Source organism: Salmo trutta, chromosome 31 (genome assembly GCF_901001165.1).
Source record: "Salmo trutta chromosome 31, fSalTru1.1, whole genome shotgun sequence".
In the NCBI taxonomy this organism is placed as follows: Eukaryota; Metazoa; Chordata; class Actinopteri; order Salmoniformes; family Salmonidae; genus Salmo; species Salmo trutta.
Window position 1 is genome coordinate 19,601,068 of NC_042987.1, and position 115,758 is coordinate 19,716,825.

The 115,758-nt window shown below is 42.4% G+C and overlaps 3 protein-coding genes and 1 long non-coding RNA gene across 7 annotated transcripts; 1 reads left to right on the plus strand and 3 right to left on the minus strand.

Annotated features, from left to right (window-relative positions):
* Nucleotides 1–7,479: 7,479 nt before the first annotated feature.
* On the minus strand, nt 7,480–18,603 carry LOC115169699 (serine/threonine-protein kinase 17A). Of its 2 annotated transcripts, none has more exons than XM_029725595.1 (7): nt 18,168–18,603; nt 11,652–11,864; nt 9,481–9,625; nt 9,164–9,290; nt 8,994–9,042; nt 8,711–8,881; nt 7,480–8,510 (listed from the first exon to the last, which is right to left on the minus strand). In XM_029725595.1, the coding sequence occupies exons 1-7, from the start codon at nt 18,341–18,343 to the stop codon at nt 8,195–8,197; spliced, it is 1,197 nt and encodes a 398-aa protein (XP_029581455.1). In that variant the 5' UTR covers nt 18,344–18,603; the 3' UTR covers nt 7,480–8,194. The 2 variants fall into 2 exon arrangements, with proteins under 2 accessions (XP_029581455.1, XP_029581454.1); XM_029725594.1 differs by having other exon boundaries at nt 8,711–8,884; nt 18,168–18,601.
* Nucleotides 18,604–20,009: 1,406 nt separating this feature from the next.
* Nucleotides 20,010–69,361, minus strand: LOC115169700 (E3 ubiquitin-protein ligase HECW1). 3 transcript variants are annotated; one of them, XM_029725599.1, is made up of 28 exons: nt 69,315–69,361; nt 62,969–63,302; nt 62,254–62,361; nt 60,533–60,627; nt 58,116–58,191; nt 57,225–57,394; nt 54,965–55,107; nt 54,518–54,618; nt 52,490–53,785; nt 52,295–52,396; nt 52,000–52,150; nt 48,687–48,811; nt 48,361–48,503; nt 47,963–48,148; nt 47,598–47,732; nt 47,331–47,436; nt 47,078–47,174; nt 39,017–39,100; nt 38,825–38,928; nt 38,551–38,665; nt 38,226–38,339; nt 37,846–37,998; nt 35,172–35,270; nt 34,642–34,771; nt 26,956–27,102; nt 26,582–26,696; nt 22,923–23,121; nt 20,010–22,723 (listed from the first exon to the last, which is right to left on the minus strand). In XM_029725599.1, the coding sequence occupies exons 2-28, from the start codon at nt 63,258–63,260 to the stop codon at nt 22,612–22,614; spliced, it is 4,698 nt and encodes a 1,565-aa protein (XP_029581459.1). In that variant the 5' UTR covers nt 63,261–63,302; nt 69,315–69,361; the 3' UTR covers nt 20,010–22,611. The 3 variants fall into 3 exon arrangements, with proteins under 3 accessions (XP_029581459.1, XP_029581458.1, XP_029581457.1); XM_029725598.1 differs by lacking the exon at nt 69,315–69,361 and adding an exon at nt 68,351–68,623 and having other exon boundaries at nt 62,254–62,358; XM_029725597.1 differs by lacking the exon at nt 69,315–69,361 and adding an exon at nt 68,351–68,623.
* On the plus strand, nt 24,238–26,117 carry LOC115169701 (uncharacterized). Its single transcript, XR_003870906.1, has 3 exons — nt 24,238–24,605; nt 24,963–25,072; nt 25,244–26,117. It is a non-coding gene; the product is annotated as an uncharacterized LOC115169701 (long non-coding RNA).
* A 13,897-nt stretch (nt 69,362–83,258) lies between the features above and the next one.
* On the minus strand, nt 83,259–85,262 carry LOC115169702 (C-C chemokine receptor type 4). The gene is made up of 2 exons (XM_029725600.1): nt 85,161–85,262; nt 83,259–84,878 (listed from the first exon to the last, which is right to left on the minus strand). The coding sequence occupies exon 2, from the start codon at nt 84,865–84,867 to the stop codon at nt 83,779–83,781; it is 1,089 nt and encodes a 362-aa protein (XP_029581460.1). The 5' UTR covers nt 84,868–84,878; nt 85,161–85,262; the 3' UTR covers nt 83,259–83,778.
* Between the last annotated feature and the right edge of the window lie 30,496 nt (nt 85,263–115,758).

A 115,758-nucleotide genomic window follows, 5' to 3' on the forward strand; every position in this document is an offset into this window, starting at 1 on the left:
TGAAGATCTTGTACAGTACAACGCTGTGTATTACTCCCTTCACAGAACAGCGCAAACTGGCTCTAACCAGAATAGAAAGAGGAGTGGGAGGCCCGGGTGCACAACTGAGCAAGAGGATAAGTACTTTAGAGTGTCTAGTTTGAGAAACAGACACCTCACAAGTCCTCAACTGGCAGCTTCATTACATAGCACCTGCAAAACACCAGTCTCAACGTCAACAGTGAAGAGGCGACTCCGGGATCCTGGCCTTCTAAGCAGAGTTCCTCTGTCCAGTGTCTATGTTCTTTTTTTCATCTTAATCTTTTCTTTTTATTGGCCAGTCTGAGATATGGCTTTTTTTTTTCAACTCTGCCTAGAAGGCCAGCATCCCGGAGTCACCTCTTCACCTGTTGACGTTGAGACTGATAAAAAAACACCAATCAATCAATTTATAAAGCCATTCTTACATCAGCTGATGTCACGAAGTCCTGTACAGAAACCCAGCCTAAAACCCCAAACAGCAAGCAATGCCGGTACAGAAGCACGGTGGCTAGGAAAAACTCCAGAGAAAGGCCGGAACCTAGGAAAAAACCTAGAGAGGAACCAGGCTATGAGGGGTGGCCAGTCCTCTTCTGTCTGTGCGGGGTGGAGATTATAACAGAACGTGGCCAAGATGTTCAAATATTCATAGATGACCAGCAGGGTCATATATTAATAATCACAGTGGTTATAGAGGGTGCAACAGGTCAGCACCTCAGGAGTAAATGTCAGCTGGCTTTTCATAGCATCTCTTCCGCACCTGCTGTCTCCAGTGAGTTGAAAACAGCAGGTCTGGGATACGGTAGCACGTCCGGTGAACAGGTCAGGATTCCATAGCCGCAGGCAGAACAGTTGAAACTGGAGCAGCAGCACGACCAGGTGGACTGGGGACAGCAAGGATTCATCAGGCCAGGTAGTCCTGAGGCATGGTCCTAGGGCTCAGGTCCTCCGAGAGAAAGAAAGACAGCGAGAGAGAAAGAAATAGAGAGAGAGCATACTTAAATTCACACAGGACAGTGGATAAGACAGGAGAAACACTCCAGATTGAACAGACTGACCCTAGCCCCTCCGACACAAACTATTGCAGCATAAATACTGGAGGCTGAGACGGGAGGGGTCAGGAGACACTGTGGCCCTGTCCGATAATACCCCCGGATAGGACCAAACAGGCAGGATATAACCCCACCCACTTTGCCAAAGCACAGCCCCCACACCACAAGAGGGATACCTTCAACCACCAACCAACTGTCCTGAGACAAGGCCGAGTATAGCCCATGAAGATCTCCCCCACGGCACAAACCCGAGGGAGGGGCGCCAACCCGGACAGGAAGATCACGTCAGTGACTCAACGCACACACCCCTCCTAGGGTTGGCATGGAAGAGCACCAGTAAGCCAGTGACTGAGCCCCCGTAATAGGATTTGAGGCAGAGAATCCCAGTGGAGAGAGGGGAACTGGACAGGCAGAGACAGCAAGGGCGGTTCGTCGCTCCAGTGCCTTTCCGTTCACCTTCACACTCCTGGGCCAGACTACACTCAATCATAGGACCTACTGAAGAGATGAGTCTTCAATAAAGACTTAAAGGTCGAGACCGAATCTGCGTCTCTCACATAGCTGGAGGCAGGGCTTTCTCCTGTTTGCTTAGAAATTCTAGGGACAATAATGAGTGCTGCATCTTGTGATCATAGCGTACGTGTAGGTATGTATGGCAGGACCAAATCGGAAAGATAGGTAGGAGCAAACCCATGTAATGCTTTGTAGGTTAGCAGTAAAACCTTGAAATCAGCCCTAGCCTTAACAGGAAGCCAGTGTAGAGAGGCTAGCACTGGAGTAATATGATCACATTTTTTGGTTCTAGTCAAGATTCTAGCAGCCGTGTTTAGCACTAACTGAAGTTTATTTAGTGCTTTATCCGGGTAGGCGGAGAGTAGAGCATTGCAGTAGTCTAATCTCGAAGTGACAAAAGCATGGATACATTTTTCTGCATAATTTTTGGACAGAACGTTTTTGATTTTTGCTATGTTACGTAGATGGAAAAAAGTTGTCCTTGAAACAGTCTTGATATGTTCGTCAAAAGAGAGGTCAGGGTCCAGAGTAACGCCAACGTCCTTCTGTTTTATTTGAGACGACTGTACAACCATCAAGATTAATTGTCAGATTCAACAGATCTGTTTGTTTCTTGGGACCTAGAACTAGCATCTCTGTTTTGTCAAGAGTTTAAAAGTAGAGCATTTGCCGCCATCCACTTCCTTCTGTCTGAAACACAGGCTTCCAGGGAGGGCAATTTTGGGGCTTCACCATGTTTCATCGAAATGTACAACTGTGTGTCATCCGCATAGCAGTGAAAGTTAACATTACGTTTCTGAATGACATCACCAAGAGGTAAAATATATAGTGAAAACAATAGCGGTCCTAAAACGAAGCCTTGAGGAACACCGATATTTATCAGACAAACTGATATCTTTCCGACAGAAGATCTAAACCAGGCCAGAACTTTTCCGTGTAGACCAATTTGGGTTTCCTATCTCTCCAAAAGAATGTGGTGATCGATGGTATCAAAAACAGCACTAAGGTGTAGGAGCACGAGGACAGATGAAGAGCCTTGGTCTGACGCCATTAAAAGGTAATTTACCACCTTCACAAGTGCAGTCTCAGTGCTATGATGGGGTCTAAAACCAGACTGAAGCGTTTCGTATACATTGGCCATCTCTCTTTCCAGTTCTCTGCTGCCAATGACTGGAACGAACTACAAAAATCTCTGAAACTGGGAACACTTATCTCCCTCACTAGCTTTAAGCACCAGCTGTCAGAGCAGCTCACAGATCACTGCACCTGTACTTAGCCCATCTATAATTTAGCCCAAACAACTACCTCTTCCCCTACTGTATTTATTTATTTTATTTTGCTCCTTTGCACCCCATTATCTCTATTTCTACTTTGCACTTTCTTCTACTACAAATCTACCATTCCAGTGTTTTACTTGCTATATTGTATTTACTTTGCCACCATGGACTTTTTTTGCCTTTACCTCCCTTATCTCACCTAATTTGCTCACATTGTACATAGACTTATTTTTCTACTGTATTATTGACTGTATATTTGTTTTACTCCATGTGTAACTCTGTGTTGTTGTATGTTGTCGAACTGCTTTGCTTTATCTTGGCCAGGTCGCAATTGTAAATGAGAACTTGTTCTCAACTTGCCTACCTGGTTAAATAAAGGTGAAATAAATAAATAAAATGAATACAATTGTTTGTCTTCAGGAAGGCAGTGAGTTGCCTTTCATTTTTTTTTGAGAGGAATGGGAGATTCGATATAGGCCGATAGTTTTTTATAATTTCTGGGTCAAGGTTTGGCTTTTTCAAGAGAAGCTTTATTACTGGCACTTTTAGTAAGTTTGGTACACATTCGGTGGATAGGGGGCCGTTTTATTATGTTCAACATAGGAGGGCCAAGCATAGGAAGCAGCTCTTTCAGTAGTTTAGTTGGAATAGGGTCCATTATGCAGCTTGAAGGTTTAGAGGCCATGACTATTTTCATCAATGTGTCAAGAGATATAGTATTAAAAAACTTGAGTGTCTCCCTTGATCCTAGGTCCTGGCAGTGTTGTGCAGACTCAGGACAACTGAGCTTTGGAGAAATACCCAGATTTAAAGAGTCCGTAATTTGATTTCTAATGATCATGATCTTTTTGTCAAAGAAGTTCATGAGTTTATCACTGCTGAAGTGAAAGTCATCCTCTCTTGGGGAATGCTGCTTTTTAGTATCAAAAATACATTGAGGATTGTTCTTATTTTTTTTCAATTAAGTTGGAAAAATAGGATGATCAAACAGTAGTGAGGGCTCTTCGATACACCTGTATTCGTATCAAAGAACTCTTTGGCCTTCCGGCCAAACCCTCCCCTAACCCGGACGACGCTGGGCCAATTGTGCGCTGCCCGATGTGTCTCCCGGTCACGGCCGGCTGCGACAGACCCCAGCTATGAGCTGTTCTCTCCCTAACCGTCGGGCAGATCAGAGCATGATGTCCAACAGGCTCAGAGACAGTTTCTATCTACAGCAGGGATAGGCAACTTTGATGGGGGTGGGGCACAAAAAAATCTCAACTCATCATGAGGGGCCGCAGTTGCTTGCGGGTCTTGGTACCCCCCCCCCTAATTTCCTGCAATTCTACATATTCTACACACAAGAAAAAGTATGTGTACCCTTTGGAAATACCTGGATTTCTGCATCAATTTGATAAGATATTCATCTAGGTCACAACAATAGACAAACAGTCTGCTTAAACTAATAACACAAATGATTATACATTTTCATGTATTTATTGAACACACTGTGCAAACATTCACAGTGCAGGGTGGAAAAAGTATGTGAACCCTTGGATTTAATAACTGGTTTACCGTCCTTTGGCAGCAATCACCTCAACCAAACATTTTCTGACAGTCAGGAGGAATTTTGGACCATTCCTCTTTACAAAACTGTTTCAGTTCAGCAATATTCTTGGTGTTAACTGCTCTATTGAGGTCATGCTACAGCATCTCAATCGGGTTGAGATCAGGACTTTGACTGGGCCATTCCAGAAGACCTATTTTCTTCTGTTGAAGCCATTCTGTTGTTGGTTTACTTCTGTGTTTTGGGTTGTTGTCCTGTTGCATCACCCAACTTCTGCTGAGCTTCAATTGGCAGACAGATAGCCTTACATTCTCCTGCAAAATGTCTTGATAATCAAGGGAATTAATTTTTCTGTCGATGATACAGTAGCAAGCTGTCCAGGCCCTGAGGCAGCAAAGCAGCCCCAAACCATGATGCTCCCTCCACCATACTTTACAGTTGGGATGAGGTTTTGATGTTGGTATGCTGTGCCTTTTTTTCTCCACACAGTGTTGTGTTTTCCTTCCAAACAACTCAACTGTAGTTTCATCTGTCCACAGAATATTTTGCCAGTAGCGCTGTGGAACATCCAGGTGCACTTTTGCAAACTTCAGACGTGCAGCAATGTTTTTTTTTGGACAGCAGTGGCTTCTTCCATGGTGTCCTCCCATGAACACCATTCTTGTTTAGCGTTTTACGTATTGTAGGCTCGTCAGATGTTAGCATGTTCCAGAGATTTCTGTAAGTCTTTAGCTGACACTCTAGGATTCTTCTTAACCTCTTTGAGCATTCTGCGCTGTGCTCTTGCAGTCATCTTTGCAGGACGGCCACCCTAGGGAGAGAAGCAACAGTGCTGAACTTTTCCTTCATTTATAGACAATTTGTCTTACCGTGGACTGATGAATATCAAGGCTTTTAGAAAAACTTTTGTAACCGTTTTCAGCTTTATGCAAGTCAACAATTCTTAATCTTAGGTCTTCTGAGATCTCTTTTGTTCGAGGCATGGTTCATCTCATGCAATGCTTCTTGTGAATGGCAAACTCAAATTTTGTGAGGCAAGGCAGCTCTAACCAACATCTCCAATTTCGTCTCATTTATTGGACTCTAGGTTAGCTGACTCCTGACTCCAATTAGCTTTTGGAGAAGTCATTAGCTAGGGGTTCACATACTTTTTCCAACCTACACTGTGAATGTAGTACTATAAATTGTGCCTTCCTGTATTATACTTATGCAAAAAAAAATACTGTATTATTCTATTTCCATTGACTTCACGTTTGTCTTCTTATATTTTTACTATTTCTTATTGTTGAAAAGGAACCTGCAAGTAAGCCTTTAGTTGGACGATGTATACCATGCGTATCCTGTACATATGACTAATAAAACTAGAAAGTGAAACTAGTTCATCCAAATTAAAGTGACATGTTGGTTTTCTAAGCAGTCAATGGACAAAGTATGACAGCAATCCATGCTTTGGATTCCAATTTGTAAGTCGCTCTGGATAAGAGCGTCTGCTAAATGACTTAAATGTAAATGTAAATGATTCCATCCGGGCTTCATGTCCAAATCATCCTAAAAACTATCTAAAAAATGATTTTGAAACTATAAATGATTTGGACATGAAAATGCTAATAGGCACCATTGACTTTCATTGGATTTGTGCCAAACAAAAAAGTTTATTTTAAAACAGTGTCCAGGTAAACAAAACCAAAGCATGGATTGCTTGCCATAAACGTCTTACAGAAAACCAACATGTAACCCCTTTAACAAAGTATATGATAAAGATGACAAACAGTAACAGAAGCAAAATAAATATTTCATGACTTGACTCAAATTATCTGAATGTGGACTCCTGACGCACAGATCCTGATGAAATATGGGATGATTCAGTTCAATGAATTGGGGTCTGACCTTTTGGTAAAAATAGAACGTTTTTATGGAAAATTTGTCAATTTGAGATTTCAAATAGATTAGAACATCTTTCTAACATTGTTCAATGACAGAAAGACAGTCTACTCCCCAGGGTCTTCTTGTCACTGGTACAGGGAGTGTGCTACTCTGAGCAATCATTAGGGTCTCACCAAGTGAACTCCAGCAGATGGCCATCTACACCACCTTGTTGACTGGTGTGGCTGCTGGATGATGCATTACCTTCTGCAAATTAACTATCACTTAGGTCTTGTCATGTTTATCTTCATATCATGAACTTAGAGGCAACATAACATGGATCATAATACAAATGTGTTAAATCAAGACAAGATGTCCTCACCTTAGGTAATTCCTTTGAAGTCTAATATTCATACATTGTATTTCTGCCTGCACTCGTTTTATTTTCTAGAGATCTTCTCCAGGTCGGACTTACCACCATCTAGCCCTGGAGCAGCTGGAAGCCAACCAGACAGCCATGGACATTCTGGGAGCACCACCCCCAAAGGTCCACAACATTCCACCTGTCTGACCGGCACAACTATGTGGAACTACTGCTCTCTGGGGGTCATTCCTCCTACATGGGAGCCAACTAGCAGCATCATCGTTATCCATCACTGTTTGCTATAGATATTCATGTTGCTTTATGTTTCAGATCAAAATCCTAGTGGCTACCTCTACACATCCTCTGTTAGACCCCAAACACTTGGGCAGGTATACTTCAATATTATTCTATAGAAAGACACTGAGGAAATTGATTGATACATAGAATTAAAGTCCACACTGACCTTCAAAGTGCATAAAGGTCATTTGACCCAATACAATTTAATGCATACAGTACCTTTATCTTCTCCCTGGCAGCGCTAGGCAGAATTTAACAGGCAGTGCTGTAGAGGGTCACCGTAAACCTCCACACCACCGTCAGGTAAGACAGGACTTGACACAGCCAAACTGGTCTTCCTGATCTGCTCACCAGAACTAGTGCGATGAAGGTATAACTGCTGCACGCGTCCATCTCATGTCAGTCGCAGACTTGTAGCCATAGTTAAAAAAATATATATTTAAAAGCACTTTGTGACATGCATTCTTTCAGGACACCATTGGACCTTGTTTTGACAAAGGGCATACACAAGATGCCTCCTGGTTTAAAATCCCCACAGAAATAGCATTGCTTTGACCAATGTTTATTGAGGCTTCGTACATCCTTAAGACATTTAAATACATTGTACAAGGAAATAAGTGCCATTTATGCATTACATGTCATGCATATTCATTATAAACAGTGCTGTCCTGAGCAAAATGTACATGCCTTAGGAGAATGAAGGTACTGTAAAGAGCAAATTAACAATGTAATTGCTTAGTACAAAGCCATCATATCTTTATAGCCGGCACTTTGGAAAAAAAAAACCAAAACATTTAGTCAATGGTTCCAGGTGTACTATACAGAATCTGTGCGACCAGAAAAATGTCTCCATAGTGTTCTATTGCACTATGATGTATGATTAATTAGGACATCACCATTTATTAACAGTGAAAATGAAATATGTAAGACATGGAAATAAACAAGGAAATAGTTAGTGATATAGATTAATAGAAGTTATGATGAAACATTGTTCTCATGAAAGCTGAACATACTGCATGAATATTAGGAAAATAATGGTGAACAAGCAGAACATGAACGACATTGACCGAATGTGAAAGAATGGCACCAAAGAAAACGTTAGTAGTTCATTAAAATTGTATTAAAATTAATAAAAAATGTGATGCAGACAGAGACATAGTTTGGCTTGTGAGTAGAGACAGTGTGGTGTGTGGTAAACAATTTACAATCAATCAGTAAAGATCCCATCTACAGTTGGACTGCTTATAGGCCTACCCTTCTATCAGAAGATGGTCTTCTGTAGGGAGCAGCGTGGCTCCTCAAACGTGAACCGCTTGGAGATGGCCTTCGCATCCGGAAACAGAGTCTCTGGGTTGGGCACCGTTGGCCGGCACGGACCTGTGGTGTAGGCTGATACTACCATCAGCTCCTCTACCACAGGACCTTCCTCCTCTGAGGATGATGAGGATAATGAAGGTTGGGCAGGCTTGGCGTGTTCCCGTTGGCAGATCTCACTGGTGATATTCTCTTCCGTCTTCTTCTGGGCTTGCTCCTGGAGCCAATGATGCCTCAGGCACTCTTCAGCAGTGGCACGAGACCTTTAAACAGGATAGAGAGGGATGGATCAGTATCCCACGTTTTCTGTTTGATTTTATTGAAAATGTAGAGTATGAAATTCACTGTTATGCTTTTATCAAGGTCTTCAATTGAGGTGGAACATCTACCTAGGAACTACCAAAAATCGCTAAAACGAATAATGTGTGAATAATAACAATATTGCTTTGGGATGAAATCTCACTTGGGCTCTTTGATGAGGAGTGACTGGATGAAGTGGATGGCTGAGAGGTCCTGGAGTTCATTCCCTGTGTAGTCAATGTTGATCTGGGAGATGTTGAGGAAAGTCTCCTGCTTGTCTTCTCCAAGAAATGGTGAAGTCCCCGTCAACATCATGTAGGCCAACACCCCTATGCTCCTTGGTTCGCAAGACATAGCATACTAAATTATCTGTTGCCATTGAAAGAAATGGAACCTCCGTCATCGCTAAGTCACAAACATATAGGTTGAGATTTTACTCATCTTACCACATGTCAGTTGCTGTGCTGATTGGTTCATAATTTAGAATCTCTGGGGCTGCAAACAAGAGAAACAGTGAATATTTTAGCTAAAGCGAGACATGTGATCATCAAGTTGTTTGAGTCAAAATGTATTTGTATGTTCAATAAAAATACAATCAAAAGGGGTTTTCACTCACCGACATACTCTGGTGTGCCCATGATCTCCCTGAGCTCCTGGTTCTGACACAGCCTTCTGGAAAGGCCAAAGTCCACTATCTTTATATCCCCCAGAGGACAGGCACTGGTCAGCAGGATATTCTGAGGCTGAGAGGAGGGACAAGACCATTCAATGGGACAGTGGATGAGGAACATTGAACCAGTGTTTCCTCTGTTCATTCTGTCATGGAGAACCGTTTAATCTGACCTTTCTTTCCAAAATGTTTAAACGTAATGCTAAATGGAGAACAAAAAAAAAATCTGTCAGATGTCACAAATACAGCCTCATACTATGCACCTTGAGGTCCAGGTGAACAATGTTGTTCCTGTGTAGGAAGGCCACACCCTCCAGGATCTGTCTCATTAACCATTTGACCTCCTCCTGACTGAAGGCCTCGTCTCTCTCGGCAACACACTGGTTAAAGACCTCCCCTCCCGCCGCACTATGGACACAGACACACAGCCGAGTGAGAGTGGTTTATTGGAATGATGGAAAATGTCCCCGAGGACACTGTAGTGAAAAAGATGAACAGGATACTAACAGTCTCTACATAAATCAACACCTATTCGGCGATCCATAATTCAAACTGAAGAATAGAGTTCATTCAACAATATGGTTTAAGTCAAAAAAAAAAAAAACTCAAAACAGTGTTTCTGAAATGAATGAGAAACAAATTTCAAATTTAGACAAAAGTGTCTTTAGTTGTCCTCTTTGCCCCTGTTTATAGACAACATGCCATGTGAGAGGATGACCAGTATTTGGTCTCCAACTCCAGTGAGACAAACAGAGCTCAGCCAGTGACCTGATTCTCACTCTGGTATCCCAGTTCAAAGCGGTTGAATTTCTCATTTGTTTACTATTTTCAAGGACAGAAAAAGAGCCTCAACGGAATAAAAATTGAGGGTGGCGTATGAGCAGTGAGGTAGGTGTGTGTGTGTGTACACGTGTATAGAGGTCAGTGCATGCACACAAGCATGACTGTGTGTACTGAGGTTGATGCGTATTCGCAGAGAGGTGTGTGTTTTTCCTCTGGTCCAGGCAGCCAAGGTGATTAACTCCCTATTGCACAGCAGCCACCCTCCAGCTCCTCATGTGTCGTCTGACAGAACTATAGAGATCCCACTCCGCTCTGGGTCGCTCCCTCCCTCTGCAGCCCCTTAGAGGGGTAGCGGAGCTCTGTTCAGGCACTATCCCAACCTGCCCAATTCCTCATTTATCTGACTGCTATGCCCCCAGAATATCTACAAAAACAACCAAGTGTCATTTGCAAATGACCCCTCTGCCCCATTCAGATCATAGATCAATACCAAACAAAAACGGCAGTTCCGCTCCATTTCCTACCCAAGTGGAAAATGCACCATTATTTATTGTAATGTAGAAGTCTCTGACCAAGCCAAATAGTATGAGATCTCAACTCACAATTACCCTTTCTCAGGGCATTTCTGTTTTGTTTTTCTCATGCCAACAGACCACTCAATAGGGCAGAGAGCCAAGCTTTCACTCACTGGGCACCTTCAAAAGAGAAGATTAAAACATGAATACAACAAACAAAATGTAATCTGGTCAAAACTAGAAATATCTCAGAGTGAGTACTGCCATTGGCCTACTCAGTTGACAATCATCTGAAGCACAGAAAAGACATACAGCAGCCCCAAAACAACTCACAGTATACTCATCCTATTTAGCCACAATTCCATGTTTCTGATGGTATTCAATTCTCATGAGTATTTCAAATATCTCCTCTTAGATTTGTGCATTCATTGATTGGACTGGTCATGAATTAGTCACTGGAGTGCCACCATGGGCCAGTGAACAGATACGGCATCATTGAACGTGCGCTTTCAATTCGATAGGGAAGTTCAAGGCAAAGTTCCCTGTTAATATGGAGAATAAAAATAAAAAAATAAAAAGTTACAAAAAAAATAACCCAGCAAACTAGTCAATGTCTGGAATGCCTTCAACACAATGATGTCATAAGTCTAATAAAAATAAAAAAAAGTCACTAGTGCAAAGTTAGTAGATGAGCAGCTGGTCCCAATGGTAGTAAGAAGCAGCAGGGTTCTGACATCCATCTAGCCTGCTCTACTCAGCGAAGCGTGACAGATGCTACAGCAGGGTTTAGTGTTAGCTGGATTACCCTCCTACTCAGGCAGAGGGAGACCGGTGGTCTTTCCAACTCACTGCAGTTTTTCCAACCGACTCGCCGATTCCCTGTAGTGGGGATTGTGGTATTCATCGTTAGGAATGCGAGTGACGACTTTCTGCAAGCTGCTCTTATTAGCAGAGCAAAGCTGGAGGAGATCGGACCTAGAGCTTGACGTTGCTAGTGAGCTTGAAGATGTCAAGCCGGCAGGTGCACACACACACACACACACACACACACACACACACACACACAACGTTAACAGTGAATAGGTGTTCACGTAGGTGTACACACGTAAACAACAGCTGTTTGTAGTAATACTTACTACTCGAGCACCAGGACCATCTCTGTCAGGGTCTCGTAGACTTGGTGCAGGTTGATAATTCTGTGGCTAGTGTTGGTGAGATCCAGCACAGCGATCTCATGGAGCACCTCCACTCTGCAGTCCTGACCCTTCCTTCTCTTCTTCAGGAACTTGGCTGCATACTCTGTCCCTGTGCTCTTCTCCATGCACCTCTTCACTATGGCAAACTTTCCCCTGGAGACAGATGGAGAACTTAACGTTAAACATATTAAAGTACAGGCCTTAATGATGAGCAAACTTCCCCCTACGATATAAGGATAAAGAAAAACAGGACTGCAGTGTGACTAAATAGCAATGAATACGTTTGAGAAAGCCAACTACAGTGATACGATAGTGATTGTTGATGATCACGCATCTTGGTGGATAATCAAGATAGTCATTTACATCACACCGCTTTGTCCTCCCTTTACTAGAATCCTTACACCTGAATGCAGGTAGACGTAGAGTGAAAATAAATGATTGGGAAATGGGCAATAGGGTGAAACAGCCATCAATTGTTGTCATGGTCACAGAATAGGCCTTCTCCCTGTATTTCCATCTTAATTAAAATCATTAGTAAACAAAGACGACCTTCAAGCTCACCCAACCATTGATTTTAAATGACCCACTTCAGTGCCCAGACAGAGAGCCATGCTGTGTTAATCAATGACCTCATACAGTATTATTGGCTGGCTAGCGGTCATGTTTTGGCTCTAGGCTTGATGTTCCATTGACTACCTCTACCCTCACATGCAGTGAGATTCAGCAAACTATGTCTTCATACATAGACCAACACATTAGGGCTCCCGAGTGGCGCAGCGGTCTAAGGCACTGTTCTAAGTGCTAGAAGCATCACAACAGACCCTGGTTCGATTCAAGGCTGTATCACAACCACCCTTGATTGGAAGTCCAATATCGCGGCGCACAATTGGACCAGCGTTGTCCGGGTTTAGCTGGGGTAGGCAGTCATTGTAAATAAGAATTTGTTCTTAACTGACTTGCCTAGTTAAATAAAAGGTTAAATAAAACATGTAAAGGACTGAAACAGACAATGAAGTCGCTTTCAACCATGCCCAAAACTATAACCTCAATACAAGTTGTAAATATGGTAGCAGGTTCAGAGTAGTGCCACGCATGCCTCAATCCCTTAATCCAGTTATTCAAAGCGGAGTGTCTTTAGCCTTTAACCCAGGCTGACGTTGTTAACCCTTGCTGCTGCTGATTAACCCATTAGTGTCTTTAGTAGGGAACAGGTGCATGGGCTCTATACTGTGTGTGTGTGAGAAAGTAATTATAGGGTCAGAGTGACCCCAAACACCTGGCCCCTAGTCATAATGTCTGTTTGACTTGTAATTTATGAAAATGAAATTGCTGCTAGCTATTACCTAATCACTCCTACACACAGTGACAGACAACTTTGATCTAAATGATCACAGAAGAGCTCCAATTATAAAAGTCACCAGTGTGTTTGCCCAACATCTCCAGGTAAAGAAGGTATGACCGTGCAGCCTCAGGAGGTCTGGCTCCAACTACATCACCTACATCTCAGACAGCTTAGCAGGGAAATGTGAGATTGACTAATCTCTCTCATAGAAAACAAGTCTAAGTGGTGGTACATCTATTATATGTGTGCTATTTCTATGCTTAACATTTTTAAGTTTTGTTTTGGGGTCTTTTACCTTTCTAAACCTTCAAATACACTACATGACCAGAAGTATGTGGACACCTGCTTGTCAAACATCTCATTCTAAATCATGGCATTAATATGGAGTTGGTTCCCCCTTTGCTGCTATAACAGCTTCCACTCTTCTGGGAAGGTTTTCCACTAGATGTTGGAACATTGCTTCCCTTCAGCCACAAGAGCATAAGTGAGGTCGGGCACTGATGTTGGGCGATTAGGCCTGGCTCGCAGTCGCAGTTCCAATTCATCCCAAAGGTGTTAGATGGGGTTGAAGGTAGGGCTTTGGGCAGGGCAGTCAAGTTCTTCCACACTGATCTTGACAAACCATTTCTGTATGGACCTCACTTTGTGTATGGGGGCATTGTCATGCTGAAACAGGAAAAGGCCTTCCCCAAACTGTTGCCACAAAGTTGGAAGCACAGAATTGTCTAAAATGTCATTGTATGCTGTAGCATTAAGATTTCCCTTCACTGGAACTAAGGGGCCTAGCCCGAACCATGAAAAACTGCCCCAGACCATTATTCCCCCTCCACCAAACTTTACAGTTGGCACTATGCATTTAGGCAGGTAGCGTTCTCCTGGCATCCGCCAAACCCAGATTCATCTGCCAGACGGTGAAAGGTGATTCATCACTCCAGAGAGCACTTTTCCACTGCTCCATAGTCTAATGGCGGTGAGCTTTACACCACTCCAGCCAATGCTTAGTATTGCACATGGTGATCTTGGCTGGTGTGTGGCTGCTTGGCCATGGAAACCCATTTCATGAAGCTCCCGGCAAACAGTTCTTGTGCTGACATTGCTTCCAGAGGTAGTTTGGAACTCTGTAGTGAGTGTTGCAACTGAGGACAGACAATTTTTACGCGCTTCAGCACTCGGTGGTCCCGTTCTGTGAGCTTGTGTGGCCTACCACTTCGCGGCTGAGCCGGTTGTTACTCCTAGATGTTTCCACTTCATAATAACATCACTAACAGTTGACTGGGGCAGCTTTAGCAGGGCAGACATTTGTTGGAAAGGTGGCATCCTATGATGGTGCCACGTTAAAGTCACTCAGTAAGGCCATTCTACTGCCAATGTTTGACGATGGAGATTGCATGGCGGTGTGCTTGATTGTATACACCTGTCAGCAACGGGTGTGGCTGAAATAGCCAAATCCGCTAATTTGAAGGGGTGTCCACATACTTTGGCTTGTGTGTAGCTGAAAATACAATATTTTTGGTTATGGAAAAGATATGTCACAGCGGTTTAGATGATATAATGATTCTTCACACTATACTTGTTTTGTCACAAACTGAAATTAGGCATACTATTAGAGTTTTAGCAACCACGAAATGGCAGACCAATTTTCTGCATAGTGCACATAAGGGAATTAACTTGCAGTAGTATTGGACTTGGCCAACTTACAACTGAACAAGTTACACATGGGTAGGTTTGCAAAGGGTCAGAAATTTTCTGGAAATTTTCCATGGGAAGTTAAGCCCGGGAATTTGGGGGATTTTGCTTTAAATTCATCAAAAACGTGAGCTTATAACAGTGAACCTTTTTTGTGGGATACACAAGGCAATTCTAGGTCTTGTGGCATATTTTGGTTAAACTATCCCCAATTCAATGGAATTGAAACCCTCTGCATGCACAGTGCATTCTTCCATCACAGCTGATTCTCAAGATCTTGCACACTAATGAGATGCTATTGAGCCCACACTACTACACTGTCTGAGCCAAGAACTACATGCTTTCTGGTAAGTTTTGATTACAATACTGGGTGGGGTGAATATATGACATGTATGATTTTTTGTTAACTAGTAAATAGTACATAACTTACAGCAAAGTGTGTTTAAATCATTTAACTTGTTAACAATTTCTTCTAGTTGGTAGCAAAAACTATGTGGGGTTTAGCTTGCTTGAGCCTGCTAACTGAGGTGTTAATTCCCCTGTTTCCATACATGTTTCATTTTTAAAAAAATGATCTTACAAAGTAGCTGTTTAATCAAACTGCTTAACTATTTATCTGTACATGGAATTGTATTTGTTTTTTTACATTTTATTTCTTCTAATCTTTACAGGAAAATGCCACGGTCACTATCTGATGTATGGAGACATTTCACTGCAGCTAATGTAGAAGGAAAAGCTGTGAACATGTGCAAAATCATATGTGAAGAATGCAACAAAGATGCAGAGTCATCTGGCCAAGTGCATAAAGTTCCCTCAGTGCGCACAACAAGCAACCTCTGACATAAGTCCCTCTACTTCTATTCGAGGTGAAAATGATGATGAAAGACACCTTATCAATAGCAACAGCTCATGGTCCTCCTGGAATCAGAAGTTTTTTTGACTCAATGGAGGAACGTAGTCAGAGAAATGCTAATGAATGTCTTGCTAGAGCTGTGTATTCAACTGGTTCACCTCTGATGCTCACGTGTAATGTGTATTGGAAGAGATTTCTGAATGTTCTTCGCCCAGCATACACCCCTCCAACCAGACATGCTTTATCTACTCATTTGCTGGATGCAGAGTTCAACAGAGTTTAAGTGAAGGTCAAGCAAATCATTGAGAAAGCAGACTGTATTGCAATCATCTCTGATGGGTGGTCAAATGTTCGTGGGCAAGGAATAATTAACTACCTCTTCACCCCTCAACCAGTATTCTACAAGAGCACAGACACAAGGGACAATAGACACACTGGTCTCTACATTGCAAATGTGCTAAAGGCAGTCATCAAATGCCTTGATGACCTTGGACCACATTAGGTATTTGCACTGGTGACAGACAATGCTGAAAACATGATGGCTGCTTGGTCTAAAGTGGAGAAGTCCTACCCTCACGTCACACCCATTGGCTGTGCTGCTCATGCATTGAACCTGCTCCTCAAGGACATCATGCCACTGAAAACAATGGATACACTCTACAAGAGAGCCAAGGAAATGGTTAGGTATGTGAAGGGTCATCAAGTTATATCAGCAATCTACCTCACCAAGAAAAGTGAGAAGAATAAGAGAACCACATTGAAGCTACCCAGCAACACCCATTGGGGTGATGTTGTCATTATGTTTGACAGTCTCCTGGAGGGGAAGGAGGCTATCCAAGAAATGGCCATATCAGTCTGCCGATATGGAAAGCCCCATTAAGAGGATCCTCCTGGATTATGTATTTTCGGAGAGTGGTAAGCAGCCTGAAAACGCCTGAAACCTACAGCAGTAGCCATTGCACGGATTGAGGGTGACAAAGCCATCCTGTCTGATGATGTTCAGACTCTGCATGCAGATGTAAGAGAAGAAATCTGTACTGCCCTGCCCACTTCACTGTTGCTCCAAGCAGAGGAAAATGCAGTTCTGAAATACATCAAAAAGCATGAATACTTCTGCCTGAAGCCCATACACACCACAGTGTACATGTTAGACCCCAACTATGCTGGCAAGAGCATCCTGTCTGGTGCAGAGATCAACAAGGCCTATGGTGTCATCACTACCGTGTCTCACCACCTTGGCCTGGATGAGGGCAAGGTCCTTGGCAGTCTGGCAAAGTACACTTTCAAGCAAGGGCTTTGGGATGGAGATGCAATATGGCAGTCGTGCCAACATATCTCATCAGCCACCTGGTGTAAGGGACTTTGTGGATCTGAGGCTCTTTACCCTGTTGCCTCCATCATCCTCCAAATCCCACCAACATCAGCTGCCTCAGAGTGCAGCTGGTCCTTGTTTGGGAACACACACACCAAAGCACGCAACAGGCTGACCAATACAAGGGTTGAAAAATTGGTGGCCATCCGGGCAAATTTGAGGTTTTTTGAGCCTGACAAGCCATCCTCAACAAGGTTGGAAAGTGACAGCGAAGATGAGGCCTCAGAGTCTGATGTTCAACATGTGGACATTGAGGAGGTCCAGGGACAAGACATGGAAGCCTGAGAGGAAGACAACCAAAGCTTTAGTTTCTAGACTATCATTTTACAGATGTATGTTGAAAACGTTTTTGGGAGATGCGATGGATCATTGGGGATCATTCAATATTCCCTTTCTTTTGTTGTTCAGTGAAATCATCCCATGTGAAGAGTCAACTCATTTAATTAAAAGTTCAATTCGTAACTAGTTTTTTATTTATTTCTATTGTAAGGATTTAATCATTTGCAATTATGTATACTTATGATAAGGTAAAATGTTTATGTTTCTGTCTCCATATGATATGGTAAATATAGCCAATGCAAAAAACATCTATATTTAAAATGGTATTAATATTAATTCCCATATATTCCCACGGAAAGTTTCCACCTCTGAATATTCCCCAAAATGTGCAACCCTACACATGGACAAATAGTGTGCTATTATACCTTGTCTCAGATATCCAGATAAAACAATGAACAAATGATAAATACATAACAGTACACCTATCTATGAGTGCCCATGGTTTTGGAATTGATTAGATTAAATGCTTTTGTCCATACTTTTGCATAGACAAATCTCCTGTGCCACTACGTACAATAGCTTGCTTCAGTTCTCTTTATGGTTTTGTATGTGAAAGACTCACTTGCCAGTCTTGTACTCACAGCTGGGGAAAGGGACTGCAATGTGCAATGTCAAATGCATATTAAAAACAAAATGCACATCCTTGATAAATAAATGAAAACATATTCATACATCTAATGGATGGTGCCTGAGGTTACCACACTGAACATTGATTAACAAGGACAACCAAGCACTATGATCTACAAAGTATCCCACGTTGGAACATGAGCATTTATACACCCAGGCAGAGAATTGCTTTCTTTTGTTGGCTGTATGTTTTTAAGGTCCAACCGGTTAACCTACTACCGAGAATGTTCGACTCACCTGCCTAGCTCTTTGCCAGGTATAACGTTGTAGAGTTCCTTAAATGACTCGGTCCTGATTGGGGTTTTGATGTTGTCCAGAAGAATCGCAGTGGCTCCCGGGTTCGTCTCGGTCTGACCGCGGCATCTTGTGCAGCTTCTTGTGTCGGTGACCCGTGGACTGGGTGGTGGAATCATTCTTGGTTCACTTGTTGAATATTCTTTCAGGAAAACACGCGTTGTTAAGAATACCACAAAATTACCTTTCTTTTGCGTATTGGAGAAGCTTCCAAGTAAGGGCACTAGAATGTTTTATTCTTGTCAACTACTATGTGTCTAATGAGATTCTTGAACGTTATCCGCAGTTGTGATGCAGTCAGGCATAGACAGTTTGACTGGCTGGTCTGATAATGCTCTTGGCAAAACTCAATTTAGCTCAGTGACTGATATATCGCACCCATCAACTTAGATAGACACCGCATCATTGTATCTGTCCCATTAAGGTGTCTGTGAGAGCATGGGCAGCGCTCTCCATTTTGAAGTAGTCCATTTTCTTCTTCTTCTACTTCTATGAGTTGGCAAACAAACTTAAAGGGTCCATACTTCCACCTACAGGGTGGTGTTTAAACAGGCATAAAGCCACGGATGGCAATTTTCTGCCACCTGCAGTTGGAATGTTTGCTCACAAGTATAATTAATTGGCTGATCCCTCCTGATGACCCGGATGGAATCATGTGATCCTTCCTCAAACCATAGGAAGTTCCACCCAATTGACTACTTCAAAATGGTGAAAGTGCTCAATGGTGCTTCCCGTGGTAAATCAAGCTTTTGGGCACTAGAGTCCTCTATCTATCTCTATGATTTCACCAGACCGCACTTCGGTAATGTTGACGAGTTAAAGGGGCAATCCTTTTAAAAGCTTAATACTGTTTTGGTAAAAAAATGAAATATATATTCTTCAAGAATCAATAGGTGCATATTCATTTATAAGTCCAACAATGTATGTCGCAACAGAGTACCAGAGTATGAGTCATAATACCCATAAAACCTAGCGGTCAAACAGGGAAATGGTTCCAATTGTTTTCCACCATTCATTTTTCCCATAGGGGATTTTAGAAACAATTAAAGGGCTGTGTTTAGTGTAAGCTTACCCTGGCGTGACGTTTTGATAACCGTGTAAATCTCTCTAGGACAAGGTGACTTTTATCAATATATTTTCCTGCATTTACCCCCCCAAAATGAAATGCTAATTAGCTACTAATGAGTAGTTCATAAAGAACTACAAATGCCTTGATGATCTGGACGAGACTGCTGAATTGAAGCAAAGGTAAATTAATCCAGAGATTCTAATGTTAGCTAAATTTAGTAATGAATAAATTTGCAATTCTGTTAACTGCCTTGTGCAAGTTTTAAATTGACACAATACCTGTTAGCAAAGGTGTCAGCTAGATATGAAGTGCAGGGATTTGTAGTTTTGCATGTCTACATTGATGCTAATTAGCATTTTTGAATCTGAGAGTAAATAGAGCCAAATATATTGATAAGTCACCTTGTCCGAGAGAGAGTTACATGGTTATCAAAACGTCAGGCCAGGGTAAAAAGCATTTTCGGTTCTTAAATTCAACAACTAAATATTATTTATAAAAAGCAATCTATTAGTTTTTTTGTTTTTTTTAAGACTATAATTTGTTTGCGAACATGATAGCTGTACTTTTAGTTTTTTGGTTGATGAATCTTGTTTGCCATTAGCCAATCCAGTGTTTCTCAATGATTTCAAAGCATGTGAATGCATCCAACTCGTATTTACTACTTCACAGCTGGAAATTACCACCTTCCCACTCATAAAACTAGTAGAAGAAAGGTGCTTTACGAAGTGGTTGTTTATTGACATTCGTTAACAGTACTATGCTCGAATTGAAAGCGCAGCCTGAGGATTACTGCATGTGAGCTCATCAGACAGGAAATAGTGGGGACGGACAGTGAAACATGTAGACCTGTGAGAGGGTTTCTGAGAACTAAAGAATGGTCATAAAACGTTCACTAGCTGCAAACAATCTCTTTAAGGAACAATATAATGTAAGATTTTCAAAATAAGCAACAGATTATTGTTTGAAAATTACATTGCTTGTTCTTCGCCACAGGAAATGTGCATAGCATTAGACACATTTTCAACAGTAACTTAAAACATTCTGATACTGTACGTACTGAACAAAAACAGTGTAGACAATAAATAAAAAAATACATGAATAACACCAATCTTGTACTGCATATCTGACATTTTATAATTTCAAAATGCTTTCTGACAATATTACATTTCCTGTATAAACTTGATCTTACAGCCTTCCAATTTCATAATAGCAACTATAAATGCACTCACTGTACATTTTCAAAATATTAATTGTCCAAGGAAAGGAACACGAGAGAAAGTGAAACGATTTGAACAAAAACATAGGTCATGTAAGTACAGTAGTAGTGTTCAGTATCAGTTTCTGGTGTCTCTCTTCTAATATCAAATTACTATAACGATGAACATGAAGATAGCACATACACAATTATTCAATTGGTCGGCAATCAACTCAGTTATAGGCCTACGTATGCCTGACAGTGGCATTTTGTCATATACAGTGTTTTCATGTTAAGGCATGGCATTTGCAGACCACAACAGCTGTCCTATCCTATAATGATAAAGTTGCTATAGGATATGTGCATTAAATGTCAACATGAGGGGAAATGAATAAAGCAACCCTGTGGGGTCTGTCCTAAATGGATGTCGCATGGTAACCTAGAACTGACAAAAGACACACCGACATGACGTTCATTTTAAGTCCATTACATTTTCATGTCACTGTGGCCAGGGGTAGACATACAGGCATACACTGAAACAAAATCGAACATGTTAACCCTCTGCTATAACACAAGTGCGGTAACAAGTCAACAGCATTGTAATCTACTGTTTTTTGTTGTTGTTGTTCAGCCAGAACTATAGTGTATAATAATTGCAAGTAGTGTTACATTTTAAAAACATTCAAATATAATAGATTTTTGTTCAAATAGTGGTATACATATATTTAAGGTGAACTTACTGTGTCAACTCCTCAGAAGTGCAACAAATATTCAGGAAGAATAAGATCCAATACAATCTAAACACAATACCTGCAAATGTACTTTAATTGTTCTCTCTTGGTTTGCCTCAGTGTTTGAATATACATTTAAACAATGCAATATGTCCAGTTGTGTGTTCCATGCTTGAAAAAATTATATAAAAACCTGGCAAAATATTTTAACACTTGCTTCCAAAATAATCTGTCTACCATGTACAAATGAAACACAACAATCTTGTGACAATGAAACATTCATAATATCCAGACTCAAGTGTGTTAAATCAAGAGATGACACACCTCATGTAAACATCAAATGGTTCTCAAGGTCAAGAGGGGAAAAAGTAGTGTTTTCACATGGAGCACGTCGGGAAAGAAAATCTGATCAGACGTTGTTTAAGGGGGTTTCTTCACCTCGCTTCACTCTAATTACCTATAGTAAAACTGGTTTGTGTTTGTTTCCCAATCAACTTCAAGATTTACGCCAATTCCACACGTGTTTTTAGCGATAAAACAGTTTTGATTTCATTTAAAGTATAACGACTTCAATATCATTAGAATCCTCGAACAGTCGTTTTGCAATTGCGGTAGGATCTTGCGACACTATTGAATCACTCCTGATACATCACAATGTTCAATAAATCTTGGTAAAACCTTAGGGCAATTAAGAACTTGAGAGATGTTGATGACCCAGTACTTTGCTGATGTCAAATCCTGGAATAATCCCAGTGGCAGCAGTATTTGAAGTGGAATTGCCAAAGTTGGAACACAATGTCATGAGATAATGTTGGTTGTAGTGGTTCATGTGACAGTATTTGAGGCATTTCTTTCCCTCTGATATTGCGAGTTGAGGCATTTCTTCTAGTGATAATGTTGGTTGTGGTTGGTGATGTGACGATGCTTGCGGAGGCTGTTGGTGCAAGGTGCACTGTGAGAGAGGGACTAGACTATTCATTGGCGTGTGTGATGTGCTGAGTCAAGGCCCTGAGTGCTGTTATAGGCTGAGCAAATAAGAGCTATTGCACACAGCTTGGTGCCTTTATGCAAACAAAGGTACATTGTAACATGTGAGTAATGCATGTGGTGGTGCTTGGCTTTTCCTTTTGCTTGTATACTGTACATAAGATTGTTAAAAAAGAGAAATGTACAGGCCTCTGGCTAATGTATTAAATGTACAATATAAAAGGGAGTTGTGTACAGTAGAGTCCTGAGGCACAGGATCCTATTTAAGTTCTTGATTGCTTCGCAAATGGCACCCTATTCCCTACATAATGCAGTACTTTTGACAGAGCTCTATGGTCCCTGGTTAAAAGTAGTGCACTACATGGGGAATAAGGTGCCATTTGGGATGCACACCTTCTCTCTCCTTCACTCAAGGCCAAAAGTGCTGGTCTCCTCCACAGCGATCAGCAGTTTCTCATAGAGCATGGTGTAGGAGGGGTATGGAGGGAGATCCAGCCGGTTGAAGCATGTGTGTGCCCTGGAAGATATAGACCATGCATCAGAGCAGACAACCAATTCAACAGAATAGAGTTCTCTTACAAATACTATACATTGTTATGCAGCGGTTTGGAGGATAACAGCATAGGACAGTTTGAATCTATACCTGTAATAGCAGGATGTAATGGTAGAAATGATTGTCTAGGTCCACTCTACTTTGGGTAGAGAGCTTATATTACCTTGGAAGAGCGGTGATCTTGCCCCACTTCTCGATACAGAAGCGTCGCAGGCCGTTACTGCCCCGTAGCGCAGTGAAGCCCTCGTAGGGAACACTGGAGGTGCCAGTCACAAACTGCAGCAGACGCAGCCTCTGCTCATTGTTGAAGCGCTCCACGGCCCCCCAGAACCACCGGATCACTATGTGGCTGTCATGGTAGCCTGCGATGCAGAAGGACAATAGGTCATGTCAAAGACTGGGTACAGGGGTTGGTAGCTTGGTCCCATATCAGATGTGATGTGCGGTATCAAACTCCTTTGTTGTTGAAATGCCATAGAAGAGTTGGCTACAGCATATACAATATAGAAATCGGGCAATAGGGATGATGATTCAACAAGGGACTGTGGCGTCCCTTACAAAAACATGTCAAATATGGCTGGGAATTGCCAGGGACCTCACAATACTTAGGTGCCGAAACAATATTTATTGTGATTCGCATGATTATCACGATACTATTTGTATTGTGATTCGATACTTTGATTTTATTGCAATTTTACATAGTGAGGAATATCTCTGCTGCAGAGAGAAGAGCGACCATGAGAACATTGCTTTTATCAGTCATGGAAATAAAAGTTCTGAAAACATGTTGGCTCATTATTTAAAAAGAAGATGGAGAACAAGCTATAGCTATACCATTTTTTTTTAGATCGATACTTGGAGTCAAAGTATCGATTATAATATCGTCCAAATATAATATTCTGATATGTAGCTCTATGGATCCCCCCAATCAAGTAATGTAAAAAATTGCAGTTTCACAATGCGAAATTGCTGTTTTCATCACATGAAACCATATTTTCACATGTATTCAATTTACAGTTCACATGTTAACATCACCTTTTCATATGTGAAGAAAATAACATGTTTTTACCTCGCATGTGCATTGCAATTTCACATGTTAAAAACATTCCCTTTCACAAAATTCGAAGTATTGAAAAATATATATATTGAAAGCAAAACATGAACCCAGCCTTTTTACCAGTTGGAAGTTTTGGCACATTCATTCCAGCAACATAGCTGCATCCAATCATTATTGGCTATTGAGCGGCTTTGAAGCCACGGGTTGATCATACTGGCTATAGCCACGGGAAGTAGGGGTGCTGAGGGTTAACAAAAAATATATAATATACAAATAAATAAAAACAATTGTGCACTAGGACTTTATTACTCCCGTAGGAGCAGAGAGAAATACTTGTCAGCAGAGTGGGAAAAAAATACATCCCCATCAAACTCCATCTAACAATTGAATGTGCCCTTTACATCACATGGGTAGTGGCGGATTGGCCGTCGGGAGCACCGGGACATTTCCCGGTGGCCTGATGGTCGTTTTGGCCTGCCGTGAATAGTCAACTTGACCAGCGACAATATAGCAAGCAGGAATGAGTTGACTGAGAATCCACGCATCAGGCGCGACTCTCGCTCTCGCGCTGCAGTGTCCCCGCGCTAAAAATGACATCAGGTCTCTCCGCGGCGCACATAGCAACCGTCTACCTGCTTCTCTACTGATAACATTTTAGACAAGTCGCACCGCGAAATGGACGGTCAGAAAAGGAAAGGTAGAGCAGAGAATTAAAAAATAGAAAGGCCCTTGCCACAGACGCAGCTAAATGCTGCAAAATAAGCGACATGTTCACCAGTAAGGGACCAGGTCAGTCAAAAACACTAGCTAAAACACACACACACACACAACACCCAGCATGGCTTGATAAGTAGCCTAGCTAATAGTGACACAACGGCCGGTAGGCTAAACAGTTTGCACGTTTTACGTCTTCGTGGAGGAATTATATCATAGCAATGAGTGCAACATAGCGATCATAATGACATTGACGGCAATATGTTTCAACTAGTAAAAAATAGTAAACCTAGACTATGGACTTGCCATCATTCGGTCATGACTCATTCCACATAAGCTAGGGAAAGTGCACATATAATGTACAGCGAAACAGGCTACAGTAACTTGACTGCACAAATTGAAGTTATTTACAATGTTAATCTCATTCTGCAGAGCAACCTGGGGGGGAGAAGAGAGAGAGGCATTCTGGAGGAGCAGCAGGACTGTGATGCTGAAGCTCAGACTGCTCTCCCATAGAAGAGAACAAAAAAAAAGAGAACCAGGTGAGTTGGCAGAAGACGAGCCCATTGCTAATGCAGACATGGATTACAAAATCAAGATCCACAATGTGGTACTGAACACTGTTGTTGAAAGTATTCACTGCCGTTATGCAGCAAATACAGTGCTGTGTGCAGATGGAATTTGATGAACATGCCACTGTTGCGGCATTGCAGGCTGAACTGATCAGCCTTGCACAACAGTGGGAAAGACTGAAACAGTCAGCGTTGGAGGAGTACAACACCAGGGCTGCCGCCGCCAGTGACGAATCAGGGGAAGGCTTTGAGGATCCTGATGAAAGTGTGGAGTTGGTGAGCAGAATTTGTTCCATATGTAAAAATGGCCCGGTACACTGCTATCTTCTCCTGTCTCTACAATCTGCTCACGGATGCGTATCACATCACTGATTTGGGATACAAGTCCCTCCTCATCCTATCCATCACTCAGGTGGCTAGAGAGAGGACCTTCTCCACCCTGAAATTCATGAAGAACCGCCTAAGAACCTCCCTGACTCAAGAGAACCTTGAAGCGTTTGTTTTGATGGCAACAGAAGGAGATTCTTATGGGACTTGACAAAGATGACATCATTGACAAGATGGCAGAGAGCAGTGAGTTACTGCACCTACTGGTTTACTAGTGGTAATTACTCACTGGTTACTCTGAAGTAGCTATGCTATGACTCTTCCTTAACAGGCTGACAAGGGTGAAAGAAAATTTGCTGTGAGTTAAAGCTTTTGTACAGAGGCATGTTTTTTGGACTTTTGTATTATACTTGCAGTTATGTAGCCAATGTTCAATTTCATTGACTCAGTGTATAGATGTTTATTTTTGTGCTGTTTGCTTTATGGACACCAGTGAGTGAACATTGTAATCTACATTTTCTTGTAGAGGAGTGCTTTTTTGACTTTTGTATTATACTTACTTACATTGTTGTAGCTTATGTTCGTTCAGTGAATGTGTGTGTGACGTTTTGATACGCTTGAATATAAAGATAATTTGAGCTAGCTCTGTATATCTCATCCTCTTTTAAATAAATGTAGGCTAATCGTTTTGTGTGTCCAGCCTTGTACATTTGTATGTGCTACAGTATGATTGGTGTATTCCTAGTGAGTTTGAGGGTGCTCCCATAGCATACCTTAAACTCAGTGTTCAGATAGGCTACTTGTTGGTCAGTCCCAAATGTTTGTATTTTGTAATGTGGATAATTTCTTTCCAGATGAACATACTGGCCAAATGTATAACTAGTTTGGTACCCGTTACATCAACAAATAGGATTAGCCTACAAAATTAGCGGTCTGGTGGTTTGCGTGAACAGGGTGGCCTGGGATGGAGTCAAAATCCCGGCCTGAATTATTGTTTCAGTCCGGCCCTGCACATGGGTGTCATGGTAGTGGATACATTGCCTTTAAAAACATGTTGGGACACACATTAACCGTAGTCCTAGACTAAAACGCATGTTTGTAGATTCTCCATTAGGTAATGTTCAGTAATGTGCTCCGTTGAAGTCTGCTCACCTCCTCTATACTCTGTGTTGTTCCTCCAGTCATTGAGGTCTATCTCAGCTGTCCCAGCGATGACCAGCTCCAACTCTCTGGCATCGAACACTGACACCAGCCGGGAATCCACCACCTGGAGAAATATATCCGAAACATAGAACGTTAAACGATGTAAGAGTGTACATATTTAGACACATTGCTCCTGTCATTCACTTGGTGACTTCATTTGATAGTCATGTTCTATTGCATTCTAAGAAACTTGAAGAAATCATATTTGAAGTGCAAAGTGAAAGCCCTCTGAAAGCATAGACAGGCTGGAAAAAACAAATTAGACATATTGGGGAAAATCATGCCATGGCCATTGACTGTTGCCCTGAGAGTGTTTACTGTACCTCATAGAAGCCCCTGACCAGTGCCTCTGTCTGCTTGACCACTCCTCTCTCCACCCTCCATTTCACCATGCGGTCAATGTACTCCTTCTTATTCTTCTCTGTCACATTAATGTTGGCCCCTCCAGACTTCAGCTCTCTCTCTGTTACCTGCCCGCAAATAGAGCAATATCCATGTTACAATACAGACATACCTTACAATGCAAAAGCCCCAATGAAAGTACACTACATGACCAAATGTATGTGGACACCTGCTTGTCGAACATATCATTCCAAAATCATGGGCATTACTATGGAGTTGGTCCCCCCTTTGCTGCTATAACAGCCTCCACTCTTCTGGGAAGGCTTTCCACTAGATGTGGGAATATTGCAGCGAGGACTTCCATTCAGGCACAAGAGCATTAGAGAGATGGAGGTCATGAGCAGATGAGCTCCTGCATTTTTCAGCATGTTTTGAAAAAATATAGATTTAGAGTTAGATAAACTTGGATTTTTTTGGCAGGGATATACAGTTGAAGTTGGAATTTTACATACACTTCGGTAGTAGTCATTAAATCCTGTTTTTCAACCACAAATTTCTTGTGAAAAAACTATAGTTTTGGCAAGTCGGTTAGGACATCTACTTTATGCATAACATAAGTACTTTTTCCAACAATTGTTTACAGACAGATTATTTCACTTATAATTCACTGTATCACAATTTAGTGGGTCAGAAGATTACATACACTAAGTTGACTGTGCCTTTAAAGAGCTCATTCCAGAAAATGATGTCATGGCTTTAGAAGCTTCCGATAGGCTAAATTACATCATTTGAGTCAATTGGAGGTGTACCTGTGGATGTATTTCAAGGCCTACCTTCAAACTCAGTGCCTCTTTGCTTGACATCATGGGGAAAATCAAATGAAATCAGCCAAGGCCTCAGGAATAAAAATCGTACAGTGAGGGGAAAAAAGTATTTGATCCCCTGCTGATTTTGTACGTTTGCCCTCTGACAAAGAAATGATCAGTCTATAATTTTAATGGTAGGTTTATTTGAACAGTGAGAGACAGAATAACAAAAATCCAGAAAAACGCATGTCAAAAATGATTTGCATTTTAATGAGGGAAATAAATATTTGACCCCTCTGCAAAACATGACTTAGTACTTGGTGGCAAAACCCTTGTTGGCAATCAGAGGTCAGACGTTTCTTGTAGTTGGCCACCAGGTTTGCACACATCTTTGCAGATCTTCTCCAAGTCATTAAGGTTTCGAGGCAGATTTTTGGCAACTCGAACCTTCAGCTCCCTCCACAGATTTTCTATGGGATTAAGGTCTGGAGACTGGCTAGGCCACTCCAGGACCTTAATGTGCTTCTTCTTGAGCCACTCCTTTGTTGCCTTGGCCGTGTGTTTTGGGTCATTGTCATGCTGGAATACCCATCCACGACCCATGTTCAATGCCCTGGCTGAGGGAAGGAGGTTCTCACCCAAGATTTGACGGTACATGGCCCCATCCATCGTCCCTTTGATGCGGTGAAGTTGTCCTGTCCCAGCTGCCTTGAGATCATTGACAAGATCCTCCCGTGTAGTTCTGGGCTGATTCCTCACCATTCTCATGATCATTGCAACTCCACGAGGTGAGATCTTGAATGGAGCCCCAGGCCGAGGGAGATTGACAGTTCTTTTGTGTTTCTTCCATTTGCGAATAATCGCACCAACTGTTGTCACCTTCTCACCAAGCTGCTTGGCGATGGTCTTGTAGCCCATTCCAGCCTTGTGTAGGTCTACAATCTTGTCCCTGACATCCTTGGAGAGCTCTTTGGTCTTGGCCATGGTGGAGAGTTTGGAATCTGATTGATTGATTGCTTCTGTGGACAGGTGTCTTTTATACAGGTAACAAACTGAGATTAGGAGCACTCCCTTTAAGAGTGTGCACCTAATCTCAGCTCGTTACCTGTATTAAAGACACCTGGGAGCCAGAAATCTTTCTGATTGAGAGGGGGTCAAATACTTATTTCCCTCATTAAAATGCAAATCAATTTAGAACATTTTTGACATGCGTTTTTCTGGATTTTTTTGTTGTTATTCTGTCTCTCACTGTTCAAATCTACCATTAAAATTATAGACTGATCATTTCTTTGTCAGTGGGCAAACGTACAAAATCAGCAAGGGATCAAATACTTTTTTCCCCTCACTGTAGACCTACACAAGTCTGGTTCATCCTTGGGAGCAATTTCCAAACGCCTGAAGGTACCATGTTCATCTGTACAAACAATAGTACGCAAGTATAAACACCATGGGACCACGCAGCCGTCATACCGCTCAGGAAGGAGACATGTTCTGTCTCCTAGAGATGAACGTACTTTGGTGCGAAAAGTGCAAATCAATCCCAGAACAACAGCAAAGGACCTTGTGAAGATTCTTTGCGGAAACCGGAACAAAAGTATCTATGTCCACAGTAAAACGAGTCCTATATTGACATAACCTGAAAGGCCGCTCAGCAATGAAGAAGCCACTGCTCCAAAACCGCCATTAAAAAGCTGGACTACAGTTTGCAACTGCACATGGGGACAAAGATTGTACTTTTTGAAGGAATGTCCTCTGGTCTGATGAAACAAAAATAGAACTGTTTGGCCATAATGACCATCATCATGTTTGGATGAAAAAGGGGGAGGCTTGCAAGCCGAAGAACACCATCCCAACCGTGAAGCACGGGGGTGGCAGCATCATGTTGTGGGGGTGCTTTGCTGAAGGAGGGACTGGTGCATTTCACAAAATAGATGGCATCATGAGGGAGGAAAATTATGTGGCCATATTGAAGCAACATCTCAAGACATCAGTCAGGAAGTTAAAGCTTGGTCGCAAATGGGTCTTCCAAATGGACAATGACCCCAAGCATACTTCCAAAGTTGTGGCAAAATGGCTTAAAGACAACAAAGTCAAGGTATTGGAGTGGCCATCACAAAGCCCTGACCTCAATCTTATAGAAAATATGTGGGCAGAACTGAAAAAGCGTGTGCGAGCAAGGAGGCCTACAAACCTGACTCAGTTACACCAGCTCTCTCAGGAGGAATGGGCCAAAATTCACCCAACTTATTGTGGGAAGCTTGTAGAAGGCTAACCAAAACGTTTGACCCAAGTTTAACAATTTAAAGGCAATGCTGCCAAATACTTTTTGAGTGTATGGAAACTTCTGACTCACTGGGAATGTGATGAAAGAAATTAAAGCTGAAATAAATAATTCTCTCTACTATTATTCTGACATTTCACATTCTTAAAATAAAGTGGTGATCCTAACTGACCTAAAACATTTTTACTGGGATTAAATGTCAGGAATTGTGAAAAACTGAGTTTTTAAATGTATTTGGCTAAGGTGTATGTAAACTTCCGACTTCAACTGTATACAGGATGACCCTACCGTGGGACTGTTTGTTCCCACACTCGGTACTCTGACTCTATTGGTTACATAGACTTTTGGCCCCCCATCCTATTCTAACCACCTCTCGCCGGCTGTGTATTTATGTTACCTGATGAAATTGCTGTATAATATGATCCTGTTGCCATCTAATGCTCATTCAAATGTCATAAATCAACACTGCAGAGCTCTCCCTGTCCTATGCCGTGCCTTGATTGTATTACTGTTGATGATATCTGGAAAAGTGCATGTACACCCTGGCCCATCTACTGTTGCTAGCCCCAATTCTGACTTGTGCTCTGATATCTGTTTCACTGATATCTGCTCTCGTAAAAGCCTGGGTTTTCTGCGCGTTAACACTAGAAGCTTATTACCTAAAATGGATCAATTGAAAGTGTGGTTTCACAGCTCCAATCCAGATGTGTTGGTCATTACTGAGACGTGGTTAAGGAATAGTTTTTTTGAATACTGATGTCAACCTTTCTGGCTATAACCTTGTTTGGCAAGAGATCTTCCTAAGGTGGGGGAGTGGAAATCTTTACCAAGGATCACCTTCAGTGCTCCGTTATCTCCACTTAGTCTGTCCCCAAACAATTTGATTTGCTGGTTTTAAGCATTCAACTTTCAAATAGCTCTTCATTGACTGTTGAAGGTTTTTTTTTCATCCTCCATCTGCACCGGCCTGTACCCTACCTGCCCTAAGCTCTCTCCTGGCCCCTAAACTCTCTCTGAATTTGTCCTGCTACAGTAGGTGACCTAAACTGGGACATGCTTAAGCCTGACCAAGTCCTAAAGCAATGGGACTCCCTAAATCTTTCTCAGATTATTACCAATCCCACAAGGTATGACTCCAAACACCCAGAAAAGGCTACTCTCCTCAATGTTCTCCTCACAAATAATCCTGATAGGTACCAGTCCAGTGTTTTCAGTAATGACCTTTTGTGAAAACTGTTTAACAGCCTGTGCTCGTAATGGCTGCTCAGTGAGACGTCCTGTCCTGATTTGTCATAGACGGTTGCTAAAACACTTTAATGAGCAAGCCTTCCTTCATGACCTGGCCTCTGTAAATTGGTATAGAATCAGCTTGATCCCCTCTGTCAAAGAAACTTGGACGTTCTTTTTTGATATCTTCAGTGATATTGTTAACAAACACGCCTCCATAAAGAGAATTAGAAATAGGTTCAGCCCCTGGTTCGACCGTGATCTTGCAGAGTTACTCCACCTCAATAATTCAATTTTTGCCGAAAGGCTTGGCACACGCATACTCAGGCTGACGAGCTCTCGTTCAGGCAAATGAGAAATAAGTGCACTCAGGATAGCCTGAGTGCAAAGTTAGTTACTTTAAGTAGCAGTTCTCTCTCTGTCGGTGTAACCCCAAGAAGTTCTGGAAAACGGTTAATGACCTGGAGAATAAACCCTCCTTCTCAAAGTTGATGATGTGGTTGTTACTGACAAGAAGCACATGGCTGAGCTCTTTAAATCACCACTTCATTAAGTCAGGATTCCTATTTGACTCAGCCATGCCTCCTTGCCCGTCCAACATTTCCTCATCCCTCACCCCTTCTAATGCGACTCCCCGATGCTCCTCCCTCTTTTCCCCTGCCCGCAACAAAGTTTCTCCCTGCAGGTGGTCACTGAGTCCGAGGTGCTAAAAGAGCTCCTTAAACTTTGACCCTAAAAAAACATCTGTGTCACTGCAACCTTAAAGGTCCTCAATGATGTCAACATTGTCCTTGATTCTAAGCAATGTTGTGCTGCTATTTTTATTGACTTGGCCAAAGCTTTTGATATGGTAGACCATTCCATTCTTGTGGTCCGGCTAAGGAGTATTGGTGTGTCTAAGGGGTCTTCGGCCTGGTTTGCTAACTACCTCTCTCAGAGTGCAGTGTATAAAGTGAGAACATCTGCTCTCTCAGCCACTGCCTGTCACCAAGGGAGTACCCCAAGGCTCGATCCTAGGCCCCATGCTCTTCTCAATTTACATCAACAACATAGCTCAGGCAGAAGCTCTCTCACCATTAATATGCAGATGATAGTCTTATACTCAACTGGTGCCTCCCCAGATTTTGTGTTAAACGCTCTACAACAAAGCTTTCTTGGTGTCCAACAAGCTTTCTCTACCCTTAAACTTCTTCTGAACAGCTCCAAAACAAAGGTTGTGGTTTGGTAAGAAGAATGCCCCTCTCCCCACAGGTGTGATTACTACTTCTGAGGGTTTAGAGCTTGAGGTAGTCACCTCATACAAGTACTTGGGAGTATGGCTAGACGGTACACTGTTGTTCTCTCAGCACATATCAAAGCTGCAGGCTAAAGTTAAATCTAGACATGGTTTGCCAAACTAACCCTGATTCAGATGACCATGCTAGATTATGGAGACGTAATTTATAGATCGGCAGGTAGGGGTGCTCTCAAGCGGCTAGATGTTCTTTACCATTCGGTCATAAGATTTGCCACCAATGCTCCTTATAGGACACATCACTGCACTCTATACTCTTCTGTAAGCTGGTCATCTCTGTATATCCGTCGCAAGACCCACTGGTTGTTGCTTATTTATAAAACCCTCTTAGGCCTTAGGCCTCACTCCCCCCTATCTGAGATATCTACTGCAGCCCTCATCCTCCACATACAACACTTGTTCTGCCAGTCACATTCTGTTAAAGGTTCCCAAAGCACACATGTCCCTGAGTCGCTCGTCTTTTCAGTTCGCTGCAGCTAGCGAGTGGAATGAGCTGCAACAAACACTCATACTGGACAGTTTTATATCAATCTCTTCATTAAAAGACTCAATCATGGACACTCTTACTGACAGTTGTGGCTGCTTTGCGTGATGTATTGTTGCCTCTACCTTCTTGCCCTTTGTGCTGTTGTCTGTGCCCAACAATGTTTCTACCCTGTTTTGTGCTGCTACCATGTTGTGCTGCTGCCATGTTGTGATGCTGCCATGCTGTGTTGTCATGTGTTGCTGCCATGTTATGTTGTTGTCTTAGGTCTCTTTTATGTAGTGTTGTTGTCTCTCGTCATTATGTGTGTTTTGTCCTATATTTTTATTAGATTTCATTATTTGTAATCCCAGTCCCCATCCCTGCAGGAGGCCTTTTGGTAGGCCATCATTGTAAATAATAATAATTTCTTAATTGACTTGCTTAGTTAAATAAAGGTTAATGTTGGGCAATTAGGTCTGGCTCGCAGTCTGTGCTCCAGTTCATCCCAAATGGGTTCGATGGAGTTGAGGTCAGAGCTCTGTGCAGGCCAGTCAAGTTCTTCCACACCAAAATCGACAAACCATTTCTGTATGGACTTCGCTTTGTGCATGGGGCATTGTCACCCTGAAACAGAAAAGGGCCTTCTCCAAACTGTTGCCACAAAGTTAGAAGCTCCACCAAACTTTACAGTTGGCACTATGCATTCGGGCAGGTATCGTTCTCCTGGCATCCGCCAAACCCAGATTAGTCCGTCAGCCTGCTAGCTGGTGAAGCGTGATTCATCACTCCAGAGAACACATTTCCACTGCTCTAGAGTCCAATGGCAGCGAGCTTTACACCATTCCAGGTGACGCTTGGCATTGCGCATGGTGATCTTAGGCTTGTGTGCGGCTCCTCGGCCATGGAAACCCATTTCATGAATTTCCCGACGAACAGTTATTTTGCTGACGTTGCTTCCAGAGGTAGTTTGGAACTTGGTAGTAAGTGTTGCAACTGAGGCCAGACAATTTTTATGAGCTATGCGCTTCAGCACTCGGCAGTCCCGTTCTGTGAGCTTGTGTGGCCTACCACTTAGCGGCTGATCTGTTGTTGCTCCTAGACCTTTTCACTACACAATAACAGCCCTTACAGTTGACCGGGGCAGCTCTAGCAGGGCAGAAATTTGATGAACTTTTGTCTATGGAGATTGCATGGCTGTGTGCTCGATTTTATACATCTGTCAGCAACGGGCGTGGCGGAAATAGCTGAATCAACTATTTTGAAGTAGTGTCCACATACTTTTATATATAGTGTATATACTCAAAGATATACACAGATCATGAGGATAATTTCGTAGTAAAATAACATCTTATACTTTAGCTCGCTTTGGGTTTATGTTTAGACACTGTACGCATTTCTTATCATTGAGGACACCACTGGAGGCTGCTGAGGGGAGGACGGCCCATAATAATAGCTTGAACGGAGCGAATGGAATGAGGGGTGTGTGTTTGATGTATTTGATACTATTCCAAATCATTCCGCTCCAGCCATTACGACAAGCCCGTCCTCCCCATTTAAGGTGCCACCAACCTCCTGTGGAGGAGACACACATACCTGTCCGAAGACTTCCTCATTCACAGTGAAGGTAAGGTCCAGCATGTCTGTGATGTCATTGTCTTTCATCCACTGTAGACTCTGATGGAACTCCTCGTCTAGGTATTCCAGATCACTCAGGTCAGTGGCTCTGCACAGGTAAACATTTATCTCACACATTAACTGCTTTGGGGTTCACTAGGTATTACTGCACAAAGCAACCCACTGCCTTAAAGTCAATCAAGGGGAGTAACTCACTCACTAGCCTGAGGTGCATTTCCTTTGTGTTTAATTGTAAAGAATGCTGATTGTGTCAGTTGTTGTAGCCCATTATCATCCTATCTGGGGAGACTTGTCATTAGTGCTCACGCTAGAAAGTCACTCAATCAGGGTTAGACTGTGTTAAGCCTCAAACTTCTTTGGACATTTATGCCAGACTGCACACTAATCCAATATGGATCATTTTTCTTTGTTGTTAACGTGGCACAGACTTTTTTTCTGTACAGAAGAATTGTAAAGGTCAATGTCGAGAGACAGAAAGAAACACTCACAGTCTGAGGAGAGCCTTGTAGAAGGGCCGCGTGAAGAAGGCATCCAGGAGATACTGGTGGATCAACACCAGTCCCAAAATACGGCCACTAAACCGGAACCTGCACACAAACACACACAGACAGGTCTCACACACACACAACTTCAAAATCTTCAATATAGAAATGCTACCAAAAATAATTTACAGAAACTTGTTACAAATGAAGTCATCCATGATTCACCAAATTACATTTTTGAAAGAAGCAACATTTTTTAAGCATGTTTTCTTTTCATTCTCCATTTACACTGATTGATGTTAACTGTCAGGATTTCTTTCCTAACAGTAATGTAAAATTAACAAATTTACAGAAAGACCTGTGTGAAGGCCAACTTACAGAAGAGGAACTTTGAGGCAATTAAAACTTTTCAGTCTGAAAAAACACCAGGGCTTGATGGTATACCAGTAGAGGTATATCAGACCCTTTTTGATGTACTCAAAGATCCATTATTAGCATGTTTTAATTACGCCTATAAAAATGGTAGATGTTCAGGTACTCAACAAGGACTGATTTCATTACTACTAAAACAGGACCCAGGTGGTAAGTATAAAGATCTAGTCCATTTAAAAAAAACTGGAGGCCTCTTACACTTCAATGTTGCGATGTGAAAATCCTGGCAAAATGCATAGCACATAGAATAAAAAAGGTTTTACCAGATATTGTTCATCCTGATCAGACGTTTTTTTTTTACATGGACAATATATTGGAGATAATATACGACAATTACTTGAAACAATTGAACATTATGAAACATCAAAGATACCAGGCCTGGTCTCCATAGCAGATTTTGAAAAGGTGTTTGATAAAGTATGACTAGAATTTATATATAAATGCCTGGATTACTTTAACCCATTATATAAAAGATTCACCGAAATAAAAGTTCTGTACAGCAACCCCAGATGTAAAATAGTAAATAATGGTTTCTTCTCAGAAAGTATTGAGCATTTAAGAGGAGTAAAACAAGGCTGTTGTTTCCATATCTATTTATTATGGCCATTTGAAATGCTAGCTATTAAAAGTAGATCTAACAAGAATATCAAGGGGTTAGAAATCCAGGGCATAAAAACAAGTGTCAATGTATGCTGATGACTCAAGTTTTTTTTCTTAAGTCCGCATTGTGGATCTCTGCACAGTCTCATTGAAGATCTTGATCACTTTTCTAGTCTCTCTGGACTAAAACCTAATTATGACAAGTGTACCATATTACGTATTGGATCATTAAACAACAGTGTTTACACTATCTTGTAGGTTACCAATAAAATGGGCAGATGGTGAAGTAGACATACTTGGTATTCACATCTCAAAAAAGATAATAGAACTGACAAATCAATTTCAATAGAAAGTTAGCAAAAATAGATAAGATTTCTGCAACCATGGAGAGGTAAATACTTGTCTATTTATGGAAAAATCACATTGATTAACTCTTTGAACCTATCACAGTTTACTTACTTACTAATGGCGCTACTCCAGACGACTCGTTTTTTAAAATCATATGAGCAAAGAATATTAAATTTTCTTTGGAATACTAAGCCAGACAAACATGCCTATTTAACTTGTTTGCCTGCCGCATATTAAAAGATACAAATTGTCTGAAAGGAAATGGCATAAATAAAAAAATTATACCAGTTTCATTTGAGGACCAAAAAGTTGACAGCTGCGCCATACATGTTGCAAAATAAATGGGAAGAGATTTTCTATGTACCGATTCCATGGCACATGGTTTATGAACTGGTACAAAAAACACTTGATTCAACACTTCAAGTTTTTTCAATGTAAATTATTATACAAAATTCTTGCCACTAACACAATGCTATATATATATGGGGCATACAACCATCTCAGCTCTGTAGATGTTGCTGCGAAGACAGAATCACTAGATCATTTATTCTGTAGCATGTTTCTGGTCACAGGTTCAGGAATGGTTAAAAAAATCACAACATTCACTTACAATTAACCTTACAAACAGCAGTGTTGGGTAATTTGGAAAGCCAAATAATAATACTCGTAGGAAAGGTTTATCTTTAGCTCACAATCTGTGGATATTATACGATTTAGAAAGGTTCAAAATGTATGTAAAACATCACAACACAATTGAAAAATATATGGCACATGGAAACCAAACAAGGGTAGTCTATGGTGATAGGTGGGATGGGCTGAGAGTGGCTGAGGGGTGGGATTAAAGAGCTTATGTTTAGTAATGTATTGTTATGTGACTGCTTAATATTAAAGTACCATGTATGCAAAATGTATGTATATGTAGCAGAAAAGCTGTAAAAAATAAACAAGATAAGTGTCCTCCGAAGAGGGAGATTGGTGGATGGGTTAATATAAAATAAAAAATAAACTAGAAATCCAATGCAATTAAAGTGTTTAGGTCTCTTGACATGAGATTTCTATGAAACCCATTACTTTTTTCCTCCATACAAGAACAAGCCCAGGGTCATGATCATTAGGACATGGAAAACATTTGAAAATGCTCTGCAACGGAAAACAATTAAGAGTGTTTCTTATTAGACAAGTCAAGGTAGTCCCTCCTGGTTTCAGTCAGTTTTCTTCAATTTGGGGCCTAATGAACACATCCCAGGTTTTATGAGTTTGAAGGAAGCTTAAACACAGGACAAGCAGATGCCCTCCTCACCATTCCAGATGGTTCTCTACGAAGGCGGACATGGGGCTGATCTGGACGGTGTATGTGTCGTTGGCTGAGTACTCAAACAGGCCATAGTAGGGGTTGAACAGCTCCTGAGACAGCAGGAAGAAGAACTCTCTGGATGGCCCACTGTAGTCCAGCCTGATGGTGTGGGAAAGAGGAGACCTGAGTTATGTCAGTAGCAGACAAATAAAACAAACATTTGTTAACCTCTATCGCCCAAAAATGAGCAGTTTGTTCTTTAAAAGACGAGAGGGGTTTCCTTCTTGACACGTTCATTACTTTTTCAAAGTAACTGAATTGAATTCAGTAATCCTAAAGACATGTTATTTCATGTGTTCAGGTAAATAGAAGAAGCTTTGGTGTACCCCTCCTCTCCTATGAAGGTGATGTAGAGCTTATTCCTCTGTAGTTCCTTGCGTGAGTAGGCCATGACCTGGTTAAAGGTACCCTCCAGCAGGTGGTCTCTCCGGACGATAAGCCTGGAGCACAACAACATCATAGGATGCTCAGCAACACAGAAATGGATATTCAGTATAGTGCTAATTTGCATACACAAATTAATTTGCATACACAACACTCATGTCATTGGAGGACTGCATGTCACGGAGGACTGCATGTTCTATTCTGTAACTGTATTTGAAAAAGGTGTGCGTAATCATGTTAATGGACATTTTAGACTGCTTTCCTTACTTGATCTTTCCTGGGCCCTGGCCATAGCCTTTAGCCTCCAGTTTCCTGTAGAAGTTGCGTAGTTTGGCCTCAAAGTCTCTCCGGTACGGGGCAGGCGCTCTCGCTCTTGACATTCCTGTTGACAAGCACATTCAACTCCGTGACATGCAGTCCTCCAATGACATGAGACATGGATATAACACAAGTATAACCATATGTGACATGGTTTTTGACCAATTCTTGTGAATACATTTTCAACCCACTACGGCTCTGTTTGCCATTAGTGCCAACCCACCTGGAGAGTTCTGTGGTGAAGACCCTGGTGAACAACGCGGAGAGAAGCTGAAGCCAGGATGGAAGGAGGGCGGAACATAGGACATGATCTCCTCTTCAAACAAGCTGTAGGGACATCCAACAAGTGACAAACATGGAAATAATGACAATACTACAATGAAACATTCAGGGGGTAATAACAGTTGCCACCTACCTCAACAGTATCACCAGGTCTGCATCACATGCTAGTTTCTCCAGTCTTTGGGTGCCCTCTGTTCTGATGTAGTGGATCTTTTCCCTGCAAGCACACATGACACAGACATTATAAACATACACTATAATCTGGACTAGACTGGGTGTGTTCTATCAAACCTGACAGAATATAATAACTTTATTTCGTTACACTTTACATTAGTGCCTTTACTACTGTGTAATTATTCCTGTAATTACAGTGTAACAAATTACTCCCTATTACACTTTACACTGTACTTAGGGTTACTTCAGGGTATGGTTAGGGTTTTGGTTGAAGCTAGGGTTAGTTTTAGGGTTTTGGTTGAAGCTAGGGTTAGTTTTATGGCTTTGGTTGAAGCTAGGGTTAGTGTTATGGTTTAGGTTGAAGCTAGGGTTAGTGTTATGGTTTTGGTTGAAGCTAGGGTTAGTGTTAGGGTTTTGGTTGAAGCTAGGGTTAGTGTTAGGGTTTTGGTTGAAGCTAGGGTTAGTGTTAGGGTTTTGGTTGAAGCTAGGGTTAGTGTTATGGTTTTGGTTGAAGCTAGGGTTAGTGTTAGGGTTTTGGTTGAAGCTAGGGTTAGTGTTAGGGTTTTGGTTGAAGCTAGGGTTAGTGTTATGGTTTTGGTTGAAGCTAGGGTTAGTGTTATGGTTTTGGTTGAAGCTAGGGTTAGTGTTATGGTTTTGGTTGAAGCTAGGATTAGTGTTATGGTTTTGGTTGAAGCTAGGGTTAGTGTTATGGTTTTGGTTGAAGCTAGGGTTAGTGTTATGGTTTTGGTTGAAGCTAGGGTTAGTGTTATGGTTTTGGTTGAAGCTAGGGTTAGTGTTATGGTTTTGGTTGAAGCTAGGGTTAGTGTTAGGGTTTTGGTTGAAGCTAGGGTTAGTGTTATGGTTTTGGTTGAAGCTAGGGTTAGTGTTATGGTTTTGGTTGAAGCTAGGGTTAGTGTTATGGTTTTGGTTGAAGCTAGGGTTAGTGTTATGGTTTTGGTTGAAGCTAGGGTTAGTGTTATGGTTTTGGTTGAAGCTAGGATTAGTGTTAGGGTTTTGGTTGAAGCTAGGGTTAGTGTTAGGGTTTTGGTTGAAGCTAGGGTTAGTGTTATGGTTTTGGTTGAAGCTAGGGTTAGTGTTATGGTTTTGGTTGAAGCTAGGGTTAGTGTTATGGTTTTGGTTGAAGCTAGGGTTAGTGTTATGGTTTTGGTTGAAGCTAGGGTTAGTGTTATGGTTTTGGTTGAAGCTAGGGTTAGTGTTATGGTTTAGGTTGAAGCTAGGGTTAGTGTTATGGTTTTGGTTGAAGCTAGGGTTAGTGTTATGGTTTTGGTTGAAGCTAGGGTTAGTGTTATGGTTTTGGTTGAAGCTAGTGTTTTGTTTGATGGGGGGTATTTTACCATAGGAAAATACAGGAGTATATTCAAAATAATTTGTAGACAAATGTTTGTTATAGTTGTAGGTAAAAGCATCTGGATCTCCCAAGGGGTTAGGGTTAGTCATGGGAACCAAGGAGGTTTAGGGTAGGCCTCAGGAATGGTTAAGGTTAGGTATGGGTGCCAGAAAGGTTAAGGTTAGGATTCAGGTCTCTCGAGTGATTCGGGTTAGGTATAGGAGCCAGAGAGGTCAGTGTTAGGGCTCAGGCCTTGGGGGTGATTAGGGTTAGAATAGTTCCAGACAACAGGCTTTCAAAAGGAAAGGTCTGTATACTAGGCTGATGATAGCTACAAGACCTACATGTACAGTTGAAGTCAGAAGTTTACATACACTTAGGTAGGAGTCATTAACTCGTTTTTCAACCACTAGACACATTTCTTGTGAACAAACTATAGTTTTAGCAAGTCGGTTAGGACATCTACTTTGTGCATGACACAAGTCATTTTTCCAACAATTGTTTACAGACATATTAGTTCAATGTATCACAATTCCAGTGTGTCAGAAGTTTACATGCACTAAGTTGACTGTGCCTTTAAACAGCTTGGAAAATTCCAGAAAATGATGTCGTGGCTTTAGAACCTTCTGATAGGCTAATTGACATCATTTGACTCAATTGGAGGTGTACCTGTGGATGTATTTCAAGGCCTACCTTCAAACTCAGTGCCTCTTTGCTTGACATCGTGGGAAAATCAAAAGAAATCAGCCAAGACCTCAGGAAAAACAATTGTAGACCTCCACAAGTCTGGTTCATCCCTGGGAGCAATTTCCAAATGCCTGAAGGTACCATGTTCATCTGTACAAACAATAGTATGTAACTATAAACACCATGGGACCACGCAGCCGTCATACCGCTCAGGAAGGAGACGCATTCTGTCTCCTAGAGTTGAACGTACTTTGGTGCGAAAAGTGCAAATCAATTCCAGAACAACAGCAAAGGACCTTGTGAAGATGCTGGAGGAAACGGGTACAAAAGTATCTATATCCACAGTAAAACGAGTCCTATATCGTCATAACCTGAAAGGCCGCTCAGCAATGAAGAAGCCATTGCTCCAAAACAGCCATAAAAAAGCCAGACTACGGTTTGCAACTGCACATGGGGACAAAGATCATACTTTTTGGAGAAATATCCTCTGGTCTAATGACACAAAAATAGAACTGTTTGGCCATAATGACCATCCTTATGTTTGGAGGAAAAAGGGGGAGGCTTGTAAGCTGAAGAACACCATCCCAACTGTGAAACACGGGGGTGGCAGCATCATGTTGTGGGGGTGCTTTGCTGCAGGAGGGACTGGTGCACTTCACAAAATAGATGGCATCATGAGGGAGGAAAATTATGTGGATATATTGAAGCAACATCTCAAGACATCAGTCAGGAAGTTAAAGCTTGGTCGCAAATGGGTCTTCCAAATGGACAATGACCCCAAGCATACTTCCAAAGTTGTGGCAAAATGGCTTAAGGACAACAAAGTCAAGGCATTGGAGTGGGCATCACAAAGCCCTGACCTCAATCCTATAGAAAATTTGTGGGCAGATCTGAAAAAGCGTGTGCGAGCAAGGAGGCCTACAAACCTGACTCAGTTACACCAGCTCTGTCAAGACGAACGGGCCAAAATTCACCCAACTTATTGTGGGAAGCTTGTGGAAGGCTACCCAAAACGTTTGACCCAAGTTAAACAATTTAAAGGCAATGCTGCCAAATACTAATTGAGTGTATGGAAACTTCTGACCCACTGGGAAGGTGATGACAGAAATAAAAGCTGAAATAAATCATTCTCTCTACTATTATTCTGACATTTCACATTCTTAAAATAAAGTGGTGATCCTAACTGACCTAAGACAGGGCATTTTTACTAGGATAAAAAGTCAGGAATTGTGAAAAACTGAGTTGAAATGTATTTGGCTAAGGTATGTAAACTTCCGGCTTCAACAGTATATTCAGAAACACACCAAAATATATTAAATAAGAATAATGAATCCAAAGGGCTTTCAAATTGAGGGAATATTTGGGATGTGGAATAAGTGCAAATCATAAATGCAAATCATACGTCAAATCCCCAAAATAGGAAGAAAAAAATGTATTCCTATAAATATTCACTCAAATTGAAACTAAAGTAAGCCTATGAGGAGTTATTTCCATCACACAATTTCTACCAAATCCACACAAAAGTAATCAAAGGTAAAGAGATTCTACAGGAATCCAGACAATAAATAATAATGATTATGACAAGTACAATAGATCTGTAGCTTTATCCTAAACCAATTCAGAAATCCCAGTGGAGACTTCAAGTCTAAAGCAGCCACAAGATGGAGACAAATTACTGTGTGGCTTTTTATTTCACATTGAGGCCGAGAGCCGGGCTGCCCAATCCTCTTCCTGAAGATCTACTGTCCAGTTGGTTTTCAGTCCAACCCTAATTTAGCGTATCTGATTCAGCTAGTTAAGGTCTTGTTGAGCAGCTAATTAGTAGAATCAGGTGTGTTAAATTAGGGTTGGACTGAAAACCCACAGGACTGTAGGGTTGGGTAGCCCTGGTTTAGAGAATCAATGGTTCCTACTGGTCTAATCCATTGTCACTCTGCTCCCTGTCTTTGAGTTTTTGACCACCAGGCCAAAAATTCTAAGGTTCTCCACTGTATGAGCCCTTAAGTGGGCATACAACCCTTCTGAATGTGGTATAGATTTTTTTTTAATCTGCATTGTGTGTCTCTGTAATATAGAGTTCATGACAAACAAGGCACTCGATCCCATAAACCACATTTCCAGTATCTAATGGGACTACATGCCTGATTGGGGCCCCCAAACCCGAAGGCCTATTGGACAGAAACTTTTTGGGGGTAAAATGCTTATTCTGTACCAGTTTCTTCTTAGACAGGCTTGAATGGACTAGATGTCCTTCAAGTTCTTATTCCTCCTATAGGCTGAGATTGCCCTGAAATATTTCAAGGCCTCACAATCATTCAGGGCCTGTTGAAAATTAGATTTAAGTTCAGAGTGGAACCCCTCCAGAGCCTGAGAATAAGTCCCCACAGATGGAACCACGTGGTGGTTATCCTTCTCTACCTTATATGCTCCATGGGTCTGGAAGGTCTGATTTACCTGTCTTAACCTCTCTTAGGAACTGCCTAGAGTAGCCCATGGGCCTTAAGGCTGAGGAGAGTATTCTTGTGGCCTCCTCTATTTCCCCAGGGAAACTACAAATTCTGTGGAAAGGTATAAGTTGTGATTTGATCAACCCCCTTTATGTGTGTTTTGCATGGAAACTACATTTGTGAAGGAGGGCATGTCTATCTGTTTCCTTAAAGAAAACTTTAGTTGCCAATTGTTTGGTTTCTCCCCCCTTTCAATGAAAAATATCTGTGGATCTAGAAATTCTATTTTTTTTGTATTGCAAATTATGTGTAATGGTGATTGCTAAGTGATGTGAATTCAAAAGGTTTAAGAATTCCCTGAATTCAGAGATGGAGCCTCCCCACAGTCCAAAAATACCATCCGGATACCTAAGGTGCAGCAATTGTAAGGTCTTACATTTAAGGAAAGCAGTTTCTTCCCAAAAACCCATGTACAAATTTGTAAAACTTGGGGAGAATGTCTTTCCCATGTCTGTACCATGTATCTGGAGGTAGTACTTCCCATTGAACTCAAAGTAATTTCTGGTGAGGCTCAACTCCAACAAATTCAAGATAACCCTATCCGGTCGACTGGGGTCAGGATACCTCTGCAAGGCATTTGCAACTGCCTGTAGATCTAATTTGGTATCAATGTCTGTGTACAAAGAATTAATATCAATGGAGAATAAAAAAACATTTATTGGTATCTTTTAACCCTTCAGCCTGTTGACAAATTCACAAGTATCCTTAACATAGCTGAGATAGAGGATTGATATAAAAATCTGTATATTCAGCTATTTTTATTTTATTTTACCTTTATTTAACTAGGCAAGTCAGTTAAGAACAAATTGTTATTTTCAATTATGGCCTAGGAACAGTGGGTTAACTGCCTTGTTCAGGGGCAGACTGACAGATTTTTACCTTGTCGGCTCGGGGATTCAATCTTACTAGCCCAGCGCTCTAACCACAAGGCTACCTGCTGCCCAAGGCAATACAGTGCCTTGCAAAAGTATTCACCCCCCTTGGCGTTTTTCCTTTAAATTGATTTTTATTTGGATTTCATGTAATGGACATACCCAAATTAGTCCAAATTGGTGAGTTGAAATTAAAAAACTAACTTGTTTAAAAAAATTCTAAAGAGAAAAAAAACCCGGAAAAGTGGTGTGTGAATATGTAATCACCCACTTTGCTATGAAGCCCCTAAATAAGATCTGGTGCAACCAAATACCTTCCGAAAGTCATATAATTAGTTAGATTGCACACAGGTGGACTTTATTTAAGTGTCACATGATCTCAGTATATATACACCTGTTCTGAAAGGCCCCAGAGTCTGCAACACCACTAAGCAAGGGGCACCACCAAGCAAGCGGCACTATGAAGACCAAGGCGCTCTCCAAACAGATCAGGGACAAAGTTGTGGAGAAGAACAGATCAGGGTTGGGTTATAAAAAAATATTCGAAGACTTTGAACATCCCACGGAGCACCATTAAATCCATTATTAAAAAAATGGAAAGAATATGGCACCACAACAAACCTGCCAAGAGAGGGCCGCCCCCAAAATTCAGGGACCAGGCAAGAAGGGCATTAATCAGAGAGGCAACAAAGAAACCAAAGATAACCCTGAAGGAGCTGCAAAGCTCCACAACGGAGATTGGAGTATCTGTCCATAGGACCACTTTAACTTCTTTGGGATAGGGGGCAGTATTTTCACGGCCGGATAAAAAAACGTACCCGATTTATCCGGTTACTACTCCTGCCCAGAAACTAGAATATGCATATAACACTCTAAGGTTTCTAAAACTGTTTGAATGGTGTCTGTGAGTATAACAGAACTCATATGGCAGGCCAAAACCTGAGAAGATTCCATGCAGGAAGTGCCCTGTCTGACAATTTGTTGTCCTTCTGTTGCATCTCTATCGAAAATACAGCATCTGTGCTGTAACGTGACACTTTCTAAGGCTTCCATTGGCTCTCTAAAGCCGCCAGAAAGTGGAATGGGGTGTCTCCTGTCTCTGGGCAAAGAACAGCAGCAGTTTGTAAGTGGTCAGCCTGGGGACAGTGAGACTGAGATGCGCGTTCACGAGACTTCTCCATTTTTTTCTTTCAGCCTTTGAATGAATACAACGTTGCCCGGTTAGAATATTATTGCTATTTTACGAGGAAAATAGCATACAAATTGATTTTAAACAGCATTTGACATGCTTCTCAGTACGGTAATGGAATATTTTGAAATTTTTTGTCATGAAATGCGCTCGCGCGTTACCCTTCGGATAGTGACCTGAACGCACGAACAAAACGGAGGTATTTGGATATAACTATGGATAATTTGGAACCAAAACAACATTTGTTGTAGAAGTCCTGGGAGTGCATTCTGACGAAGAACAGCAAAGGTAATCCAATTTTTCTAATAGTAATTCTGAGTTTAGGTGACCCCGAAGTTGGCGGATGTCAAAATAGCTAGCCGTGATGGCCGAGCTATGTACTCAGAATATTGCAAAATGTGCTTTCGCCGAAAAGCTATTTTAAAATCGGACATAGCGATTGCATAAAGGAGTTCTGTATCTATAATTCTTAAAATAATTGTTATGTATTTTGTCAACATTTATCATGAGTAATTTAGTAAATTCACCAGAAGTTTTCGGTGGGTATGCTAGCTCTGAACATCACATGCTAATGTGAAAAGCTGGTTTTTGATATACATATGAACTTGATTGAACAAAACATGCATGTATTGTATAACATAATGTCCTAGGAGTGTCATCTGATGAAGATCAAAGGTTAGTGCTGCATTTAGCTGTGGTTTGGGTTTATGTGACATATATGCTTGCTTGGAAAATGGCTGTGTGATTATTTGTGTCTATGTACTCTCCTAACATAAAATAATGTTTTGCTTTCGCTGTAAAGCCTTTTTGAAATTGGACAACGTGGTTGGATTAACGAGAGTCTTATCTTTCAAATGGTGTAAAATAGTCATATGTTTGAGAAATTGAAGTTATAGCATTTGAGGTATTTGTATTTCGCGCCACGCGATTCCACTGGTTGTTGAATAGAGTGGGACGCTAACGTCCCACCTAGCCCAAAGAGGTTTTAACCAGGATTTGGACATTAAGTTAGGGTTAGAGTTGTGGTTGAGGCTAGGGTTGAACTGCCATGTGGACATGAAGCTAGGGTTAGGGTTGTGGTTAGGGTTGAACCAGGATGTGGACATGAAGCTAGGGTTGAAGTTAGGGTTAGAGTTGAGGCTAGGGTTAGGGTTAGGGCTAAGGTTATGGTTACTGCTAAGTACAGTGTAATAATGCATAATTACAATACTTGTTACACTGTAATTACATGAGTAGTTACACATTAAGGGCACTGTAATGTAAAGTGTTAGCCTTTATTTTTCAGAGTGGGAACTTCAGTTATGGAAGTATGGAACCAATACAGCAGTGATTGAGATATATTCACATTCTCTGAATCTACAAAGTCCTCATATAAAAAATAAATCAAATTCATCCCCCAGTGTGTATATCTATCTACCTCAGGGAATGGTTCCTGGACAGGGCTGGCTGGCGCTCCGTTAGAACTTCTAGTATTCCAGGCTGACGGAGGAAGGCCACTATCTTCTCATTATACGCTGCGAATGGAACAAAGACAATGAATTCAGAAGACAGTTAGACTGACTCACACAGCAGAAATTGACTCACATTGACTAACTGCAGAAACTGTATCACACAGCAGAAACTATAACACGTGGTTTGTGTGCTTTGTGTATTGTATGTACAGGACACACCTTGTGGCACTGGATCAGGATGATGCTGGTTCCGCATCGCGGCCACCACACTGTTCCCAGGCCGTGACAACAAGGCCGCACCTCGACTACGGGACACCTCCGAGGCCTGACAGAATACATATGACAAAAGGTACAGCTATAAACAAGCAAATACATAAATTAAATTACATTTTTCCATAATTCGAAGACGTTATGGTTATCAATCAAACAGTTACAACACTTAAAAACAAGGACATGTATTCTCTATAGTACTGTTTGACTTCTGACCTCTCCAGCACTGTAGCTGCGTAATCGCTGCAGGTGCTGCCTGTGGGTCAGGTGGTTGGGTAGACAACCATTCTGAAGAGGGATTCTCGGGTCGATGAACGTGGTCGCTCGGCTGTTGTGGTCCACAAAGAAGTTCTGGACCAAAGAGAAGATGTTACAGGAAAAAAACATACCAAAGTTACAAACACAAATCTAAATACCGGTACTGCTAGATCTGAAGGCATAGACCAAATCAATAGAATCATTGGTAAACTTGTTCATTTTTTCACATATTTTCCCATCTTCTCAACCAAGGTACATTAAACTCTTATGTGAATAAGTGGGAGAGTTAGCTGTGGATGAACTAAGGGTTGATGTCTCTGCACCTTGCCCTGAGGGTCAGTCTTGATCTCCCAGCCCCGGGGCAGTTCCAGCTGGGCGTCAGCGAAGCGGTTGAGGAAGTTGACCAGGTCTTTGTTGTGCTGGTACCTCTCAAGGTTACGAGCGTCTCTACGAATCTTCAGGATCATGTGCTTCAGGCACGTGCTGCTGGTGAACATGCGGTAGGCCCCCTGAGAAGAGAAAAACATAACAGCATGACCCTGGAAACTAGAAAAACCATACGCAACCAATCTGAACCACAATGGAAGAATATTCAGCATCTGTTACTGAAGACTAGAATATGTTACTGAGCATTGGTATTGGTGTTCAAAAGGAAACTGTGTTTGTTATAATTGTCCACTGTGTATAGTTATAATTGTCCACTAGGGAGATAGGTACTCACATAGTTGGCATGGAGGACAGTGAAAAACTCTGGGTGTGTGATGAACTTCACCGCTGGACTCTGTAACATAGCTGTGATCTTCTGACTGTTGACTGGAGATGATGACGAGGAGGAGGAGGAAGAGGAGCTGTCTCTTCTCAGCTCTACACACACACACCAGGAGAGAACAAAGGAACATTACCTAAATGGTGACAGTTGAGTACTAGATTGTGTGTAAAACTTTGAAAACCCTTTTGTATACCCATGACATGACTTTTTACAAAGGAAGATTACACTTCAGTTTATTGCATTTTGTAATTGTGACATTGTGGTGTGGTCCCACTTACCATTAGCCATCGAAGGAGAGTCTGTCTCACTGCTGTTGTTGTTGAGACTTGTTCTCTCACTCCTGCTTCTGCTTCCTTCATTCTCACTCCTGTCTGTGGCCATGGTCCTCTGGATGCTCTGGTACCTGACAAACACATCAGCACACATTTACTAAACATCCTTAAGTCAGAGCAACGGTGCCTCAATCTAGACCATTCCTTTAAATGTGCAAGAAACGGCTTGTTAATAAGATGATTAAGGTAAAATATCTTTAAAATATATTGAAATAAGATAATGTTTTTTTAAGAAGTGGATCAGCTTAATTTCCATATACATACACGTATGCATACATATACACATATATACATACACATACCTATATAGATATACATACTTTAAGAATATACCTTTATTATTCCCTGCAAACCCTACCATCCTTCCCCCAATTGGAGTAAACGAATAAACACTTAGGCTTCTACCTTCAGTTTATACATCTTATACACATTTTACAGACACAATCTATTTTACAATAGTTATATTTTGTTTGTTTTTAGTCCTTCCTCTATTTCTGATGTCCATCCAGTTTGATCTCTATTTGTAACTGTGCTATTTCACAAAAGTTCTGAACCTATATACATTTTACAGACCCCGTATGTTTTACATTGGTTATCTTGTTATTAGTCCCACCCTTCAAAAGTACTGAACCTTTCTATTCTCATAGCTTCTACAGATTGTAAATTAAAACATTTTTTTTTTGCTAAAATAATTATTATATTATTGATTGATTAACTATGGCTTTTCAAATCACCCAGTATTGCTATCTGCAGCGTTAGTTCTCGGCAAATGTTGCAATTCTTCAGCTGTCATGGGTGTCGTAGGGATTTGACCAAAACGCAGCGGGAACGTGTAAACTCATCTTCTTATTTTATTAAAGAAGGAAAACAAAAGAAACACGTATACAAAACAACAAACGACACTAAACAGTCCTGTCATGTCATGTCATGTCATGTCATGTCATGTGCACGAACACAAAACAGGAAACAACTACCCACAAATCCCATAGAAAAAAACACCCCTCTTAAATAGGACCTTCAATTAGAAGCAACGAGGAGCAGCTGCTTCCAATTGAAGGTCAACCCAATAAACACCACATAGAAATAGACATACTAGAACTAACATAGAAATAGACTAAAAAGAACATAGCCCAACAAACCCCGAAACACTCTAAACAAACACCCCCTGCCATGCCCTGACCAAACTACAATAACAAACAACCTCTTTTACTGGTCAGGACGTGACATCAGCCATTCCTGGACCTGTGACTAAAAACGAGCTACATATGGACAATACCAAAATAAATTATCTAATGACTCTGCCTCCTCACAGCAAAATCTGCAGAGCTGGGAAGATTGTATCCTCCATATATATAACATTCTATAGGTTGCAAGAATTTTGTATAATAATTTTTATTGAAAAATTTTGAAGTTTTGAATCCGGTGTTGTTTTGCATATCAATTCATAAACCATGAGCCATGGAATGGGTACATCAAATCTCTTCCCCACTATTTTGCAATTTATATGGCACAGCTGTCAGTTTTTTGGTCCTTAAATGAAATTGGCATATGTTTTTATTTATCACACTTTTCTTTAACCATTTATGTTCTTTAATACAGGGCTGACATAGAAGTTCCTTACTTTTTTCCCCTTCTACTTGCCTCTTCCATTTTTGTGGTAATGCTGCAATATACATTACTTGTTTGTATTAAGCCTTTTTTTAAATAAGCAAAAAATGATCTGCTAATGACGTTAGATCATTTATCTTGGTAAGAAAAAATGTAATTAAAAAAAACACATTTTTATTGAATTATCACTCAATACTGTACAATAAATGTAGGCTTGCTTAGAGTTAATCCCTAGAGAGAAAGAAATTGAATTTGCGACCATTGATCAATGGATTCCACTACAGTAATAGTCTTCCATACATGTGACGTCTGTGCAGGGGTTATCCTGACAGAGAGAAGGATCTATGACACAGCCCACTGCTCATGTCTCCAGTTGGACACACTTCTCATTCCAGACACACAGAGGGAATTCCACCAGCCCAGCGAGGGCAAGCCCTGTCCTCGCCCTGTCCTCACATTTAAATGAATTTCTCCTCCCTCGCTCTCTAGGTCTCCAATCCCATTAAGAGATTTCATGCACTGCAGTTGTATAATAACACTTATGCAATTCTTCACAGCCTGTTGTGCACATTTCTCATCTGATTATTACTGTCAAGACTTAGTGACTTTTCCTCCATTCAGAATATCTCAGGCATTTAATGGAGAGTTATTCTAGTAGTGGCTCAAAAAGACAGTACAAGCGTAAAAAAAAGACAGCCACAGTCCTAATCAAATGTTCAACACACAACAACACACAGTTACTATCAGCAGCAAATGCTTTTGAAAAAAAATCCAAGCAATAGGTATCAATGGGGGGCGTGGTTCTGAAGTGTCTGTCCTATATGTGAGAGATAATGTACAAGAATGATCAGGATTATTATATATTTTTTTACATGTATTTAACCCCTTATTTTTGGCACTAAACAGTCTCCATATATACTGTACTTCCATTCTCTTTTTCAACTGGAACTGGAAGACCTTCAGATGAGTCTTGTGAGGTCTGTGGTGCGTCCTAGAGCAAAATAACCAACATGAAGTGTTCGTGAGAGTCACCTTTCCACGATGTCATATTAGTGTGTAGCCCAAACTGTTCTGGCGCTACAGACAGAAGTTGGCAGATCGGCTGTACCGCATTCAAACAAGTACCAAGACGCTTGTGGGGGTCGTTAGAGCCTCATATTTCCACAGAGGCGTATTAGTTTGTAGGCCAAACCGTTCCAAACGCTACATACGATTTTGTGAGAAGACCGATTTTCAGGATGTGTCATGATCTGACAAACACCACTCTAGCTCTGCCACCTTTCACCGCAGATGAGGAAGTGCTACATACATTAGGCAGATGTGGTAGATTGAGATGCATCGAATGCAAAAAAATCTCTATCTTAAAGTGACAGATTTTGATGGGTATTTTTGTATTATGCAAATTAATTTCCGGGCACCGACATCAACTTTAGGGGGTTTAATACAAAACTCCCCCATTCTCAGAAAGAACTGAACCAATTCTAAGAAAATCCTCCAAGAAACAAATAAGCTTTAGGTTCTTTTTACAACCACCAGATGGCCCTGTATAGAGTACGTTTTCACTTGTTTTCTTTTAACATACAATGAAAAGTGGCTACAAAAATATGATCTACCTCTCTCTTCTTTCTTCCCGTCTCCCCCATTCACTCACCTTCTATTGAGCTGTTCCATCTGTTGAACGGATCCGGACCTCCTCATGCCGTCGGGCGTGGCTGCTGAGGTGGGTCTCTGCCACGTGGTGGTCCTGTTGATGTGGTCCACGTAGAACACACGACCGTGGCTGTCCACACGCGCCTCCCAGTCTATACACAAACACACAAACACACAGTGGAGACAATTATTTCTTAGTTACTATCATTAGTTTTGTCCTGGTATGTATTGTTCATCAACAAGGAATATGAATGATGTGACTCAGAGTCTCAGACAAAGTTATATACAAAGCTCACCTGGTGGAAGTGGTTCATCTATAGTGGGGTAATGATGAGGATCATGACGCAGAGCAGGAAGCTGGCTGACTGGAGGATGGCTGGACGGTAGGGGACAATCTCCTATAGGATGACAAAAACAGGTCAGTATTTCCTAACTTACCCAACTCACATCTCTATTTTGCTAGTTAGTATTCAGTGAGGAACCCAACTCACGTCCTATCTTCCCACTGGGCCCGGCCACGGGTGACTCTCCGTTTTTTATGAAGCTCTGGGGGCTCTGGACCTGCGTGGACGGGGTCACCTGCAACTGGGGCATCCCATCTCCTGGCTCCCTGCTCTCCGCTCCGTTCACCTCCATGTCCTCATCCCCCTGGGAGGGGAAATCACTGCTCCCCACAGACATCCTGGCTGCAGCCACAAGAGGTGCCTGGTTGTGACTGCCTCCTCGGCCCTCATAGCAGGAATCACTGCAGCAGGGCTCCATGTCATCCTCGTCGGACACTCTCTGGTGACCCCTGACCTGGCCCTGGGGGTGGCGGCCCTCGCTGTCCAGTAGCAGGGCCAGGTCGGACAGACGCTCGATGGACAGGCTGCGAGGCAGGGTCCTCCTGGGCCCGGGGGTCAGGGGTTCTGCCTTTTCATCCTCTTCTGAGCCATCCTGGACCCTGGGGCTGAGCTGGTCAGGGCCTGGGTCTGGATCGGACTCTGTTTCAGCCTCAGCCCCATCTCCCTCCCCGTCCTCCTGGGTGCCTGGCTGGGTGGAGGGCAGACTGTGGAGGAGGTGGTGGATGCGGATGTAGTGGGAGCGAGGGGTCTCGGGCTCCCCACAGGCCGAGGCGATGACTGTCTCCAGCTCTGACACGGGCAGGGAGCAGGGCCGGTTCTTACGCCTAGGGGTAGTCCTGATGCGCAGGGAGCAGCATTCCTCGTCCCCTTCCTCCTGACCCACCACCTGTTCTGCTGGCTCCCCAGGCGCTCCACTCTCCATGTCTTCCAATACAGCAGGGATGACCTGACCCTCTGCTGGGGTACTGTCCACCCCCTGCTCTGGGTCAGCAAGCTGAGGACTGGAGGGGGTTTGCTGCCCCCCTTCCTCCCTGTTATCCTCTACCGTGGGCAGCTTCTCTGCAGCCACAGCTACATCCACAGCCACCTCCTCCTTCCCCTGAGCCCCATTGACCTCTGGTTGGCTTGGTTCTGTTTTTAGGGCCTTGGCTCTGGAACAGCTAGGCCCTGAGTCTCCATCTCCATCCATGGGCTGCTCTGAACCCAAAGGCCCTGCTGGATGCCCCTCCATGGGCGTGTCTGTAACTGTATCTCCTCCAATTAGAAGTTCTGGAGCTCCAGCGTCTTCCTCCTCATCCATGGGGAGTTCGGGAGCCCCCGGACCCAGGCTCATGGTGTCCTTGGCCTGGCCCTGGGCCTGGGAGGTCTGGCCCTCCCCCTGGTTACTGGTCTCCTGCACAGCGGCACACTCAGGCTCTGTGCTGAGAGACGTGTCTTCATCATCTGCAGGAGCAGAACAGAGCTCATTACCTCCCAGTCAGAGGCCTGTGATGGCCTGCCAGGCTGACTGACACAAAGTGGGTCATATCAACATGAAGTCACACTATTCATTAGTTAATAGACCACTCTGTTTCTGCTTTGGTATGTCAATGAATGGAAAATCCTGTATACATTGAGTATGACAATATGGCAAATTGTAATAACAGAACCTATTGTAAAAAATAAAGTGTCAACTCAACAGCTAAACCAATGTTTAATATCTGCCAGTCTAAACGTAGATTTGAAAGTTGATATTTACAGAAAGACTTACAGTACATATTATATATTCTTATCTTCCCACCTCTGTATTGAAAAACACTAAGTGAACCTACATGACATGAGAGGAAGCCAACAAACACGATGTACACCTCTCTGATTCAGAGGGGTTGGGTTAAATGCGGAAGACACATTACAGTTGAAGACATTCAGTTGTACAACTGACTAGGTACCCCACTTTCCCTTTCCTATACAAACCTGGGTTCAATTAGCATGAGTTTTTGTTCAAATACTTTGAGCGTTTGATTGAGCCTGTTAAGAGACCCAGATGGGTGGGGTTAGTACTTTTGGAACTATTCCATTAGTTCCATTAAATCTGGACAGTTTTATCAAGCGCAGCAAAACTATTTGAAGGCAAACGAGTACTATTTGAACCCAGGTCTGGATGTATGTGAGAGGATGTGAGAGAGGAAGAGGAACCTGGATGAATAGAGGAAGTGATCTCAAATCTGAACTGCAGCTGTCCACTGACATGTTCCGTCGGCACCCTTCGGCCCAGCGTGTAGCTGACCACACGGTCACTGTGTAGGGGGGTAGAGAGGGGAGGGAGGGTGAGGGAGAGACGGGAGGTGAAGAGAGAGAGAGGGAAGGAAGGAGAGAGAGAAAAGTGGGGGGAGGGAAAAAAAGTGCAGGAGAGAGGGACAAATTGAGAGAAAGATTGGGAGGTGGCCAGAGGGAGAGAGCGAAGAGGGGGAAAAGGGTGGAAGGAGAGGGAGTGGGGGTTGGAGTTCAAAAGAGAGAGACATGTTACTTTATGATTTAAACATTCTTTAGAGGGCTCTTGTAAAGAGCTCCCCAAATATCTATTAATAATCATTTGATTATACTGATATATGTATGAGCATTCTGTGTATTCCTGAGCTGTACCCAATAGCATGCTTCTCCAGTAGCCTCTGCACCGGCATGGACTGCTTGCCCAGGAAACGTTTGATGATAGGACGACTCTTGGCAAACTTGTCTTTTACCTCGATCTCCAGAACGTCCGTGGGCAGAGACACAAAGTTGAAGCGCTGAGGAGGGAGAGAAAGACATAGTATCTATTTAAAATGCCTGTAAAGGTGCAGTGTGTAGCCTTTTACAGCTGCATATCCCTGTGTGTAGCTGTTAATAATGCTGAAAATACTTGCAGCTGTAGGAAGCAAAGTGGGAGTTGTCAATGGTGCTGAACTCTTTGCACTGAAAGTAAGACTTTGGAATGGGGCGAACAATACATTACCTAACCTTGCGTGATCTTCAATGACAGTGATGCCAAAATGTAGAGGTAAAGAAAAAACGAAACCCCTGTAAGAATATTTAGGAAATCGAAAACGGTTTCTTATTCACAATTCGATCTCTATGACAGATGAGTGAAACATTGTCATTCCTCCAGGTATAGGTTTATCTCTACATAAACTGACATCTGTGGCTGTGGCCTACTGTACTGTATAACCAGGGAGTCACGAGGGAGTGAAGGAATGCTGCACCTGATCTGAATATCAAAACAGGGGAGCGGGAGGGAGTAGGGTGCACTTTTCTTCTGCCTGTACATAGCCTCTCTCACAGAAGCCCTCAATCAATTCAAGGTACAAGAGGGAGACACCTAGCTTTTTAGCTATCATCATACTGTACCTCCAGCGCTAAGCTCTTGACTATACAGTCAGATCCAGCATGAAGCATGCAGGAATCATCAGCGCAGGTCTCATACCTCTAATCTTCACCGATCATTTCCATGAATACATAGTGCTGCTGCTATATCCTTCCCCTCAATATACCTAAAGGGGTGTTTCCATTGTGCTAAAGCAGAGCTGGGCCTGTGATACATCTTCTGCCCTTTCACAGTGACACCACATAATTGAACCATTAGCCAAATGATTAAACCAGCAATAGCCTATTATAGGCAGAGAGAGCAAATTTTGACAGGCATTATTATAAAAGAGGATTACCACATGAGAAAACTCATCGTGGGAGTACTGCTGTGTTCAGGAGGAGGAGATACAGGCAGGAGGGGGGTACTGCTGTGTTCAGGAGGAGGAGATACAGGCAGGGTGGGAGTACTGCTGTGTTCAGGAGGAGATACAGGCAGGGTGGGAGTACTGCTGTGTTCAGGAGGAGGAGATACAGGCAGGAGGGGGTACTGCTGTGTTCAGGAGGAGGAGATACAGGCAGGAGGGGGTACTGCTGTGTTCAGGAGGAGGAGATACAGGCAGGAGGGGGGTACTGCTGTGTTCAGGAGGAGGAGATACAGGCAGGGTGGGAGTACTGCTGTGTTCAGGAGGAGATACAGGCAGGGTGGGAGTACTGCTGTGTTCAGGAGGAGGAGATACAGGCAGGAGGGGGTACTGCTGTGTTCAGGAGGAGGATATACAGGCAGGAGGGGGTACTGCTGTGTTCAGGAGGAGGAGATACAGGCAGGGTGGGAGTACTGCTGTGTTCAGGAGGAGGAGATACAGGCAGGAGGGGGTACTGCTGTGTTCAGGAGGAGGAGATACAGGCAGGAGGGGGTACTGCTGTGTTCAGGAGGAGGAGATACAGGCAGGAGGGGGGTACTGCTGTGTTCAGGAGGAGGAGATACAGGCAGGGTGGGAGTACTGCTGTGTTCAGGAGGAGATACAGGCAGGGTGGGAGTACTGCTGTGTTCAGGAGGAGGAGATACAGGCAGGAGGGGGTACTGCTGTGTTCAGGAGGAGGATATACAGGCAGGAGGGGGTACTGCTGTGTTCAGGAGGAGGAGATACAGGCAGGGTGGGAGTACTGCTGTGTTCAGGAAGAGGAGCTACAGGCAGGAGGGGGGTACTGCTGTGTTCAGGAGGAGGAGATACAGGCAGGGGAGGGGAATATCCCTGCCTAACCAAGTCAAATGTCAATAAGCTTTGCTTGCCTGCCTGCCAGTATTATGCAGAGATCAATATCTTTAGTAGATGTTGTGGGAGATGATATTGTGGTACCAAATCATTACATCCAAATACAAGTTTTTTCAACACATGTTCAGCATTTTTTTTTTGAGTAAATACAACCCATTGTAATGTTGGGTGGGAGTGCTTGTATAGGGCCTACCCATATAAAACCAGTCAGAACATTGAAATAATCATTACCAGTATTGAACAGAAGGTTTACACTATATGACTCACTAACAGAGCTCTCCACTCACCTCTCTCTGCCAGTGGGGGTTGATGGTGTTACAGACGATGCCTGAGCGTTTCTCCTGGCCGTGGTGTGGCAGTGCCGGGAAGATGCTGTTCCTGCCGGGGTGGATGGCGATCTTAAGGTAGGGGTCAGGGTTGAAGAACATCCCCTTCTTCAGCCCTGTGGCATGGAAATCTGCCAGAGATGATAAGAGTATAGAGGAGAGGAGGAGAAGGAAAGGCTTTGAAATGTCACCTCTACGGGGATAAGGACATCACATTCTTCTGACAAAGTGGAGTAGAGTGCAGGCAGCAAGAATATCCTTGAGAAGCTCTGCAAAATAATTCAGTTCAATATCTCGCCAAATACAACAGTATACTGTACTTCTACAAAGTAGTAGTAGATTCTGCTACAGGAGAGCAGAGAGAAAATAACTAATCCTGAAAAATAAGTCTAGACAGAATTATTATTTTGAATAGTGTGGCATTTAACTTCAACTTCTCTCCAACTCTGCTCTCTAACAATTGTGACAGCCATGTCATACAGTAGCATAACCTTCCAGTGATCTGGGACTAGACAGGGACTACTACAGTCCGCCTGTTTGTTCAGTATTTGTAAGCCTGTGTTGATCAAAGCTAAAGATGAAGGGGGGAGAGCAGCTGCCTAAAAATCACATTTGCCTCCTCCTGTCTTCTCCCATGCACTGGTGGGGGGAGAGAACTATTTAGATGTACAACTTCCTGAGCTGTCACCGCCCACCTTTCGTCTAACATCACATCAGTGTGTGTTACCTCACTGTGAATCAGATGGAACTGGATCATACCGCCTCTGCTGCTGCTGCTGCTACATCCCTCACTGTTAGGAATCTAACTCAACTCAGGCCTGTCAGAAACACTTGGCACAGTAGACTGTTCACCTGAGAGGGAGAAGCTGATGAGTCTTCTACTGCCTGTGCTCTGGGGGACTTCTTCATTGGCAACGGGCTTAAATACCTGCAGGAGGGAGAAATAGGGAAGGAGGGAAGGAAAGAGAGATTGATTGAGTGAACGAGAGAAAGGGTTAGAGGGAGTGATAGAGACAAAGAAAAAAGAGAATGAGAGAGAGCCTTTACAGCATCTCTCCTCCTTGCTCCGCCTCCACAGGTGTAAGCCTGTCTAGGGGTCTTTATAGCAGGCAGGCGGGTTAGCTTTCTCTTCCCATTACTACCCAGGGAAAGATTCAGTAAAGGGAAAACAGCCACTGAGAGATGATGGAGGCCACTGAGAGATGGGGGGTGAGGTATAAGGGTCAGATGCAAATACACACATGCATGCACATTCCTGTAGGAGTATCGTGTGAGCCTCTCTAGGTGGACCAGTGATCATAGCAGTGTGGTGGTGTGTAGGCTGTGGGGGCCTACAGCAGACAGCTGGAACTTAAAGGCATCTACAGAGAATACGTAGATGGGGCTGACAGAGTGTAGCGTAGTGTTGCAATTACATTTCGTCACAAAAGAGGCGGCTCCTTGTAATATCGTACACTCTGGCATTCGACGCAGTTTTCTTCTACCTGGAGATTGAGACTCAACGTATCATTGTTTCCACTGCCGTGGGGGCAGTGATGTTGCAGTCCATTAGGCTATATAGACTATTCATTAAAGTAGCCTATTTTGCATTGATAACCAAATATAATTTCAGCGACTGTTCAAACAATAAACCAGACAACATTGTAGCCTTATAGAATCCCCCCCAAATGTATTTTGTTTAGAAGTGATAATGTTATTCTGGGAGCGAATACATTGAAGCAGCATATCAAATTAGGATAATGTTGTAGGTTACACTGGCAAGTATAATAATATTTACTAGGGCATATTATTTAATTATAAATCAGATTATTTCAGATGGAGATGAGGGAAGCAAAAAGACTAGCCAAATTGTTAGCAAGGTATGACAAGACAAGATATTCTTATTTTGCTTTCACCACAAATGAGAAGACAACAAGAAAACTCAAGAATCCACCAAAAAGGTATTTTGTTTAGAAGTAATAACTAGTGATTACAGGCTATTGTGAAATGCTAGAACCTGCTGAAGCCAACTAGCTAGCCATGTGACTTTTTCTCCACACCAAAACATTATGTTCTATTTTTAGCTGATATGCGAATGAAGACACAAGCAGCATATCAAACTGGTATAATGTTTTAGGTTAAAATGGAAGTATAGGAATATTTGCCAGGGCATATTATTTAATTATAAATCTGATTGTTTCACATTGAGATGTGGGAAGGTAAAAAGGCTAGCTAGCTTTCTTTTTAGCCAGGCTAAAGCCAGCTAGCTACTGGCTGGCTACTACTAGCAATGAAAACACAAAACTAAAAAACTTTGCCATCGCCCCCTTGTGAATGGGACCTGTGAGGATATCATGTTAACAAAAGGTGTCCGCTACTCCAAAGATCCCACTCCACCCACATGCACGCATGGAGCTTGTAGTAACCTTAAGTGCCCACAAGACCTGTACTACATTTACATTTAAGTCATTTAGCAGACGCTCTTATCCAGAGCGACTTACACTACAGTTTACTCCACAACAGGGCCAGCACAAGGACAACAGAAGGAAATTCTGTAATTCCCTTCCACCCTCTGTTCATCTCTGTCTGTGGCTTATCTGTCTGCTTATCTCTGTCTGTGGCTTATCTGTCTGCTTATCTCTGTCTGTGGCTTATCTGTCTGCTTATCTCTGTCTGTGGCTTATCTGTCTGCTTATCTCTGACTGTACGTGCTGTCTGTCTGTCTGTCTGTCTGTCTGTCTGTCTGTCTGTCTGTCTGTCTGTCTGTCTGTGCGTGATCTCTCTCTCAGCACGTGTGGTCTCTGTTTCCATCTATCTCTCCCTCTGTCGCTCTCTCTCCATTTCTCCCCCCTTCTCTCTCCCTCTCCCTCTGTCTGTCCCTCCAGTGGGTCTTAAATCAAATCAAATCAAAATGTATTGGTTGCATACACAGATTTGCAGATGTTATCTTTTCGGTAACCAATCTAATATATGGATTTCTAAACCTTACATATCGGCACTTTAAATGGCGTCTGATAACCCCAAGTAATCCAGGCAGTTATAATGTACGGAGCTGGACAATAGATGAGAAACTAGAGGGATTGCTGATCCTGGAACTGTCAGGAGTTTTTTGGGCTCTAGTAATAAGCTCAAACCCAGACAATGCAAAGATATATCCTTCAGATTGAAAGACATACAGTAGATCCATAATTCACACGCTACCCCATCAGTGCCCCTAGAGGAGCACTAATGAACACAGAGCCCATGTAGCACTACCAGGTTTGGACAAAGTAGTCGTCCCACACACTCACCGGAACTGAGGGGTTCTTCACAGTCAAACTGGGGGTAGTGGCTCGCAGGGCCCCGCTCACACCATGGTAGTATTTAAAACAGATCTTAGTCTCCGCTGAGAAGAAAGAAGAGTCAGACGACAGAAGAAAGAGGATAGAGTAGAGAGGACAGAAGAGAGGTTGTTCTATCTTTTTTAGCATGACCTACTGTTTGTTTTATACATGATTTCTCAGTTTATTGGCACCTTTATCACATTTCACAGTTGGACATCTTTCAAAAACAGGCCAGAGCCACACCAGTATGGCCTAAAGGCGTCCGCATGCTTCCCAGCCGAAACAGTTCGGAAGAGTTTGTGCATATATTATGAAGACATTTTGTGACGTTTTTCTTCGTTTTGGACTTGGGCTGTTCGGGCACACAACATTTTTTCTGGAGGCAAGCCAGAAAGTTGGTAGCCGAAATCTATGCCCCTTCATCGGTGATTGATCAGCAGTAGGGATCCTTCAATAAAGAGACAACTTGTTTTCGTGCAAATTTTTTCATTGAGAAATACTGCATCAAACATCTTAGATATAAATATGCGCAACTAAGATCTCCTCTGCAAAATTAATGACAGATTTCTTGAGTTATCTTCGGTTAATTCTGACTATTTTGAGGAAGTTTATACCGGCTATGGTGTCTCAAAATGCACAAACTACTATTGTCGTGCTTTCCAAGGGAAGGTCTTTTAAGGGAGTATGCGAGCACACTTGTTCGGTTCGCCTAGTCGACTTTGGCTAGCCTCCAGCTGAACTGAAGCATGCTGACGCCATTAGAAAGATGTCCTGAGCAACATGCCAATAAACTGGGGGAGAGAGAGCGCAAGCTGTCCTCAGCTACAGGGTTATTAGGACCTGAGAGTCAGACAGACAGATAATACTATCACTTTCATTACACAGAGTTTCAGTCTCAATCTGAGTGGCTTCTATCCAACCTGCTAATCTACTGTGGTAGCTAAAAAGAGATGCTTTGGAGTAAACACCACGGACTGGCCTATAGAGAGGTACACAGGCACCAGCTAACTGTATTGGGGAAAAGATTGATTGATATCTGATTTTAGCGAATGTCCTGTCCGTACTAATGAGGTGGGAGGAGCTCTTTGAGGGATGAGTCTTACTGTAGGTAAATAAAAAATAAGCAGAGCTAGCTAAATAACAAAATCACTCACAGCTGACAAATCATTACCTTAGCAGGACCATATGAGAGGAAGATGGCACAATGGTAGTTAGTTATTATTAGTTCCACTTCCCTTGTGTGTAAGCAGAGCTGTCCACACCGGGGCCTACTGTACTGTACAGTCAGTGTGGGTTCTCTAGTCTGGTGGAGCTAATGGGATCCTTTGGCTGTGTAAATTATTTTATTTCTATGAATCTCTTGCCTAAAAGACTTGCTTTAATCAGTGCGGGGTAAGAAGGACTTGTACTGGGAAATCCTGATAGTTACAGTATGGAAGTCTAAAGATATGCATTGTCAAGAAACATATGTATTGACACAAATGTATGGGCACAACTGTTATGAGAAACAAAATGGATATGAGATTGTTTCAGTGTTACGTAAAGATCTACAATATGCACTGACGAAGCAGTGTCCTGTTCTGAGAGCTAGATGCTACATCCGTTATAAAACAGCTCTCTCAGTGTGTGGGAGAAGTAGCATATTATAATGTAGGTGGTTTTGGATGTATTTCCAGAAATGCACTTACGCTCCACAAAATAGGAGTTGCCCTCAATCTTCCACACTATCTGGCCCTTGTGGGAACCATTCACTCCGCGGCTCTTGTAGTCTAGAAAGTTCTCAGACGACACCTCTTCTGAGAGAGAGGTAAGACAGAGAGGAAAGGTGTGAGACTTAAGGCTCGATTCAATCCGTATCGCGGAAGTTCAGCACTACAGCGCAATTTAAGTTTAAAGGCAATGTTCCCGCATTCGCAGAGACTGCATTCATAGTAAACGCTGCATATGTCGGCTCAATCGGAAATCACCTTTACATTTCAAGCGCACTAGAGTGCTGAACTTTGGCGATACAGATTGAATCCAGCCCAAAGTTACACTACATTATCACACAAGCATTGTCAATTACCTGTGGATATGAGTCTGAGCACCTTATCAGAAAACCAGAACACCTTAAGATTACCTTCAAACATATGGGAAAGCAGACCTGACCTGAGTCATCACATAGCTCTCCATATACCTTGCATGCAGTACCTTTCAAATAGACTTGAAATAACACATTCTTGTTCCTGTCCTTGATCTACCCGATGTGTAACAGCTTCACAAGATTGGAAATAAACTGTTCTTCATCTCACCATCTCTATCTGGCTCTATCATCTACTAATTATTCATTTGGTCTCTTCCATGAAAATCAATGGTAAAATTAAATAGTAAAAATATTCTCCTAAAAGTTATGGTAGTGCTCACCAATGAGGTACATGCCGATCCAGTCCCCAGCGTCCACCTCCTCCTTGATGTCCCAGCAGATGAGGATGTCCTGGGTCTGTCCGATGGCGTAGAGCGAGGTGCTGACGGTAAGCGTGGAGTGGCTGTGTGATGTCACCAGGTCCGTGTCGCTGGTGGAGCGGTACATGGCTGCCACGTCCTCCGGCACCCCATTCTGGAAATTAACGTTGCGGAATTGTTCGGGGTTGTAGCTGTGGCGGATGGGGTCCTTACAGCGCCGACGGTTCTGGGATGAACGACATGGGGAGGCCATGGCTGCAAGTCTGAGTCCGAGAAACCTGTTCTGGTACAAGTTCTGGAGGAGAGGGAAGAAAAGCAGAGAAGAGAAACTGTGAATGGGGAGGATGAAGAGCTTTTACTGGAGAGAAGTTAAGGAGGCCCCACATTTAGCATTCCTATCCCTGTTTTTGAGATACAGTAGATAAAGTCCAATCAAAACCTTTATCTCCATCTTTAAGAACACTGCAGATGTGTTATTCTGTTGGTTATCTCTGAGCAGACTTTAGAGGTAGCGATTTCTACAATCCTGCAGAGAAAGTGGAGCTACAGTGGGAAGATTACCAACAGGAAATCCCATGAGCTTTGGGAGGTGTCTCCACTGTCTTGTAGTAGCTTCTCAGTGAGAGGAGAGACAACAAAACAGCACAGTGCTAACAGTAAGGAACACTCCAGGGCCCTGTCCTGCTCAGGGTGTGAAATGGACTGTTCAAAAGTGATTGAGTGCGCTGCCCCTCTCTCTCTCTCGCTCCCTCAGTTCAATTAAATCTCTCTCTCAGTTCAATTAAATCTCTCTCTCGCTCTCTCAAACACACACACGCACACACACGCATACAAACACTGCTGGCTCAGTGATAGAAGATACATGTCTCTCTCTCTGTCAGTCACTCTGCCTGGGCAGTAGACCAACAGAATAGACAAGACCCCTACTCCCCTCTGAGAACAATCCACCAGCACAGTGACGTGTCTTATTAGAGCCACTCTTTGGCCCTCCAGTGTGGAAGTGCATCCAGATGCCAAGCATCCTCTTCAACAACTCTGCCACTGTTTTTCAGCAACAAGGTCACTTGTCTTCTGCCTGCCTCCATACAACCTGTGTACAGTATGGATGGAATGCCACCATATACAACACATGCTGTATAAGACATTAGTAAGAAGAGAATGAGAAGAGCAGGGAAGAATGTGAGAATTTCACTTGGCATTATCTGCTGTGTGTGCAGGCTAAGTACAGTGAGGGAAAAAAGTATTTGATCCCCTGCTGATTTTGTACGTTTGCCCACTGACAAAGAAATGATCAGTCTATAATTTTAATGGTAGGTTTATTTGAACAGTGAGAGACAGAATAACAACAACAAAAATTCAGAAAAACGCATGTCAAAAATGTTAGAAATTGATTTGCATTTTAATGAGGGAAATAAGTATTTGACCCCCTCTCAATCAGAAAGATTTCTGGCTCCCAGGAGTCTTTTATACAGGTAACGAGCTGAGATTAGGAGCACACTCCTAATCTCAGTTTGTTACCTGCATAAAAGACACCTGTCCACAGAAGCAATCAATCAGATTCCAAACTCTCCACCATGGCCAAGACCAAAGAGCTCTCCAAGGATGTCAGGGACAAGATTGTAGACCTACACAAGGCTGGAATGGGCTACAAGACCATCGCCAAGCAGCTTGGTGAGAAGGTGACAACAGTTGGTGTGATTATTCGCAAATGGAAGAAACACAAAAGAACTGTCAATCTCCCTCAGCCTGGGGCTCCATGCAAGATCTCACCTCGTGGAGTTGCAATGATCATGAGAACGGTGAGGAATCAGCCCAGAACTACACGGGAGGATCTTGTCAATGATCTCAAGGCAGCTGGGACCATAGTCACCAAGAAAACAATTGGTAATACACTACGCCGTGAAGGACTGAAATCCTGTAGCGCCTGCAAGGTCCCCCTGCTCAAAAAAGCACATATACATGCCCATCTGAAGTTTGCCAATGAACATCTGAATGATTCAAAGAACAACTGGGCAAAAGTGTTGTGGTCAGATGAGACCAAAATGGAGCTCTTTGGCATCAACTCAACTCGCCGTTTTTGGAGGAGGAGGAATGCTGCCTATGACCCCAAGAACACCATCCCCACCGTCAAACATGGAGGTGGAAACATTATGCTTTGGGGGTGTTTTTCTGCTAAGGGGACAGGACAACTTCACCGCATCAAAGGGACGATGGACGGGGCCATGTACCGTCAAATCTTGGGTGAGAACCTCCTTCCCTCAGCCAGGGCATTGTTAATGGGTCAGGATGGGTATTCCAGCATGACAATGACCCAAAACACACGGCCAAGGCAACAAAGGAGTGGCTCAAGAAGAAGCACATTAAGGTCCTGGAGTGGCCTAGCCAGTCTCCAGACCTTAATCCCATAGAAAATCTGTGGAGGGAGCTGAAGGTTCGAGTTGCCAAACATCAGCCTCGAAACCTTAATGACTTGGGGAAGATCTGCAAAGAGGAGTGGGACAAAATCCCCACTGAGATGTGTGCAAACCTGGTGGCAAACTACAAGAAACGTCTGACCTCTGTGATTGCCAACACGGGTTTTGCCACCAAGTACTAAGTCATATTTTGCAGAGAGGTCAAATACTTATTTCCCTCATTAAAATGCAAATCATTTTATAACATTTTTGACATGCGTTTTTCTGGATTTTTTTGTTTTTGTTTTGTTATTCTGTCTCTCACTGTTCAAATAAACATACCATTAAAATTATAGACTGATCATTTCTTTGTTAGTGGGCAAACGCACAAAATCAGCAGGGGATCAAATACTTTTATGTTATGCAGTCGTTTATGTTTCTCTCTGAATGGGACTATTACTTAACTCCTTTTAGGAGCCATATGAGATAACTTGGCTCATTGCTAATCAGCATCCCAGTACTATATTGACTGTGCAGCTACTGAGGACATCTTAGTACACTTACATAACACAGTAGGTCTGCATATTTCTTCCCTCACAGGAGCTCCCAACCGATTAATAAATGCAGGGATGCAGACAGTATAATAGTAGGCCAAAAGTGTTAAATAATACAATCCTTATCATATTTTAAAAGCTGCCAATTCATTCCACTAGTAAAATGTACACTAGTAAAATGAAGGACAGTTGTAAATCCCTTGTGATTAAGGTGCAGTAAAAAGGTATAGTGAAATACGAAACATTTTGTGGAGAAAAGATGCAAAAAGAAAAGATGCCATTTTCTTGAAAGGTTGGATGGTTGCCAGCATGATGCATGAATATGCCACACTGTAGTTAATCCCATACTGTAGGCTACCTACCTCCACATAAAGCTCATGATTTGAATCTCATTGGATTTACTCACTGAGACTAATCTGAAGAAGAGGATCTGGTGCGTTATCATCACAGCATCACAAATTACACTACAGCGAATCAGCAGCGTGACGCTAAACAAACCACGTAGCTGATCATAGCATGCAGTGTTCAACCATGGGAAAGCAGCTACGGCAATACATCACATTCTGTTACATCCAGATACTGAGTTTCTTCTTCACTGCACTGGATTAGCAACAACATCACAGATACCCTTCCAGTCAAAGGAGCAGTGTTCAGTCCTCCTCATGCACCTCTGCACTGGGGATCTTGGCTGATGACTCACTCAATGCATTTTTTTACTATCTACTGAGTGGTGGTTCAACATTCTCCTTCCTGCTCATTTAGCTCCCACCAGGCTAAACCAAGCAGGGCTGCAGCAGGGAGGGAAATTTTGGAGGATTTTATAAAAGTGCTCTCCTCTGTATCTCATCCAGTAAGGAGCTCTATTGTTACCTAACTATGCTACACTTAGCATGCCCAACAATATTTAGGAAGAAAATATATACATTTAGATGTTTATTTTACCTTTATTTAACTAAGCAAGTCAGTTAAGAACAAATTCTTATTTTCAATGACGGCCTAGGAACAGTGGGTTAACTGCCTTGTTCAGGGGCAGAATGACAGATTTGTACCTTGTCAGCTTGGGGATTTGAACTTGCGGTTACTAGTCCAACACTCTAACCACTAGGCTACCCTGCCACCCCAATGTACTCAGTACGGTGTATCAAATACATAAATTCTCGCTCAAATCTCCCTCAAAAATCCAAGTAGGTCTAATATATGCCAACCACTAAGAAGTGTCAGGGATGGTCTATCAGGCCATCAGATCCATTCCACATTTTTAAAAATGAGAATAATGGCTGCAAACAGTTGTCAGGCAGGTAAATAGAATTCTTCTCCAACTTTTATGAGGCAGGGAGATTTCCTGTATTCAGATAGCTTGTTCAAACTGAAAGCTATCTCCTCCACAGTGGTGATTTTAACATGGATCAATAGACAGCATGTTCTCCTTCTACATGGTAGTTTGAGTCGTTGAGGGTCACTGGTGAATCAATAGTAATCTGACCAATCTCTCTGCTAATGGTCAGAATTACGGCTGCTTGTGAGCACTGACTGCATCTTTTGATGGAAAGAGGCTCTATCTCCCTGTGCAGTGTTGAATTGTCTGGAACAGCTTGTGTATTCTAGGTGGCCTACTATGATACAAGGGTAAAGGAAAAGGGGATACCTAGTCAGGCCTTCAACTGAAATGTGTCTTCTGCATTTAACCCAACCCCTCTGAATCAGAGAGGTGCGGGGGGCTGCCTTAATCAACATCCGGAGCAGTAGCTGTATTAATATAGTATAGTAGTACTATAGTAGTACTAGTAAACTACAAATATTGCCTTCCTCCTATTCTCACCTCTCTCTGCTCCATCCTATGTCGTGTTGCATTTTAAATTCACACACACATCCCTCCCGCTCCCTCTCTCTAACAACCAAAAAGAGTAGGCCAATTTGCGTGCTATGATGACAAGATTGGCAGAGGTCCCTTCCCCTACTATGGTGGAGCATCCCAAAAGGATTTACCTACTCTGACTAGGATATACGGACTCGATCAAAACACTCTCCGAATGCCGAAATCGATACTAATTTCCTAATAATAATAATATCAAACACTACGAGACATTACATAGCCAACCTGGCTACAGGGGCGAATCTTTTGGCCTGGTCATCAATATAGAGGCCGTACTCTACTGCATCCAATGACATAGCATGCAGCATCAGTGGAACAATCACAACACACAAAAAAAGGCTAGAAATGTCTTTGTTTGAGAACACATACGAGGCGTCAACTATATTATTTTCTAGTGCAAAGATCTCGTGATTACATACATCAATCTAAACTAGAGATCGATTCGGACACTGGCACGTATCAATTTAGCCATGCCTATCTTATTGACAGCTGGACAAATATGCCTACATTTATTCAAACGTACCTGGGTCAGTGTCACCTGCCTTTGAATCATAGCCTATTATAGATGAACCGTCAAAATGCTTATGGCATTTGTCATGTTTTGATGTTCTAAGAATATGATATTCTATATCCTCCGCTGGGCCATGTTCCAGGTTTGTCAGCCGGTTTTCGGACCATTCTTACAATGATGCTGCTGTGCGATACAGTCTTTCTCCTGGGTACCACAAAGCTTCGACCAATTGCAGACCATTTTGCATCAATTCAGTGTCCGTTTTGCTGCCCCCGCCCATGCACGCACCACGCACAAATTATAGGTTTCTACTCTACGCAAGGCACGCAATCTCTCTCTTGCGGCTTTCAGAAAAACTGTGAACTCGGACATCTCCGACTCCCGACTTAAGTGCGTTCAACTAGGAATTCGGCAAAAAATGTGCTCTATATACTTTGTCTGATATAAGTCCTTATCATGAAACAAAAGTAAAACACATTTACCATCAAGACGAAACCTCTTTCTAGAGCTCCGACTCAGACCTAAAGATCACTGACGTGCCTTTGTTGATGCTCCATAGTGTCAGTGTCCTACACATTAGTATTTTTTTTATAATAATGATGGAGAAATGGTCTAAATGAGAAAAGTTACACTACCTGAGGACATGCTCATAAACGCATATCTAAATTATTATTATTTCACAAATGTATGTCCCTTCAGTATCCATTATAGACCATGGTCTAAAAGAGATTGTGAAGTCTAGGATACTGAAGAAATCGAATAATTATTAAGTAGTTATTAAGTAGGCCTAGGCTATGTGTAATGTTTTTAATGGAGCTGCTTAATTATTAGGGACAGTTTACTGGGGGGGGGGGGGGGGGGGTACTGTCACTCCTGCTCCCGCTCTCCCAGGCTGCCCAGCACTACGCACACCTGCCACCATCATTATGCACACCTGTTTCCCTCGTCACGCGCATCAGCGATTCATTGGACTCACCTGGACTCAATCACCTGCTTTCATTACCTCCCGTATATCTGTCTGTTCACGAGGTTGTTTTCCGCTTCAGCATTGTTGTCGTCATGTCGTTTTGTTCTCTCTGCTCTGTCGCTGTTCCTGTTCTGTCACTTGTCCATTCATTAAATGTATACTCCCTGTACCTGCTTCCCACCTCCAGCGTCTTCAGTGATATTGTTAACAAACACGCCCCCATAAAGAAAATGAGAATTAAAAACAGATTAAGACCCTGGTCTATAGTATTCTCTCTGGTATGCAATCTGGTTTCTGCTATGGTTATGGATGTGTCACTGCAACCTTAAAGGTCCTCAATGATGTCATCATTGCCCTTGATTCTAAGCAATGTTGTGCTGCTATTTTTTTTACTTGGCCAAAGCTTTTGATATGGTAGACCATTCCATTCTTGTTGGCCGGCTAAGGAGTATTGGTGTCTCTGAGGGGTCTTTGGCCTGGTTTGCTAACTACCTCTCTCAAAGAGTGCAGTGAACATCTGCTGTCTCAGCCACTGTCTGTCACCAACGCAGTACCCCAAGGCTCAATCCTAGGGTCCACGTTCTTCTCAATTTACATCAACAACATAGCTCAGGCAGTAGGAAGCTCTCTCATCCATGTATATGCAGATGATACAGTCTTATACTCAGCTGTCCCCTCCCCAGATTTTGTGTTAAATGCTCTACAACAAAGCTTTCTTAGTGTCCAACAAGCTTTCTCTACCCTTAACCTTGTTCTGAACACCTCCAAAACAAATGTAATGTGGTTTGGTAAGAAGAATGCCCCTCTCCCAACTGGTGTGATTACTACCTCTAGCTTGAGGTAGTCACCTCATACAAGTACTTGGGAGTATGGATAGATGGTACACTGTCCTTCTGTCAGCACCTATCAAAGCTGCAGGCTAAAGTTAAATCTAGACTTGGTTTCCTCTATTGTAATTGCTCCTCTTTCACCCTAGCTGCCAAACTAACCCTGATTCAGATGACCATCCTACCCATGCTAGATTACGGAGGCATCGGCTAGATGTTCTTTATCATTCGGCCATAAGATTTGCCACCAATGCTCCTTATAGGACACATCACTGCACTCTATACTCCTCTGTAAACTGGTTATCTCTGTATACCCGTCGAAAGACCCACTAATTTATGCTTATTTATAAAACCCTCTTAGGCCTCACTCCCCCCTATCTGAGATATCTACTGCAGCCCTCATCCTCCACATACAACACCCGTTCTGCCAGTCACATTCTGTTAAAGGTCCCCAAAGCACACACATCCCTGGGTCGCTTGTCTTTTCAGTTCGCTGCAGCTAGCGACTGGAACGAGCTTCAACAAACACTCACTGGACAGTTTAATCTCAATCTCTTCATTCAGAGACTCCATCATGGACACTCTTACTGACAGTTGTGGCTGCTTTGCGTGATGTATTGTTGCCTCTACCTTCTTGCCCTTTGTGCTGTAGTCTGCCCAATAATGTTTGTACCATGTTTTGTGCTGCTACCATGTTGTTGTCATGTTGTGTAGCTACCATGCTGTGTTGTCATGTGTTGCTACCTTGCTATGTTGTTGTCTTAGGTCTATCTGTATGTGGTGTTGTGTTGTCTCTGTCATGATGTGTGTTTTGTCCTATATTTATATATTTTTTATTTTTAATCCCAGCAGGAGGCCTTTTGGTAGGCTGTCATTGTAAATAAGAATGTGTTCTTAAAACTGACTTGCCTAGTTAAATAAAGGTTAAATAATATAACAAATAAAATCTTTATATTCACATAGCCTAGGGGCTATGTATCTTCTTATCTGCCATGTTTGGAATTGTGGACATTTTTCATTTTTTTGTGGACATTTTTCTTTAATGTTGAGTTGCCCTGGTCGTGTCAGTATACAGTAACTTTTAACAGGAACTACCCCTAAAAACAACTTCTCATTTATAAAACAGCCTATGTGGCATCGATGTGAGTCAGAAATATTTATTCTACTATCAAAATTGACTACAAAGTGTAAGTAGGATAATTTTGGTAATGAAGTCAGGTTTGTCCAAAACTGAGTTTTGTGGCTGTGACTGCATCACAATGTAAATTAAGGTTGGGTTTGTTTTAATCCTGCCCACAGCTGGCAGCACACAAATAATCATACATTCGGAGTGCTGCTGCATGTGACTCGATCGCCTGTTGTAAATGTAGGTTGACTTTCGATATCCCTATTGCAGCCTTTCTAAATGTATGGGTCGCGGACATGTTAATGGTGGGTCGCGACGTGTCAGAGTAAATGTATAATTTTTTAGGGAATTGATTTGGCCAAGTGCAACTGCGGTCTCTGTTCAGTGCGCTCTCTGCTTTGCAGTGGTCTCTGCTCAGTTTGGCAGCTGCGCGAGAGGGAAATGCCCGTGTGCTTCGCGGTTTACCAGATTTTTGAAGATCAACCGCCACACGCTGCAGCGCTGTATTTCGACAGCAGATGATGCGCTGTCAGTCACTGATTTCTCATTCCCACTCGCCTAATGGACTCATGCTAGCAACAAATTCTGACTGAGCTCAATCGTCATGAAAAGCCAATCTCTTTCATATAAACTTTGAGAACTAACGAGGAGCTCCCTCAATGTGTTTTGTGCGGGGAAGTGCTTAGTAATGAGTCAATCAAAACGAACAAATTCATATAACGCCACGTCCTGACCAAACATCCACATCATGACGGTATAACCATGGAATTATTTCAGAACAGGACAGAGTGCTTCAGGAAAAAGTGCTTCGACAGTGGAAAAGTAAGTCAGCTAGCAGGGCATTGTTGTCATTTTATAAAAGGTGATGATAAGCAGAAATAAGGGAGTACTATCTCAGTAGTATATGTGAGTTTCTCTTTCAAACAATCCCCTGGCCTTGTACAAAGCAAATAGCTAACGTTAGCCAAAGCAAGTTAGCTAGCTACTGATAGTGCAATCCTAAATAACAGTACAGATGAAAAGTGATCAGGCCTACTGTACATCTCACTGTAGAAATTATTGTTAAAAACAAGTCTAGGTTGGAACCGTTTAAATACAAGTCATTTTTATTCTGAACTGGAATAAACTGATTGAAGCAAGATACTTTTTGGGGCAAACACACACACCGTTCTGGGTTGCTCATCTACAGCAGGAAGCTGTCTCCTGCCTGTCTGAGAAAGCAGTAGATGTTCTGGTCCAGTTTGGCACCTCATACCTGTCAGTCAGGGTTCTCAACTCTGGATTACTGAAAAAACAAGTACAGAAACAGTCTCAATGCTGAGCATGACCTCAGTGTTGCATAGTCAAAAACAGCCCAGAATAGACATGCTTGTTGAAAACTTCAACCAGCCACACACCTCTCATTAGGACTGTGTGTGTGCGTTTTCTGGAATACATCCGTGTGATTGTTTTTTAAAATGTTTTTTATTTAAATCGAACCTTTATTTAACTAGGCAAGTCAGTTAAGAACAAATCATTATTTACAATGACGGCCAAACCTGGACGACGCTGGGATAATTGTGCGCCACCCTATGGGACTCCCAATCATGGCCGGATGTGATACAACCTGGATCAATCAGTTTATTCCAGTTCAGAAAAAAACATGACTTCTATTTTAACAGCAACCGCTCCAACCTAGACTGCCTTTCGACAATAATTTCTACAGTAAGCTGTACATTAGGCCTGATCATGTTTCATCTGTACTGTTACTTAGGGTTGCACTATCAAAAGCCTGCGTGTCTGTTCTGTTATGCATCTGTGTGATGTGATCAATCAGTTTGCTCCAGTTCCGAATGAAACTGATTTATTGAATTTTAACAGCAACAGTTCCAACCTAGACAGATATGTGTTTTTAATGGGGGAAAATAAACATGACTAGCTATTTATATGGCTATTTCATTTCATTATTTGTTTTTGTCTATATTGCATTTGTTTTAGGTATAAGGGCAATGAAATGTACCAATATTTATGTATAGTTGCATATGTTCCTAAGCTTGGGTCCCAGGAAAACACAGCATTTCTAATTTCGGTCCCAGGCTGAAAATGTTTAAGAACCCCTGCCCTATGGGGTTAGTTTTTTACATATATACAAAATTGTTAGTAGTTAGGGACCATCTGTAAATTATACAATGTACATGGGTCAATATGTAAAAATTCAAAAAACTCAAAATTTCAATGGCTTAAAAATCTCAAACAAACTATAAATTGTAGAAATTCATATACAAATATTGAAAGCATTTAATGAGAACTGAAAGGTGTGCAACATGAAAATATTGTCTCTGTCACGCCATGGCCATAGAGAGGGTTTCTCTATTTTGGTTAGGCCAGGGTGTAACTAGGGTGGGCATTCTATGTCCTTTTTTCAATGTTTTTGTATTTCTTTGTTTTGGCCAGGTATGGCTCTCAATCAGGGACAGCTGTACATCGTTGTCGCTGATTGGGAGCCATACTTAGGTAGCCTGTTTTCCTTTGGGTTTTGTGGGTGGTTAATTTCTGTTTAGTGTTTTGTAGACCTGACAGAACTGTTTGGCTGTCGTTTTCTCTTTGTATATTGTGTTCTCAGAATATATATTAAATGATGAGCACTCACCACGCTGCGCCTTGGTCCTCTTCTTCCAAAGACAGCCGTTAGAACCACCCACCTTCAACGGACCAAGCAGCGTGGTAAGGAGGAGCAGAGGGTTCAGGACTCCTGGACCTGGGAAGAGATACTGGACGGAAAGGGACCCTGGAGACAGGCTGGAGAATACCGCCGCCCGCCGGAGGAGATAGAGGCAGCGAAGGCAGAACGGCGTTTCTGGGAGGATCGGCTGGCACAGCAAGAGGAGGAGAGGCAGCCCCAAGATTTTTTTTGGGGGGGGGCACACGGGACGGTCGGCGGAGCCGAGGATGTAACCAGAGCCAGTCGGGGTGAAGTTGGAGGTGAGCGAAGGGAGCGAAGCAGAGACAGTGAAGGAGTTGATGGGGAGATTGGAGGAGGGAGCTATGAGAGAGCTGCTGTGTTGGTGCATGAGGCACGACATTCGCCCTACGGAGCATGTCCTCGAATTGATGTCACCTGAGTCAGCTCTCCATACTCGTCCTGAGGTGCGTGCTAGCCGTCTGGTGAAGACTGTGCCAGCCCCACGCACCAGGCCTCCTGTGCGCTTCCCCAGCCCTGCACGTCTTGTGCCAGCTTGGCGCTCCAGACCTCCAGTGTGTCTCCCCAGCCTGTTGAGTCATGTGCCTGCGCCCAGAGCCTTGCCTCCAGCATTTCTCCCCAGCCTGGTGAGTCATGTGCCTGCGCCCAGAGCCAGGCCTCCTGCATGTCTCCCCAGCCTGGTGAGTCATGTGCCTGCACCCAGAGCCAGGCCTCCTGCATGTCTCCCCAGCCTGGTGAGTCATGTGCCTGCACCCAGAGCCAGGCCTCCTGCATGTCTCCCCAGCCTGGTGAGTGATGTGCCTGCACCCAGAGCCAGGCCTCCTGCATGTCTCCCCAGCCTGGTGAGTCATGTGCCTGCGCCCAGAGCCAGGCCTCCTGCAAGTCTCCCCAGCCTGGTGAGTCCTGTGCCTGCTCCCAGAGCCAGGCCTCCTGCATGTCTCCCCAGCCTGGTGAGTCCTGTGCCTGCGCCCAGAGCTAGGCCTACTGCAAGTCCCGCCAGTTCGGCGCAGCCAGAGCCGCCCGCCTGTCTGGGGCCGGCGGTGAAGGTCCGCAGTCCGGGGTCGGCGGCGAGGGACCCCGCTCTAGAGGAGCCACCAAAGTGGGGTGAGCCAGTGGTGGAGCGGGGTCTGCGTCCCGCCCCTGAGCCGCCACCGCGGATAGATGCCCACCCGGACCCTTCCCACCTGCGAACACACATGCGAGACACCCAAATCAAACCACACCCCGAAACCAACTCACGTTTGAATTCAGTCAGGGACGCTAGCATTTCTTATTTAACCAAATCTAAAACGAGGCCAAATCAGCACCTCTACCTTGCTACCTTTCAGATGAGCCAAGGAGGAGGACAGAGGAGAACAGTAGGCGAGTAAAGCACTTAAAACAGCAGCAGCCAGGGACAAATGGTAGGGAAGAGGAGGATTTAGATAAACCATACACAGGCCCAAAACAAGTTAAGCTAACCCAGTATCCCCTTGACCGTTTTGGATTGCAAAATTAAAGAGATACGGCAAACAAGACACAGAGACAGCAACAGAAGAATAGGTGATGGAGAGAGACACCATATAAGACCCAGAGACAGCAAAAGAATAGTAAGATATGATGGAGACACACCAGACAAGACACAGAGACCGCACAGAAGAATAGGATATGATGGAGAGAGACACCAGAAGAACCGAACAGGCCATAACAAAGAGGATAGACAAAGGAGACAGTAACAAACAAGAACCTGAGACAGCAACAGACAAGACACAGAGAAAGTGACAGAAGAGGGCAGATGGAGAGAACAGAGGTGGATTGAGTACACAGCAGACTGTATCACTTCAAACTGCTCTATAGATTATAATTAATTGTATTTATTTTCCCAAATGATAAGAAGTGAAATATAGTGAAAAAGCAAAACATGGCTTATAAAGAATTTGCTGGTGAAAAAACCTTGAGAAATTACTTTTTAAAACAATTGTTTACTTTTGCACTTTTTACAACCAGGACAAGAGAGGAGGGTAGACAAGAGACAGCAACATATAAAACTAAGAGACAACAGCAGAAGACGGCAGACAAGAGAGACAGCAACAGACGACACAGAAAGCAATGGAGAGAGGCAGAGGAGGAGTGAGCACACAGTAGACTGTATCACTTAAAGCTGCTCTATATACTCTAAATACTGCACTGTGTGTGGTGTGTGTGTTTGGGAGAGAGAGAGACAGAGATAGATGATGTTTGGGTACTGTGGGATTCTTTAATCAGTTTGGCTCATTGGACAGGTCAGAGTCTATGTTTTGAAGTTGTTGAGTTTTGGTGGTTCCAAACTTGATGGAGGCCGCTGTGTTCTTGGGGACCTTCAATGCTGCAGACATTTTTTGGTACCCTTCCCCAGATCAATCCTGTCTCAGAGCTCTACGGACAATTCCTTCAACCCCATGGCTTGGTTTTTGCTCTGACATGCACTGTCAACTGTGGGACCTAATTTAGACAGGTGTGTGCCTTTCCCAAATCATGTCCAATTAATTGAATTTACCACAGCTGGACTCCAATCAAATTGTAGAAACATCTCAAGGATGATCAATGGAAACAGAATGCACCTGTGCTTAATTTTGAGTCTCATAGCAAAGGGTCTGAAAACTAATGTAAATAAGGTATTTCAGTTTTTATTTTTTATACATTTCCCAAAATTCTAAAAAACATTTCCCAAAATTCTAAAAAACAGTTTTCACTTTGTCATTGTGGAGTATTGTGTGTAGATTGCTATTTTTTTAATATCTAATCCATTTTAGAATAAGGCTGTAACGTAACAAAATGTGGAAAAGGTCAAGGGTTCTGAATACTTTCCGAATGCACCGTAGGAGAGGAAGATGAGGAAATTTGGCTAGGATGGAATTTATTATTTTAGAAAACCTCAAAAAGAGCAAATGTAAAGTAGGGGGGGAAAAAGCACTACACTCTTAGAAGAAAACTTGTTATCTAGAACCTAAAAGGGGACTTTGGCTAGCCCCTTGAATAACCCCCTTTGGTTCCAAGTAGAACCCTTTTGGGATCCGTGTAGGACCCTTAGCACCCCCAGGGGTACGCGCAATGCTGTCGGGGGTACGCCAAATAAAAATGTGATTCACATTTAAAAAATATTTTATACATAAATATATATTTTTTTTCTTCACATTTTCAAACAGTACATTTATATTTTCCAACGGGGCTATACATTTGGGTGAGTTTCTTTTTCGTTCCTGAGTAGCCTCGTTTCACTACCAAAAATAAAAGTAAACCATCTAGTGTTCAGCGAAATAACAACACAATGTCAAGTACAGGTAGCCTAGTCAAATAAACATCCAATCACATTTACCATTACTCTCTCGCAGGAAACCTTCACTCTTGCGCAGACATTTAGAAACTAAACATGACAATTTGAAAAATAAGCCACGGGAGTTTTTTGAGCGAGAATAAAGACGACTTTCGAGTAGTAAGACGTATAAAAGCAACAGATACCATTAATAAGAAGGGGCTAGAAGCGTCTTATATGATGAGCTACCGAGTGGCTAGGACAGGCAAGCCCCATACTATTGTGGAGGACTTAATTATTCCTGCTGACGCAGATATGGCTGGGACAATGCTGGGGGAAAAGGCCAAAAAACTATACAGACAATGACTTCATCAAACAACACTGTTTCACGACGCATCAGTGACATCGCAGGAGATGTTTTGAAACAATTACTGCTTCACATACAAGCCAGTGAATTATATGCGTTACAGCTGGATGAGTCAACAGCCGTTGCGGGCCTAGCACAGCTCCTGGTATATGTCCGTTACGTTTATGGGGGGTCAGTTAAGGAAGACATCCTCTTCTTCAAACCACTGGAAACCAGGACAACATGAAATTATGTTTTTTAAGTACTGTACAGCTTTGTGACATCAAATGGACTTTGGTGGTCAAGATGTATTGGTATCTGTACTGATGGTGCAAAAGCCATGACAGGGAGACATAGTGGAGTGGTAACGCGTGTGCAAGCGTTTGCTCCCGACACCACTTGGGTACACTGCAGCATCCACCGAGAGCCTCTTGCTGCCAAGAGAATGCCTGACAGCTTTAAAGACGTTTTGGACACTGCTGTGAAAATGGTTAACTTTGTTAAAGCAAGGCCCCTGAACTCTCTTGTATTTTCTGCACTATGCAATGATATGAGCAGCGACCATGTAACGCTTTTACAACATACAGAAGTGCACTAGTTATCAAGGGGCAAAGTATTGACACATTTTGTTTAATTGAGAGACGAGCTTAAAGTTTCTTTACTGACCATTATTTTCACTTGTCTGACCACTTGCATGATGACGAGTTTCTCACATGACTGGCCTATCTGAGTGATGTTTCTTCTCACCTGAATGATCTGAATCTAGGATTACAGGGACTCTCCGCAACTATATTCAATGTGCGGGACAAGATTGAGGCTATGATTAAGTAGTTGGAGCTCTTTTCTGTCTGCATTAACAAGGACAACACACGGGTCTTTCCATCATTGTATGATTTTCTTGTGTGCAATGAACTCAAGCTTACGGACAATGTCAAATGTGATATGGCGAATCACTTGAGTGAGCTGGGGGCGTAATTACACTGGTACTTTCCCGAAACAGACAACACAAACAACTGGATTCGTTATCCCTTTCATGCCCTGCCTCCAGTCTACTTACCGATATCTGAACAAGAGAGCCTCATTCAAATTGCAACAAGTGGTTCTGTGAAAATTTAATTTAATTAGAAGCCATTGCCAGATTTCTGGATAGGGCTGCACTCAGTTTCTTAACTTGACCTTATCGTGCTGTTAAGACACTAATGCCCTTTGCAACCACATACCTATGTGAGAGTGGATTCTCGGCCCTCACTAGCATGAAAACTAAATACAGAAAATGATTTAAGACTGAGACTCTCTCCAGTACAACCCAACATTGCAGAGTTATGTGCATCCTTTCAAGCACACCCTTCTCATTAACCTGTGGTGAGTTATTCACCATTTTTGTGCTAGAGGGGGTACGCAGCTGGAGGTTGAATGTTTGAAAGGGTACGGGACTATAAAAAGTTTGGGAACCACTGCACTATGTGATGAATAGTGCCACCATGTGCCCATTACATGTTGCATCACCTTCCCTGAGACAAAACTTCTAAACGTAACAGACTATTTACATAAGTCTGTTTTAATGCAGAATTTCTGTCTTGTACCGTTTTCCCTAACATTGTCTTCCTCTATGGTAACTAGGATTGGCTACCTGACTCCTATCAAGGCATATCATTTACTTCTGTCACGTCCTGACCATAGTAAGATGTTATTTTCTATGGTAGAGTAGGTCAGGGCGTGACAGGGGGTGTTTTGTGTTTTTCTATGTTTTCTATGTTGTTAGGTTCTAGTTTTGTATTTCTATGTTGGCTTGTTTGGGATGATCTCCAAATGGAGGCAGCTGGTCCTCGTCTCTAATTGGAGATCATATTTAAGTAGGGGTTTTTCTTCCTGGGTTTTGTGGGTGATTATTTTTGAGTAGTATTACGTTCTCCCCTCGGGTGTAGCTCGTCGTCGGAGGAGATGTAAATGCCTGGGCCTAAACACACCAGGTAAAACAGATGAAAGGGGAAGAAATGTGGGGTGTAATGAGCAAAAATAATCAGACCACAACCAGAACTCAATTTTAGCCCTCAGGGGATGTTTAGTAAAGTAATTAAACAAACAATATAAAACACCCATAAAGAATCAGTAAGAAAACAAAAACTAACAACCACAACCAGGGAAGGTAAGAGAAGGGAGTGTTTGGGGATCGGGGTCCAAATAATGAAAATAAACAAAAGGTCCCTCTTCTACACACCTAATCCTTCCTAACACACTCTAAACCCTAACCCACTGTCCTACCTGGTTCCAAGAAAATACAAGGGTGACACCCGCCCGGCTAACCTAGTGTATAAAACAATGGGTTATCTACATGGGAATGTATGGGCAGGTCTACCCATGGGCAGGTCTACCTTTTCCCTTCTCCAGGACCTAGGTAGGGTGGAGGACAGACTGAAACACAAACAAAGATAAATTAAAACAAATCATCAAATAATCAAACAAAACATGTCTCCCTCTCTCTCTTCTCTTTTCACACGACAAACAGATATCCTCTCTTCAATCGGCTACAGCCACGCCGACCATCGTCAGCCGCAACTAGGTACACCTGTAATGCCTAGGACACAAACACACTAACATGGGAAAATGGGGAGCAAGAAAAACGTAACATGTAACAAGTAGTGTTTGTTCTCCTCTGCGTCACGGTTTGTTTTGTCAATTCAGTTTATATATGTATTGCAACGTTTCACAGATTAAATCAAATGTGAAACTACACGCACGCTGCACTTTGGTTCTCTCCTTTCGACAGCCGTGACAACTTTGTCTAAAAAGGACTTACTTTGTACTTTTGTATATGGTACTTTGAATCTTACTTGTGATGTGACTGGTACATTCTCACCAAAACAAAGGAAGTCCTTCTTGTAAAGAGTCTGTGGTTTTCTCACCTCTGTAAATTGAAACACTTGTAAATCAGCATAGCCATCTGGTAAACAACTGATGTACAATTCCACTGAAGAATGATGTTTAAGATCTTTCGGGCTGGCTTCTCAGACACATATTAAGCCTAGGAGAACCTCCAATGAGCATGCTTTTTATTCCAGGGCTAGGTGTAATCTCTTACCAGGGAACCAGGTCATACCAAGGATCATTTAGCTTTTTGATTTGGAATTTTAAATCCCCTTGAAGTATAAAAAATATATACAGTACCAGTCAAAAGTTTGGACACACTTAAGGGTTTTTCTTTATTTTTACTATTCTCTTCACTGTAGAATAATAGTGAAGACATCAATGCTATGAAATAAAACATATGGAATCATGTAGAAACCAAAAATGTTTTAACAAATCAAAATATATTTTAGATTCTTTAAAGTAGACACCCTTTGCCTTGACAGCTTTGCACACTCTTGGCATTATCTCAGCCAGCTTCATGAGGAAGTCACCTGGAATGCATTTAAATGAACAGATGTGCCTTAAAAGTTAATTTGTAGAATTTCTTTCCTTAATGCGTTTGATCCAATCAGTTGTGTTTTGACTAGGTAGGGTTGGTATACAGAAGATAGCACTATTTGGTAAAATACCAAGTCCATATTATGTCAAGAACAGCTCAAATAAGCAAAGAGAAACAACAGTCCATCATTACTTTAAGACATGAAGGTCAGACAATCCGGAAAATTTCAAGAACTTTTAAAGTTTCAGCTCTCATGAGCACTGCCACAGGAAATGAAGACCCCGAGTTACTTCTGCTGCAGAGGATAAGTTCATTAGAGTTAACTGCACCTCAGATTGTGGCCCAAATAAATGCTTCACAGAGTTCAAGTAACCGAGACATCTCAACATCAACTGTTCTGAGGAAACTGCGTGAATCAGGCCTTCATGGTCGAATTGCTGCAAAGAAATCACTACTAAAGGACACCAATAAGAAGAGACTTGCTTGGGCCAAGAAACATGAGCAATGGACATTAGACCGGTGGAAATCTGTCCTTAGGTCTGATGAGTCCAAATTTGAGATTTTTGTTTCCAACCGCCGTGTCTTTGTGAGACGCAGAGTAGGTGAATGGATGATCTCGGCATGTGTGGTTCCCACTGTGAAGCATGGAGGAGGAGGTGTGATGGTGTGGGGGTGCTTTGCTGGTGACACTGATTTATTTAGAATTCAAGGCACACTTAACTAGCATTGCTGCCATAGCATTCTGCAGTGATACGCCATCCCATCTGGTTTGCGCTTAGTGGGAATATCATTTGTTTTCAACAGGACAATGACCCAACACACCTCCAGGCTGTGTAAGGGCTATTTGACCAAGAATGAGAGTGATGGAGTGCTGCATCGGATGATATGTCCTCCACAATCACCGGACCTCAACCCAATTAAGATGGTTTGGGATGAGTTGGACCGCAGAGTGAAGGAAAAGCAGCCAACAAGTGTTCAGCATATGTGGGAACTTCTTCAAGACTGTTGGAAAAGCATTCCAGGTTGAGAGAATGCCAAGAGTGTGCAAAGCTGTCATCGAGGCAAAGGGTGGCTACATTGAAGAATCTCAAATATAAAATGTATTTTGATTTGTTTAACACTTTTTTTTGGTCACTACATGATTCCAAATGTGTAATTTCATAGTTTTGATGTCTTCACTATTATTCTACAATGTAGAAAATTGTAAAAATAAAGAAAAACCCTTGAATGAGTAGGTGTGTCCAAACTTTTGACTGGTACTATATATATTTGCTGAAAACGTTTATTTAGCTTTACTGCTATTACCCCGAGTGGCGCAGTGGTCTAAGGCACTGCATCTCAGTGCTTGAGGCGTCACTACACACACCCTGGTTCGATCCAGGCTGTATCACAACCGGCCGCGATTGGGAGTCCCATAGGGCAGCTCACAACTGGCCCAGCGTCGTCCGGGTTTGGCCGGTGTAGACCGTCATTGTAAATTAGAATTTGTTCTTAACTGACTTGCATAGTTGAATAAAAAAATCATTAAAAAAAAATACAAATGCATTGACTAACAGATTCGCTACATGGAACAGATAGCCCCCCCCAAAAAGATCTGTGTCTGTCCTATATCTGAGACATAAGAAAGATCAGGAAACATTGTTATTTAAAAAAAAATGTATTTAACCCCTTATTTTTGTCACTAAACAGTCACCATATACACATACTTCCATAATGTTTTTTCAACTGGTACCAGAGGACATTCAGACAAGTCTTGTTGGTCATTGTTTTACTCCTAGAGTAAAACAACCAAGTGTGCAGCCCAAACTGTTACACAGTTTACGCTACAGACAGAAGTTGGCAGATCGGCTGTACCGACTTCAAACAAGTCCCAAGACGCTTGTGGAGAACACCATCGTAATCTCTTACATTTACATTTTAGGCATTTAGCAGACGCTCTTATCCAGAGCGACTTACAGTAGTGAATGCATACATTTCATTTCATGCATTTTTTGTTTGTACTGCAACCAGCTCAAAATGTTAAGCAAAGTGAGATATGAAAAAAGGATGACTAACAGGATGTTCTCCAAGGTGTTTCTGTCAAGGGAAGTGTGAGAAGGGGAGTTCTAAGTAATGTCAAGAACAGCCTGCTCTGAAAATAGCTAGAGTGGAGAAATAGTTTTTCTTTCACGATAGTTATGCCAACTAGAAAATGGTAGAGGCCTAGATAGTATGACAGAGCATAGAATATGCATCTCTCAATACAGGTAGACCTACATTCAGTCAGTCAACATTCAGAACCGCATGCTGAGTAAATACATTATTTCACAACTCTTTATTCATTTATTTTATCAACAATTTAATGCAAAGATTTAAAGATGCGTAATAGTAGAGGGAGTTGTTCAAAAAAGGGACTTTTTTTATTCTTATTTATCGATTGTGTTGCTTTAATGTGATCCAATAAAAATTATTGTAAAAAAAAACAAGGAAAGAAACAGCTCAAGCTCCTGAAGCAAATAAAATGTACACTTTCTTGTAAAAATAATAATAATATAATATAAGCCATTTAGCAGACGCTTTTATCCAAAGCGAGTCCTGCGTGCAAACATTGATTAAAATATTTCAAACATCATTTGTATCTTTTTGTAATTTACAGTTTAGCAAAAAATGTTGAGTACATAAAGTCCGAAGCAAAATTACACAGAATACAAATTGCATGTTCAAGTTGTATTGCTATGATTGAGAAATTCTTTGAGATAGTAAACATAAAACCCTCAAAAGTATATACATTATTCACAATTCACATCAATAATCTCTGGGTTAAAGACCAGTTCCTCTCTAGTATTCATACATGGTATGTGGGCTTTTCTGAGAAGTTGTTCTACTTTGGCTACTTTGGTTAGTGACGATATAACTCTTCAGACATGGGATATGTTTTGCAAGTAGTTTCCTAAAGTGGTTTTGAAACTTTTTCCCAAGAAACGTGTAGAAGACAGGGCTTACACAACAGTAGAGGTATGCTATATTCCTAGTCACATACAGAGCGTAGTCAAGCACATCAGAGCACGGCTCAAAACTATGACTGGTGGACATCTGGAGGGCTCTCAGCAGTATCACAATATTGTATGGGGTCCAGCACACAAAAAATGAAAATACAATCACAAAAATCAGCTTGACTGCCCTACACTTCTCTCTCATTCGGGTTGACATGACTCGGACTGTGATTCTAACATAGCAGTACATGACCATGGCCAAAGGAAGCAGAAAGAAGATAACAAACTGCTGATAGTAACCCACCAGCTCCCATTTGTTCATGATATCCTTGGAGAAGCCTGTCTCCTCACAAAGGTGTCCGGACTGAGGATCCTTCCAGACGTTGTACAGAACTAACTCCTTGACGCTGGCCAGAAGGCTGATACACCACACAACTGCGGAGGAGAAGCAGGCGTAGATCTTCCTCCTCTGTTTGGCAGCGTTAATGGCATGGACCACAGCCAGGTATCGGTCAAAGGTCATGAGAGTGAGGAAGAGGATGGAGCTGTAGAATCCAATGAAGTACATGCTGCCCACCAGCTTGCACATGAACGGGCCAAAGATCCACTCAGAGGAGTAGTAAGTGGCCAAGAAGGGCAAACTGGACGCAAACAGCAGGTCAGAGATGACCAGGTTGAGGAGGAAGATGTTCGTGACGGAAGTGAGCTTCTCGTATTTGTAGATAATGCATAGAACCAGCCCATTCCCAACCACACTTAGCAGGAAATTGATGGTGTAGAATGTTGGGATGAACTTGGCTCCAAATCTATTTACCTCAGTTTTGGCACACAGATTCACCATTTCATCCACGACATAGCTGGGGTCTACAGAGTTGTTATAATCTGTGAAATTGTCCTCATTGAAAAAAGCCAAGAAGTCTTCATAATCCGCCATGGTCTCGTAACCTGTTAAGAGGGTGTAAATATAGTGTTTTCATTTGATTTTATGGTCTGCTATTACCTCCTATGTACTGTATTTACAAATTGCAAGTTAAAATGGTAAGTATATACGGTATATACAAGTATATATGTAGTAAATGCCTAGGGATTATGCTTTAATTTCTTTAATTGCTTAAAATTATTTTAAGTAAATACTAGAAAGTACTCATTGTTACTACATAACTTATTGGTAAATAGCCTACAAGCTGCAAATGGACTGGAAAATGAAGTGATACTTTAACAACTTACCAATGTGACCTTTCTGGGCACTGATGTGATTATCAGAAAGGAAGTAGTTTTTCTGTTCATGTGTCAGCGCTAGTAGGTTGAAGCTTTGTGTGTGAGAGTTGTTTCTACTGCTTGAGATATGTAATATGTCATTAACTCCTCCCTAATAGCCTCCCTTACAAAGGGATGTCTTAATACTGTTCAATACAGGAATTTCTGGAACCTTATTCATCATTATAACCATAAAGGGTTGTTACATGGGATTCAATTTATCAACAACATTTTAACAAGGTTTATTCAAAAAATACTTTACAGTCAAAAGTGCTCTTTCTCTGACAAGAAAATACATGGAGAAATGTATACAATTGTTTTGAAATGCGGAAAACAAAAAGAGAAAGACAATTGTATGAAGTCGTCCAAAATGTATAAAAAGTATACAACAAACTGTATCCAAATAGCCCATTTGATAGACCCTTTTTCAAAATATGATGGATGAAAGTTAACCAGGTTACTCCTATTTATGGGTACAACAGACAGAGGATGCATACTGAGAGAAAACATGTTCATTTCCATCCAGCAGGAGGGTCACTGAACACTACCCACTGGGCACAAACTGGTTGAATCAATGTTGTAAAAGTTAAAGAATAGGATTAAGCCAGTGGCTCAGATGAACCTATCCAATCATTAGAGATCCTTTAAATGTTGATATTTGGTTGCATTGTTTAGCAAACACAATGCAATATTACTTTTTTAATAGCCTTAACTTTAGGCTACTTACTCTCTTACAAACTAATGCAACAGTATTTATTCAACCTTAAAATGAGTAACACATTCATGAGCACATTTTGAGGTTAGCCTACATGTCTTCATATGTAATCATAGAAAGAGTGCATGTTCAAGATAGCATGGAAAGGTCACAGGTTTGTGGAGATCTTCACAATTGCTATAATAATCTGTGCAAAATCTCGAACAGCAATGATCACTTGCACCATGTACTTTTAATGTAATCTTATCTGCAATCACAGGATGTTGGTGGCACCTTAATTGGGGAGGATAGGCTCGTGGTAATGGCTGGAGCTGAATTTGTGGAATGGTATCAAATACAGTGCCTTCAGAAAGCATTCACACGGCTTTACTTTTTCCACATTTGTTGTGTTACAGCCTGAATTGAAAATTTATTAAATTGAGATTGTGTGTCACTGATCTACACACAATACCCCATAATGTCAAAGTGGATTTTGTTTGTAGAAACTTTTTACATTTTATAAAAATGTTTAAGATGGAATGTCTTGAGTCAATAAGTATTCAACCCCTTTGTTATGGGGTACAAATGTGCTTAACAAACCGCATAATAAATTGCATGGACTCATTCCGTGTTCAATAATAGTGGTTAACATGACTACCCCATCTCTGTACCCCACACATAAAATTATCTGTAAGGTCCCTCAATCGAGTACTGAATTTCAAGCACAGATTCAACCTCAAAGACCCAAGGAGGTTTTTCAATGCCTCGCAAAGGGCACCAATTGGTAGATGTGTAAAAATAAGAAAAGCAGATGTTGAATATCCCTTTGAGCATGGTGAAGTTATAAATTAGGCTTTGGATATCAATGCACCCAGTCACTACAAAGATGCAGGTGTCCTTTTTAACTCAGTTGCTGGAGACGAAGGAAACTGCTCAGGGATTTCACCATAAGGGCAATGGGGATTTTAAAACAGTTACAGAGTTTAATGGTTGTGATATGAGAAAACTGAGGATTGATCAACAATATTGTAGTTACTCCACAATACTAAGCTAAATGACAGAGCGTAAAAAAAGAAACATGTACAGAATACAAATATTCCAAAACATGCATCCGGTTTGCAACAAGGCACCTAAGTAATGCTGCAAAAAATTTGGCAACGGAATTCATTTTTTGTCTTGAACACAAAGAATTATGTTCGGGGCTAATCCAACACATCACTGAGTACCACCTTTCATATTTTCAAGCATGGTGGTGACTGCATCATGTTATCGGTATGCTTGTTATCGGAAAGGACTAGGGAGTTTTTTTTTGTAATATAAAGAAACGTAATACAGCTATGAGCACAGGCAAAATCCTAGAGAAAAACCTGGTTCAGTCTGTTTCCAACAGACACTGGGAGACAAATTTCACCTTTCAGCAGAACAATAACCTAAAACATAAGGTCAAATCTACACTGGAGATGCTTACCAAGATGGCATTGAATGTTCCTGAGTGGCATAATTCACTTAAATCGACTTGAAAATCTATGACAAGACTTGAAAATGGCTGTCTAGCAATGATCAACAATCAACTTGACAGAGCTTGAAGAATTTAAAAAAGAATATTGGGCAAATATTGTACAATCCATGTGGGCAAAGCTCTTAGACTTACCAAAAAATACTCACAGTTGTAATCATCGCCAAAGGTGCTTCTACAAAGTAAAATACCTATATAAAGGAGATATTTCTGTATTTAATTTTCTGAAAATTTGCAAACATTTCTAAAAACATGTTTTCCCTTTGTCATTATGGGGTATTGTGTCTAGATTGGTGAGATTTTTTTTTTTTCAAGTCATTTAGAATTCAGGCTGTAACACAACAAAATGTGGAATAAGTCAAGGGGTATGAATACTTTCTGAAGGCATTGTACATCGAACACATGGTTTCCTTGGGATTTATGCCAGTCCATTCGCTCCATTCCAGACATTATTTTGACATCTGTTTCCAGACATCTGTTTCTCAAACTAGACACTCTAATGTACTTGTTCTCTTGCTCAATTGTGCACCGGGGCCTCCCACTCCTCTTTCTATTCTGGTTAGAGCCAGTTTGCTCAGTTCTGTGAAGGGAGTAGTACACAGCGTTGTGCGAGATCTTCAGTTTCTTGGCAATTCCTCGCATAGAATAGCCTTCATTTCTCAGAACAAGAATAGACTCAAGAGTTTCAGAAGAAAGTTCTTTGTTTCTGGCCGTTTTGAGCCTGTAATCGTACCCACAAAATGCTGATGCTCCAAATACTCAACTAGTCTAAAGAAGGCCACTTGTATTGTTTCTTTAATCAGAACAAAAGTTTTCAGCTGTGCTAACATAATTGCTAAAGGGTTTTCTAATGATCAATTAGCCTTTTAAAATGGTAAACTTGGATTAGCTAACACAACGTGCCATTGGAACACAGGAGTGATGGTTGCTGATAATGGGCCTCTGTACGCCTATGTAGATATTCCATTAAAAATCAGCCGTTTCAAGCTACAATAGTCATTTACAACATTAACAATGTCCACACTGTATTTCTGATCAATTTGATGTTATTTTAATGGACATATTTTTTTGCTTTTCTTTCAAAAACAAGGACATTTCTAAGTGACCCCAAACTTTTGAATGGTAGTGTAAATGTTTGCATTTAAAAGCACCGTCTGCTTTTTGATTGCAGAGAGCTCATAGTGAGGAAGAATACTCTGGACTGATTTACATCAGTATTCAGAACCTTTGCTATGAGACTCGAAATTGAGCTCAGATGCATCCTGTTTCCATTGATCATCCTTCAGATGTTTCTATAACTTGACTGGAGTCCAAATGTGGTAAATTCAATAATTGGACATGATTTGGAAAGGCGCACACCTGTCTATATAAGGTCCCACGGTTGACAGTGTATGTCAGAGCGAAAACCAAGCCATGAGGTCGAAGGAATTGTCCGTAGATCTCCGAGATAGGATTGTGTTGAAGCACAGATCTGGGGAAGGGTACCAAAAAATGTCTGCAGCATTAAAGGCCCCCAGGAACACAGTGGCCTCCATCATTCTTAAATAGAAGAAGTTTGGAACCACCAAGACTCTTCCCAGAGCTGGTCGCAAAAATGTCAAAAATACTTTTTTGCTTTGTCAAATCATTTATTTAACAAGGTAGGCCAGTTGTGTCACGGCTGTCGTAGGAATGAGAGGACCAAGGTGCAGCGTGCGTGTCGTACCACATTTTATTTACTCTGTGAAACTACGCAGTACATAAATAAAGTGAATACACAAAACAACAAACCGTGACGCAGAGGTGAAACAAACACCACTCAAAAATAATCACCCACAAAACCCTGGTAGAAAAACCCCTACTTAAGTATGATCTCCAATTAGAGATAACGAGGACCAGTTGCCTTTAATTGGAGATCATCCCAAACAAACCAACATAGAAATACAAAAACTAGAACCTAACAACATAGAAATAGAACACATAGAATAAACCCCCCTGTCACGCCCTGACCTGCTCTACCATAGAAAATAACAGCTTACCATGGTCAGGATGTGACAAGTTGAGAACAATCTCTCATTTACAACTGTGACCTGGCCAAGATAAAGCAAAGCAGTGTGACAAAAACAACAACACATAGTTACACATAAACAGACGTACAGTCAATAACATAATAGAAAAATCTATGTACAGTGTGTAAAAATGTAGAAGTGTAAGGAGGTAAGGCAATAAATAGGCCATAGAGGCGACATAATTACAATTTAGCATTAACACTGGAGTGATAGATGTGCAGATGATGATGTGCAAGTAGAGATACTGGGGTGCAAAAGAGCAAGAGGATAAGTAACATTATGGGGAGGAGGTAATTGGTTGTGCTATTTACATATTGTCTGTGTACAGGTACAGTAAGCTGCTCTGACAGCTGGTGCTTACTTACAAGCCCTTAACCAAAAATGCAGTTTTAAGAAAAATATGTGTCAAGAAAGTATTTACCAAAATAAACTAAAGTAAAAAATACAAAGAAAGAAAAAAAAGAATTAAGGAGCAACAATAAAATAACAGTAGCGTGGCTATATACAGGGGGTACCGGTACAGAGTCAATGTGCGGGGGCACAGGTTAGTCGAGATAATTGAGGTAATATGTACATGTAGGTAGAGGTAAAGTGACTATGCATGGATAATAAACAGAGAATAGCAGCAGTGTAAAAATTGGGGTGGGGGGAGAATGCAAATAGACTGGGTGGCCATTTTAATTAACTGTTCAGGAGTCTTAGGGCTTGGGGGTAGAAGCTGTTAAGAAGCCTTTTGGACCTAGACTTGGCGCTCCGGTACTGCTTGCCGTGCGGTTGCAGAGAGCACAGTCTATGACTAGGGTGGCTGGAGTCTTTGCCAATTTTTAGGGCCTTCCTCTGGCACCGTCTGGTTTAGAGGCGCTGAATGGCAGGAAGCTTGGCCCCAGTGATGAACTGGGCCATACACACTACCCTCTGTAGCCGTTGCCATACCAGGCGGTGATGCAACCAGTCAGGATGCTCTCGATGGTGCAGCTGTAGAACTTTTTGACGATCTGAGGACCCATGCCAAATCTTTTCAGTCTCCTGAAAGGGAATAGGCGTTGTCATTCCCTCTTCATGACTGTCTTGGTGTGTTTGGACTAGGGATGAAACGGTTACTGGTTTCACGTTAAACCACAGTAAAATTTCCGACGGTTAGTATTACCGTTTCATTAAAACCGTGTTTGATTACCACGGTTTGAAAAACTCACGGTAAATACTGTCCAGCATCAACCAAAGTAAGCAACAGTCTGACACAGGCGCAGCATGCAATGTGGGTTTTGTTTTGTGTGAAAACATGGCGGAAGGCAGTAACAGCGCTCTAGAGATTTTTCAGAGTGTTCGTGTTTTGGGTTTTACAAGAGTGTCGAGGGAAACTTAATCGAAGATGGTCACCCTGTCTGCAAAACAAAAATCGCTGTGAAAGGGGGCCACACATCAAATATCTTGAGTCATCTTTGTGACCACCACCCACTACTTTATAGCAAATGCAAGGTTAGTTTTAACTCAGTACATGATGTGTGGACTTTGGAATGGGGAAAAATGTAATGGTTTGTCTGTCTAATTTGCTAATAGCTTGTCATTAATGTAAACTGAAGCTTTCAGTGTTACCTACTCTTGTAAAAACACTACACATTGTTCTGCTGCTGTATGCGTCGTGTGTCTGCAGACTCTATTTGCCCATTGCACACGATAACACGTTATGTAGTTTAGTCACCCAACCAACATATTTTATTCATTTAAAATCCGTCAGTCATCAACTTGGTTGTAAAAATGTTCCAACAGGAGAAACACTATATACTCCTATAGAAGACTCCTGTATTTATGTCAATTGTTGTGCTCATTGCAATTACTATCACTGTCTTCTTAAGACTCATTTGTATTTATTTAAATTGTGCATGGGGTCATTGCATATACTCAAATGCAAAACAGAAGATACTGTGTGTGTGTGTGTGTGTGTGTGTGTGTGTGTGTGTGTGTGTGTGTGTGTGTGTGTGTGTGTGTGTGTGTGTGTGTGTGTGTGTGAGTGAGTGAGTGAGTGAGTGAGTGAATAATAATAACAATTATAATGTAACAGCACCAATAATAATAATACATTTGCTATTCCCTTGTTTACATAGTGGGCGTGCAGCAGGCAAACCCAGTGATGCTACTGGTCCCTCCTCATCTACAGTTGTGACACAGACACTCGAGCAAACATTTAAAATGCAGGCAGCTTATGCAACCACATCAAATCATGCTCAAATCATGCACTGCAGCCCTTTCATATTACATTGCAAAGGACATGATGCCATTTCAAATTGTTGAGAGGCCTGGCTTTCTGAGGCTAATGAAGGTTTCTGTGCCTCACTACAAAGTGTCATCACAAACATTATTTTCCAAGACTGAAATCCCAAACCTGTACAACCAGGTTAAAGCTGATGTTGGAAAAAGTTTGGCTCAAGGCACATGGTTTCCTGCAACTACTGATCTCTAGACCAGTGTCACGACTTCTGCCGAAGTCGATGCCCCTCCTTGCTCGGGTGGTGGTCGGCGGTCGACATCACCGGCCTTCTAGCCATCATTGATCAGTTTTTCATTTTCCATTTGTCTTGTCTTGTTTTCCTACACACCTGTTTCCAATCCCATTAATTACATGTTGTGTATTTAACCCTCTGTTTCCCCTCATGTCCTTGTCGGTGATTGTTTTTGTTATGTTATGTTACGTGTGTTTTGTATCGGTGTGCGACGGGTATTATGTTACCCATGTTATTTTGTATTTTGGTTGTGGAGTTTGTTTTTTAAATGAAATACTCCAGAATAACCAATTTGGTTTCTCCTGCGCCTGACTTCCCTGCCACCAACATACACGAATATGACAACCAGTGAAAGCGGGGGTGGTCAACCCTACATTAGCTTCACTATCGATTACCTCACCCCAGACTGGCAACTGGAATCAAACTGGCTGGATACAATCCTTCCCAGAAGATCACACGGCACACAACATCAGAGAGTTTTTTGAGAATATGCTGGAAGTGTCACGTCCTGACCAGTAAAAGGGGTTATTTGTTATTGTAGTTTGGTCAGGGCGTGGCAGGGGGTGTTTGTTTTGTGTGTTTCGGGGTTTTGGGTTTTGTTCAATGTTATTCTATTTCTAAGTGTTTATCTAGTTTTTCTATTTCTATGTTAGGGTTTTTGAACGACCTCCAATTAGAGGCAGCTGGTTGTCGTTTGTCTCTAATTGGAGGCCATATTTAAGTGGGTTAATTTTCTGTTGTGTTTGTGGGTGGTTGTTTCCCTGTAGTCTGAGCACCTTATGGGACTGTTTTTGTCGTTTGTTTTGTGTAAGTGTTTTGTTTGGTTTTTCTTCAATAAAAGGAAGATGAGCATTCACATACCCGCTGCGTTTTGGTATACATACAACAACGCTTATGACAGAACCACCCACCAATGAAGGACCAAGCAGTGGAGGAAGGAGCAGCAGGAAGAGTATAGGGAGTCATGGACCTGGGAGGAGATCCTGGATGGGGCAGGACCATGGCACCAGGTTGGGGAGTACCGGCGCCCGAAGGAGGAGCTGGAGGCAGCAGAGGCTGAGCATCAGAGGTACGAGGCACTATATCCTCCATTTCAGGAGGTGAGGAGGCAGCCCCCCCAAAACATTTGGGCACACTGGGAGTTGGAGTAAGTTAGGCAATAGGCCTGAACCAACTCCTCGTGCTTATTATGGGGAGCGTTTGGCGGTGAGAGCACCGTGCTATGCGGAAGTGCGCACGGTCTCGCCCATCCGCACGCACAGTCCGGTACGGGTGATACCAGCCCCCCGCAAGTGCCGTGCTAGAGTGGGCATCCAGCCAGGGAGAAGTATGCCTGCTCAATACATCTGGCCACCAGTGCGTCTCCTAGGCCCAGGCTACCCTGCGCCTGCTCTACGCACGGCAGCCATCAGGCCTCTGCACAGCCCAGTTAGCCCTGTGCTAGCACTCCGCCCGTGCCGGGCTACAGTAACAATCCAGCCAGGACGGGTTGTGCAGGCTGTGCGCTCCAGACCTCCAGTGCGTAGTCAAGGCCCAGTGTATCCAGTTCCTGCTCCTCGCACTAGCCTTGTGGTGCGTGTCACTAGTCTGGCGCCTCCAAAGCCAGCCCCACGCACCAGGCCTTTAGTACACCTGCCCAGTCCAGTACGTCCTATTCCCACAGTCCGGAGCCTGCAGAGACGGCCCACAGTCGGGAGCCTGCAGAGACGGCCCACAGTCCGGAGCCTGCAGAGACGGCCCACAGTCCGGAGCCTGCAGAGACGGCCCACAGTCCGGAGCCTGCAGAGACGGCCCACAGTCCGGAGCCTGCAGAGACGCTCCTCAGCCCTGAGTCTCCAGAGACGCTCATCAACACTGAGTCTGCAGAGACGCTCCTCAGCCCTGAGTCTGCAGAGACGCTCCTCAGCCCTGAGTCTCCAGAGACGCTCCTCAGCCCTGAGTCTCCAGAGACGCGCCTCAGCCCTGAGTCTCCAGAGACGCGCCTCAGCCCGAGGTCTCCAGAGACGCGCCTCAGCCTGAGGTCTCCAGCGACGCGCCTCAGCCCGAGGTCTCCAGCGACGCGCCTCAGCCCGAGGTCTCCAGCGACGCGCCTCAGCCCGAGGTCTCCAGCGACGCGCCTCAGCCCGAGGTCTCCAGCGACGCGCCTCAGCCCGAGGTCTCCAGCGACGCGCCTCAGCCCGAGGTCTCCAGCGACGCGCCTCAGCCCAGATACACAGAGAAGGCAAAGAGAGTCATGCACATGGCTTGTTTCATTGGCCCCCGCTTCAAAAGTAGCTTTTTAGATGAGCCTGAGGCTGCAAAAGTTTACACTGGCAGCTGTGTCCAGGAGGCCTTGAAGCTAGCAGCTGCACAAGTCAGGGAAGAACCACAAAGCACCAGCAGCACCTCCACCGCCAACACCCCCACAGTGGCATCAGAGGGGAAAGGCCTGGCTGGGTTGCTGAGAAATATAACCTCAACAGGGCAGCAGAGAGGTGAAGAGGGTCAGATTCCAACCATCCCAGAACACAGAGTGAAAGAAGAGATCAAGGTCTACCTGTCTCTGCCACCCATTACAGCAGAAGAGGATCCACTGGTGTGGTGGAGGGACCCCACCCATTCCAGCAGAAGAGGATCCACTGGTGTGGTGGAGGGGCCCCACCCATTCCAGCAGAAAAGGATCCACTGGTGTGGTGGAGGGGCCATGCATCAGAGCTGCCTCACCTTGCCAGGGTTGCCAGGAAGGTTTTGTGCATCCCAGCAACCTGCGTGCCATCAGATAGTGTTCAGTGCCAGCGGGCACATTGTCCACCCTCGCAGATCACTACTTAAACCGGACAAAGTAAATATGAAGACATTTTTACATTTCAATCTCAAGTGAACAAAGATGCATACATACAGGATGTTAGGCCTGCAGCACCTAATTTCTTCATGAAGGAGAGAACGGACATACAATCAGTGCTGTTCATTTGATTTGTTTACATGCACATTTGATTTGCTTACTCAAGCCTGTTGAGGTGTAGGGGGCAGTATTTTCATGGCCGGATGAAAAACGTACCCAAATTAAACTGGTTACTACTCTTGCCCAAAAACTAGAATATACATATTATTAGTAGATTTGGATAGAAAACACTCTGAAGTTTCTAAAACTGTTTGAATGGTGTCTGAGTATAACAGAACTCATATGGCAGGCAAAAACCTGAGAAAAATTCAACCAGGAAGTGGAAGATCTGAGAATTGTAGTTCTTCTTTTGAATGCCTATCGAAACTACAGTGTCTGTGGGGTCACGTTGCACTTCCTAAGGCTTCCATTGGCTGTCAAAAGCCTTCAGAAAGTTGTTTTATCCGTCTCCTGTAACCGGGCAGAGTATAGGAGCTCAGTCAATCAGTGGACTGCCTGGGGACAAAGGGATTGGATATGTGCGATCACGCGAGCACGCTGTTCCTTCTTTTTCTCCTTGAATGAATACGCTATTGTCCGGTTGGAATATTATCGCATTTTTACGTTAAAAATACCATAAAGATTGATTTTAAACTACGTTTGACATGCTTCTAAGAACAGTAATGGAACATTGACTTTTCGTCTCTGGTACCACGCTCGCGCGTTATGCCTTTCGATAGTGACCTGAACGCACGAACAAAACGGAGGTATTTGGACATAAATATGGATTATTTCGAACAAAAACAACATTTCTTGTGGAAGTAGCAGTCCTGGGAGTGCATTCTGACGAAGATCAGCAAAGGGAAGAGAATATTTATAATACTATTTCTGAGTTAAGGTGACCCCAGAATTTGGTGGGTGTCTGTATAGCTTGCTGTGATGGCGAGCTATGTACTCAGAATATTGAAAAATGTGCTTTCTCCGTAAAGCTATTTTAAAATCTGACACAGCGGTTGCATAAAGGAGTACTGTATCTATAATTCTTAAAATAATTGTTATGTATTTTGTCAACGTTTATGATGAGTATTTTTGTAAATTGATGTGCACATTCACCGGAAGTTTTCGGTGCGAATACATTTTCTGAACATCACGCGCCAATGTAAAATGCTGTTTTTGGATATAAATATGAACTTTATCGAACAAAACATACATGTACTGTGTAACATGATATCCTAGGACTGTCATCTGATGAAGATCTTCATCAAAGGTTAGTGTTGCATTTAGCTGTGTTTTGGGTTTTGTGACATATATCCTTGCTTGGAAAATGGCTGTGTGGTTATTTTTGTCTATGTACTCTACTAACATAATCTAATGTTTTGCTTTCGCTGTAAAGCCTTTTTGAAATCGGACAATGTGGTTGGATTAAGGAGAAGTGTATCTTTAAAATGGTGTAAAATAGTCGTATGTTTGAGAAATTGAAATTATTCGATTTTTGATGTTTTGTATTTCGCGCCCTGCTGTTCCATTGGATGTTGGCTAGGCGTTCCGCTAGCGTAACGTCTGTCTTCAACAGGTTTCAAGGTTGTGTTCATTTAAACCTGCACTAGGGAAACTTTTACCTCTCATGGCCACATGGTGCCATCTTTAATGTTATTATTTTAATGTTTATGCACACAAAAAGTGCATAGTGCTGCTAATTTTATTTGTTGTTTGCTGGTTTTCAATATAAAACTTGGTGAAATGATTTCAGTGTGTGTATCAGTACTTCTTGAACATTTCCAGCACATTTTAACAATACTGCAATAATACTGATAACCGTGATAATTTTGGTCACTATAATCGTGATATGAAATTTTCATTCCGTTTCATCTCTAGTTTGGACCATGATAGTTTGTTGGTGATGTGGACACCAAGGAACTTGAAGCTCTCAACCTGCTCACCTAAAGCCCAGTTGATGAGAATGGGGGCGTGCTCGGCCCTCCTTTTCCTGTAGTCCACAATCATCTCCTTTGTCTTGATCACGTTGAGGGAGAGGTTGTTATCCTGGCACCACACTGCCAGGTCTCTGACCTCCTCCCTATAGGCTGTCTCATCGTTGTCGAGGATCAGGCCTACCACTGTTGTGTTGTCGGGAGTTAGGGGCCCCCATGTTGAGGATCAGCATGGCAGATGTTACCTACCCTTACCACCTGGGGGCAGCCCGTCAGGAAGTCCAGGATCCAGTTGCAGAGGGAAGTGTTTAGTCCCAGGGTCCTTAGCTTAGTGATGAGCTTTGAGGGCACTATGGTGTTGAACGCTGAGCTGTAGTCAATGAATAGCATTCTCACATAGGTGTTCCTTTTGTCCAGGTGGGAAAGGTTAGTGTGGAGTGCAATAGAGATTGCACCATCTGTGGATCTGTTGGGGCGGTATGAAAATTGGAGTGGGTCTAGGGTTTCTGGGATGATAGTGTTGATGTGAGTCATGATCAGCCTTTCAAAGCACTTCATGACTACAGATGTGAGTGCTACGGGTTGGTAGTCATTTAGGCAGGTTACCTTGGTGTTCTTGGGCACAGGGACTATGATGGTCTGCTTGAAACATGTTGGTATTACAGACTCGGTCAGGAACAGGTTGAAAATGTCAGTGAATACACTTGCCAGTTGGTCAGCGCATGCTCAGAGCACACGTCCTGGTAATCTGTCTGGCTCTGCGGCCTTGTGAATGTTGACCTGTTTAAAGGTCTTACTCACATCGGCTATGGAGAGTGTGAAAACACAGTTGTCCAGAACAGCTGATGCTCTCATGCATGCTTCAGTGTTGCTTGCCTCGAAGCGAGCATAGAAGTTATTTAGCTCATCTAGTAGGCTCGTGTAACTGGGCAGCTCGCGGCTATGCTTCCCTTTGTAGTCCGTAATAGTTTGCAAGTCCTGCCACATCCGAGTGTATGAGCTGGTCTAGTACGATTCAATCTTAGTCCTGTATTGACACTTTGCCTCTTTGATGGTTCGTCGGAGGGTATAGCAGGATTTCTTATAAGTGTCCGGGTTAGAGTCCCTCTCCTTGAAAGCAGCAGCTCTACCCTTTAGCTCAGTGTGGATGTTGCCTGTAATCCATGGCTTCTGGTTGGGGTATGTACGTATGGTCACTGTGGGGACAACGTCGTCAATGTACTTATTGATGAAACCAGTGACTGATGTGGTGTACTCCTCAATGCCATCAGAAGAATCGCAGAACATATTCCAGTTTGTGCAAGCAAAACAGTCCTGTAGCTTAGCATCTGCGTCATCTGACCACTTCCTTATTGAGCGAGTCACTGGTACTTCCTGCTTTATTTTTTGCTTGTAAGCAGGAATCAGGAGGATAGAGTTATCGTCAGATTTGCCAAATGGAGGATGAGGGAGAGATTTGAACGTGTCTCTGTGTGTGGAGTAAAGGTGGTCTAGAGTTTTTTTTCCCTCTGGTTGCACATGTAACATGTTGGTAGAAATGAGTTAAAACGCATTTAAGTTTCCCTGCATTAAAGTCCCCGGCCACAAGGAGCCGCGCCTCTTGATGAGCATTTTCTTGTTTGCTTATGGCCTTATACAGCTCATCTTAGTGCCAGCATCGGTTTGTGTTGGTAAATAGACAGCTACGAAAAATATTGATTAAAACTCTCTTGGTAAATAGTGTGGTCTACAGCTTATCATGAGATACTCTACCTCATGTGAGCAAAACCTTGAAACTTCCATATTAGATTCCGTGCACAAATAGACACAGACCACAGTCCATTTCATAGTTTTGATATCATCACTATTATTCTACAATGTAGAAAATAGTAAAAATAAAGAAAAACCCTAGAATGAGTTTTGACCGGTAGTGTATATATATATATATATATATATATATATATATATATATATATATATATATATATATATATATATATATACACACACACACACACCAAAAAAATATGGGGGATTGGAAATTATGCAGACAATTACATTGATGGAATCTACAATCTATCTGCACTATTAAAGCTGATCTACCCTCCAATTTTTTTAAAGAATAATACAAATTAAATTAAATAAATAAACAAAAAAATAACAGTTGACAAGTTGGTATGTGTCATAATGTAATTATGTGATTTTACCTGAATATCTGTAATCATGATCAGCACTATTAGAATAATATTTGTTTATATTTCAACGATGGCAATCTCAGATTGAAGTATGTAGAGAACATACTTCAGTTTTAGTTGTCAAACAAAGAATTGTGTGCCATTTAGAGAAAAAGGACAACAAGGATAGGATTATTTGTGGCCGACAAACCAAACCATCGGTTTATGGGACCAATCAGAACGGTTAGAATGTGTTTGCCTTCTAGAAATCGTCGGGAAGGTATTCAGATCTAGACTCATTGCGGAGAAGAAACTAACGTCCGTGGGTGTGTTGTAGCGTTTGGATAGCCAGGCAACACCATACTAGCTGTATTGTTGCTATTTTGTCATATACATTGTTCCAATAAATAATAGGTCTATGCATTTGTTTAGTTCAGAGCCAGGTTCAGATTTTCATCACTACTGTCAGCATGTTATTGCGTATCTCCAAGAGTTGTGGTCTAAAATAGAAATGTGTACTGAGTCCTACCTAGACACAGAGATTAGGCAACAATGTACGTTGCAGAGGATGTGTTTTTTCTCCAAAATGCAGAAATGAAAGCTGCATTAGTGCTCCAGATGTTTCCAGGGGGTAGTTCAGTGAACATGCTGTTGGATGTGTAGACCAACAGGATGCTGCTGTATGCTTTCTTAGACCTACAATTACGAACATCCTCACTATTTCGAAACGCCCTGGATACGTGCACTTGGTGAAAAAATAAAAACAATCAAGGATTGCCTAATGCCTTCATACCTAGCAAGCATTCTGGAGTCTATCATTTGAAACAGTCTAAATCTTCAATAATCCATACAACAGATAATGGTCATGCATGAAACAAAATAAAGGGAACATACTCGGAAGTACATTAGCGCAAAGCTTCATCAAGTGGCCATCAGTTGGTGGCTTCCCCTGAAAGACAATATATTCACATCAGTATGCCTGTAGATAATGAGCTGGTAATGACTCTATAGACATTTTGGGGCAAATCGCTTCGACTCGTGGTCCACGTACAGGTTTCCCTGGGTATCCAAGCTCTCCTGGTTGCCCTGGTAACCCATCTTGTCCAGGAGAGCCACAAGACCCAGCAGCTACCATCAGAACCACATCCCCCTTCCTCCCCTCTGGCCCTCTGGCTCCAGTGTCTCCTGATACACCTTTCTGGTGTGGGACAACATCACAGCAAATTCAATTGGTGTTATAGATTGCATTGATGTATGTTTATATACAGTTGAAGTCGGAAGTTTACTTACACCTTAGCCAAATACATTTAAACTCAGTTTTTCACACTTCCTGACATTTAATCCTAGTAAAAATGCCCTGTTTTAGGTCAGAAAGGATCACCACTTTATTTTCAAAATGTGAAATGTCAGAATAATAGTAGAGAGAATGATATATTTCAGCTTCTATTTCTTTCATCACTTTCCCAGTGGGTCAGAAGTTTACATACACTCAATTAGTATTTGGTAGCATTGCCTTTAAATTGTTTAACTTGGGTCAAACGTTTCGGGTAGCCTTCCACAAGCTTCCCACAATAAGTTGGGTGAATTTTGGCCCATTCCTCCTGACAGAGCTGGTGTAACGGAGTCAGGTTTGTAGGCCTCCTTGTCGCACACGCTTATTCAGTTCTGCCTAGAAATGTTCTATTGGATTGAGGTCAGGGCTTTGTGATGGCCACTCCAATACCTTGACTCTGTTGTCCCTAAGCCATTTTGCCACAACAATAGTACGCAAGGATATGGGGTCATTGTAGTATGCTTGGGGTCATTGTCCATTTGGAAGACCCATTTTCAACCAAGCTTTAACTTCCTGACTGATGTCTTGAGATGTTGCTTCAATATATCCACATCATTTTCATTCCTCATGATGCCAGCTATTTTGTGACGTGCACCAGTCCCTCCTGCAACAAAGCACCCCCACAACATGATGCTGCCACACCGTGCTTCACGGTTGGGATGGTGTTCTTCGGCTTGCAAGCATCCCCCTTTTTCCTCCAAACATAATGATGGTCATTATGGCCAAACAGTTCTATTTTTGTTTCATCAGACCAGAGGACATTTCTCCAAAAAGTACGATCTTTGTCCCCATGTGCAGTTGCAAACCATAGTCTGGCATTTTATGGCGGTTTTGGAGCAGTGGCTTCTTCCTTGCTGAGCGGCCTTTCAGGTTATGTCGATTTAGGACTCATTTTACTGTGGATATAGATACTTTTGTACCTGTTTCTGCCAGCATCTTCACAAGGTCCTTTGCTGTTGTTCTGGGATTGATTTGCACTTATCGCACCAAAGTACGTTCATCTCTAGAAGACAGAATGCGTCTTCTTCCTGGGCGGTATGACGGCTGCGTGGTCCCATGGTGTTTATACTTGCGTACTATTGTTTGTACAGATGAACGTGGTACCTTCAGGCGTTTGGAAATTGCTCCCAAGGATGAACCAGACTTGTGGAGGTCTACCATTTTTTTCTGAGGTCTTGGCTGATTTCTTTTGATTTTCCCATGATGTCTAGCAAAGAGGCACTGAGTTTGAAGGTAGGCCTTGAAATACATCCACAGGTACACCTCCAATTGACTCAGATTATGTCAATTAGCCTATCAGAAGCTTCTAAAGCCCTGCATAATTTTCGGGAATTGTCCAAGATGTTTAAAGGCACAGTTAACTTAGAGTATGCAAACTTCTGACCCACTGGAATTGTGATACAGTGAATTATAAGTGAAATAATCTGTCTGTACACAATTGTTGGAAAAATGACTTGTGTCATGCACAAAGTAGATGTCCTAACCGACTTGTCAAAACTATAGTTTTTTTATCAAGACATTTGTGGAGTGGTTGAAAAACGAGTTTTAATGACTCCAACCTAAATGTATGTAAACTTCCGACTTCAAATGTACCTGTTGTAAGTTTGCCGTCTGTAAAATTCACTCTACTTTTTAAAACCAATGTCTGCATAGAATTTTTCTGTTTGTTTGGGTTTTTGATTCCATTGAATATGTGCAGTGTGACACACAAGTGGTAATGTCCAAACCACATTACGTGTATGTACTACTTGTCACAGACCAAGAAGTTCGCATGAGACAGTGGAGGCGGTTATGGGGAGCTGAACTAACCACTATATACTGAAATATATTCCCTTCTCTTCATCAGAATTCCATTCTGTTTGTTTGTGTCAGTGTTGGTGAAATAATGTGGTTTGTATAGCTACGTAGGTTTCCATCCAATTGCTGACACATTTTCATGCGAATATTCAAATATCTGCATGAAGAAAATATATGCTTTTCCCACCAGTAATGTTTCCGCCGAACTGGCTTCCAAATAAAAAAATCAGTGGGTGAGGACGTAGTGCACACAAAATTGTCTTTTTCGCTTAAATCTAATGTTCAATGTGTTTCCATCGCATTTTCAACTCTACTGATAATTTTGGCACAAAAACTGTTATGTTAAATAGTAAATGTACCCTACTCTGGTCTTGGCACACGCGCTCTAGCCAACAGATCACAGATACAGTACACATAGGCTCTGTGGATAGGCTAGTCTACATGATGAGATTATGGATAAGAGCAAAAATGCTTTTATTTGTCAAAACAGCATCGATCATACTGTCACCAGAATAAGACCCTTGACATTTATTGAAAAGGAGCATCAAGCTCATACCATGCACTTTCACCACCCTGTGAAGTTAATCAACATTTTTCTGTAGCCAGATTTAAACTGCGTGGTTTCCCAAGTTGTAGTGGGACACACCATTTCATTACATGACTCCAAATTTACTTCAATATGATGGTTATTTCTCACATTGTCATGCCTGACCATAGTATGATGTTATTTTCTATGGTAGAGTAGGTCAGGGCGTGACAGGGGGTGTTTTGTGTTTTTCTATGTTTTGTATATCTATGTTTAGTTCTAGTTTTCTATTTCTATGTTCTTTTTGGGGGGGATGATCTCCAATTAGAGGCAGCTGGTCCTCGTTGTCTAAATGGAGATCATACTTAAGTAGGTTTTTTTTTCCCACCTGTGTTTGTGGGTAGTTGTCTTCTGTTTAGTTTATGTGCCTGACAGAACTGTGTGCTTTAGTTTGCCCTCTTTGTTATTTTTCCTGGAATGTTTTGAGTTATAATAAATATTTTGTCATGAGCAATCAACACGCTGCACTTTGGTCCCCTCTCTACGACAGCCGTTACACACATAATACATTTTACTGACACAAAAAGATACCACCATGTTGAAAGAACAAATTATCCTATCGTGATATTTATTTTATATGATATGACTTTACTCGCATGAAAACTGTAGATGGAAATGGGTTACAGTCTTCAAAATAGACCTGTAGGTCTGTATAGGCAGATTTCTGTATTTCTCAAGGCACAAACAAGAAGTTACATTTGAGAAGTGAGATATTTACAAACTAATGAAACGTACCTCTCCTTTGCTTCCTCTGAGCCCAGTATCACCCTACAGAGCGGCAATGACATGGATAAACATGAAATCAGAGTCTAAAAGGCAGTATGAACATCTATAACAGTTATGAGTAATGCATGCCCCTCAAGTAGATTTGAGAGAGTGGAAAAGTTACATACGCTTGTCCCAGGGGTCCCAGGCACACCATTATTCCCCTCACCCTAGAGAAACAGAATAGGAGGGTGATGATGAAAAATGAAAAACACCATTAACTGCTGTTTCTTAAAATATAAGTCATGAACACATCTAAAAAGCAAAAGGACCAAACACACATGTTGTTTTATACTTGGCTTCCTTTGGGACCGGGCTCTCCAGTTTCCCCCTGAAAACAAGGGAAGACATGTTACCTACAGTCAGTCATAATGACTATTAATATGACATATTATGATAATAACAATTAATAAACCAAAAAAGCCAGTTAACTTACTTTTGTAATATAGTTGATAAGTGAGCATCATTTTGCAATTCATGACCTTTGAACCCCCGGCAGTCCTTGGTCACCAGGTAACCCTTGAATCCCCATTTCTCCCTCTGCTCCCTAGAGAAACAACAGGAAACACTTTAACAATTACAGTACTGTATGCTGTATAACAATAACACATGTACATCCAAGTTTATTCTGCCTTCTCTGTGACATTAAAATGAAGCCACACTAACTTATTTCCTTTCCATGTCCTGCAATTTGTATTTCATTCTCAGGGGACTTCTACCAGTTAGTATTGAATGGCACAAGGCCAAAAGCACAGGAATCATAGGCCTACAGCAGTAAAATGTGTTGTGAGTTTATTATGCTGAGAAATCCAAAGTCAAAGTTTTCTGCCTGAGGTGAATCCTGTATGGAAAAGACCCACTTACAGCCCCCAACACTAGAACATCTCATAGCATCTTTCAACTACCCGAAACAAGTGAAAAATACCTACTTTCAGTCCAGGTGTCCCAGGACGTTCATCTGATCCACACACCCCTTGGGCCCCCCATGTGAACACACTCATTACTCCCAGAACACACATCAACTACATGACGAGATGCATATGTATACTCAATAAGAATATCAACGCAACATGCAACAATTTCAACAATTTTACTGAGTTACAGATCATTTAAGGAAATCAGTCAATTGAAATAAAGGCATTAGGCCCTAATCTATGGATTCACCTGACTGGGAATACAGATATGCATCTGTTGGTCACAGAAAACCAGTCAGCGTGACACATCTCCTTTGCATAGAGTTGATCAGGCTATTGATTGTGGCCTGGTAATATTATCCCACTCCTATTCAATAGCTGTGCGAAGTTGCTGGATATTGGCGGGAACTGGAACGCGCTGTCGTACACGTCGATCCAGAGCCTCCCAAACTTGCTCAATAGGTGACATGTCTGGTGAGTACTGTATGCAGGCTATGGAATAACTAGGACATTTTCAGCTTCCAGGAATTGTGTACAGATCCTTGCGACATGGGGCAGTGCATTTGTCACGCCCTGATCTGTTTCATCTGTCCTTGTGCTTGTCTCCACCCCCCTCCAGGTGTCGCCCATCTTCCCCATTATCCCCTGTCTGTGCGAATTCGTTTTGTTCGTTCATACCTACGAGCGGTTTCCCTTGCTCCTGTCTTTCCTATAGTCCCTGTTTTCTAGTTTCCCGGTTTTGACCTTCCTGCCTGCCCTGACCCTGAGCCTGCCTGCTGTCCTGTACCTTTGCCTCTACTCTGGATTGCCGACCTCTGCCTGACCTGACCCTGAGCCCACCTGCTGTTCCGGTGCCTTACACCCTCTCTGGATTATTGACCTCTGCCAGCCTTGACCTGTCGTTTGCATGCCCCTGTTTAAAGATTCAACTTTAGTTTCTTCAACACTGTCTGCACCTGGGTCATATCTTAAAACGTGATAGCATTAGCCTATCATGTTGAAAGATGGGGTCATGGCAGCAGATGAATGGCATAGAAATGGGCCTCAGAATCTCGTCATGGTATCTCTGTACATTCAAATTGCCATCAATAAAATGCAATTGTGTTCGTTGTACGTAGCTTATGCCTGCCCATACCAAAACCCCACCGCCAGTATGGGGCACTCTGTTCACAATGTTGAAATCAGCAAACCGCTCGCCCACACGACACTAATCATGTGGTCTGCGATTGTGAGGCTGGTTGGACGTAAATGCCAAATTCTCTAAAATAACAACATTAGAGGAGGTTTATGGTAGAGAAATGTACATTCAATTCTCTGGCAACAGCTCTGGTGGAAATTCTTGCAGTCAGCATGCCAATTGCAAGCTGTGGCATTGTGATGTGTGACAAAACTGCACATTTAAGAGTGGCCTTTTATTGCCCCCAGCACAAGGTGCACCTATGTAATGATCATGCCGTTTAATCAGCTTCTTGATATGCCACACCTGTCAGGTGGATGGATTATCTTGGCAAAGAAGAAATGTTCACGAACAGGGAAGTGAACACATTTGTGCCCAAAATTTGAGAGAAATAAGCTTTTTGTGTGTATGTAATATTTCTGGGATATTTTACAGTGCATTCGGAAAGTATTCCTGAGTCCCCTCCCTTTTTCCACATTTTCTTACGTTACAGCCTTATTCTGAAATGAATTAAATATATTTTTCTCATAAATCTACACAGAATACCCCATAATGAAAAAGCGAAAACAGGTTTTGAACAATTTTTGCAAATGTATTACAAATAAAAAAACGTCTAACTTATTTACATAAGTACTTGCTATGAGACAAAATTGAGCTCAGGTTAATACTGGTTAATACTGTTTCCATTGATCATCCTTGAGATGTTTCTACAACTTGATTGTAGTCCACCGGTGGTAAATTCAATTGGTTAGACATGATTTGGAAAGGTACACACCTGTCTATGTATATAAGGTCCACAGTTGGCAGTGCATGTCAGAGCAAAAACCAAGCCATGAGGTCGAAATAATTGTCCTAGAGCTCAGAGACAGGATTGTGTTGAGGCACAGATATAGGGAAGGGTACCAAAACATTTCTGCAGCATTGAAGGTCCCCAAGAATACAATGGCCTCCATGATTCTTAAATGGAAGAAGTTTGCAACCATCAAGACTCTTCCTAGAGCTGGCCGCCAAGTCAAACTGAGCAATCGGGGGAGAAGGGTCTTGGTCAGCAAGGTGAACAAGAATCCGATGGTCACTCTGACAGAGCTCCAGAGTTCCTCTGTGGAGATGGGAGAACCTTCCAGAAGGACAACCATCTCTGCAGCCCTCCACCAATCAGGCCTTTATGGTAGAGTGGCCAAAAGCGCATGACAGCCAGCTTGGAGTTTGCCAAAAGGCACCTAAAGGACTCTGACCATGAGAAACAAGATTATCTGGCCAGAATGCCAAGCGTTACGTCTGGAGGAAACCTGGCACCCTCCCTACGGTGAAGCATGGTGGTGGCAACATCATGCTGTGGAGATGTTTTTCAGCAGCAGGGACTGGGAGACTAATCAGGATCGAGGCTAAGGTGAACAGAGCAAAACGAGATCCTTGATGAAAACCTGCGCCAGAGCGCTCATGACCTCGGACTGGGGCGGAGGTTCACCTTTCAACAGGACAACGACCCTAAGCACAGCCAAGACAATGCAGGACTGGCTTCGGGACAAGTCTCTGAATGTCCTTGAGTGGCCCAGCCAGAGACCTGAAAATAGCTGTGCAGCAACACCCCATCCAACCTGACAGAGCTTGAGAGGATCTGCAGAGAAGAATGGGAGAAACTCTCCAAATAAAGGTGTGCCAAGCTTGTAGCGTCATACCCAAGAAGACTCAAGGCTGTAATTGCTGCCAAAGGTGCTTCAACAAAGTACCGAGTAAAGGGTCTGAATACTTATGTAAATGTGATATTTCAGGTTTTTTTTTGTTTAATACAATTACAAAAATTTCAAAAAATATGTTTTTGCTTTGTCATTATGGGGTATTGTGTGTAGATTGATGAGGGGAAAAAACTATTTTAATCCATTTTTGAATAAGGCTGTAACGTAACAAAATGTGGAAAAAGTCAAAGTGTCTGAATACTTTCCGAATGCACTGTATTTCAGCTCATGAAACATGGGACCAACCCTTTACATGTTGTGTTTATATTTTTGTTAATATATAATACATACTTACATGCCCACACACAGTACATGCAGCTCAGACACACACACTTATAGTTGGGGCAACAGCTCACTGGTTACCTTCGTACCTTCACGTCTATTACTTCCAGGTGGACCCATTGGACCATGACCCTGAATGATGATTAAACAGTTAAACAACGGCATAATCATCTGGCATTGTAAAATTAACCTCCTGAAAATAATGTGACTTTCATAATGTGAAATTCTGAGGACTACACTTTAATATAAATCAAAAAGCTGAGGCAAAAGGCTTCTTTTATCACACAAAATGATATAGGGAGAAAGACAAATTGAAAGATAAACAGAAAACACTGGAGAATAAAATGGTGAGAATGTGAGAATTGTTTGAAATCACATGACACTACAGTTGCAGCTATTTCCTCATTGGCCTGTCAGTTCTTCTAAAGTGGTTATGTATAGTGGGTGTAAGCCTCATTGCGTAAGTCAGATATAGCATTATGGAACAGCACATAAAAAATTTCATTTTAATGAGACTGAACATGAAAAGGGTGAGAGAAGAAAATATAGCATTTTACATGGTTCTCAAAACACTTTAAGGTTTTAAGTTACTCTTTCACAGAATGGATCTCAGCAGGCAAGGCAAGGTCATGATGACACAGAAGATGAGCCAACCAAGTCATTGATGGCGACATGGCCTACTCTTGATTATTGTCTAAAATGATAAATTGCAAGTTTTATCAATGTATTATTACCTGAGGTCCAGCAGGCCCCATCTGCCCAAGGAGGCCTCAGATTCCCCATTAAGGTGATGAAAAAACAAAGATATCCCACTCAGGACACATGAAAAGACAAAGGCAAATATCTACTGTATATCAATAAACGTGTCATTTCTACAGCGCTATTTAAGCACAGCTGAGAGATTCCTACTGCTCTTGAAATATCCTGGAAACTGGAAAGAAGCGACCAGTATCATGATGTTGTACACATGAAATAAGAGGGCCACTTTTTATTTACCTCTAAAAATAATCAAACGTTTTATTGTTGGAGCCAAAAGCACAGAGATTGTTGGAGCTAAAGCACAGAGAGAAAGAATCTGGCCGCACATTTTAATGCATGGGCAATAAAGATAAAAAACCTAGGTGTTATTTTAGATTCTGAACACAATTTCGAATCACACATTAGGAATGTGACCTAAATAGCTTTTTACCACGAGGAACATTACCAAGGTGCGGTTGTTTCTCTCTCAAGCTGATACAGAGAGACTCATCCATGCTTTTATTGCAAGCAGACTTGACTACTGTAATGCTCTCCTGTCTGGTCTACCCAAGAAAGCCTTTGGTCAACTGCAAAACATACAGAATGCTGCAGCATGGGTACTGAGCAAGACCAGATGGAGAGCACACATTACACCGGTTCAAATCCAAGATGGCGTAGCAGTGCAGATGTGTTTTCTTCGTCCTCTCGTGCACTTTTGTATTTTTCGTCCTTTTTTTTGTATATATTTCAATTTTATTTTCAATCTCTTTTCCATTTTAATTCAATTATACCTTCCGGTAACCTGCCTCACCCAATGTGATACGGAACCGCTATTATTTTTTTAATTTTTAGACCTTATAGCCAGAACCACCTAGCCATCAGAAGCTAACCAGCTAATTAGCTACAAGCTATTTAGTCATTGTTAGCCACTGCTAGCGGCCTTTACCTTCTGCACTGATACCAGCCCTTTTTTTTAGCCTGGATAATACTCGCCAGCCTACCAGTATCGGACTGTTTCTCCACTACAACCCCGGATTCCTGCCGTAAACCCTGGACCATTACTCCTGATCTTCACAGCTGCCACCGAGTGACCCAGTATCGAAGCTATCCCTGAGGCCCACCTCCCGGCCTACTCAGTTGTTCACCCGGACTCCACCCAAACACGGCTAGAATCCACTACTCCACCGGATCCTTGCCGTAAGCTCTGGAACTTGGCACTGGACCACCGCTGCTACCGAGTGGCTAATTTTCCCTTCCCCGAAGCTAGCACCAGTTAGCCGTGAGCCAGGCGCATCTCCCGGCTAGCAAACTAAATTACTACAACTACAATACTTCTTTCGCCATCTGGCTTGGATCCTTTGTCGACACGGCGCCCCGCCGCACCACCACGACTGGTCGGCCGACGAATACTCCGTCCGCTGTGCCTTCAACCGGCCTCCGTCGGACGTCGGAGCAGACGCTTCTACTATCCCCGGGCTGCTAACTTTAAACGCTGTGTCTCCCGCGTGCTAGCTTAGTACCGACTACTCCGCGGCTTCCCTGTTCCATCTATTGCTGTCCCCTGGACCCTATGATCACTTGGCTACATAGCTGATGCCTGCTGGACTGTCCATTAATCACGGTACTCCATTCTGTTTATCTGTCGGCCCCAGCCGCGAACTCAGGCTCTGTGTGTAGTTAACCGACCCTTTCTGACCATTCATTGCCATTTTACCTGTTGTTGTTGTTGTTGTTTTAGCTGATTAGCTGTTGTTGTCTTACCCGTTGTTGTCTTAGCTAGCTCTCCCAATCAACACCTGTGATTGCTTTATGCCTCGCTTTATGTCTCTCTCAAATGTCAATATGCCTTGTATACTGTTGTTTAGGTTAGTTATCATTGTTTTAGTTTACAAGGAAGCCCCTAGTTCCACTCATCATACCTCTGATACCTCCTTTGTCCCACCTCCCACGCATGCGGTGACCTCACCTATTATAAGCAGCATGTCCAGAGATGCAACCTCTCTTATCATCACTCAGTGCCTGGGCATACCTCCGCTGTACCCGCACCCCGCTGTACCCGCACCCCACTATACCCCTGTCTGCACATTATGCCCTGAATCTATTCTACCACGCCCAGAAATCTGCTCCTTTTATTCTTTGTCCACAACACTCTAGACGACCAGTTTTGATAGCCTTTAGCCGTACTCTCATCCTACTCCTCCTTTGTTCCTCGGGTGATGTGGAGGTAAACCCAGGCCCTGCGTGTCCCCAGGCACCCTCATTTGTTGACTTCTGTGATCGAAAAAGCCTTGGTTTCATGCATGTTAACATCAGAAGCCTCCTCCCTAAGTTTGTTTTACTCACTGCTTTAGCACACTCCACCAACCCTGATGTCCTTGCAGTGTCTGAATCCTGGCTTAGGAAGGCCACCAAAAACTCTGAGATTTCTATACCCAACTACAACGTTTTCCGTCAAGATAGAACTGCCAAAGGGGGAGGAGTTGCAATCTACTGCAGAGATAGCCTGCAAAGTTCTGTCATACTTCAGGTCTATACCCAAACAGTTCGAACTTCTAATTTTAAAAATTAATCTCTCCAGAAGTAAGTCTCTCACTGTTACCGACCCCCCTCCGCTCCCAGCTGTGCCCTGGACACCATATGTGAATTGATCGCTCCCCATCTAGCTTCAGAGTTCGTTCAGTTAGGTGACCTAAACTGGGATATGCTTAACACCCAGGCAGTCCTACAATCTAAGCTAGATGCCCTCAATCTCACACAAACCATCAAGGAACTCACCAGGTACAACCCTAAGTCCGTAAACATGGGCACCCTCATAGGCATTATCCTGACCAACTTGCCCTCCAAATACACCTCTGCTGTTTTCGATCAGGATCTCAGCGATCACTGCCTCATTGCCTGTATCCGCTATGGGTCCGCGGTCAAACGACCACCCCTCATCACTGTCAAATGCTCCCTAAAACACTTCTGCGAGCAGGCCTTTCTAAATCGACCTGGCCTGGGCATCCTGGAAAGATATTGACCTCCTCCCGTCAGTCGAGGATGCCTGGTCGTTCTTTAAAAGTAATTTCCTCACCATCTTAGATAAGCATGCCACTTTCAGAAAATGCAGAACTATGAACAGATATAGCCCTTGGTTCACTCCAGAGCTGACTGCCCTTGACCAGCACAAAAACATCCTGTGGCAGACTGCAATAGCATCGAATAGTCCCCGCGATATGCAACTGTTCAGGGAAGTCAGGAACCAATACACGCAGTCAGTCAGGAAAGCAAAGGCTAGCATTTTCAAGCAGAATTTTGCATCCTGTAGCTCCAACTCCAAAAAGTGTTGGGACACTGTAAAGTCCATAGAGAACAAGAGGACCTCCTCCCAGCTGCCCACTGCACTGAGGCTAGGTAACACGGTCACCACCGATAAATCCATGATCATCGAAAATTTCAATAAGCGTTTCTCTACGGCTGGCCATGCCTTCCTCCTGGCTACTCCAACAAAGCCTCCTTCACTCACACCGCCAAACTTACCCTAGTAAAACTGACTATCCTGCCGATCCTCGACTTTGGCGATGTCATCTACAAAATAGCTTCCAATACTCTACTCAGCAAACTGGATGCAGTCTATCACAGTGCCATCCGTTTTGTTACCAAATCACCTTATACCACCCACCACTGCGACCTGTATGCTCTAGTCGGCTGGCCCTCGCTACATATTCGTCGCCAGACCCACTGGCTCCAGGTCATCTAGAAGTCTATGCTAGGTAAAGCTTCGCCTTATCTCAGTTCACTGGTCACGATAACTACACCCACGAGTAGCACACGTTCCAGCAGGTATATTTCACTGATCATCCCCAAAACCAACACCTCATTTGGCCGCCTTTCCTTCCAGTTCTCTGCTGCCAGTGACTGGAACGAATTGCAAAAATCGCTGAAGCTGGAGACTTTTATTTCCCTCACCAACTTTAAACATCAGCTATCTGAGCAGCTAACCGATCACTGCAGCGGTACATAGTCCATCTGTAAATTGCCCACCCAATCTACCTACCTCATCCCCATACTGTTTTTATTTTATTTACTTTTCTGCTCTTTTGCACACCAGTATCTCTACTTGCACATCATCATATGCTCATTTATCACTCCAGTGTTAATCTGCTAAATTGTAATTCTTCGCTACTATGGCCTATTTATTGCCTACCTCCTCATGCCTTTTGCACACACTGTATATAGACTTTCTTTTTTTTCTACTGTCATTGACTTGTTTGTATTATTGGCTTGTTTATTGTTTTTTCCATGTGTAACTCTGTGTTGTTGTCTGTGTCACACTGCTTTGCTTTATCTTGGCCAGGTCGCAGTTGTAAATGAGAACTTGTTCTCAACTAGCCTAAATGGTTAAATAAAGGTGAAATATTTTTTACTTTTTTTAAACACCGGTTTTAAAGGTCTCTGCACTGGTGAGTTTTATAATTACTTTTAAGCTTCATCTATTGGTTTTTAAATCAATCCATGATTGTGCAGCCCAGTACACGTCAGACATGCTTTTAAGTTATGTACCAAGTAGGTCCCTCAGGTCCTCTGGAACTGGCCTTTTAACTACCCCAAAGACTAAAACCAAGAGGCATGGAGAGGCAGCCTTTAGTTACTATGCCCCCAGCCTCTGGAATAACCTGCCAGAGAACCTGAGGGGGGCTGAAACTGTGGACATTTTTAAAAGAGACTTTAAAACAGATATTATTAACTTTGCTTTTCCTTAGGGTGCTTTTTATTCATTCAGTTTTTATTGTTTTCTTTTGTTTTTTATCCTCTTATGTTTGTTGCATAGTAAATATTTTCCCTGGGATGCACGTTGTGTTGCAATCCATGTCTGAAATGTGTTGTATAAATAAATCTTGATTTGATTTTCCCGGCCGGCGTTGAGCACAATACTCACCTAGTTTACAGCCTGTCAGAGCTTTCACCCACTGGCTACACTACGTAGTGGTACTTAGGGAACCATAAACTGTTAGTTCCACTCCTCATGACACATTGCAATGTTTTAAGTCACAGCTGTAGGATGGCCTGGCTGACAGGCTCATTAGGTTTTTAATTCATTTTACAAACCAGTTTGATTGACTTGATTTCCCCATAAACTGGACCATTGTAATTATGGGCAGAGTGACACAGCAGAATAGCTGAAGAGCACTGGCAGCCAGACCTAAGTTAAAATAAATCAAATCAAATTTTATTAGTGTAACGGCCGTCGTCAGAATGAGACCAAGGTGCAGCGGAGGATGTGTTCATCTTAAATTATTTTAATGACCGAATGAACACTAGCAAAAGAAAACACGAAAATGACAGCCAAACAGTTCTGTCATGAATAACAAAATACTAGACAGAAAACATTCAACCACAAACCCCAAAGGAAAAACAGGCTGCCTATGTATGACTCTCAATCAGCAACAACGATCTACACCTGTTCCTGATTGAGAGCCATACACGGCGGAAACAAAGAAAACCACCAACATAGAAAAAGAAACCTAGAAGCCCACCCATGTCACACCCTGGCCTAACCAAAAATAGAGAACAAAAAACCCTCTCTATGGCCAGGGCATTACAATTAGTCACATACACATATTTAGCAGATATTATTGCGGATGTAGCGAAATGCTTGTGTTACTAGCTCCAACACTGCAGTAGTATCTAACAATTCACAACAATACACACATATCTAAAAGTAAAAGAATGGAAAATAAATATATACTGTAAATATTAGGACGAGCAATGCCGGAGTGGCATTGACTAAAATACAGAAGAATACAGAATATACATATGAGATGAGTAAAGCGGTATGTAAACATTATTAAAGTGACTAGTGTTCCATTAAAGTTACTAGTGTTCGATTATTAAAGTGACCAGTGATTCCATGTCTATATAAAGTGACCAGTGATTCCATGTCTATATACATAGGGAAGCAGCCTCTAAGCCTCTAGGGTGCAGGGTTGAGTAACCGGGTGGTAGCCGGCTAGTGATGGCTATTTAACAGTCTGATGGCCTTGAGATAGAAGCTGTTTTTCAGTCTCTCGGTCCCAGCTTTGATGCACCTGTACTGACCTCGACTTCTGGATGATAGCGGGGTGAACAGACCGTGGCTCGGGTGGTTGATGTCCTTGATGTTCTTTTTGGTCTTCCTGTGACATCGGGTGCTGTAGGTGTCCTGGAGGGCAGGCAGTGTGCCCCCAGTAATGCGTTGGGGAGACCGCACCACCCTCTGGAGAGCCCTGCGGTTGTGGACGGTGCAGTTGCCGTACCAGGTGGTGATACATCCTGACAGGATGCTCTCAATTGTGGATCTTTAAAAGTTTGTGAGGGTCTTCTTCAGCCTCCTGAGGTTGAAGAGGCGCTGTTAGTGTTTGTATTTGTTTTCTTTCAAATCCTTTGATTGAGCTTGATTGGAGAATGGCTGAGGGCACTGTCTACATTACCTACATGTTGAGCCACAGGTTTTAAGTTGTGCCAGACCCAGACCACAGATTCATTGCAATGTTTTTTTTGTCAGATTTTATGGTATAATTTTTTGCAAACTAATCTTACTATTTTTGGCGAACACATATTAGTTGCTGTGTCAATGCTCCAACAGTCCTGCTTCATTCAAATATTGTCAATATGTTGTCTTTGACGAGCTCCCAAAAACCAAGGCCTGCATTTGTATATACAGAGATCAGATAGACAAATAAATCAGTTTATATTTCAGTCTGTCTCCCCCTGGTGGCATTTTAGTGGTCTCTTTAAAAGAGGTTGAAAAGAGGAAAGAGCCTCCTGAGGTTTACCTCAACCATCTAACTGTGAGAACTGGAGTAGCTGCCAACATAAAGTCCATTTTATTAACCTCTAGATACTTTTGCACTAATCATTCATTTGATCTCATATACACCTTGTTAACTTGATGGAGAGAGACAAAAATTCATCACCCTCATCTCATTTAAGTGATGCACCCAGTACTTCCAACGACTATGAAGAGAAGACTGAATGATTACTGCAACATGGTGGTTTTCTATGGTTTGGAGGAAATGAATTAAGGTTGTTAGGGATCACCGCTAAAGCTTCTTTAGTAGAAATACGGAAGTTATTGGATGTAGGTTGCGTATGGATTATAGACAGATGCTATGAGGTCTCTTCAGCACTTGGTATAAACATTTTTTAACCTCAAGACAAATTCTACACAGATAGGGGTGGTTATTGGTGGTCCCTCAGCCAGCTGGTTCAGATTCTGGCCTGGGGCCACACTACCACACTAAAACGGGAATGGAACAATTGTTGAACACCTGGTTTGTGGGGGAAGGGTGGGAGTGTGTGTGTGTGTAACCCACATCCGTTGCTATGGGGTAATGATGTTAGGGACAATATACAGTGCATTCAGAAAGTATTCAGACCCCTTGACTTTTCCCACATTGTTACTTTACAGCCTTTTAAAATGGATTAAATAGTTGTTTCCCCTTATCAATCTACACACAATACCCCATAATGACAAAGCAAAAATAGTATTTTAGAAATGTTTGCAAATATATAAAAAAAT

Bases quoted from the DNA above. Each gene is read 5' to 3' on its own strand.
- LOC115169699 (XM_029725594.1), bottom strand. From the start codon at position 18,343: ATGATTCCACCACCCAGTCCACGGGTCACCGACACAAGAAGCTGCACA. The intron at 9,043-9,163 runs GTGAGTGAAAAC...TCTTGTTTGCAG, and splicing joins GGGCACACCAGAGTATGTCG to CCCCAGAGATTCTAAATTAT. The intron at 8,885-8,993 runs GTAAGATGAGTA...TTGCGAACCAAG, and splicing joins AGCACAGCAACTGACATGTG to GAGCATAGGGGTGTTGGCCT.
- LOC115169700 (XM_029725597.1), bottom strand. From the start codon at position 68,380: ATGATTCAAAGGCAGGTGACACTGACCCAG. The intron at 63,303-68,350 runs GTACGTTTGAAT...CCTCTCCTCCAG, and splicing joins GGCAGGTGACACTGACCCAG to AACTTGTACCAGAACAGGTT. The intron at 53,786-54,517 runs GTTCCTCTTCCT...CTGCTCCTGCAG, and splicing joins CACTTCCTCTATTCATCCAG to ATGATGAAGACACGTCTCTC.
- LOC115169702 (XM_029725600.1), bottom strand. From the start codon at position 84,867: ATGGCGGATTATGAAGACTTCTTGGCTTTTTTCAATGAGGACAATTTC.